The sequence below is a fragment of the Adiantum capillus-veneris genome, chromosome 17 (assembly GCF_014529385.1).
Source record: "Adiantum capillus-veneris isolate H3 chromosome 17, ASM1452938v2, whole genome shotgun sequence".
Lineage (NCBI taxonomy): Eukaryota > Viridiplantae > Streptophyta > Polypodiopsida > Polypodiales > Pteridaceae > Adiantum > Adiantum capillus-veneris.
The window spans coordinates 120881885-121026063 of NC_140947.1; the positions used below are offsets into that span (position 1 = coordinate 120881885).

At 40.4% G+C, this 144179-nt stretch overlaps 3 protein-coding genes across 3 annotated transcripts; 1 reads left to right on the forward strand and 2 right to left on the reverse strand.

Moving 5' to 3' along the window:
- Positions 1-37511: 37511 nt before the first annotated feature.
- LOC147437987 (uncharacterized) lies at positions 37512-40093 on the reverse strand. Its single transcript, XM_086487376.1, has one exon. The coding sequence runs from the start codon at positions 39792-39794 to the stop codon at positions 37857-37859; it is 1938 nt and encodes a 645-aa protein (XP_086343502.1). The 5' UTR covers positions 39795-40093; the 3' UTR covers positions 37512-37856.
- A 12612-nt stretch (positions 40094-52705) lies between these two features.
- Positions 52706-99850, forward strand: LOC147437988 (uncharacterized). Its single transcript, XM_086486675.1, has 4 exons — positions 52706-52843; positions 98564-98662; positions 98739-98857; positions 99640-99850. The coding sequence occupies exons 1-4, from the start codon at positions 52706-52708 to the stop codon at positions 99674-99676; spliced, it is 393 nt and encodes a 130-aa protein (XP_086342801.1). The 3' UTR covers positions 99677-99850.
- A 39324-nt stretch (positions 99851-139174) lies between these two features.
- Positions 139175-143121, reverse strand: LOC147437989 (pentatricopeptide repeat-containing protein At3g02330, mitochondrial-like). The gene is made up of 2 exons (XM_086487377.1): positions 140390-143121; positions 139175-140299 (listed from the first exon to the last, which is right to left on the reverse strand). Exon 1 carries the CDS (start codon positions 142803-142805, stop codon positions 140904-140906), a length of 1902 nt encoding a protein of 633 aa, XP_086343503.1. The 5' UTR covers positions 142806-143121; the 3' UTR covers positions 139175-140299; positions 140390-140903.
- Positions 143122-144179: the final 1058 nt, after the last annotated feature.

The window sequence follows — 144179 nt, forward strand, 5'->3', positions numbered from 1 at the left end:
GGTCATGGACCCAAAGTGGTGGAGAAAAACTCCAACACGTCACATTGAGGACCCTGGTTTTCGACCGGTTTTGAAAATACCACTTGTGAATGTCCACATCTGTACAATTCATGCCCTTTGTATAATTGTGGAGAAATTGGTCTACTTATATATCGGGTTTGCTTGGAAAATTAAGAACTCAGCAGAGCAACAAGTAGCCCTGCAGTGCTTAGAATTGGTACTGTCGGATATGGGGCTTCATGGTGGCAATGTGAAAATCCAGCGGGATGAAAAGAGATCAACTGCTGAGAAGGATGTCCCATGCAAACCATCCATCGGTGGGGTGAAGGCACGGAGGTTTTTATCTAAACCCCAAGGAATACGAGATCCGAAGCTAACAAAACATGGAAAAATATATAACACATCTTATGTTAGCAAGGTAGAGTATCAGAGCTGGAAAAAGCTACATATTGCAGTCAAAGACCAAGAACCAACTACTCGTAACGCGAAGGCTGAGGTTTGGCGATAAATAGACATCCTTGCTCTCAAATCAAGGCTAACAGTTTGAGAGAACTATTTGAATGGTTCTATCGTCGAATCATTCATTGAATGCAGGCAAAAGAAGTCTTGGACTCTTCAGCAACAGCACAAGCCATCAGACATTTACAACAACAAAAAGTTAAAAGATCAATGGCATACAACAACTCAGGTGCTCGTGAAAGTCAACGAAGGTGGAGAGAGACAATGGTGTATGTGAACCACAAGTGGAGAAAGATACACTGAGTGGATGACATTGTACAAAATTTCTGTAATACATGATCTTATACAATTGCTACTTGAAGTGTATCAAGATTTTGAAGGTTCAATTTTGTTTTTTGGCACATCACCCTTGTAACGAATCATGAGATTTTTGCCATACTCTAAAAGTTCATCTGGGTTTTGTCTACCAAGAGCTAGTGCCATTGCTGTGTAAGTGTAGTAATACGCTGCCCGACCACCTGTATAGCCCGGGCAGTAACCAAAACAATCTCTGGCAAAAACTTTGTCCACAAGAATGACTTTATCTGCACTTTTGGACAGCACGGGTCCACCCAAGAAGCGTGATAGTGTCTTTAATGTGTAAGTTGCTATTGAACCCTCTTGTGACATGGAATTGTGAAAAACTACTATCGGCGACTCACAAAGCTTTGAAAGGTACTGCGCTAGGGCCGCATCCCTTCCACTATACTCTCGAGTCCGCCGTCGAAGGAAGTCATCCTTGTCAGCAATCCAAGACTGCACATATCATGTCTGAGTAAGTGACACACACACACACACACACACACACACACACACAGAGTTACCTTGAACCTCTCATCCTGCAGAAACAGGTTTTCCTGCCCCCACAGGTCTACAGATGTAGTTGACCCCTGACCTGAATGGTTAAACCAATCCTCCACTTCTTTGTGACTTGTTGATGGTCTTAGGCTTTGTCTTATTGCTTGGAAGGTGGCTTCATCAGGTAGTGTCTCCTTGTATTTTTCAGCTTTCTCAAAGCATCTTCGGAGGCATTCGATTGGATTGCTGGATGTTTCCATTGCCTCATCATCACTACTATCCTCTGAAACAAATCCACTCCTCTCCTCTTGGACTCTGGAAATGATAGCCAGGGAGAAGTCCTCCCTTAAATAAAAGATGCTTTGCACATCATGTAAAAAGATATAGGTCCTGTCTCCAATCCTGAAGTCAGGCACAGCAGGCAGCATCATCTGAGCATGCTTCTCAGTGAAGTTACTGACATCCAAAGGTAGTTTGATTTCTGTGGTTTTCACAGAGAGCATCTTACTTCTTTGTACTTCAATTGCCTCAACCTCAAGGTCGACTGTATCTTCAACCTCCTCGACTTCTTGTATATGTGTTGTCTCCTCGCATTCTTCGTCTAGTGCTGCATCGTGCTCCTCTAACACCTCATCAGGATTCTGCATGAGGAATCCAAACAGGCTATTCAGGTAAATCATAAAGCCAAAGTATTCCTGAATAAGTTTGCACTCTTTTTGGTAAAAAGGGCAGGCTGAATGTCGGCAAGCAGGTGGTAATTCCCTATACTTCTTCAGTCCCTGTCCCTTTCCACCGCAGTCATTTAAATGCACAACATTCATATTGGGCAGAACAACCCTCCCTACCTGCACCATCACTTCAAATTTATCTCTGTAGGACTACAAGAATTCATTGTGCTGAGCTAAAAGGTCTTCAATATCAAATTTTGGGTTAAACATAGAATGAACTAGATCATATTTGTCCCCAGCACCACAAGATGCTGCAAAATCGAACGGTCTCTCATCAGTTGCAGCTGGGTCTTCCAGAGAAGGCACATCCTCTTTGGCTTTACCTTTACTTGCATAGGGACTGCTTTCTCGGAGATCTGCATCATCTGAGAAGTCTATATTCCTCTTTCTTGTATTTTTCTTGACAAGTACTGTAGAGGGTGAGGGACCCTTGTAGAGTGAGGGATCCTCGTGGCCTGGTGACCTCTCTGACTAATCTTCACCAATTGACTCTTCTTCATCAATGTCCTGACAAAAGTCAACAGTTCTTTTGGAAGAAACATTAAGCAACTGAGCCTGCAAAGGCTGGAATCCTGGCACAAGCTCTGGGTCTGGTTTTAGCCTCTTCTACCTACTGGACCTTAATCCTATTCATCAGGAAACATGACAAGTCTCACTCTCTCTCTCTCTCTCTCTCTCTCTCTCTCTCTCTCTCTCTCTCTCTCCAAAGCACACCAAAAGACACACATAGACACACTCTCTCTCTGTCTCTCTCTCTCTCTCTCTCCAAAGAACATAAAAAAAACACACATACACACTCTCTCTCTCTCTCTCTCTCTCTCTCTCTCTCTCTCTCTCTCTCTCTCTTTGTACTAAAGGCGCGCAGAGACAAAAACATACTCTTTGCAACTCTCTACGCGCGCCTTTAGTACTATTGAGAGAGAGAGAGAGAGAGAGAGAGAGAGAGAGAGAGAGAGAGAGAGAGAGAGAGAGAGAGAGGCAAGTGTCATGAATGTACTATAGGCGCACGGAGAGAGCTACAACCAGTATTTGGTTGTCTCTACGCGCCGTTAGTACACACACACACACACACACACACACACACACACACACACACACACACAGAGAGTCTGTGTGTGTGTGTGTGTTTGTGTGTGTGTGTGTGTGTCTGTGTATGTGTTGAGGTGTGTGTGTGTGTGTGTATGTGTGTGTGTGTATTGGTTGAGGTGTGTGTGTGTGTGTGTGTGTGTGTGTGTGTGTGTGTTTGTCTGTCTGTCTGTGTATGTGTTGAGGTGTGTGTGTGTGTGTGTGTGTGTGTGTGTGTTGAACAATAGTATGGGTTTTTCTTTGTTTCCACACACACACAGCCCCTCTCTCTCTCTCTCTCTATACTAAAGGCGGGCGGAGACGGGCACCTCCGGTTTGGATGTCTCTTTGCGCGCCTTTAGTACTGTGCAAACGCAAGTAGAACCAGTGAGAGAGATGGAGTGTATCCACGACTGTGTGTGTGTGTGTGTGTGTGTGTGTGTGTGTGTGTGTGTGTGTGTGTTATAGAGAGAGGAAGAAAAAGTGTAGAGACTGGGGAAGGCGGGAGAAAGAGAGAGAGAGAGTGTGTCTTTCTGTACCCTTATACTAACGGCGCGCGGAGGTGTATTTTGGGGTCAAAACATGTTTGACGCGCGCCATTAGTAATGGGAGTCTTTCACTCTCTCTCTCTCTCTCTCTCTCTCTCTCTCTCTCTCTCTCTCTCTCTCTCTCTCTTTAAATATGCTAGGCTATAGAAAGGGGAGAGAGAGAGAGAGAGAGAGAGAGAGAGAGAGAGAGAGAGAGAGACTCCTCTATTTTTATACAGTGAAATGGCTAGAACAAAGGCCACTGCAAGGAAGGCAGGCAAGGGACCAGGATTAGCAGCTAAGGCAAGTAGCAGATCTGCAACCCCAAAGAAGAGACCTAGAAAACCAAATAAAATGTTTGAAAGGTCCAAGGGTGAAGAAGTTACAGAGCTACATGGGACTTTTCAGAGAAATCGGGAAGGCACAGAAATGTGTAGATTTGTGCATACCATGGCATGATGTATGGTCAAAAGTCAAGCTTTGCCGCATTCTTTTTGGCTTGCGGCCATCATGTGTGCCACTTATGTACTTAACAGATGTCCTACAAAAGCTTTGCAGTCTATTACTCCATATGAAGCATGGCATTATAGAAAGCCTTCTATTGATGGAAACTTCATTTCATAATTGATTTGAGCTTTTCTAGTGTCCTTGAGTGTGAACATATACTGGAATTGCCATAAAAAGGTTGAATTCATACAACACGCCGATTACGGAAATTACCTGTAATTCCTGTTAGCCAAGAGGCTAGGAGTGGTCAGACGCGTCGCCATCACCCCGTACGTGCTGAGCAACGAAGGAAAGGTAGAGCCCATGAAAGGAGACGACCTCTTGTGGATGTGCCGACTCATCAACGCTGGCACGGTAAGAGTATAAGTAAGTATTCCACCCTCTGTGCATGATGGAAAACGGACCGACGGCATTCCCGTTCAGATTCCTGCAGCATATGCATGTGAATATATATGTAGATAGGAAAGTCTTCTACCAACAGAAGATCGTATACCTATTCGGTGAGATGGTACTAGGAGAAATCCTCAATTCCCCGAACCCTATCATTCTTCCCATATTAGATTACCATCATTCCTTTAATGTCTCTATTTTTATCTTGTTTTAACCTATCCACCCACCGCTGCAAAAAAGCCGCTATGAGCCGCTACTGTTAATGTAAAAAAAAAAAAAGGGTTTGTAATTTCCTGAGTCACCACCATGGCAAGTGTTTCTTTCCCCACATTCAGTGGAAAGAAGGGAGAGGATCTCACCACCGACTTTTTGGATGATTTCGACATTGCTTGTGTCGTCTCCAACAAAGATGACAACGTTTCACGACTTAGGATTTTTCCTCTACCGATGAAAGTAAAGGCCAAGTCCTGGTATAATGCATTGACCCAGGCTACCAAGAATGCATGGGATGTGTTAAGGGCTGCTTTCGTAAAGAGGTTTGGTGGAGGCATAACCTGGGAGAAGCTATGGCAACTACAAACAGAATTAAAGCAGGGAGGCCTGCTGGAGTATGCCACCTACGAGTCAAAATTTGTGGACTTATGGGAGAGATGGGTTGCCTCACTGGAGGAAGGTGAAGGAGCGCCTAATTTCCTAAAGAAGGACCGTTTCATTGCTGGTCTATGGTCGCCGCTTAGAGAGAAGGTGAAGGGAAGGTTTCCTGCAACATATGAGTTGGCACTCGAAGTAGCCCGCCTTAAAGACAAGAAGCTGCGCATGCAAGCAAGAGTAAACTAGTCAGAGGAAACGAGCTCGATCCGACCAACCCCAGTGGCTGCAACAGCCAATCATAGAGTCCAATCGTAGGAGGTATCAGAAGAACAGCAAGACCTGCTGAGTCGCATCACCACCCACCAACCAGAGAGTTTATCTGTGCATCTGATGCAGCAAGGGCATGCATCTGGCAGAAACCCAAAACAAGAAGGGGACAATGAAGGCAAAACCCACAGTACCACTGTTACAACTGTGGGGAAGATGTCCATGGAATGTACTACTGCCCACACCCGAGGAGGCAGAATTTCAATAGAGGGGGGAGACATAATCAAATCTCTCTACCAAAAGCAAGACTACCACCACCTAGGCAGCCAGGACCAATCCCACCCGTCCAAATCCTTCGACCACCTGTACAACAGCAACCACCACCCCAACCTCTCATTCCACCACTACCCCCACCACCTGCTGTGAACCAAGCGGTGAGTGTTATTAGCTTGGAGGCTAAAGGAAAGGCGAAGGTAGAAGAATCAGCACGAGAGAAGCACAAAGGAAAAGCGAAGGTAGAAGAAGTGAATGCTATGGGAGTGAAACATGCGAGACACGAGGAGGCATCTCAAAGAGAAGAGAAGATGAAAGGGAAGGCCGAGTCTAGCAAGCAAGCAGCTAAACCGCGGCCGAAGATAGACATCGTGGACTTCTCACTAGGTGAGTATGCAAAACCCTATGACTTAGTTCAGGATGTGTTAATGCAGGGCCCGAAGATAACTTGGCCCCAATTACTCCACCTTGCACCCGGAATGAGGAGGCAATGGACGAAAATGGTAAGTACCAGGAAATCAAGACCCAGGATAGCTGGGGCTATCTCTGGGAGGGATCTCGACGACATCCTGCCAACCATGGACGCTCACATCAAGGGGCAACAGATTTCAAACGTCTACATAGATGGTGGCGCGCAAATATGCGTCATGAGTGAAAAGATGATGCACCATCTAGGTCTAGAGGTAAGTAGGCCGGCACCCTGCCGAGCCAAGATGGCAAACAATGTAAGAGTGAAATGCGTAGGCATTGTAAATGCGATCAAAGTAAAAGCATTCAATATAGAAGTGGAGGTAGACATCTTCGTCATGCCACACAAAGGGGATGGCTACCCCATCATTCTTGGGAGGCCTTGGCTTATGGCTATGGAAGCTAAACAAGAATGGAGCACCGGGATGATCCAGATGAAGGATGCTAAAGGGAAGTCCATATTCTACGACATGAGGACTGGAAAGTAGCGCAACATGATCTTGGTAAGTGGAGAGTCTGTGTGGATTATAAACCTCTCAATGCAGCCACGAAGAGGGACCACTTTCCCCTCCCATTCCAGGATGAAATACTCAATGAAGTGGCAGGTCACGAGCGATACACAATATGCGATGGCTACTTAGGATACTTCCAGATTAGCATTGCGGAGGAGGATCAGAAGAAGACAACCTTCATCACACCTTGGGGATGTTTTGCCTACAGAGTGATGCCGTTTGGACTCACTAACGCCCCGGCCACGTTTCAACACTATGTGACTTTTGTTTTCCAACCCTACTTTGGAATATCAATACGGGTTTTCATAGATGATTTTTGCATTTATAGCTCACGAGCCCTTCATTTAAGCAAAGTCTATGATGGCTTAACCAGGCTGCAAATCTTGGGTGGCCAACTCAACGTGGACAAGTGTCACATTGGTGAGAGCAAAGTCACTCTCCTTGGTCATGTAATTTCAGCAAAAGGAATCGAGGCTGACCCAAGCAAGATGCAGGCTTTGGTATCTTTATCGTCACCCACCACCGCCAAGCATGTCAAGCATTGGGGCCATAGTTAAATTGAATATATTAAAAGGTTTTAACACTAAATTTCTCTAAATTTTGTAGGTTTTCTCCCCTTTAAATTTAAGATTTAGCGATAAATGTCAAAATTTGTAGGTGGGATCACACTAAACCTAGATTTTTTTCAAGCACTATTGGAAGTACTAAAGTGAGAAAGAGACAGCAAGAGCACTTTGTGTTGCCAGTGCACAGAGATAGAGAGAAGGAGAGAGACAAATAGACAAAGAGAGGCTAAGAAGTAGTGCTCTCACCAGGAGAGAGAGAGAGAGAGAGAGAGAGAGAGAGAGAGAGAGAGAAAAATCTCTCGCCAAGATCTTGCAGCAAAGAGAAAGGTTCGAGGTCACGTTTGATAACATCCAATCATTCGTGGTGGTCGATTGAAGCCAAGAAGGGACGACTCACATTGGGGTGATTCACACTAGCATTGGGATAATAGGTAAATTGACTATACTGAAAGGGTTTTACACCAAATTTCTCTAAATTTTGTAGGTTTTTTGACCTTCAAATTTAAAATCTAGGAGTAAAACTTAAAATCTGTAGGTGGGCTTACACTAAACCTAGGTTTCTTCAAGCACTGCAATGGAAGTACTCAAGAGAGAAAGAGAGGGAGAAAGCACTTGTGTTGCAAATGCATGAAGACAGAGAGAGAGAGAGAGAGAGAGAGAGAGAGAGAGAGAGAGAGAGAGAGAGAGGCAAAGAGAAAGAGAGAGGTTAAGCAGTAGTGCCCTCGCCATTATAGAGAGAGACAGAGAGAGAGAGAGAGGGGGGAAGGGGGGGGGAGGCAAATATATAGGTTCAAAGTCGCGTTCGACGATAATCAATAATTTGTGGCAGCTAACTATAGATGGGAAGGGACGACTCGCATGGAGGAAATATGTACAAGCATCATGGCAAAAGGTAAATTGACTATATTGGAAGGTTTTTACACAAGAGAGAAAGAAGAGTGAGAGCTCGAAATCTTTTTTCCCAAAACTTTTAAAACTTGCATATAAGAAATTTTATAGGTACATTGACTATATTGAAAGGTTTTTACACGAGAGAAAGAGAGAGCGAGAGTACTTGTGTTAATGGTGCATGGAGACAGAGAAAGGGAGAGAGGCAAAGAGAAGCTAAGATGTAGTGTTCTGGCGTGCGTGCGTGCGCGCGCACACACACACACACAGAGGAGGCAAAAATCTCTTGCCAATATCTTGCTTGCATAGACAATAGAGAGAAAGTTTTAAAGTATCATTTGATGATAATTGATGGTTCATGGCAGTTGACCGAGAAGGGATGGCTCACATTGGAGCGATTAGCCTACATGTATCATGACAATAGTTAAATTGCATGTATTGAAGGTTTTTACACTAAATTTCTTTGAATTTTGTAGGTTTTCTCACGTTCAAATTTAGATTTTAGCGGCATCGGCGTGATTAGCACAAGCATCAAAGCATCAGGGCAATAGTTAAATTGACTTATTGAAAGGCTTTAACATTACATTTCTCTAAATTTTGTAGGTTTTCTCGCCTTCAAATTTAAAATTTAGCGGCGTCCGATATCAAGGCAATTAGCACAAGCATTGGGGCCATAGTTAAATTGAATATATTAAAAGGTTTTAACAATAATTTTCTCTAAATTTTGTAGGTTTTCTCCCCTTCAAAATTTAAACTTAGCAGTAAATGTCAAAAATTGTAGGTGGGTGTAAGCTAAGGCTTACCCCAACATAAACAAAGGTGTTTAGACTGCATGACAAGAGGTGATGCAACCAGTGCTAATGCACGACACAAAATGGTTTCTCTCTCTCTCTCTCTCTCTCTCTCTCTCTCTCTCTCTCTCTCTCTCCAAACAAGGTACGTAATCTAAAATTACATTTTGAAAAAAAACCCTTCAATTTTGGCAATTTGTTGTGTTTTATGGTGCTCTACTAAGGTTTTGCAATGGTATGGTTACACTCTTCGGTGGCCTAAGTGTGAACCTTAAGACAATGACATAAGAATGATCTAAGTACTTTTCCACCATTTAGAGTGAGCTAAGGGCCGACAAAAGAGTCTATACCTTAGGTGTTCCACCCAAAAAAGAGGCTCTTTTTTAGCTCTATAGCTACCGATGCAATGTGACCCTAGCCTTACATTTTAACCGCAGCAACGCGCGGATCACATACTAGTTGTTATATATGTGAGGCATGCCGTCACGCAACAGAGACATAGTTCTAGATTGTGAGCGAAGATGTCACATTGCATGCTCCAATCTTTATACAATGCAGTAATTTCAAACCATGACCTAGCATATGGACGGTAAGCTAGTTTCAAGTTGGCTACAAGTTGCTCTTTAGCTTATTGACGCTTGGATTGTAATCTTCTACGTCTTGAGAAATTTATACTGACACCTAGTACGGGAGAAACGAGGGCATATATAGTATGGCATCAATTATTTAGACACCTAGTATGGTATAAATTATTTAGAGCTAAAGTAAAGATGCACAAGGTGAATTCACTACTGTGATACACCACATGCATTCACTACTTGTGTATTCACTACTGTAATACATCACATACATTTGACAAGCAACCATATACAAAAAGTTGTGTATGTAACTTACGTGCAGATGTTGATCAACATTGAGTGTATAGTTGCAAAAACGAGATCCAAATAAACCAAAGCAAAGGAAGTAATGCAGAAAATTCTAAAACAAGTAGATAAAGCATGGATGAACTGCAACAATAAATGAGGTGCTTTACCAACCTGCAATGTTGTACTCCTGCTTTTTGATTGTCTAATCTACACGCTGATATGTGAGTCAAGCTACAAAAAAGAAATGTGAATAGTTAAACATATCGTCTTGCAATGAAACGACACATTGAAAGTGCAAAGTATATTGTGCACATCATACAGAGGTGCCAAACAAAAGTATGGTGGAGAGTTGGCACTGTGGTCTCTCCAAAAAATTATAAGAAACGGAAGTCGTGCCCTACCCCGTAGTGTTTGTGTTGCACCAAGCAAACGCATGCGCATGGAAAATTGGATGCAGATAACGGACCTTGCAATGTTGTCGAGCTGGAGTCGGGCTTGTGCAATTGGTATGTGAAGTGTTGTGAATATATTTCCTCTCTCCCATACACAAAACATGCAGATGTAGCTTTATGCTCTATGTCCTATGATCAATATTACCTTCTCTCTCTCTCTCTCTCTCTCTCTCTCTCTCTCTCTCTCTCTCTCTCTCTCTCTCTCTCTCTCTCTCTCTCTCTCTCTCTCTCTCTCTCTCTCTCTCTCTCTCTCTCTCAGAGTTGTAAGCTCCTTCGGTCAAAAATTATGTCTTCTTGGCTCCTTGCTGACTAACCTGCGTTATGTATTGATACCAAATTGATGTCTGCATTTGCAACCATCCGAACTTTATCCGATAGCTGCTGCGTTCACGGACCTTTGCTCATAGAATCCGCCACCGAATCGTGGTTATTGGCAAGAAGGGAGTTCCGAAGCAGTAACTGCTATGCATTCAAATACACACCACTAGTATTCCTTGCTTTGTATGCATCTGCTAGCAACGCTGTAGTATACTGTTGTTGGTAATCTCAACTGCGGCAGCATTGGCTGCCGCCTGTACGCGATTTAGAAAGAGAATCTCTTTACAGAACACAATATTGACCATATACACGATTTAGAAAGAGAATCTCTTTACAGGCCATAATATTGACCATATTGTTTGTAGAATTTCTGCTATCCCACCCAGATGTTGAATGGCCAATAGTGAACTACTACTGGAGGCTAATAGGTCTCGACATGTTGGTATGCTTGTCTCCAGAAATGCTATTACACCGTTGTCCTTGTTCTTCGGCTTCTGCAGCATCAAAGATCTTTGTGTGGAAAAAAGAATTAGCTTCCACTTCTGCTCTTTGACTATTTTTTTGATCTTGATCGGCAACGTAGGCACCTGCATGATTGACTACTTGACTTAAGTTGAAATGCTGCTGTATCTCCTTGGAGTTACACATTAACCAACTCCCACGGACATCACATTCTGCGTTGAATTGGTCATGAGAGATGTTTCTGTTTGTTTGCAGATCATTCTGAATTGCTTGCCTCATCAAATTTTTAGATATCAATAGAGTTGGACGAGGAGTGTGATCGAAGTCAACAGCTCATTAGACCATGACTTGCATTAGTGGCAATATTCCCCAATGCCTTTCCCTCGATAATGAGCTGTCTGCCACTAATCCCCTCACACTCTCTGCTAAATGTGCAAGCAGCTAGCACTGAAGCCGCTGGCTTAATTACTTGAGGAGGATAACCATCATATGCTTCAGTATGATTGATCATGCTGAGCGTTTTTGCCCTCATGTCCACTTCGATGTGTATTCTTTCCATTTCTTTGGCCTCTTTCGTCTTCATTGCCAACACCCTAATAGCATGAGCAGAAAAATGTGTTGAACGGGCCTGCGAAGGCAATGAGTTTTGGTGGTTCGACTCCAGATTAGGCCAACTGATCATTGATTGAAATCTGATTATCTTCTATTTCAGTAGCACTAGAATAGACCTCTGCCATTGGTTAATCGCACGAAATATCTGATCTTTGAGAATTCTCATCACATCGGCAAGCATTCAAAGTACCCTCCAGCTTGATGATCTACGAAATGTAACCAGGGTTCGAAAGGTCTTTTGTACTCCTTCCCCACTACGCCAAAAATAATTGGTGTGAATCTTGAGAATTAGGCATGGGGACCTGCTGTATATCTCTCCCAAACCTGCTGGTTCTGGGGAATCTGCGAATTGCCCTGTCTGCGAACTGCGAATTGGTCATTAGCGGGGGGTTTTAGCTTTTTGCTAGCGTGAAAAACTGCCGGTGAGAATCTTCCACGTGGTGGCTTGTGCGATTAGATATGGGGAAAAGAGCCTTTGGCTCACCAAGTAACCAGTCTAGTGCCACGGCCCATGACCCTTGTGCTCAATGCTTGAGAGCTCTACCTCAAAAAGAAAAAGAGCAGCTGCATCTTGTCCGTCTGCCATGTGTGAGCGTCCCCCCCCCTACCCCGCCTCGACAGCCTTGCGTCCGTCCTGAGCACAACTCCCTTGAGGCAGTGGACTGCCACCTGGCTCTTGCATCTACTTTAAGACTTCCATCGTCCGCCACCTGCCCACTACTTTCCATTCCCCCTTTTAAGTCCCAACTTCGAAGGAATCCACAAAAAAATTCCCATGAAAAACAAGTGATAAAATCACCAGGCCTGCCAGGCATAATAGAAATTTCTTTTTGACATGCAAATTTTCAAGCCCCCTGTCATATGGTTTGTGTAATGCAATCAACTTATATAATTTGCCATATATAACGTTAACTTAAGGATATAAACACAAAAAATGACAGGCAATTTTGAGATTCTATCATGTCAAATGACATGAGGTTTTTTTGAAGCACTTGTTTTGATAGACGAAGTAGCCCTTGACAAAAAAAATAGACGTCAATTTTAGGCCTTGATCTGAGTCTAGATCCTACTTTAAAATCTCTACATCTCTAAGTTTTTTTAAAAAAACATAAGCACAGAGAATTGAATTAAAAAAGCACCCTTAAGCTCTACACCCTAAGCTATGCTCTGGACCCTACTTAAAAAATTTTACATCTTTAAACTCTAGAGCCTCTTTGACAAATTTAAAACTCTACATCCCTAAGCTGTAAATCCCACTTTAAAAGCTCCAAAGTTCTAAATCCTAAACCTCTAGTGTCTTGGGGTGACCACCCCCTACCTCTGGGTCCATGTAACCTTTTCACTTTTTTTAATTCAAAGTCTTTCCTTTTTTAAAATAAGTCCTCATTGGACCTTACTTTAAAAGTTCTACATCCTTAAGTTCTAGACTTAGCTTTAAAATCTCTAAAATTTAAAATAAAAAATATCTAAAGATTAAAGCTCAAAAGGATAAATTCCTTCCTTAAAGTTTGAACTAAAAAAAAATGACCACTTTAGTCTATAACCTCAAGTTTCAAAGGTGAAAGAACTTCTCAAGATAAAAAGGTAGGTGAAAGAACATCTCAAAATGAAAAGGCGACTCTTGGGATTTGTGGAGCCTCTAAGGCTTTATCATTTAACCTCTACGTTTCACGCTTTCAAAGGAAGACCAAAATTCTTCCCTTGATAAATGAGCATTCATTTTATACTAGTATGTGACCCTCGCGTTGCTGTGGCCAAAGAAACATCGCTATCAATACTCTATTCCTACATGTATATTCTATTGCATTTCTAAAAGTAGTGCATTACACAACCTCTTGAAGATTCTAACAAACATAAATATATGTAAGATTCTACAAAGCATTCTTTGATACCAAACTTGGGAGCTTCTCATAGACATTGTTTTTCATAAAGTGCTAATCCTTGTTCAAAAAATTTAGGAGTGCTCTACTTCTATTGGGGAGAGAGAGAGAGAGAGAGAGAGAGAGAGAGAGAGAGAGAGTCTCCTCCTTCTAGTGTATCTTGGTTTAGCAATGCTACCAATGTTGATTATACAGATTAGGTAAGTTAGCATGGTGTGAAGACATGAAAGCCGTCTGAAATCAATGTAACAATAAAGTTTTTTTTTAATGGAGTGGGTTCTAGAATTGGTTTTAACAATAGGAACACAATTGAATTCAATGTCTTTACTCCATTCTCTTACTTATTTCTATCCTTGCATCTTTCTTATGAGCAAGACATGGTAGAAGTGTACATCATAACTTCTTATATGGCAAGAAGACCATCTTTCCCTTGGTCTACCTAGAGTTGACAAAAGTGCTACCAATTCGAGAAGTACAAACTGGGTAAGCCAGCAACTTTTTAAAGATGAAGGCCCATAATTGCTACAGTGTGTAATTATAAAAATTTTCATGTCTAAGAGTAGAGTTGTGAAAATATAAGGGCTCATAGTTTCCAATGTATCAGAAAAGCTTCAAGTTTCAAAGAGATGAGATGATGTTCTTCTAATATTAAGAATGTGATTACATCTATGCTGCTCTCTAGATGCTTCTCTTGGATCTCTATCTATGTTCACAAGCATGTAATGGTTTACGTCATCACATAATCACAACAATACATAAGAATCTTAGTAGGATAATATGCACACTATTTGTTCATGTACACTTTCACATCATTTGCATCTTAAAATGTGATAGAAATGAAAGCAAAGTAAGGTTGCTCAATTGTTTATTTTTGTAGGATTTTTGGCCATTATGCTAAATTGAAGGACGTGGTGTATGTCATAATAATCAATATCTAATTCTCCTAAATGATTTTCTCATATTAAACTGATCATTTAATGTGGGGAAGTGCCAGGGGAGAAAAAGCTATAATATTGGTTAAGCTAGCAGACCGGCCACAGTAGGGATCCAAAGGAGGGAAAATAGGGATCCAAAGGGGGGGCCATCTGCAAAAGAGCCATGTGCAACAATGGGCTAAAAAGACCCTAAGGTTTAGCCCATTAAGACTTCCAAAATGCTAAGGTTCCAAAATTCAAAGGTTGTGTCCAAAGGTCAAACCTAGGGGAAATTGGAGGCTTTGTGTGTATAAAAAAAGTCTTTGCATATCCCTACATGGGAGGGGGCGAGCCCTGAAGGTAGGGGGTGAGAGAGAAAGCCACACACACACAGGCTCCCTTTACACAAAGGGAATGAGGGACACATGTCAGCTCCCTAGCCCAGATGCCCACAAGGTGTGCCAATTTCTATTGGATGACCCTTGAAGTGGACCAATGAGAATTAAGCTAGAGTAAATCTATTTTAATTAATTTAAAAACATTTAATAACAGAAACCAATAAGAATTAAGTCTCCTAGAAGACTATTGGGCAGTCTCCCAAGGGGTCCAATGAGCATTCAGGAGCCCCATGGCTTGCCTGATTCCTATTGGCCAGGAGGCAAAGGGGTCCAATGAGAGTTTAGTTTAATTATTTAATTACCTAAAGCTCTCACAAAAGGGGAAAGGGGGACACATGTCAGAAGGCTATCACTTATGCTGCTTAATTGTGATTGGTTTGACTTGGGGAGGGCCAATGAGGCTGCAAGAAGAGCAAATAGCACGGGGGCTCGCCCAAGAGAGAGAGGGGGGCTGATTTTTGCAAGGCATTATCACACACACACTCACACACAGTCTATGTGTGAAGCAAAGAAGACTATCTCTTCCCAAGCTTTAATGGAGAGCTCATCACCTACTCCAAGCTTGTGAGATAGAAGCCTACATCAACACTCTCTTGGCATGTGGATGCAAATCCAACCAAGAGCCAAACTTCAATGCATGCTCATCTCCTCTACCAAGCTAATTACTAAGCTAAAGCTATGCTAATATGAGTGATTATGTGAGGAGATGTACATCTTTCTCGTAAGATACTCCTTCTTCCTCTCAATCTACTCGCATACCCTGCTAGCTCTCACCATCTTGGAAGGTGTGTGAGGTCTTGGGTCTGAGAACGGGGATAATTAAAGTTGTGTTTGTTAAGTGTTTTGCTTAGTGCATGAAGCTTTCATCTTCATTGCACTAGCTAGTCTTGAAGGAACACAAAGAATTGTATTGTACAATGTCTCTCTTGATGGGAGAAACCATAATACAAAGCCTTTTGGAGGGGGGACCGGCTCCATGCAAATCCGGTCCTCAACTGTTGTCATTAGCTTAATTTCTCTCTCTTTTGAAAGTATTGTCGATGCTATCTAACTAGGTGTTATGCTTTTTTTTGCTCTCTCCACCCAAGCACTCTTGTAATTCTCATTACGAATCTATTCTAATGAAATTCCCACTATGTTTATGCTCATTTCCGCTACACACAAGTTATTAGGCCATTAAATGTTACAGTGTAAAATCATGCATGCCATTGATCTCTGTCTATCTTTATCCTCTAATTACAAAACCATATTTCTCTTTGAGAGAGCAGATTCTATTCAACCAGCTTGAGCCTATTTCCTTGCGCACTATCTATACTATACCAACCATTTGGCTTAATTGTTGCTCTGTTAAATGTGTGATTGGGGGTATAAGCATGTTAACTTGTCATGCTTTTTGGTGTCCCGGACAATGCTAGTAAGAGGTGCTTGTTAGCATCTATTCAAAACCAAAGAGCAAGTGAAGCTTGAAATTTTAATAACCATAAGATATATTATTTGTTCCCTCCCATAGGGGTGTGGACTCTGTTTTCGGCTATGACGACGACGTGGGGTGTGGCCTCTGTTCTCTTTCTCTCTCTCTCTCTCTCTCTCTCTCTCTCTCTCTCTCTCTCTCTCTCTCTCTCTCTCTCTCTCTCTCTCTCTCTGCGGCGCAGACTCCCTCTCTGTCTCACTCTCAGACCAGTTTACAGTTTGCCCTGTTCCTACTCCCTCCTTCCCTCCCTCCATCTCCCTCTCTCTCTCTCTCTCTCTCTCTCTCTCTCTCTCTCTCTCTCTCTCTCTCGCATTGCTTCTTGCCTCGAAGTTGAGTTGTCAAAGCTTAGCAGACTTGCAGATATGGAAAACTAGCAGACAACATTATTGCCACTAGAAATGGAGGCAGAAGGGAGCCATTACAGGAAATGAATCACAACTACCAGCATCCAGCTCTTTCTATTATCAGGAAATATGAGACAGAAAGAAAGCGTAAACAGCGGGAGCACCGACAGATGACAACTAAACAAGGACATCATGTCGTCGACGATGAGGAGAAAAGGAAAATCTCCTTCGAGATTGTGAAAGCTTTCAAGAGCAGGACTGAAGGTCTCAACAAAGAAGCAAAGTGCGAAATCTGGAATCTTGTTGCTCAACATCTGCTTGTTCGGGTAATCCGTGATCAGTCTTTACAGGAGGAGGCTGCTGTGCAGAGTGCAATTGTCTCCAATGTCCGCAACACACTAGCTATCGTCAAGCAGCCAGCTTCTAACGACGAGCTGTTTTTGAAGAATGAAGCATTGCAGATGATGATAAATTCAAAGGAAAACATGCCTATTGCCAAATTCTCCAAGGTCCTAAAAGTCGACCGTCGCAGCTTGTTCGAGGCAAAATCACGGCAGGTGAAGTCTGGTGTCAATGCTCGACTGTTTTCATTGGCTGAATGTCACAAGCAACACCGTCATAGCCCTATCACAGATGAAATTAAGGAATTGGTCTACACATTTTGGACAGAGGAGACTCGTGTTTCACCCAACAAGAAGGATGTTTGTCGAAAGAGAGTGGGAAGGAAAAGCTACATAAAACACCCTATGCACCTCCTGGATGAGTCTCAGGTGATCAATGACATACTTACGCCATAACTTATGCATTCTAGCATGCTAGTAATCTACCTAGCATACAGAGCATGCTAGTTATCACAATATGTTATGCTATGTATGCCGTGCTAGTTAGCATAGTCTCACTCCTAGTATGCTGGGTATGCTATTTAGCATGATAAGTATGCTGTCTAGCACAATATGTAAGCTACTATAACACCCTTTATGGTAGTTAGCATACCTATTATGCTAACTAGCATGCTCTGTATGTTCTTTGACACAATGAGTATGCTAGCTACCTTTCGTAGTATGCTAACTAGCATAATGGGTAAGCTGGTTTATGGTATATGCTAGTTAGCATTCCTGTATGGTGGGCATGGTGTTCAACATAAATCTTCTGCTAGTTAGCATGCCTAGTGATCTTGAGGGCTACGCTGGTTAGCACAATATATATGCTACTTTAAAACCTTTTATGCTAGTGTGCTGGCTATGCTATTCAACATAACAAGTGTGCTGGCTAACAAAATGTGTATGCTAGTTAGCATACCTTCTATTCTTCTTAGCACACTTTGTGTGGTTAACCATGACTCATATGTTAAACTACACACTGATTTTGCTTGTTATCACAGCTAGTATGCTAGTTAGCATACTCAGCTGTGCTAACTAGCAATATAGCATGCTAGTAAGCATACTCAGCTAGCTAGCTAGCATGCTGAGTATGCTAGTTAGCACAACTAAGAATGCTAAGTAGCATAACGGGTAAGGTGGTTTATGCTAGTATGCTAGTTATCATATTCAACTATGCTAACTAGCATACTCAGCATGCTAGTTATCATAACGGGTAAGCTGATTTATGCTAGTTAGCATTCGTAGTGTGCGGATATGCTACTCAACATAATAAGTGTGCTGGTTAGCACAATATGTATGCTAGTTAGCATGCCTTCTATTCTTCTTAGCACACATTCATGTGGTTAACAATGACTCATATGCTAAATTACACACTGATTATGCTTGTAAGCACAGCTAGTATACTAGTTAGCATATTCAGCTATGCTAACTAGCATACTCAGCATGCTACCTAGCATGTTGATGAGTATACTCAGCATGTTGATGAGTATGCCTCGTATGCTAAACTACACACTCATTGTGCTTGTTAGCACAGCTAGTATGCTAGTTAGCATACTCAGCATGCTAACAAGCATGCTGATGAGTATGCTAGCTAGTATGCTAATGAGTATGCTATTTAGCACAGCTAGTATGCTAACTCAGCATGCTAGTTAGCATACTCAGTATGCTGATGAGTATACTCAGCATGCTAACTAGCATGCTGATGAGTATGCCTCGTATGCTACATTACACACTGATTGTGCTTGTTAGCACAGCTAGTATTCTAGTTAGCATACTCAGCTATGCTAGTCAGCATACTCAGGCATGCTAGTTAGCATAATCAGCATGCTAGTTAGCATACTCGGCATGTTAACTAGCATGCTTAGTATACAATGTTATACCCAGTTACATGCATGTTAGGACCATACAATGTGTTGTTTAACACACCAATTTGTATCTATGGTGGATGTATTAAGTAGCAATGCGTATAGTCCTGTTTGGATTATTTCTCCTAGTAAACATACTGATCAAATATGAATATTGGAGGTTGAGCTCTTTCAAACATTCAAACAAAAACATCCAGATTGCAAGATTGGCATGAGGATGTTTGAGATGTTAAAGCCATTCTTTTGCAGGAGGCTGAAGGATAGGTACACATGTTGTTGCGAATACCATGTGCAGATGACCTTTTTGAAAGACGCACTGAACCACATGCGCTCTCGTGCTTTTGGGCTGCATGATACATATTGCAACTGTGTATGCAATATCTGTGCTACAGGCAAGAACATTAGCAGCGGCTGCCTCGCTTCACATCACACGTTCAAAGGTGTCACACAGATGTGGGAGTCCGTTCTCTGTCCAAAGCCATAGATGCAGTTTTCCATAGAAGGGAATGCCTGATGGGAGACTGTAAGATATGTCGAGTAAAGAAGTTAGAATTATGTTGCTTAGAAACAGCAAATCCAGGTAAGAGTATTAATGTGAAAGTATTTGCGTATGTAGAAGCAAAAGACAGGCATGGAAACAGTAAGAAAAGAAAAGATCTTTTGCATAAAGAAATACAGTGCTGGGAGTTTCTTCGACTGTTGCAGACCAAGTTGAAGCTCTTCATCACTCATAACTATGTGGCACGATGGCAAGGACAACAATTTAAGGATTGTATACTTTGCTTTCTGGATGATGTCATTGTCTCAGTTGTTGACTTTGCTGAAAATTACGCCTTCAAGGAGTAAAATGAGATTCAATGCATTGGCACTCTAGTCAAGTAACTATTTTTGTACACATAACGTACTACCGCAAGGCAGGGGAGGCAGTCAAAACAATCCACTTCTTCATATCAAATGATAGGGTCCATGACACACTGTTTGTGCAACATTGCTTCATGCTACACCGTGACTGGTTACAACAAGAGGGTGTCACTTGTAAACAACATTGGGTGTGGTCAGATGGTGCGGCCTCGCAATTCAAGGGAGCCAGGCCTTTCTATTTTGTTGCAAGATATGGTGGACTCACAGGGATTGGGATGAGCTGGTTCTTCTTTGGATCAGGGCATGGCAAGGGCGAGCATGATGGTGCAGGAGCAGTTGTGAAAAGAACCTTGACCCATGAACAACTAAAACCTAATGGAGCTATATTGCAGTGTGCAGCAGATGTGGTTGCTTATTGCCAAGCCAACCTATCGCATTGAGCACCTGCATCATATCCTTCAAAAGAAAGGGAATGTGCTTGTGTGTTCTAGGAGGTTAAAGAGGGAGATGTTAACAGGGAAGTTAAGTGGAATTGTGCCACTGTGGCAAAAACTCCCTCTTTGCATGCTATTCGTGGTCACAACCCGCAGGATCCAACTGCCCTTGCAACAAGAAAGTTGGCATGCTTCTGTGATGCATGCATGAACGGAAGGTGGAATCGCTGCATCAATAAAGCTCACGTGGAGGCTTGGGATTATCAGATTCTGCAGCCATTACTTGAGCAAACAGATGAAGTTTCGACAGAGGAAGTCGTTGGCTATGATGACTTCACATACGAAGGTCATCATGATGTGTTGAGTAGCGCTCTATGTTCTGGAGACACATTTGTTGTAAATCCAGATGCTTTAACCAACGCCGAAGATGTGGATTTCTATCTGGTCAAGTGTGTTGCAGAAAAGGAGAAGGTGGAGAAGGGGTACATTGATGAATGGAGCAATGTAATTGATAGAGGCTCATATGTTGTGCAAGGACTGTGTTACAAGCAATTGGATGCATACACCTTCAAGCTAGACCACAAGCAGCCTATCATCCACCTACTTTCACATCTGGTGCGATGTATCAAAATACCCATGGAGCACGTCCCAAGGAGAAGGCAGGTGTACACAATCACTCCAGAAAGCTATGAAGCAATCTGTAATAGCATGCCCTTCAGCTTTTAAGTTGTATCCACTAGATTTTCTATATACCACTTTGCTGTAAGGGTATGCAGTTTTATTATAAAGTTGGTCAGCATGCTAACTATCAAACTGTTTACATTAATTGCCAGCATGCTAACTATCAAACTGTTTACATTAATTGCCAGCATCAAATTATTTACATAGGGTTCAATTTTACAATGACGGTCACTGTCCCAAAAACCCTTAAGGCCTCCTCGGAGGGCGCTTGTAGTGACCGGGCTGTCCTCACTATTTGTCTTCTTCCTACTACCTCTTTTCTTTTCTCTTTGCTTCTAGGTTGGCACTATGCTGCTCACTTTCTCTTCTTTCCCTCTCCAGCTTTTCTTTCTCTCTTTCTGCTTCTAGGTCAGCTTCCCATTGTTTGCGACGAATTTCTTCCAGTCTTTTAGCCTCTATATCCCTCTTTTGAATGTCAAGCAAACGTTTGACGACTGCATCAGAAAAATCATCTGAGCCTGTCTCAAACACATTATCAGCAACATATGCTTTCCAATCATCCGTTTGTAGCCAAAGAAAAAGCCAAGACTTCAAAGTTTCTATAAGGAACTTTTCCCTCTGCTCAGCACTCTGGTGCTCTAGACTGGGAGTAACAAGCCAAGTTTGTGGTGGGTTCTGAAACACTTTGTAGAAGCTATTATCGATTATAAGTCTGTTTTGGCCGTTGTACCCCGGAGTGTGTTTCCAGAACAAGGATAATTCTTTCATAAACACGGGTTTTCTCTGGATCTACCAGGATTGCTTTGTACAGTGCGCTTGAGCAAAAAACCCAGTAATCTTTGGCACCTGCTCTTTAAAAATAGTACGGCAAATACTCATGACTTTACTATTGAGGCTTGTGCTCCATATAAACACATTAAAGAACTGCAGGCACCAGTCCAAAAAAAAATGGTTGTCCTTGCGACAAAACAACTGCTTATCAAGTACATCGTATTTCAGCATTTCATCTGCATATACCGGGGGCTTTTCACCAAAACGAGGCTCTACCACTGCCACCAAAAGACCGTTCAGGTCCAGCACTAGAGCCCTTTTTTCATCACACAAACGCTTAGGCACCCATATTAGGTCTGGTAGAGGATACCATTCAGCAAAAATAACCGGCCCACTTGGGTGCACATAATTTAGGCGCTCAATAATACTACGGGCAAGCTGTGAATATCGTTCAAGGCGTTTTTCAATCTCCATTTTCTATCTCCTTAACTGCCTGGCTTTGTGGACTCGCCATCTCCGTAATTTCTACCATTGCATGGCCGCAGTTGCATCAGGCATGACGATTAATGCCTGTTTCTCTTCCTCTGCAGGGAAACCGCGGTACGAAATGAACAAGTTTAAAAAAGAAAAACTGCAAAAATTACAATGAACTGCTGCTCATATTTATATTGCACAAAAATACATTTTCATTGGAAAACAAAATGCATGTCAGTTACAATACGCATTTGGGTTTCAAAATGGTCTAGCATATACAATGAAGGGCACAACCGGGTAGGGAGCAATAAGTCTTAACACAATTTTTTGCAAGCTCTTGAGCGGGTGGCTTTCTTTTCACCTTTGGAGCTTTCAGCCTTGTCCGAACCACAGGCTGTGCTTGCAATGTCTTCGGGTACCTCTTCAAGGCCAACTTTTCTTTTCAGCTGAGCTTTACACAAAAAACCCTCGAGAGGGCTGTTGTCACCAACTTCTTGCTCATCTTCTATGTTGTCATTCTTCAAATTTTTCCCTGAGACACTAGCCACTGTTTGCTGAGAAGCTTCTGCTTTGTCAGTTGCAACAGGCATCCCTGGCACACGGGGCACACGAGGAGCCATGACAAAAAAATCATCTTCTGAGTTCCTGCTCACATCACCGCCTTCCTCCGTTGTTTTCATTCTTTCATTTGGCATCTGTTGGGAGCCCTCATCCACCCCTTCACTCCTTGCATCCAGCTCAACACCCTTCTCCGTCGAAGGGTTCTCACCTGTATCCAGCTCATCACTCTCCTCAATCGAAAGGTCCTCCATTACAGCCTTTCCCTTGCCCTTCATGTCATGCACACTGCCCACATCACGGAGGGACTGCCCCAGGCCTGCAACAAAAAACGTGGATTAAGACTCATATAAGCATGTCATGTATGCTAGAAAATGTTTGATATGCTGTGACTATGTGTGCGGCCTGGCATACATTGGAATCCATTATGCTGACAAGCCCAATATGCTAATTCGAATTTCTGAGTATGCTAACTAGCATATCCAATATGCTAGTTTGCATCTGGAGATGGTAGCTTAGTTACTAGATTTGCCATTATGACAAACTTACTCTAGTCTGTACACTGAGCACAAGTATGCTAATTAGCATAAAAGATATGCTAATTAGCATACTGGGTATACTAATGAGCATATTGGATATGCTAATTAGCATACTGGGTATACTAACGAGCATACTGGGTATGCTAATTAGCATACTGGATATGCTAATAAGCATACTGGGACTGCTGGTAGCTAGCATACAAGGACTGTCTTCAGTATGCTAATTAGCATACCCAGTATGCTATTTAGTATTCCCAGTATGCTAATTAGCATACCCAATATGCTATTTAGCATATCCAATATGCTAATAAGCATATCCAGTATGCTAATCAACATACTCACGTGAATCAGCATACCCAGTATGAAAATGAGCATTCTCACTATGCTAATTAGCATACCCAGTATGCTATTTAGCATACCCAGTATGCTAATTAGCATATTCAATATGCTAATAAGCATATCCAGTATGCTAATCAGCATACCCAGTACGCTAATCAGCATACCCAGTATGCTAATCAGCATATACAGTTTGCTAGTTAACATTTGGATATGGTAGTTAACTTACTAGATATGCTAATATGACAAACTTACTCTAATCTGTTCATTGAGCACAGGGTATGCTAATTAGCATACAAGGTCTGCTAATTAGCATATCCAATTAGCACACTCAATATTCTCACTGGGTATGCTAATTAGCATACCCAGTATGCTAATAAGCATATCCAGTATGCTAATCAGCATACCCAATACACTAATCAACATACCCAGTATGCTAATCAGCATGTACAGTTTGCTAGTTAGCATTTGGATATGGTAGTTAACTTACTAGATATGCTAATATGCCAAACTTACTCTAATCTGTTCACTGAGCATAGGGTATGATAATTAGCATACAAGGTCTGCTAATTAGCATATCCAGTTAGCACACTCAATATTCTCACTGGGTATGCTAATTAGCATACCCAGTATGCTAATCAGCATACCCAGTATCCTAATCAGCATACAAGATATGCTAATTAGCATATCCAGTTAACACACTAAATATTCTAATTAACACACTGGGTATGCTAATTAGCACACCCTGTACAATCTTACCAGATATTGGTGTGATTGGATGTCTTTGCCCTGTGGGTTTCCAACACCATTCTTGTGGTATCCTTTGCTGGCAGGTCACAGCTCTACATTTTGTCGATAAGGAGCATGCAGCTGCAAAGCAGAGAAAGTGGTAGCTATGACCACAGGGCATCTTGACCGTGGCGGAGATTCCCTTTACTTCAAGTGGCAAACTGCAGCCACTGCACGGGTTGATCATCGTCCCATCGCATACCCCTTCTATACTTTCGATAAAAGTGCCCATAGCCATATTACACAGGGCAGTGGGAATGGAGGAGCCTTGTAGCATCTTTCTCATGTGCATTAGGAGCTGCAGTTGACCTTCACATGCATTCACTTTTGCTTCCATAACGTCCACATTAATCTGCACACCAAAAAAAAGAGGAGCATGGTAAGTACATAGGTTTGTTGTGCACATATTCCAATCATACGATAGAAGCATAAAAGTCACGCACTTACACGCTGACAAGTTGAGTCAGCAGCAGGAGTGTCCTCACTGTCAGAAAATGCGAAACCTTCCAATGTCTCTATTTTTACTTTACACTCTATTTCCCTCTTTGCATCCACACTGTCGCTCTGTAGTAACCTCTGTAATTCATTTTCAGCGTCGTGAAGCTTTTGTCTCATAGCAAGCACAATTGGGGTGACCCTAGCATTGCTTGCTTGGACAATCCTCGCAGCTTCAAAGTCTGATTTTGCAGTTAGAAGATGTTCTTTAGCATCTTGCAGTTGTTTGCTGAGAATTTCAGAGGCAGCCTTTATGTGCTGCAAATTCTCAACGCCAAAAAATGACAGGCTTTCAGCCTGCTAGTGAGTGTTGTGGCGAGAGATGGGTGTCTCCTTGGTATCCTCCTTCATTTCAGCTTGCGCCTCCTCGATGTTTAGACATACATTGCGCATCCTCCACTTTTCAACATGGGCCTCGTAGTACCCTTTCTCTCGGAGGTCCTGCAAATGCTGGACAGCGAATTCAGCCCAATTGAATTGCATGGCTGAGCTACTTGCAATTGCCGCCGGGCTGAATTCTTTTACAAACCCCTTGGCGAATGCAGAGTTGATCTCCATGTTTGTTGGGGGCTTCTGGTACACCTTGTAATGCATCTGCATCACCTGGTCGAACATATCAGTACGCAAACAACTGCATTTAATGCAATAGTGACTACGATTCTTTGACTCTCTGAAAACACTAAACCACTCCACATCACTGGTCTGATCCCACCTCACTAGTTTGGGGTTGGCACCAGCCAGGGAGAGGCCATGAACATCATTGAACTCTTCTGTTGTAATACAGAACTTGCTCTGTACTGGGACTGTAAACTTTGGAGCTTTCCATCGGCTTGGACACCCCCAATGTCACAAGATTAGCAGTAGGAAAGTGCAGTATTGAGCACTTCCTTCCAATTTCAAGGTTCAAATCAAACACTGGTTTGTGCTTCTTGAGCCAGACTTCGACTTGAGCGATTGTATTTCAAGTGACTATTCACAAGATGTCCTACTGCTAAAGCCGACATCAAGGGACAACTCTCCAGCCAAGACAGCACCAGCTACTATCCTCGCAAATCATAATGAGGTAGAGAGAGAGAGAGAGAGAGAGAGTACCTGAGTCATCCTTCCCCTTTGTATGCAAGGTCTTTGCCATTGGGGATGCTGGGGAATCAGAGAGCTTCACCCTTTTTCGGGGCGGAGAAGAAGTAGCAGAAAGTTCAGGGGTCAACTTTGTTTTTGGTTCTCTCTAACCTCTGGCCCTTGCGCCCCTCTTACCTCTGGCCCCTGCATCCCGCTTCTCTGCATGCATGTTGACTGTCCCACTCCGCTTCTCTCCACGCATTTTGACTGCCCCACTCCCCTCAGAGTAACACTGCGTAAATGGTCAGGAAAGTGGATTCAGGGTGGTCTCCCTATTTTGAAATATTCGATGGATTCCCACACGTTTGAAAAGTTACACTCTCATTATGCTTACAAGATATGCTTGTTGCCACATGATAACTAGCACAAAAAGCATGACAAGTTAACATGCTTATACCCTTGGACATTGAGGCAATGTAGGATAGCCTCTTTTTGTGTACACATTAGGTTCCTTGAAAATTTAAGAATATGAGTATCATACCCTACTTGAGTATACACACACACACATACATGTATATATGTGTATTTATGTGTGTGTGTGTGTGTGTGTGTGTGTGTGTGTGTGTGTGTGTGTATATATATATATAATATAATATGTATGTATATGTATACATACATACATACATATACATATATTTGTGTGTGTCTGTATACATATATATATATATTCTTATATCGAAGATTTGTCACATATGTCTTGAAGCATTTTGTTGTTGTTATAGTACAATAACTATGACATTCAAAACCTTCGTGCGTCCCCCCCCCCCCCCCCCCCCCCCCCCCTTACAAAACCCTCTCTCTCTCTCTCTCTCTCTCTCTCTCTCTCTCTCTCTCTCTCTCTCTCTCCTGCGCGCGCGCACACACACACACACACACACACGTAATAGATAGATAGCATTTAGCATGGAGCTCATGTGTGCATACATATATGACTTGTCGTCATGTTATAGTAGTTGAAAAATTGGCACTACGGTTGAAGTGATGACCTCAAGTCAATGCATGAAAAGGATGAGCAAACTCCTTTTTCTCAATCTCTGTAAAGAAAGGTATAGATGGCTATGATTGGTCTCTCTCTCTCTCTCTCTCTCTCTCTCTCTCTCTCTCTCTCTCTCTCTCACGTGTGCGAGAGAGAGAGAGAGAGAGAGAGAGAGAGAGAGAGAGAGAAGATGAAACACCCAAGTTGCCCTATATATCTTCTGGGATTGCTCCTATGGGATTAAAATTTGTCTCATTCTTCTTCTTCTTCTCTATCTCTCTCTCTTTCCATTCCATAGATATTCAAGTGTTAAAGACTTGTTGTGTAACTTTAGTATCTTTTTAGATTGTTCTTACACCCTTAAACATTTTATTCTCTCTTTCTCCTCTTCTCCCTTCTGCTTGCTGCATCATTCGTTCGACACTAAAACATATTGCTCTATGTGTGTGTGTGTGTGGGGTTGATTTTTGATAGGCACGTTTTTTGCCTATCAAAATTTAGAGAATTTATTGATTTTTAAGCATTTTCCATGGTTTAACTCTTAAAAACAAAAAGGACAAAATATCCAAGAATTGGTAAAAGGTACGTTAAGTGGGCAATCTCTCTCCCTATTTGGGGTGCCAATGTGAGGGTTGATTTTTGTTGGACATTTTATTTATTTTCTATGGGTGAAAAATGTTAGCTACCCTTTTGAAAATACATTATTACTCTAAGAAAACCACATTATCTTGGAAATTTGGCTTGGTGTGTCACTAAATATAAATTTTGTATATCATGTGCGTCCAAGAACTATTTTTAAACTCTTTATCTGTGAATTTTTGACAAATAATTCGGTCTATAAAAAAATTTCCAATTACATTTTATGGTACCTTTTTGTATGTGAAAATGTGAGAAAAAAATTAATAACCCCTTCTGCAGCAGTACTCACGTGATAGTTGCATAAATATTAAGTGCCCCCCCCCCCCCCCCCCCCTCCCCGAGAAAATTGAAGGGCTTGAAGGGTGTCCTTGGTGAGACGGAGCCCTTTGAGCTCGAAAGGAAAACGTCCCTCTCTCTCTCTCTCTCTCTCTCTCTCTCTCTCTCTCTCTCTCTCTCATGGTCAATAACATGGATAACTACTCCTTCATTTGCATGTATTGAATAAATAAAATAAATAAATAAATAAATAATTTATCTCTTTAAATAAATAAAAACTTTTAAAACAATATAAATCAATATTGATATTAAAAAAAAACCTCTTGAAAAGAAAAAACCAAATATATCTTTAAAAATTAAATTTTCATTAAATAATAAAATCTCCACTAAATTTATCTCCTTTTTGGCTTTCTAAAAGAAACCCTTAGTGTTGTATTGGGTTAGGGAGACTGACATGATGGAGACTTACCTTTCATTTCACATCTTGACATGTATTTACTTTTCTTGAATTCTATTGTTTTCACTGCATGATGGAGACTTAGCTTTCATTTCACATCCTGACATATCTTTACTTTTCTGAATTCTATTGTTTTAGAATGCTAAAGTGAAGCTTCACCTTGTATAGCTTTTAGTAAATTTTACACACACACACACACTTTTTTTTTTACATTCTATTGTTTTAGAACGCTAAAGTGAAGCTTCACTTGCATAATTCTAATAAATTATATATACACACATATATATTAATTAGTTCTTTTTATTTCACCTTTCATTTCACAACTTCACATGGCTTTACATTTCTTGCATTTTATAGCTTGATTCCAATCAGTGTTAATGTTCGAGAAAGTCTCTTTTATTAAGCAGTTGCTGATCGAGTTTCTTTCTCACAAAGAAGAAAATCAGAAATACTAGCAGAAATTTTGAGATTTGCAAAATTTTTGGACGACTTTCTCACATATTTCATCGGTTTTTCTTCCGTTTACCATGGTTTACAGTTAGCTAGTCTCGATTTTCAATCGGCTCAAGACTAAGCTGAAGCAATCCTTTCCCAAACACTGATACCAGTTTCATTCAACCTAACAATTTTATCACTTTCTTATTGTTTTTGAAAGTCGTCGTGACCCTTTCACTTGTTGTTATGTGCATTTAAACCAATACATTTATTCTATGTAGAGGTGAAAGTCTTTTGACTTTGTATGACTAAAGTACTTTCTACTACTAAAGAAAAATAAGTCCTTTTGATTTTACATTCTGACAAGACCTGAAAAGCAAGCTGCATGTTGTTTCTTACAATCTTGCTCTCCCTTTTGCATTTTAGAGAGGTTTTCTCTTAAGTGAAGCAGTGAGTGACACATGGAGGGTCTCTCCTTCCTTGAAAAATTTAAGCTTCCTTGAAAAATTTAAGCTTGTGACACATGGAGGATCTTTCCTTCATTGAAAAATTTAAGCTGCATTATGTCCATCATTAGATTTACACACTTCTATACTATATATAATTGAGGTTAAAATTTTCAAGGAAAGAGAGGGCATCCATGTGTCACTCTCTCCTTCATTTCAAGAACTTACTTTAAGAAACATTTGGTTTGAAAGGTCAAAGTGAAGGGTAAGTCAGAAATCATTTGGTTTGAAATGTAAAAGTGAAGGGTAAGTAACAAGTACACTAATGGTAGAAAATGAAAAGACTTAGTTTTGACTTCTTCTGTCAAAAAGTCACAATACTTAGTACTATATATTTTTTATATTTTTTAAAGTCTTTAGCAAAGCCATGGAGTTTCACTCCAGCCTTCAATTTTGAAGGGTGATTACTTTGTTTTTGTAAAGGGTGGCTCTACTTCGTAGCTTGGGAAAATAATGAGCAATGAGCTATGCTACACGTCGATAAGTTGGTTTGCCTCGAATGTGCGTGTGTGTGTGTGTGTGTGTGAGTGTGTGTGTGTGTGTGTGTGTGTGTGTGTGAGAGAGAGAGAGAGAGAGAGAGAGAGAGAGATGCAGCACATCATATGTCTGAGAGAGAGAGATTAGGTTTCATTTTCTACGGCACTATCGTATGTGTTGCAGGTCTGTGTGTGTGTGTGTGTGTGTGTGTGTGTGTGTGTGTGTGTGAGAGAGAGAGAGAGAGAGAGAGAGAGAGAGAGAGAGAGGGCCAATCCCATTTAGTCCTGTTGAGGAGTGTGTTGTCTATTTCTGCTCAAAAGAGAGACAGAGAGAGTGCCATTGATTGGCCTTGGCGCTTGACAAAAAATGCCCCCCCCCCCCCCCCCCCTAAACTTGATCATGAACACAAACCGCCATTTACTTCATGTATAACTTCTCAAATGTTGCTACAATAGGCCTCATATAGTCTCCTCTATCAACACCCCTGGTTGACAACAGTTGATTCGCCACGAGCCCCGTACCCTTATACAACCTCAATCCTCTGTTGGCCGGGATGCCAAGACTCTAGATCCAAGACATGTCCCACTCGCCACAAGCGCTTGCTGAGCCACCTACTCCTCTACCGTTGCTTGTCCGCCACCCTTGATCCCGACGAGCTCCATTTTTGCCTAGCTGCGACCCTCCACACCACGAGAGAGAGAGAGAGAGAGAGAGAGAGAGAGAGAGAGAGAGAGAGAGAGAGAGAGTCCCACATTCGTATCCACACTTTCTTCGTCTTTTTTCGGCCAGTCAGCGGATGCTACAATGTTGAGAGCTCCAACGTGACCATCTAGGCTTTTTAGCTTTCCCAAGTTTTCACATCTCGAACTCCTGACATAGAAGAAAAAAGGGGTTCTGCAAAGAGGACAAGTGGCATTGCTTGCCGCAATAGTGCTCACGGCAACAGTCGTGCAAGGTGGGTCTTCCATTCAATGTTTGGGAAAAAGGTGTCTCAGCTTAATATCATGCCGTTTTCAATGTTAAAAATGCTGGTTGAGGGCAAGGGGAAAAGGAGAAATCCCACCCCAAAATAGAGAAAAATAGTGTAAAAACCTGCAAAATAAACCTAATTTTCTCTTGGAAAATTAAAGGAAAGCAATTTTGTACGTTTGAAAAAATGATTCTTCCAGAACACTGATGTGATTGCATTGAAGGATGATCATTGCCAGTCGAGGGTATTGGCCTTAGTCTTGGAGTTAGCAATCGTTTGCTCATTTGGATCCTCCTTGGTGTTACATACCTAATGTAGCCTCCCCCTAGAAATGATGACTCCGGTCTCTTATTGTAGGGCTACCTCCATGCACGTGCCTCCAATATAGGACTACCTCCATGTCATTTTGCTTACATTTAGAGCATGGTCACTTTGGAATGGCTAAATAGCCTTCCATCTTTGTTTGCAAGTCAAGAAAATTGGTGGCTTTTCGAAGATAAATGCTTGATTTGATTGAGTGATGAGACAGATCTTGAGTAGGTTCTTGCTAACCGACAGGGCCTCAAAAGTCAACCATGTAAAAGGCTATGCCCGTTTCGAGGCTCTTAACCACCACAATTAGATAGGTAGAGAGAAAAGATCCGGCTCGTGATCGAGCAGAAAGTAAGCTCGCTGGTACACACGACCAGGCTCTTCGCCTCTCACATGCTTCATTTTAATACTACAAACTAGACACACACACACACACACACACACACACACACACACACACACAGACGTTTTTCTTCCTACTGACGTGGTTTGAGACCGGTTAATCTTGAGACTTACTAATCTCGACTCTCAGCTATTAAGTTTAGGCAAACCTTATCCAATCCAAACATTGTTAGCAACAAGTCGTATGTTGCATAGCAAGTTAGAAGAGAGAGAGAGAGAGAGAGAGAGAGAGAGAGAGAGAGAGAGGAGAAGAAGAAGATGACAACATACCTAAAAATATTAGCCGATGAATGTTGATTCTTGAACTCAAGGGCTTACGTGCTCACATACTTATACAAGGAGAGGGGGACACAGTGACCTCAAAGGTTAATGCCAGAGAGAGAGAGAGAGAGAGAGAGAGAGAGAGAGAGAGAGAGAGAGATCATCCTTAAAGGTGAGATTGACCTATGGGACCGAGTACAACATGGAACATGCTCGAAGACAATGGATATAAGGGTGGCCACTGACAAGTTGAATCCATGAGGTGGGTAGGAGAGAAAGGTATGTAGGCCATGGTATGGGCTAAAATGTGGGTAAAGCAAGTTTGATGTGATCAAAAGCTGAGCACTCATATAGGGTATGATGATCGCACTCTCAAATTGTTAAGGGATATAATTCGCGTACAAAAAGATACTCTCCTCCATGTAGTGCCTCAATGCTCTGTCTCACATTTAAGGGAGTGGGAGCTAAGCCAATTGGTTGCTATGGTATAAAATATGGGTAAGGGAAACCATGTGAATGGTTGAACACAGTCTGCTCTCTCAAAGAAGAACATGCATATGTGTATGTTTGTTTGTGTGTGTGTGTGTGTGTGTGTGTGTGTGTGTGTGTGTGTGTGTGTGTGTGTGTGTGTGTGTATTTTGTAGCACGCCCTTTCTTTTAGCATGATGCCCAAAACTCTTGCAAAGAGAAATGATTGAGTGAACTTTTTTACTTTCATTGCACTCACATTTTAAGGTGCCAATGGTGCCCAAATGTACATAAAAAACAATATGCAACTTATATTACTAACATGCTTATGGTCAATTGCAAGAGACCTCAACATCCATGTGACAAGTCTTGCTAGATGCAAGTGTACATGCTCGCTAGATTGAGTGAAATCCAGCCTGTAAATTTTGAAATTTACCCACATATAGAGACAAAGTTGCTATAGCTATGCAATCACCCCTAGGTCACACACCCATCATGAATACTACCTTTGAGAAGCAAACGACACACTACTCACCAAATCAGTTGTGCATACCAATGGCAAAGTTTCTTCTACTACTTTGTGGTGTACTGCTGGCATGTTGGGTCATGGCTGGTACATGCATCCTAAGTGCCAACAAATAGCAGTTGATGACTTAGTTGAGTATGATGCCCCAAATGCAAGACCGAAACTACACGAGAGAAGCATGGGAGAGTTGCTATCATGACCAATGCCTTGATTGGTAAGGATGGTGAGAGGGGATGCTAATGCATCTAAAGAATTCGTCGTTCAATGCAAACACTATATCCAAAGAAGGATACCAGCTCTTTATTAGTCTATTTAGAGGGCCACTACCACTCAGCAGGGTCCCATATCAATTATGTGAGGGGGACGTCTCTAGCCTAATCGCAAATTTGTTGTCTCCTTAGAGAGAAACATAGGATGTTAAGACAAGACATCATGCGAAGGGAGCCCATTACTTAATTCATTCCCAAGAGACCTCAAATTGACCTGATAATTCTTGAACTCAACACACACACGCATACACACACACACACACACACACACACACACACACACACACACACACATGGATAGAGAGACAGGGGGGGGACAAACTTGCCATGATTAGGAGGAGTATGTTGGAGCTTGGCATGACTAACTAGAAGAAAATTTGTCCTTGGTCAATCCACAAGAATGTGGAGAGTAACAACACTTCATTTCTCTCTATTTAGAGGGCCACTACCACTCACCAGGGTCCCATATCAATTGTGTGAGGGGGACGTCTCTAGACTAATCGCAAATTCTTTGCCTCCTTAGAGAGAAACATAGGATGTTAAGACAAGACATCATGCAAAGGGAGCCCATTACTTAACTCATTCCCAAGGGACCTCAAATTGACCTGATAATTCTTGACTCAACACACACACACACACACACACACGGATAGAGAGAAGGGGGGGTAGGGGGGGAGGGACAAACTTGCCATGATTAGGAGGAGTATGTTGGAGCTTGGCATGACCAACTAGAAGGAGATTTGTCCTTGGTCAATCCACAAGAATGTGGAGAGTAACTACACTTTATTAGTTGTTCGATCTTACACTCAAAAAGGTATACATAGTGTTGATCCAAAAGATAGATTTGTGCTTGGTTGGTGTGAATGTGGAGGGTACTTAGACCTTGTATGTTGTGATACATTGTCATCTAGAAAGTAGTTATAGTGGTGGTTGATGCACAAGTGTATTAAAGAGCTATAAAATCTCACATGAGAATCATAGGCATTTGCCCACATTTGCCCTCCCTATGAAGGGAAGGAGAACAATGGTTGCTTCAACTGACGGACATGTAGCCGCGGCAACGCGCGGGTCACATACTAGTTGCATTTAAATGAGTGCCCACTATCTTATTTCAACCAATCAACATTTTTGACCTATCAAAAATGCTTAAAAATACAACTCAACCTTTTTCCTATTTTAATCTGCAAAAAGAGAAGGCAACTCTATAGCCTTTGCCCTTTGGGCATGCCAAAAATGGGTTCAACCCCTACTCAAGGTAGTGTAACTACACTGGGTCCAAAATCAAAGAACTCATTAATTAATTGGGAAGATTCCACTTTTCCCATATCAAAAAGTTGAAGTCTGTCCATTGTCCACGGTTCCTGCGCCCAGCCCCTTGCACACACACCACCCCCCCTCACCCCATCGTTGTCCTTGCGATTGTCGTCAGTGGACTCTGCTCCCCGTCTTCCCCTACCATCGCCATGGCATGCTCCCATGGGCTTTGTGAGGCAGCGAGCTCTCTTTGTCTCTCCTCATGTCCCCAGCATGCTCTAGTCTCCGGCCTGCACACAGAGAGAAGCATCTTCCAATATGACCCTCCCCCTGCACCATCTCCCTCCACCTTCTAGCCCCACCCCCTCGAGAGGTTCCCGCCTCGACCCCTTTGGCATTGTTGCTTCACTGCGTTCACTGTCCCTAATATGGCCTCATCCTGCTTGCACTGCGAGGTCACATAGCAGCGACCCACTCCCTTCTCCCGCTATCCCCTGGCGCGCATCCCTTCAAGAAGTGAGCCCAAGCAGTTCCGTAAGAGTCGTGGCCAATGCAAGAGATGCATAGCGGCGCTACTACCTCTCTCTAACAACCAAGCTTGTGCACCTGCTATACTGAAGCGCATGCACACAAACTAGAGAGAGAGGGATTCTACACCCTGTGTGTCCACTCCACCCCGATTAGCCTTTCCTGCACGCACATATATCAACTCACACATCTATTCTGCTAGCATGCATGGTAGGAAGCCCTCCCCTTGGTCACTGCCCTACTGTACCTTGGGAAACATGTGCAAGATACATACAAAGAGGCTATCGCGACAAAGACAAGCCAAAAAAGTATCCTTCGACTTGCGCCATCCTGCTGACACACGGAATATATTCCTTAGCTCTCAGATAATGGCACTCCATATGCAAAAAAACTCTTGCAATCCTCTGCAACCCAGGGTCTACGCACAACACCGCATTGCCGTCGATTGAGCAAATCTCTCTCTCTCTCTCTCTCTCTCTCTCTCTCTCTCTCTCTCTCTCTCTCTCTCTCTCTCTCTCTCTCTCTCTCTCCACGTGTTTTCACCTCGCTTTTTTCTCTCCCAATACACAATAATCTGCCTAGATCACAAAAAAATAAATCAAAAAACGTTTGAGAGACATTAACTCTCCTATCTCTCTCTCCTCCACGTGCCACGACCTCCACTTTTCCTCTCAAAGACACACAAGGCATCTCCTCCGATTCTATTTAATAAACCTCTTTACCAAAATTGGTTGGGCCTACTCATATTCACTCTACTCGGTCCAGCTTTACAAACATTAATTAATTAGTGCGGCAGATTCCGTCTCTCTCTCTTTGGAGAAAGTAAGCCCTCCCGCTTCGCTCCCGTTCCCACGAGGACAAACTGTGTCTGTCGCTCACGCCACTTTCTGTCTCTGCGAGTACCAAGCAGACTCTCACATGGAGCTGGACAACCCACAATGATGAGATCTTCCACAATGTCCAAGGTCCTGGATATCCCCCCAAACATAACAGAAAGAGAGCTCTCTCAAATGGTATTGTCCTTTCTCTACACAACCATCCCCAAACCACCATCTATCTGGGTGCTTCCTCTGTTACACAACGACTTCATGAAACCTGCCGCCGCAAAAAATGAGTCCTCCATTGAAATTTACTCGTGATGTGTCAGGCAACAAGTCGCATACAGATGCTCCTTTCTTGCCCATCTCCCCACCAGCTGTATCAACCTGCACTGTTGCAACTTGCGTCTTCATCTTATTCTTGGAGCCTCCATTCCAGAGTAGAGAGAGAGAGAGAGAGAGAGAGAGAGAGAGAGAGAGAGAGAGAGACCTTCATCTCCTCTCGCAAGCCTGGTTCGCCTCCTCCTGTGCACGCCCCTTGTCCAACCATGGCCTCGCATCTTCCTTTAGAGCAACCTTGCACGCCTGCGCACTGGAAATAGGAGGAATGGAAAAATCTTTTCCCACATGGGACATCCTTTTCTCTCTCCATCTCTCTCTTCCACTTGCCATGTGCGCCTTTTCCCCTCATAGACAAAACAACATCACTTGAGATTTGGGTCAATGAGACCTAAAAAAACTCGTTTCGGGCACCTACTCAAGGGAAGTCTTATGCATTCAATAACATTGGATGTTAATAACCGTTAATGCATTATGCTGCTTCTCATTATGCTCTTTCCCTTAAACACTCGAGTGCATCCTCCTCGTGGGGTGGGTCACCCGAGGAGGAGGTTCTAGCTGGTTGCTATGAGTTCTCTCCGTCGTTTCCAACATGTGGTGCATCAATTAGGTGCCCATGGTGATGCCTACACTTGGCTCTTGCCCGATGGTACATGGCCCTTCCCCGACCATGTAACATGGCTAATATTTGGAAGGGTTGAGCACCTTCCCCTGTGGGCCCTCAGGTGTGTCGGAAACAAAACATGAATAGTTTGCCCACTATGGCAAAAAATAGGACACCTAGCAATGCTTTTCTACCACGAAGATTTGGGAGAGTAAGTCATCCTATGCAGAGATTGACTTAGGCTATCGTCACGCGAGGCTTAGTTATACGTTATTTGAACAAATAATTAAGCCTCATTCTTGGTCACACGCAAAAACGAGCATAGAATGAATGACTATGCCCACCCTTCGTAACTATGCCTATTTTGGCATAGTTGTGAAGTTCAAGGTTTAGTTGGGAGGATGAATAAATAACTAAGCCTCGCGTGACCATGCAAGAGGCTTAGTTATTCATTTAATGCTCTGTCTCGGCATCGTTGGCTTAATTGTCTATAATTGATAACTAAGCCTCATGACTATTAATAACTTAGCCAACTATGCCCATACGTGAGACGTGAGGCTTAGCTATCAGTTATAGCCAACTATGCCTAGACATAGCATTAAATGAATAACTGAGCCTCTTGCATGAGCACGCGAGGCTTAGTTATTCATTCATCCTCCCAACTAAGCCTTGAACCTCACAACTATGCCAAAATCGGCATAGTTACAAAGGGTGGGCATAGTTATTCATTAAATGCTCCATTTAGCATGCGACCAAGGATGAGGCTTAGTTTTTTGTTCAAATAACTGGTAACTAAGCCTCGCGTGACCATAGCATTATAGTTAGTTATCTACAATTGATAACTAAGCCTCTCATCTGGGCATAGTTGGCTTAGTTATCTATAAGTGATAATAACTAAGCCTCTTGTCTGGGCATAGCTGGCTTAGTTATCTATAACTGATAATAACTAAGCCTCGCGTGACCATCCATAGCGTTATGACAATCATGACTCATGTAGATTGCCATTGTGTATATCTAGTAAAAATTGTGCATGATGTGGAATACTCATTTTAGGAGCTTAAAACACATAGAATTTAAGACACCACCATCTCCTGTACACATAAAACTTCAGCAATAAACTGAGAAGGACAATAATGTACAAAGGAATTACATTAGTTTTCATGCAGCTCTCATGATGCAGAGAGACAGCATTTAGTCAAAAGGGCTCCTTCATTGTTGAACTAGGCTAGAAGAGACAACTTGTGTTGCATTCTACCACTTCATTGTTGAACTAGGCTAGAAGAGACAACTTGTGTTGCATTCTACCACTTTTCTGTAGATGGCCTTCTTTACAAGTGAGGGGGGTCTCTTTTGTTACAAAATTGGATGTAGGGCTTGAGCCTTGAAGAGGGGAAAGTTGGCCCCAAAGAATAAAGGGATGAGGATAAAGGCCTGCTTTTTTAGCCTTTCTCTCATGATGAGTTGACTCTAGCAGCCCCCATGCTATTCATGTTGTTGATCAGTGTGTGAAGGTGTTGGAACCTTCTGGAATCTACTAGAGTCTCATCAGTACTAGAAGCATGAACCTCATCATCTTCCTCACATCCTACCAGCTTCCTTACAGCAAACAAGCCTTCTTGTGTTATCACAGAGTTGTGACCAGGGTTAGGTCCTGATGGTGGCACAGGTGCCCTTGGTAGCTCACTAAATATGGCCTCCCGTGCTTCCACAGCCTCTGCTCTCTCGCTCAAGTTCGTTCCGAACGCTGCCACTGGCTCACTTGTCGTCGACTGCCGCAAGCTTCGCTCCACCTTTGCTCCTCGTATTTGAGAATTGCCACCCGGATTCGGGCCAGAACCTGTGCTTGACATCTCTGAAAGAGGGGCATCAAGAATATTACCGAGAGTGGCCGAATTGCCTTCTGGATTAGGGCCTGAAACAGGGGTGTCTAACATGCTTGTGACGCGTAAATCTCCGCACGAAACCCCGCATGATGATGGCAATGAGATGCTGAGCATGTTCCCCAGATTTTGTGAATTGCCTCCTGGATTAGGCCCTGAAACTGGGGTGTCTAGCCTGCTTCCTATGAGAGGGTCTGAATTACCGCCTGGGTTAGGCCCTGATACCACCAGGATTTGCGAGTTGCCGCCCGGATTGGGGCCGGAGACAGCTGTATCCAACATGCTTCCAAAGCTTTTAGCTGCATTGGCCCCAGATACTGTAAGTCTTTCCGAATTGCCACCGGAATTCGGTCCAGAGACAGAAGCATCCAACGCCATTTTCGGCATCTCTACACTGAGGGTCTGTGAGTTGCCACCCGGATTGGGACCAGATACAGGAGTATCTAACATGTTTGTGAAGCTCTTAGCATCAAGGGAAACAGAAAGACTCTGTGAATTCCCAGCAGGATTTGGACCAGATACAGGAGTATCTAGCATGCCTGTGAGGGTATTTGAATTGCCACCTGGATTGGGGCCAGACACAGGAGTATCTAACATGTTTCCAAGGGGATTTATGCTTCCACGGCCCGGATTAGAACCAGATGCATGGATATCTAACATGTCTGCAAGGGTGTTCGAGTTGCCGGCCGGATTCGGACCGGAAACAGGTGTATCTAACATGTCTCCAAGGGTGTTCGAGTTGCCGCCCGGATTTGGACCAGAAACAGGGGTATCTAACATGCCTGTAAGGGTATTTGAGTTGCCGCCCGGATTCGGACCTGATACTGGAGTGTCTAACATAGTTTTCAGGGTGTCGCCATTGCCGCCTGGATTTGGGCCTGATACCAGGAGGCTCTGCGAGTTTCTGCCCGGGTTAGGGCTGGCCACAGGGGTGTCCAAAATCTGTCCGAGCAGCGGAACTCGGGCTGATGCCGCAAGGATCTCAGAATTGCCCCCTGGGTTTGGCCCTGACACAGGTGTGTCCAGCATGAGCCACAGTTCCTGCACATCATGATGCGGCCGATGATACGACGGGACTGCCATGCCAATGGGGACATTGCTCTCCTTTGGATGTTTCCCATTCTCTAAATCTGTAACCATTTCAATGTGAGTATTTGAGGTCTCATATTTCTGGGAAGCCTTGATTTGCGATGAGCTGCTGCTGTGGTGCTTGTGCAGATGGCGATGCCGCGCAGAGTGGTCGACCACGAGAAACCTAACTCGGCTAGACTCTACTTGAGGAAAGAGCAGTACAAGAAAAACTAGAATGCAGAATGCGAGAGAGTTCAGCACCATAGCTGGGCTGGTGACTGTGTAAGAAGCTCGGAGATGGCAGGTAGTCGTATCCTGAAAAAGTTTGAGAGATCTGAGCTGTGTGAGGAGTGTGTGTGTGTGTGTGTGTGTGTGAGAGAGAGAGAGAGAGAGAGAGAGAGAGAGCGAGAGAGGACGGGATTGGGGAGTAGCTCGCATCTGGATTTTATGTTGAAGGGGAAGGCAAGGAGGCGACGGGCCAAGTCAAAAGGCTAGGGAAGCGGAGCTGAAGCTCATGTGAGCGTTGAAGATTTGCAGACAAATCACGAGCGGGTACGCGGAGGCGGCTTGGTTGACTCATTTGCAAATCTCGCTGAACTCAAAGTGTCGAGCCCAGTGTTCGGAAAAGTCCTAAAAGCAGATGCAAAGTTCAAACCGAAAATACTAGTAGAAATTTACCCAAATACCCTTCAAATTTGTGGAAATTTCCAAATAATTTGACAAAGTTCCAAATTATGCTATTATTTACAAGTAATTAATTCAGTTTTCTCAAAGATAATATACAAAAACATGACCACATGTCTACAAAGTTGTTAGACAAAGATAATCATCCACATACCAAGGAAGAACAACATTTACGTGCTTTAATATCGAGCTATTTTATATCTTGAGTCCATAATACAATCGAGAATCCACATAATACATTTACGTGTTTTAATATCAAGCTATTTTATATTTTGAGTCCATAATACAACTCAATCTATGTGATAGAGTGCTTTGTATAGAATTTTGTAAAAGATAACCGTTTTCCCATGTTTTCAGTTATCGCGAGGGATATATTAGGAATTTTGAAAAATTTCATAGGTATATTGGGAATTTTAGTCCAAACTTGCAATATTTGCAATATTTTAGTCCAAATTTTAAAATTTGTAATATTTTTGAACTATTTTCTAGTATATTTTACGGATTTATTTCCTTTAGCATCATTTGCAACCGGCTAATCTCGACTTTCAACCTGCTAAGGCTAAGCTGAGACACACCTTTCTTGAACACTGGGCCTCGAGGTTTTGGATCAATGTTGACAAGCAATGTTGGCAACTTGGAATTGGCCTCTTGTCATGGACTATATGGACATCATACTATTATTAATCATAATACATCATACATGGACGCAATGACTAGACCGTGCAAAGTTGGAAACCACAAACTAAGGGTGGGTTCATACGAGCTGGCAGAAAAACAATCCACAAGTACGTATGTCCTACGTGGTGGTCTTCCATTGGGCCAAAAGGACCCACAACAAAACAAGTGAGCCCCCCCCCCCCTTTTTCCTTGTCTCAAAAATCTACCTTTGCCGCTCCCTTTACAATGAAGAACGCAATGAGTGTAGCTCAAACTTGTGCCATTGCAAGCTGCTCAAACAACTTACCATTATGCTATGTATTAATGGGATATTGTAAGGTATTCCTAATGACATCAACAAAATTTTTTTCACTCCCTGCAAAGTGACATAGTGCAAGTACATAAGGTAAGGACACTTTAAAGAGAAGAAAACACTAAAGGAACAAGTGAAAGGATCATGATGGCTTTCTAAAATCTTTAGGTTGAGTTTAACTAGAATTATATAAGGTGAAGCACTATTCAAGAATGTCTCTTTTATTAAGCGATCGAGTGTCCTCGCAAAGAAGCAAACCAAATATACTAGTAAATTTTTTAAAATTTGTAAAATTTTTTAGCTAAGTTTTGACATCATTGCACCAAGTTTTTCTTCTCTTTATCATGGTTTGTATGTATGTAGTATAGAACTTACTAGAATTAAGATGAAATAAAAATATCTATTTAATACTTTAAAACCAAAATAACATTTAAGATAAATCTCAATCATCATTGAAAACATTGAAAGTATCGTAATCCAACACATCTCTAAGGCTTCTTTTAAAACACAAAAAAAATACTTTGTTGCCATGCGCTTTTTAACAAATGGTCCATAATACTACTACTACTCGGTTGATGGGTTGATGTTGGATTTCATTAATTAATTTGTTAAGGAGATTCTCCTACACCTTAACCATTGAACAATTGAACCCAATGCACACGCGCTCGTGTGTTGTGCTTCGCAAGCGACCCCTGCCCCCCCTTTCACGCATGGCCTCTCCTGTGACGCCCTATTGCAAGCACCAATCACCTAGTCTTCCCTCACCACGCATACGATCTTCTTTCCGCATGGCGAGTTGCTGCAAGAAGGGCCAAGACTGAAGCATCGTCTCATTCTCCAACACAGGGAACCTTCTTGAACCTCATGAAGGAGATCCAGCTTTCTGTGTAGCGTCAAAGGTCAAGGATGGAGAGAGAGAGAGAGAGAGAGAGAGATATTCCGATTTGCTCTCGGCGCATGTGGAGCCTGGTCATTGAGCTACCATTACCTGTTGCGCCCTCGTGCAAAAGGCTGTCTCCGCAGCTCCCCCCTGCGAGAAGCCTACGCTACCTCGCCCCTCTTCCTTGGCCTTCGCCCTTGAGCCTCGCTATGACGTTTGTCGTCGAAGCCCGCCTCTGTCTCCACGTGCCAACCCACACAACGTCTGGTTATGAAGCAGAGATATTTTGGGAGTTTTTGGAAATTTGGGGGGCATTTTCGGAATTTCCACGAATTACACCGCTATTTCATCAATTTTTCCAAAAAAATAAGGGCACACTTCAATTTTCGAGGCTTCTGTCGGTAATCACACTAAATTTTTTGAAAATATTTCGGCTTTCTTAAGGAAGGCTGAAAATCTAACCGGCATATCAAGATTTCATATAGTTAAAATACACCGAAGCTAGTTTATCCTCGGGCATACGTGTCAAGACCCTCTCCCTGTCTTCTCTAAGTGCCATGCTTCGCGTCCATACGACCCGCCCCAATACCCTTTTATCCTAATTCTCAAAAAAGCATCTCCGAAGATTCCTGTAAAAAGAAATGAAAAGAGCGTTTTGGCCACCTGCTGCCACCAAAATATAACACTTTTACAATGGCCTTATGAAGTCCCCAAAAAACAATGTGAAAGTTCATTATGGTCTACATAAGGCTATGTTGGAGAAAACAAATAAAATTTAAATAACATTTAAGGTAAGTCTCAATCAAGCCATTTTTTTATGTTCTTCTAGTCAGTACTCGCTACTCGCAAATGGCTTATATATTATGAAAGGTCCCCAATAATAAGGTAATTGATGCACATTCCACATTAGTATTTTGAAACAAAATAAAACAAAAAGGAAGTAAAATAAAAAGACACATTAAAAATCAAAACAAAAGAATATTTAATGCTTTCAAATAAGCATAAAAAATAATTAAACAATTTAGTGAAGTGATTTTCTTTTTGAAATCCTCAAATGAGAGAATCGTTTATCAATACCTCAGTGTGTGAGAAAGATGTGTTTGAACTTAGGCTTAAGCCAATTGAAAATCGAGATTAACCGGTTACAAAGGATGGCAAAGGAGAAAAAACTCGATAAAATATACTAGAAAATAGTTCGAATATTTTGCAAATTTAAAATTTTCTACTAATATTTCCATTTTGTATTTGTATAAGAAGAAAACTTACCGTTTCGATAAAAAGAACTTTTTCGAAGACTACATCATAAGATCAAACTCCTATGAATGTTTTGTTTAATGTTTTAATCTCTAAAGTCATTTTAAAGCATGCAAAGAAACTAAATGTTGCCTAGCATTCTAAAACAATAGAATGCAACAAAAGTAAAGACAGGATGTGAAACTAAAGGTAAGTCTTTATCAAGCATTGAAAACTATGAAAGTAGTCCCCCATAACCCACCCCAACACTAAGGGTTTCTTTTAGAAAGCCAAAAATAAAGGACAAAACAAACACAAATGTACCAATGTGAAGTAGACCATCTCTTTATACAGACCTAAAAAGTGTTTTGATTTCCACCCTCATGTGTCTTCTCATTTCCTAAACTCGTCTTTCACTTACTCACTTAAGATGTTTTGAAAGAATAGAACTTAAAGAAAGAGAGTCACAAAATCATGCACCCCGCACATCCTTTGACCCTTAAGGCTTGGTCTGAGCTCAAGGTTGGTGTATATTTTTTATGTTCTTAATACTATCCACTCACAATTGTGAGATTTGCAAAAAAAAAAGGAATAGAACTTAAAGAAGTTATCAGTCAGATAGAGGTCTACCCTAACAGAAACAAAAGAACTAGCTCACAGGCAGATTGTAGTGGGCTTCTCGAAGATGGGGTTGCGGATCGAGCCTATAGTTCTCTGCAGAAGTCGTTGCCACAACACGTGGAGGTGGCAGAGGTGGTCATTGTTGCGAGCTAAGCTCACACCTGTGTTTGCCTTCAATGGGAGAGTTCTTAATAGGTACGAGCTAAGTCAATGGATACAAGGACCACAAATCCTTGGGCATGGAGGAGCAATAAAAAATACTTCCTACCTCGCTAAGGGCTTTTGCTCGGTAGGTTCAAGGAGGGCTCTGACATTTCGAAGATTCTAGAGAAAAGCCCCCTTTTATCTAACAGGACAATTGTTTGTGTAGTGCCCTAGGAGCCAATATTTGATTCGGTTGTATCCCTCCAGGGAATACATATAGTCTGGGTTGAATTTGTAGAATTACCTAGTTGGCTCTGGGATAATATCAAGCTGCTTGCAAGTCAGCTGGGTACTCCCCTGTTTGTCCCCAGCAAGAGGGGTGGAGGCAGATCCTCTAACCGGGTGTGCATAGGGTGGAATATATCTAAGACCCCACCAAAGAGCATGGTGATCAATGTTGGAGCGGGGTTAATAACCATTCCGCTCAATTTTGGGACGTACTTTGGGGCTTGCTTCGAGTGTAACAAGTGTGGGCACTTTGCTAAGGATTTCCCCATGAAGATAAAAAATAAATACCAATCCCATAGTGCAAGGCTCCAGTTCAAGAGGTGGCAATCAAAACCATACCAAGGGATCATCTAGGGAAGGGAGTGAGGTACAGTTAAAGTGCAACAAAGGGATAAGAGCACGTGAGGAAAAAGAGGCAATGCTTTGCTACAAAGAGGACTCCAAACTATAGGGGAAGACTGTGGAGAAACAGAGCCTCAAAATGAATATCCCCCAAGGCCCACACTATGAGAACGCCTTCGTTTTTTCTGCTCCTTCACGTAAGCTGCTAACTATAACAACTTCGTCTGGCAGTGCAAGTCCCATGTCTCAAAAGAGTCAAAAGTGTGAATGTAATGGCCAGAGAGGCCAGGTCACTAGAGGGTACTGGAACCTCAAAAGGAAAAGGCTTCTCTCCTCCCCCTGATCAACTAACAAGTGGGACTTGTTTCATCCCCCTTCACAACCCCTTTGGCATGCTTTAGGAAAAAAATCCCCTGGCCAAGGTGATCCTCCAGATTCTCCTAGAGTCAGGGGCAAGGTGATGGGGTCGGAGTCGGAGGTTAAGGAATCCGTCCCGCTCTCTCAATGATGGAAGTTCTAGCTATCCAATCATGGAACGTGAAAGGATTGAAGACCCAAAAGATGCCCTCTTCTGGAAGGAAGTTAGAAAGGATAAGGAAGTTAATTGTTGGGTCATCCAAGAACATCATTTGGATGCTCGCAACAAAAGAAAATAGGCATTGGGGAAGAATTTGACGTTCTATGGAGAGGGTGTGAACAAGTTCAGTGGCATCCTCTCTATAGTTCACAAGGATATGGATCCCAAAGTGGTTCTCAATCAGCCCTCTAGGAGAGTCCTAGGAGTGAGAGTCATTTGGGCAGACCAACCTATCACCATAGATGTAAACATATATGGGCCCTGCAATGCCAATGGCAGAGCCAAATCGTGGATGCACCTTAGAATTTCCCCTATCGAAGGAGAGTGGCTACTGATGGGTGACTTTAATATGGTGGAGAAGAGCAACGATAGAACATGCTCAGCCAGTCTATTGGCAAGTTCTAAAAAAACTAAATGGCTGGGTCTCTGTAAGAAATGGGCTATGATGGACCTGTGGGAGGTGGGTCCCTGGAACAGCACACTGGACTTCACATACACAAGCCTATAGTATGCTCATGCGACTTCTTGGCTTAGCATGTGCTACTGCTCCACCAAGCTGATTGGATCCCATCGCTACTTGAGATGAAGGTGCTAACAATGAAGAGCGTGTCAGACCATCTACCTTTACACATGAAACTCAGGAAAGCCAAAGGGGAGGGGCAGGCCCCTAGAGGGAGTAAGAAGCTGCTTGTTATTGGGGCACACATGTTCAAAGACCCTCTATTTAGCAGGCTTACCAAGAAAGATGTGAGTAAACTCAATAAAGATATTAATCTTGAAAATCCTAAACCTTGGGATCTCTTTGCTTGGAGTATACAGATTTTGATAAACGGTTGGTAAGTCCAAGTGATGAAGATGTGGATGATGATTCATGGGGGATGCTTCAACTTGCTAGTGTAGTCTCCATGGCTAAGTTTGTGCATGTTTCTTTGGATGGCTTATCAGCTCTTGATTGAGGTGGGGGAGTTCCCAAAATAGCAACTCCTTCACTCTTTGTCGTTTACTAGCATTACAGATTGGCCTACCGGCCGGTATGTCCTGCTCTTTTTTGGCCACTTCGCGCCAAAATGAGAACAATAATTCTTTGTCATCTCATTATTGCTTAGAGTCCTCATGCAAATGGTGTTGATGGAACTATTGTTACGAGTATCACATGTACTCGTGTTGCAAGCGACAATGGTAGGGCTTCAAGGTGGTGCAGGTGAGTGAAGTGGAATACGGGACATGAGATGGTGCATTGGTGCATTGGACTGTGTAGAGCTAGAAAGTGGCGTGAAAAGCATACATCCGTAGGATAAGATAGGGACACTTAGGAGCTTTATCATTTGGGATGCAATTGAGAGTGTGGGGCATCACCACTTTTGATAGCTTCGGTGACAATTTGAGAAATGGAAGCTAGGGGACATACTCCCTTACCTCCATATAATATGAAATATGTGTCCTCTTTAATTATCCAGTCCTCCTCTATCTCTCTCTTTACTATAGAGAGAGAGAGAGAGAGAGAGAGAGAGAGAGAGAGAGATAGAGAAAAAGAGAGAGTAGTGCGAGCACTAGATGGATCTAAAACTAACCATGGGAGTCAAGGTGTGTGTGTGTGTGTGTGTGCGTGCGCGCGCGCACGCGTTTTGCATATTTGGTGGCATTGTCTTAAGTGTTTTGTGCTCACATAGGCTGCATGTGAGTGCCTATCCTTCTCTTCTCTTGCATACACACACACACACACACACACACATATACTGACACACATGCACATAAATACACAAATAAATAAAAATGGACATTAATTTGTTAACGATCTAAACACACTATGCACATGCATGAGCGCGCGCACACACACACACATACATTTTGAAATTAAAAATAAATTTGAAAAATATTAACTCGTTATTTTATAAATACTATTAAAAACTATCATTCACAAACAACCATAATGAATTTTGATAATAAAAAGTAAGAGTTATTTTGATTTAGTTCAATGTACGATTAGTTTTGTTATTTTTATGCAATTCTATTTGAAAATTAATATATTATGTTGTTTTAAAGTGCGGCATGTTGTAGGTTTTATAAATGTTAGTTAGAATCTTTTAAGTTAAATTTTAGTGCTAGGTTTATTTAGATTTGATTATCTTCACACATAAGTTTATCTTATAGAGTTATGTTAAGATTATAGTGTTATGTTTTATTTACATTTGATTATCTTCATTAATAGGTTTAGCTAATAAATGACGATGCGTATTAGATCCGTCCATATTAGTAATCCGCTTAAGGTATGCAGCTTAGGGTAAGTGATTGCATTGTTTGAGTTTGCCTAGGGTTGTTCGTTTAGGTGTTAGTTCTTCGAATTTAGGCTGCTTAGGGCTAGACACTCTAAATCGGTTGATATTAGTATCCCATTACTTTAGCCATTTCAATAATCCGGTTCAAGCACGACAAATTTGTTGTTTAGGCCGCTTAGGGTCAGCCACCTAAAGTTAGTGGCTTTAAATTTGGCCGCTCTAAATCAACTTAGTGTTGCATTAGTTTAGCCATTTCATTAAATTAACCCGCTTTGGGTATATAGCACATACGCGGTTTGACTATTTCAGTCTGCTTAGGTTCAAGGCTTAGGGATTCTCGCTTAGGTGTTATGTCTTTGTAATTTGACTGTTTCAAGCTGCTTAGGGTTAGCCGGTTAGGGCGTGCCGCTAAGATGTTGGTACTTCATAATTTGGATGTTTTAGGCCGCTTAGGGCAAGCCATTTAGGGTTATCTGCTTTAGATTTGGGCTATAAAATTGGATCTATGTATGTTGTCATGTAGACATGGGTGTGTACTTACGTCGCACCCTCGAATATAGACATTGACAAAAAAAACAAAAGTATGACCCGATGGTCCTGATCTCCGTGCACCTTTATACCAAGTTGGACTGTTTCAATTCGCTTAGGATTCAAGGCTTAGGGCTAATCGCTTAGGTGTTAGGTCCTTGCAATATGGTTGTTTCAAGCCGCTTAGGGGTAGCCTCTTGGGGTTAACCGATTAGGACGTGCCACTTAGGTGTTGGTACTTTGCAATTTGGCTGTTTCAGGCCACTTAGGGTCAATCACTTAGGGTTAGCGGATTTAGATTTGGGCTACGAGTTTTAGGTTTCTATTGGAGTAGGCTTTTTACTGGATCTACATGCATTGTTATATAGACGTGGGTGCGCGCACCCTCAAACATAGTCATTGACTAATAAAGATGAAATTATTACCCCGTGGTCCCGATCTTCGTGTACCTCTAGACCGAGGTGTGTAGGGATCGAGCATGGCTAGAGAATGTGAGGTAGTTAGAGCTAGTGGAAAATGGTTATCACCAATCACGGTTTGGCTGTATGAAGATGCTTATGGTTTGGTTGCTAGGATGGGGTTGTGTTTGGGCGATTAGAGTAGAAATAGCACAAACGAACTTCAAAAACGGTTTGTTCACTTCAAAAATGCAAACGAACTTCGACAAACGGACTTCAATAATGCAAACAAACTTCAATAATGCAAATACACTTCAAGAACGCAAATGAACTTCGAAAATGCAAACGGACTTAAAAAATGCAACATAGTTTGACCATGTCCTGGTCTGCTCAGGACTTCAAAAATAACACAGCGTTCGGCCATGTTCTGGTCTACTAATTAGGTGAAATTTGGACTCACAAAGGGGCCCTTTAAGGAGTTTGACTTTACCTCTCTCTACCAAAACGGGTGCATGGATAAATTTTTGCAAACAAACTCCAAAGTTGGCGGAGGTTTGACAGTTAGAATGTCCTCTTCAAGCTCTATCTACTGATATATACCACGCCATGAGATTCCTCATATTTTAGAAAATTCTTTTTTTGATTCACTTAGATTTCGACAGAGTTGTCACATCACAAGTGAATAAAAAAAAGAATCTTCTAAAACATGAGGAATCTCATGGCGTGCTATATATCAATAGATAGATCTTGAAGAGGACATTCGAACTGTCAAACCTCCACCAACTTTGGAGTTTGTTTGCAAAAATTTATCCATGCGTCCGTTTTGGTAGAGAGAGGTAAAGTCAAACTCTTTAAAGGGCCCCTTTGTGAGTCCAAATTCACCTAATGCTTAAGGCTAACTTCTCTAAAGAGATGATGCTTTAAATAGAAGCTTGGTGCATTTTAAATTAGAGTGCTTTAAAATAGAGCATTTTGTGTTAAGGTTTTTGACAAGAGTGATTTGTTAATTTGTTGCATCATTGGTAGATTAGTTATGGACGATAGGATGGCATGTCCTTGTGGGCAATGCAAGCATCAGATCTTTCAAAAACAAAAAATATGTGATCAGCACATATGCAATAATGGTCTCTTCCTTATAGAGCAACTACAAGATCTGCGTTATCGATCTCATGGTCTAGAGGCAGTCGATCAACCCCCGCAAATAGATATTGCTCCAATTTCATCACAAAGAAGGTGAATATCAATTAAATAGCCACCAATGGAGTCTATCCCACTAATAATCAATTCCACATTCCAAGAAGTTATGGAAAAAATATTGGATGTGTTCTTTTGACATGGACCCCATCATTGAAAACCAAGGTGGCAAAAACATTCAAGGCAACACTACAAATCAACCTGAGTCATTCCGTCAATATTGACGGCATGAGACTAATGAGAAAGAAGGTGAGATAATGCAGACTCTTGCATATATGCCACTTTACCATGGTGCAAAAATAGCAGCTCTCCGTGTATCACTTTGGCAATGCTTAATTTGCAGTCTGATAGTGGGTGGTCTGATATGAGTGTCACAGAGTTTTTCAAATAAATGTAGTGTATATTAAGCATCAACTCAAATTAAAGTTCAACAACATGATCATTGTGTTCACATGATGTATTGATAGGTTGCTTAACGAGCAATTTTTTTGGAAGGCAATCACATGCCCCCTACCCGTCTGACCGCTAAAAAGCTTCTTACTAACTTGGGCATGGATTATCATAAAATACATGCATGTCCTAATGATTGTATACTCTTTTGCAATGAGTATGAAAATTTGGAACAGTGTCCCAAATGTGGATTAAATAGATATAGAGAGGACACACAAGGAAAATTTGTCCTTGCAAAGATTCTTCGACACTTCCTATCATTCCAAGAATAAAGAGCATGTCCAGGGGCAAGTCTATAGCTGCTTTGATGACATGGCATACAAATACTAGATCCATAGATGATGTGACGTGGGTGCCTATTGACTCTCATGCATGGAAGCACATAGAAGAAAGATGACATACATTCAAGGATAAGCTTCATTGTATCCATTTTGGTTTGACAATGGATGGAGCGAACCCATTTGGATTACGGAGTTCATCATGGAGCACATGGCCTATTTGCATGGTTAATTATAATCTTCCACCATGGTTAGCTATTAAGAAGGTCCATCTACTATTGTCACTGATTGTCCTAGTAAACTACAAGGCAAAGAACATGGACGTCTATCTGGCACCACTTATAGAAGAGCTTCAAATCTTATGGAGAGAGATTGATGTGGTTGACCTGTCCCAACCAATTGGACGATGAAATGTCCATGTGCAAGGCATTCTCATGTGGACCATGTATGGTTGGCCACGCTTCAACGAGTGTTCATGTAACTATCTTTGAAACCCTGACCTGTATGCAATACCTAGCCTAGTCAACTCTTTTGTTTCATTTTTACGATTTTCAGGCTTGAGTTACTGGAGCAAGCATGCATGTCCCATATGTGGTCCTTGACTTGGCTTTTGTCGCTCTGATTAGTTGAGCAAGACAATTTACGAGGAGCATGGTAAATTTTTTCTTGAAGGACATGAGCTACATGGACCAAGCATATCCAAGCACGACTTGCATCCACTGAAAGCGAGTGATTGGAGGAAAATGTGGCTAGAGAGGGTAGATTTTAAGCCACCCAACATGAAGAGACTCTCTATTTTCCATGAACTCCCATATTGGAATGACCTACTTATTAATCATCTGCTTGACCGAACGCACGTTTTTATGAATGTGGGGGAGATCCTATGGAAGACCATCACTAGAAAAAGAGAGAGCAAGGCCCAAAAGAGATGACCTACAGGTTGTGGGTCGACTGCAAGAGATGTGGCCTTGACTTAAACCCAATGGAAAATTTTCTTAACAAAAGGTCGGGGTTGAGTCGTGCAGAGAAGCAGCAAGTGAAGAAGACCATATCTTCATTCAAGACTCCTACTAGGTGCATGCAATGTTTGAAAACTGTTTTTACTAGAGATAAATATCTTAGTGATCTTAAGTCTCACGATTTGGCACAAATTTTTACAATTTTACCAATTGCCATAAAAGATTGTCTAGCAGATGACATTAGAAGAACAATTTATAAAATTAGTAAGTTAGTGCATTATATCTGATCAAAAGAGATAAGAAAAGACATCATAGATGCAACTCGCTTAAATGCTATCAAAGTAGCGTGTATGGTGGAGAAGTACTTCCCAGCAAACATTCTTACCATCCAGATGCATTTACCTGTGCATGTGGTCGATGAAGTTGCAATTGCTGGGGTTGTTCATAGCAAGTGGCTGGGGTAGTTGCAATTGCTGGGGTAGTTCATAGCAAGTGGTTGTTCTTCTTTGAGAGATTCATGAAGACTTTAAAAGTGTTCGTTCGTCAAAGGGATCTCCCTGAGGATAGCATAGCTAAAGGATGGCTTGTGCAAGAGTCTTTGTTCTCATCTGTGAGTTTTTGGGTTCAATTGATCCGGAGATGCCCTGAATGTGGACTATTCATATCAATGTCAAGGTGACAGGGGAAGAGCCATAGGGACAAGGCATCATGAGAAAGATGTATATCACAATGCGAGAAAAAATTATGAGATTTTGTCTTCTCAACTCAAAAGTCATGCAAAAGTGGCTAGAGAGGTACGAAGTGGGAAAACAACAATGCTTGACAAATCGCTTGCAATTCAAGTACAATCATGCCACTAGAAACCTTCCTTTTCCAGACCATCTTCAATTATTGTCAGATTTTCCTACTGGTCAATGCCTGGATGCAACAATCTTGGAAGCAAAGAGGAATGCAGTGTTGATTATTGGAGAATAAGAGGAGATGTTGAGGGGTTGTCACTGGCATGTAAATATTTTCACAACTTCTTTTTGAAAAATCATATGACCACATTACATTAGTAATAGTAAAATTGTTTAATTTATATTCTTGTAGTATCACAAATGGAATTAACAATTATTATACCTATTTTACGGTAGCTTCTCTATATTATAAAGTAATATAGAGAAGCTATTTTCAACTGGAATCCTTCCAGTTGCTACTAATCGATTACATAATCATTTGTGTTGACTACATGCACAATTCTTCATCATTGTAACCTAGATACTTGCATGAATTAGCTAATCGTATTCAAGAATTTTGCGTAACTAAAACATTGGATTGTTTTTGCAAAATATAAGTGATTAATCATGCGATTAGTGCATAAATGGATGGTGTGAATGTGTATGTCTCTTAGACTTTACATAAATTTTGCATGTCATAAGCATAAAGTATTAGAATAGAAGTGTAAGAATTGATGTGATTGACCTTCCATCTACCTTATTATCAAATTTGGTTTTGCACATTTTCAAGTTAGCTATTAACGACGAGATGGACTCAAAAAGGACCCATGTTAGCAAGACTCACAATGATGAGGCTGGCACTAGCCGAGAAGCTGATAAGGGAAAGAGAATTGCCTTGGAAGACGTGCCACCAAACATGCCAAGAAATGGTCTTACATTAGATAAGGTTGGAATTAATTTTGTTAAGTATTTGTATTTATTTCATAGACAATAGAGTAGGAAAATGCAAAACAATCTCTATGGATCATAAAACCATCAAAAATTACGGCATATGTTTTATATAATTTTCTTTGTAGTGAAAGATTGTTTGGAAAGTAGTCTGTTTGCTTGTAGGAAACAAATGTTTGCCTAGTAGAAAAACTCTCAAACCTTATTCATTCAAAAGTGCTATACTGATATAGTAAAAAATCCCTTTGATATCCAGGGAGGACGGCTTAACAGAGTGAACGCTAAAGCAATGCATATGGGTGCCCACATCTTGTGAGTTGGTGCCCAGAATGCAAGATAGTACATGCGGGTTGGTATCCAGATTGCAAGTTAGCCACTGCGGGTTGTACCCACGTTGTAGGATAATTTAGTTGTATGGGCAACTAAAGACACCGGGAGCACTAACTCTCGCCAAGAGGATTTAACTCTTGGGGTTTGGATAATTTAATGAAGAAGAGTCGTATGTTTTTTTTCTTCTAGGAAAGATTGTTTTGGTGCCGCTTTGATAATGCTTGAAGGATTGTTTTAACAAACTTGTGATGAGAACCTTAAAAATGAATTTTTTGTATGAACAATCATGTGGTAGTAATTAGAAAACAAGCAAAAAGTGTGAGTGTGGGGTGGAAAGTGGGGACTAGCTTAGGTTGCCAATCAAGGATGGGTGGTTCAATTAGTTGAGATACTCTCCACTCCAGGCTTGTTAGGAGAAGTGAAATTAGAGACTCATTGTGCCAAGAGTCGAGAAGTCCCAAATATACGTGCCCCTGAAATCTATGGGGAAAAAGGTATTTGGATTTTCTCTTTTTTGAAAGGTGAGAATTAGGGACGTATAGAATTCTTATATTAGTTCATGCTTTCCTTGTGAGACTGGGCTAGAAACCTTCGTCAATGGTTTGGACTCAAGTTACTTGGTGATGAGAGGCCATCCATTGGAAATCAATTCCTTCTTGACTATGTTTTCTCAAGTGATTAGGGCCTAGCGACATGTCAGGTACCCTCTAGTTGCCAAAAGGTTATGGTAATGGGGTGGGGACCTCACAATCAACATTTGGATATGAATGGGCATGCCATTTTTCTGATTTAGATGAAATTGTAATTCCTAAAAATAAGAAACTTGAGATAGTATTGATGACCCTAGAAGTTTTTTGGATGATGAATTGAGTGCACTACTAACTATGTACTCATGTCTACCCTGTTACTTTATATGCTTGTATCTCCCTCACATCAAGTCTGTTTGCAATTATATGAATGGAATTTTTCTGATCTATTTTGAAATCTAACCATAAGAGAGATTAGAGCTTCCCATAATGAAGCCATTGAATTATCAAAGATAGAAAAAGATTTGCTAAATTCTGGTGAACTATTCAGACGTTGTTTTTTTTTTAATTCAAGCATTTGATGATGGATTTGAGATAGTAGATAGCTTCTATTAGGTCTTCCTCACACTTTGTATGTTTGGTTCCATTTGAAACTTTAACTTAGTGAAATGTGCATGCTTGACTCGATAATGCTAAACTAGATTTCAAGAAATTAACATTTCATTTGAGAGTTGTGAGTGGGGTTTTCAAGGGCTTAATGACCTCTCATAGCCTCCATACACTAGTCAAGTCAACAACATTTTGTAGATTGACAATTATGTCTGACTTGGCATACATATCGACCAAAGCATTGTGAAGCACAACAAGTTTCTCCAATTGCCCCAACTTGCAATCTCATAGTGAATTATCTCACCCATGTTAAGGTCAAAAAAGAAGTTCTTCTTTTGAGCACAAGCTCATAGTCAAGTCAGAAAATAAAAACACGTTGTTGTTGATACCTCAATATTCTCTTCAGGTCTATGCTTAACTTCGTCCCTGGATTTTCTTCTTATCCAACATTCAATGCATCCGACATGCAGGGGTAATCAAGAACATGCATAGGTTATATTGCATCTAAGAAAAACATTTTACAGCTTCCTTGCCTACCCTTGCTTGGCATATCCACGTATATAAGCACTCCAAGAGACTTTGTCTGGTGAGAAAACCTCAGTTTTCATGTGGTTAAAATAGCCAAGAGTTACCTTGCCACAACCATGTCACTCATATCTAGAAATTAATGTGCTCCAGAAGGCAAAAATTTGTACAAAAAGCTCATCCAAAACTTTTTGTAGTTCCGTGAGGTCACCACATTTGGCATATATATCAAGGGATTTAATACTTACGTAATTATTAAAAATTTTGTGTGATCACAAGGTCTTATTGACACATTTACATAATCACAATTAACATGATCACAAACAAGCTGGTTAAGAGCAACCTGGAAACCCTCAAAAAGCCTGCCGAGAAAACAGAGTAGCCCAACGGGCCCACAACATAATATATATAGGGCCTCGATTAGGCCCGCTGGGTGTTATTCGTTGATCCATCTTGTGTGTGTGTGTGTGTGTGTGTGTGTGTGTGTGTGTGTGTGTGTGTGTGTGAGAGAGAGAGAGAGAGAGAGAGAGAGAGAGAGAGAGAGAGAGAGATGACCACCTTTGCGGGTATGTTGAGAGGAGAGAGGGGTCGTACGAGAACATGCTCTGCATCGCAGTGCACGGTAGTAGCGGAGTACCTGACCACACGACGCGGGTATATGTTGTGCGTGTGTATGCATTGTGTGATAGCGTGCCTTTTGTCATATTGCACGACAATCATAAGGTACCTTACCACACAATGCAAGTGTGTGTGTAAGCTATTCTACGGAATAGTGCTTACCACGGGGGCATCACCTCGGTGACACACGGAATATGGTGTCCTTGACTCCTTGTGGTAAATATTGGTTCATTGTCTGGGTACTACATTGGTAACGTGGCTATTCTAGTATCCTTATGGTGAGTTAACTTCCCTTCCCCTTTCCAAAAAAACATATGGGCATCTATCGATAACTCGGCTATATGATGCTCGTTTTAGATTTGGGTGGCACTCGATCGGTAACGCGGCTAATTGAGTGTTGTTTGTTAGAAGCATCTATTTTTGCTTAAAATCTGGAGTTCAAGTCGTTAACCCGGTTGTACGAACTCCATATAATTTGTATGTGCATGTGCAATTCATTTTTCTAAAAGATTAAATATATGAAATACTTGTTCGGTAACACGACCGTGAAGAGTATTTCATATACAAATGTTTGAATTGTTCGCTATTGTTGTTTTTAAGTATTCTTATGAAAATATATACTAGCTAATCATATTCAAAAGAATGCTTTATCCATCAATCATCGTCACTATTTTGAATGCTACATTTACAAGTAATATTCACACTATGTTATTTCTCTATGTAAAAAAGTATATGTACACAATTTGCATGTTAAATATTCATTTCTATCTTTTTAAAAAGCAAGATGTCCTTTGCAATTTATGATTGGTTTGTATACTTTTGATGTTTTAAAATGAGCTAAATAAAATTGGCAATATGTATATAACGATGCATGTATCTTCTAAGAGGCTTTTTTTTTGAAGTGAATTGTGATAGTGTGCAAAATATAAACTCAGGTCTTATGTTCTATCAGAATATTTTGATTTTTTTTTTGTTTTTAACATGTTCTGTTAGATCTGGACAATTTTATCAAGAGTTACTTATTTTTATTGCATTTTAAGTAAACATACCATTTTAAAGTCAAAATGATTATCAACCCGAATAAATATAATACTACACAATTTTTTGAAGTCTTTAAGTTAGTGTATGGTTTGTTTGTGAGAATGCAACGTGCAAAATATAAGTAATAAATTCACAAAATGCTAAAATATTTCAGGTTTTTAACCTGTATTGTTTGATTGGATGAAGTTCTTAAAAGTTACTTGTTTGCTCTGCATTTTAAACGAGTAAACATTGCAATTTAAATTGAAAATTGTTTCTAATGTGTACCAATATAATCGTACACATTTCTTAAAGTCTTCAAGTGATTTTTTAGGTTTGTCCGAACTAGTGTGAGAGTGTTAGTGCAGTGTGCACCCATGAGATTGTATTTGATATGCTGTTTTTTTATTGTCAGTACTAAAATAACTCCATATCAAAATAAAATTATTATGCGTGCCATTTGAAAAGAATGTATTTTGTCAATATCATCATGTGTAGATGGTTGCAAACAACATATTAGTGAAAGTGACGTCTTCGTCAAAGACCTCCCTAGCACTATATGGGAGAACACAGAGAGTAGACTGCGAGTTGAAGGCCAATATGAGTTGCTGATTCCAACAGGGATTCAAGAATTTGACCCCCACCAGAAGGTTAGGACAGTTTTGGAAAATATGAAAGTCTATTGCAAAGACTGAAATGAAGATATCCCCCCCACCTGCGATATGAAGAAATTAGAGCTCTCGGACAAATTATGGGAGGAACAAAAGGTCAAGATGAAGCGGGTGAAGCTCAAGACCAAGCTTCCTTACCCAAAAGATTGAAGATGGCCGAAGATGCACAAGCGACTGTGGTGGTAGATCAAATGCCAACGGCACCGACACAATCAGCATGACATTGAATGCCAAGTTTGCTCATCTGATTGGCATTCCCCACAAGGCCCTGGTAGAATGTACAAGGGTTGCATAAGGCTTTTTGGGTGTGTGCACATTATACAACACTAAGGGTATATCTTTCTTTCCATAGCACATTACATATGTGGGACAATGCTACAAGAGAGGGAGTGAGACAAAATTTGATAGCTTTCAGACAGAGCAAGGAATGCAAACACTTCACCCCTCCATTGTAAGATGCATTGGCTTTGCCATCAACCCTCTCTGGATCAAAATCTTTCCATACTACAATGGGGGAAACTTGGGGGACATGATGTGCCGCTTGCCATTTTCCCACAAAGCATTCAGACACCACATGCATAGGCTACAATACGGCTGGAGGTCACTGCCACCAACAAATCAGCACTTTGAGGGATAGAGATTGCACGGATCAAAGTAGTGATTGAGCAAATGCCAACAATCTTACATGCTTTAATTGATGGCGTTGCGGATGTTCACTCGATGGTATAGTGCACAACGACCTGCACCCTTTCAACATAATGTTGGACTTTACTCGCACAAATAAACCTCGTGTTGCCATCATTGTTTGGGGCATGATGCTTAGAATGCTAGCCAAGCGTGTATCAAATAATTATTTGCATCCAAGCGGACAGTCGAACCCTACAGTTTTGGAGGCAGAGAGAGCAGGGAAAGGAGAGATTGCAAAGCGACTGTGGATTGCTAAAAAATAGATGATCCACGATGGGCAGATGGGTACACAAAAGCAAGCGACATTTATGCATTAGGATATCTATTTGACATGGTGATAGACTTTTGGAGTGCAGCTAGGAAAGTTTATTTCCCAAAAGAAGTACTCTACCATCCCAATCAAGATGTCATGAGGGCCACTCAAATAAAAGTAGACTGTTGGATGAAGTTAAGAGAGCGAGAAGCCAGAAGAAACCCATCAAATGTTTTGATCTTTTTCAAAGAGCATTTAAAGACCGAGACCCTAGTCCTGTCGAGCGACCCCTTGTCGAACTTGCACCATCTGTTTACTCGGCCTGAACATTTTTGTGCTATACATTTGTCTTGTTGTCTGGGTATTTTATTTTTATTGAAGTCTATTCTGTGGGTTTGGGGTGGTTCACCTCATTGAGTCATTTGAAGTATATTTGAATCTATACATCTCTAGTCAATTATCTTGTAGTTCAGGTTGATCAATTGTCTTGTATTTCAATCGGATCAATTATCTTTAGTCATTTGTCTTGTGGTTCAATTGGTTCAGTCAGTTGTGATTTTGTTTTTTGCATCAATTGTGATTTGATTGAAGGGGCCATGACGTGTTATGTAGTGGAGGAGACTGTTGTCTTTGTGTATCTATGAGATTGTTGAACCGTGAGAATATATTTTTGTCAAAGATATTGAATATTTGTCTATTTGTCCATTGTAGCTCCAAGATACTATGGCCCATGAAGAACAAGTTTATGGTACCCACTCAGTGCCAGATGATCAACATCAAGTGGTTGTTAATGCATTTCAATGCATGACATCTCTAGCACATGGTATGTCGGCACAACAAGCGATGTGCACTGCTCGACGACTATCAAAATGGGTAAACCCAAACCACATGCAACGAAAAGATATGAATAAATAAGTGACCAAGGATATGATTAAAATAGTATGGCCATGTGAGGATGCAGAGATAAAGAAAGATCAGTTGAAGGTATGAAAGTGCCTCCATGAAGCGATCAAAGAAAACGCTGAGAGGATCTACTTGGAAGTTTATGGCCATCCACTGCACATTGCAGATTGTGCGTTATATTCTGCAAAAAAATTGTACGTTCATTTTGTGCAACAACGACCAATAGGCTTTTTGTCGAAGGAGACAACTGTAGACACCCATGATATCAGGGAGAGTTGTGTGACTTTCACCCGAGATAAGCTGGCATTGATAGTGAAAGGGGCCGACCTACAATTGAAAAAGGAGAAAGATATTTACACGACACAGCTGGCAAAGAAAGATGCAAAAATAACATGGATTTCTATAGCCACCCAAACACCCCAACCATCACAGGTCCGGATGGAGAAAAGTATTCATCACTTAAGAAAAGATGTTCAAAGTCTGACAGAGCAAATGAGTCATCCACCTGTACAAGGGACACACATTGGTCACCTTGTCTTGCATCTAGAGTTGGTCCCCTCATATGCTTTGGATGCATCTTCATCTTCCCAATGTCCAGTTTGCTATAAGAATGTTGATGGATGGAGTGGATACTATACATTGACATGTGGTCATTATTATCACCTTGTCTGTTTAATTCGTTTAATGCAAAATAGTAGCCAATGCGCAATCTATTCACAAGATATTCCACAAGGAATATATTATATGCTGGGAATGGAAAATGAGTATACATTCAAGCAAGCCCACCAAGATACCCCTAGCACAATTAGAAATTTGTTTTGTGACGAAGATGCACGTTTTGAGCATAACAATTGAGATCGACAAACTATGTATAATTGCTACTATGAAGCATTGTATATGATAAAAACACATTGAACACAATCTCTTTCATAATTGGTTTTGACACAATCTTCATTCTACTCTCAAGCTATATTGAATTTGTGAAGTTATTATCTGGTTCTAAGTCTGAGTGTTGTGGATCTTCTTGTAATTCAATTTCCACATCTATTATCAAATTCTCTTCTATTTTATGTATAGTGCATTGAGATACACCGACATTGAACTCTTCTTTGTCTTTGTTTTGACAATCATACAACCAGGTTGAAATTTGCTCCTTGTAGTAGCCAACACTTTCAATATGATCCAATATCTTTTTGTTGTAAAATATATACACTAATTTTTTAGCTGTGTCTACTAATAATCTATTGCAAATCGTGCAATGAATATACTTGTACATACTCCAGTTTCTCTCTGAACTTGAGTTTGCTTCACATTGTGCTAGTACTTTCATTGCAAGGGACGTAAGGTCGAGTAAAACTCTCCATCATTCATCATCCACCACTTCCATGCAGGTTTCTCTTTTGCCATTGACTGTACAAAATCATTCACAAAAGGACATTCTTTTTATCTAGATGCACTCATTTCTTTGATACAATCAATTCGGTCCTGAACATAGGAGTAGAACGTGTTGACCACGTGATGAAAATCAATGACCACCGCTATCTCAATCACAACGCACTTATTGCGGAGAAGTGATTCCAATGTATAAAAATGTGTGCAAAACTGAGTTTTAGCAGGAAGTTTCAACATCACTCTTATGCATGTTCTGTACAAATTGAGCACTCTTTGTTGTTTGAAGATAAACTTCACAACTTGGTGTGCTGCATCAATTATTTTGGTAAACCATGTGGTTTCTTCACTAGTGTACCAATCCTTCAGCACCAAGTTTAAGCTGTGCGTATTACAAACATTGGCAAAAATGTGTGGAAAGCACTTCTTTATTAATTTACTAGCATTTTTACAATTCTTTGTGTTGTCCATGCCTACTTGAATAACATGTTCATCTCCGATTTCTTTAATTACATTAATGAAGACCTCAGAAATATATTTGCCACTTTTGATTGCACTAGAACTGTCAATCACCTTTATGAACGTTTCTCCCCTTGGATAAATCAGCAGTACATTGATTAATAGTCTTCTTTGAACATTTGACTAACCATGATTCACAATTGTACATCCTGAAAGCAAAATATTTCCAAGTATTATTTTGGCAACACGCTCTTTGACTTCAATGTAACATTTGTCCAAGAGAACATTTTGTATCATGTGATAAGAAGGAGCTGAAAATCCTAGGGCAAACTCATCGATTTTCTTTCAAGCGGCCTTCCAATGATTGTTGTCTACCATGACCAGAGCACTTCCAGTGAAGAAAATTGCTTTGGCGAGTGCAGTTTGTGCTTCTTCTAGAGACTGCATCCATAAACTTTGATGCAATGATCTTTGACGCATTTGATCAAGTCCACCTTCATTGTGAGGAACACTACTTGACATTTCCTCTCCCTGTGCAAGCTGTTGTCCAAGGTTAGTTGGTGTCACCACATGATCAACAGAGTTAATATTTGGCTCTGACTGTTCATGACTTGCATCCATGATAGAGTTATATATCTGCTGGCTCTTGCCACCATTTTTGGCGAGCTCTTCTCTCAAACGCTTTGCAATTGCAGGTGCCTGAGGATGTTCACATTTCCTACAAATTCTTTTTAAATCCAAAAAAAGGTCCCTAATACGTGGTGCACCGCCTGATTTTTTTGTGAAGAAAAATTTACATTGCGACTCCATATATCCACCGCATATGTTGTGAGCATGATCCCACTCTTTGCTAGAGGCAGCTTTTTCATTCTTTGGCTTCTTTGTATCATTTGTGTCAACATTTTTCTCCATTGCTTTTAATTTAAAACTGAAGGCATAAGAGCCAGATGTTCAATTTTAAAACATTTTTCTTCTTTTCAATAGATATTAAAAAATCAATCACTAAGAAGGTAATCAAATCTGCTCGATATGAGATTTGCAATGCACTCTAGTCAATCACATATGTTGTGAGCAAACATACACATTGCAATGCACTCTCTGCACGGCATTATAAATACAACAACGTTGTGAATTTCTCAATGCAATTATTATTATGATGATTATTTATACATTCTCTTCAATTTGCAAACAATAAGACACATCTAATTTCAAATGCTACAAAAAAAAAATCAACTTCTACACTGAAATGATGTCAATTATTTGCAAAACACACAAGAAAACAATAATATATGATTGGTCATGTCATGCACTAACAATCTTTCATAATACTTAATGCACTCTCTATACAAACCAATGCATGGAACAAATCTTCATTATAATCACACAATTGAGGACTACTTGTACCCAGTCAAGGATTGTATCCCCCTTATGCATCCAATTTAATACATAGAAGCTATTTTCACCCAATTAAGGATTATAGCTCTTATATTGTGCAGTGCCAATGTGTATCAACTCAAATCTATGATGGTGTAAAATGCAAGGCTTCCAGAATATTCATATGCCTAGTACACTAGTACAGGACATCCGACCCTTGACTATCGACTCGTCATTTACATATGCTCATCTTCTAAAACTGACTTCAGTCCTCATATGGACCAATGGCCTCGTCGTAATGAGCATGACTCTCCAAATCCTTAATTAATTTGGTTTCATATCTTTATGTTTGGTGAAGGATTTAAATATTTATAGAAGTGGTTACCGAATTAAGAATCATGTTCGGCCCAAAAAAAGAACCTGTGACTTTGTAACCTTAGGTCAATTCACAATTAGATGACTGTACTCGGCGCTCGAATACACTCCTGAGGAATTTGGCTAGTCAAACAACCACGGTAAGCACGAGGTTTACTTTATATAATTATGCCCGCCGGGTTTTTTTACTTTCTCGGTGGGCCCACGAGGCAATGTCTTTTCCCCAGGAGGCCCGTCAAGAAAATAAAAAAACCTAGTGGGCCTTGAGGAAACATGCTTTTTACCCAGCGGGCTAATCGATTCTATTGGTTTTTGCAGGTCATCCTCAAGGTCACGTTAACAATTAACGTGATCATGTCTTATTCTTGTAATTACTAGAGTTATTAACGTAATCCCATGATTGTAATCACGTCAATGAAATCCATGCTTCTCATGGTTCTTTAGTGAGTAGAAAATCACCTCTATTGTGCTTATGCTGACAACAAAATTCTAGGAATTTTAGTGAAAAAGACAAGAAGAAGATGCATTGCCATTATTGTAAGGCTAATGATCACTTGATAAAGCATTTTCCTAGGTTGAATGAAAAAGAGGTCAATAAGAAAGAGGTTGGATATACTACTAGTGTAGCTATTGTAGAATCTTTTGGAAATGGAGATTGTCCTATTGATGCAGATGCAAAGTGGACATATAGTGCATAGTGTACTTGTGATCCTTCTATCCATGATCCATGTATGTCAATTTTTGTAGTCACATGTTTGGTACTTTGATAGTGGTGCTACAAAGAACACCTCTCTCAAGGATATCCCTCATAGGAACATGGTCACTTGTGCCAATAATGTCTCTTATCCAATCAAGGGGATTGTCATTTCACACTTGTTGATGCATTTTATGTACTAGGGATTAAAAAATTATATTTTTTTGTATCTACACTTGCAAGGCTTTCTCTCTTGTTGTCAGATTTATGGATGAAAAATGTATAGTTCATGATCTCAATTTTGGGATGAAATTGTTGCATTTGCTATTTTGTGTCGTGGGTTGTATAAGCTCACATTGTATGACAAGTGGGAATAATTTTGAAAAAGAAATTGTGGATTCAAAGGCTATTTCAAAGGGCAAACTCTGGCATGCACATTTTGGAAATTTGAATTTTTTGAAAAAGAAATTGTGGATTCAAAGGCTATTTCAAAGGGCAAACTCTGGCATGCACATTTTGGAAATTTGAATTTTGCTAGTCTGCTACGTTTGTAGAAATCTGATATGGTCATTTCTCTTGATGCACCTTCTAAGAATGTTTGTGAAGGCTCTATTTTTCTCTTGATGCACCTTCTAAGAATTTTTGTGAAGGCTCTATTTTGGGTAGGATATAACATTCAAAGTTTCCAAAGAATGTTTTAGTAAGTACTACATGCAAGTTACAATTTATGCCTGATGATGTATGTGGGCCTATGCGGACTCCATCCTTGGGGGATTACCTGTGCTTCATTACTTGATGGGTACATTTTGGAGAAGTGCTTATCTAGTATTTACAAAGTTAACATCATAGAGCCATCATTTCCATCATATCCTAAATGCCATTTTGGTAGCACCCCTATAGTATTTAAACCAAGCACGTCAAAATTCATTGACTTGGGCACCCTCGGTGGGAAACATTGTGTCTGCCCGAGATGGAAATAGTATTGTGGATATTTTGAGGTTTGCATCAAAGAAGAACACCTTAACAAAGATCATATCTGACATTGATCTTATTGTAAAGGTGACGAAGATTCTCAAGAGTTACAATGGTGATGTCACTCTAAAGTCCCCACCAACCAAAGAAAAAGTATAGGGAATGGATTCAATGGAGTATCAAATGACCCTCATCTCTGGACAAAGCTAAAAACCTCCAACATAGTCTTCTCTGGGGTTGCATGACAAAGCCAATGTGTTTGTTTTGTGAAATGCATCGATGAGATTTGCCCCAAACTTTTAAGCTACGGATATTATAATTGTGTACACTTTCATGATAGTTTGTTGAGAGCAGTTCTCTTCCCTTTGGCTGAGATTGTCATGCTTAATTGCTTATCCATATGCAAGGTCAATACATAAGGTCGGATGGTCTTATTTCGGGGTCCATTGGCCAAACATAAAACTCTTTATGCGATACATGAAGGCTTAAGAGAGTAGCATATAGTCAATCACACTATCGCTAGTATGTTTTCTACAAGTAAATCCATTGGTTCCACTCCACAAAGATACACCATTCGCAATGAGCATACCCATGGTATTACACGTGTAAAATTAACTTTCCATAGTGATCCATCTCTTTCTCATCATTGAAGTACGATCATACAAGTGAACTTCCTCCAACTCCCTTGAAATGTATGACATATCAAACTGCTATCATGTTGCAATGTTTTTGTGCGAGCATTCATATCTCCAAATACAATAACATCACCTTCGCATTTGAGATAAGCAACGTCTTCTTCTAAATAAAAAAATGACTGATCTCTATCCATGTGAGCATAAAAGTGGGAATCATGATGAGGAATGTAACAACCGGCTACAAAAATGGGTGCTCCTTTTGGTGTCATAATTTTCATCCATACATAACGTTTGTACTTGTCATCTTTCACAATTGATACAAAATGTTCCAATCCTTTCTTAACCATACATGCTACCCCTCCTTGCCCTCTTCATTGCTTGAGATTATTTGAACATTATTGAATGTACATTGTAATCCTTCGAGTCATTATTCCTTTGTGTATTATGCTCCCAAGTTTCAACAAGAAGTACAACATCGTCTTTTCTTGTTAGTTCATCAATGCCAACCCCCGCATTCCATGGGTATCCATTGCAACTCCAAAAGCATATTTTCAATTGTAACTCAGTCTCATAGGTCGCGCATCCCTATTTGCTTGAGGGACTTGCCTCCTCCTTGGGTACATTTTCTTCGTCAGAGATCTCCTTGTTTTTCTTATTCTTTTCCTCATATGCCTTGTGACACATATTTTGTTGCTTAATAGTGCAATCTTTATATACAAAACATTTTGTATCAATCAAATAGTTCCAACTATTTTCAAGGATAATCTTTTGTTTGGTCTCATCTGGCATGGTGCATACAATTGGCCGTTCTTCCGAAACGAGGAGCTCATTGCTTACCCACTCTATGTGCTCCATAGACCATAACTCCGGACATGCCAAAGTGGATTTTGAAGAAATCTTGGATAACAATGGCAAGAGAAAAATGCATCTCTAACTTCTCTTTGAAAATTCCATGAATAACAATGTTCTTGGAACGTCGCTCCCGTTCCTTCAACTCCTCCACATCCACATTCTTAACATTCTTTGTTTGAGCCATATCTTGCATGAGTGAGGAATTAGGAACCACATTTCTACCACATATATTAGCCCAAGACTTGTTTGTGCATACATTTTTCATGTCGCATACATCCCATCTCATGGTGTCAAATGTCTCCTCTTTCAATACATGGTCATGCTCTATTTTTCTCATGTGCTCCTTCAAAGCATTCATTTTCACAAGAGAGCGTTTCCATTCCTTGACTTCCTCTTCAAGTTGCATCAAACATGTTGATTGCATATCAAGTGTCCTCTTGATTCTTACCTTTAGCGCGTCATTCTCCATTGCAAGTGCCCGTAAGTCTTTGTCTTGTTTGTTTACGGTCTCTTGCAACGATACCAAGTATGCCATGACCATGGTTTTTGATGTCATTGGTTGGTTGAGTGGTTGTGTTGATATCTCCACACTTAGGAGATTATGGATATTTTCCACAATGGTTGTGGACCTTGTTAAAGAAAAAGAACCCTTGCGAGTGCCGAAAGACATTGTATGTAAAATAAGAGATGAGAGTCAACTATCTTGAACGTGTTCACTTCAAAAACGCTGCTACAAAAATACCTTCCATAACTCTTAATTTTTTTGTCTTCACATCAATTTCTAGAGGGCATCATTCTCTTCTATTGAGGCTATAGATCACCCAAATCGGAGTTCGGATGAAGAAGTTATGATCAAAAGAGTGAATTGTTGTCTACTAGATTAAAAAACGGCTGCAGTAGAGAGAGAGAGAGAGAGAGAGAGAGAGAGAGAGAGAGAGAGAGAGAGAGAGAGAGAGAGAGAGAGAGAGAGAGAGAGAGAGAGAGAGAGAGAGATTTATTATCATCCTTGGAGGTCAAATATGACCTATGGGAAGAAAGTTACATATGATGTAGTATCTGTATGACTGATGAGTGACTCCCGGTGCTCCAAAATTGTGGTGATGAGAGTCGCAATGGAGAGCCCACACTGTGGCTGGGAGAGGAAAGTGTGTATGTCCAAGTCATGGCTGAAAATGTGAGAGAAGCAAGTTCAAATGTGACCAAAATCTGAGCACTCCAGTAGTGTGTGGTACTCAGACTCTTGAACTTGCAATGAGCATAATGTGCACAAATGATTTGACTCTTCTCCATTGCCCTAACGCCTTGTATTGCATCGAAGGGAATGGGAGCTATGTCGAATGGCTGCGATAGTGCATATCGCAAGTGGACAAGGGGATAGGATCAAGCATGTTAGTATGAGTATGGTTTCCTCTTTCAACAAAGAACATGCTTGTGTAGTTGGGGGCAATATGGGTGGTGTAAAGTATGAAGCGCGACCCACTAGATTTCTCAAAGCCCATAATACATTGGCGTTGTAGAAAAGCTTCATTCACTTGGGAGTCAATTGAAGCATCATGTAGCACATGTAATGCATCCCATCTCCCGAATGACTTCTTTATGTCTTGCATCCATCCCATGCTCAAGATCTTGCTTTAATGCATCTTTTGAACTTTTTTGCTTGCTTTTCATGCAATTGTAGGAAGTCGATGTGAGGGGTTTTGACACATATTTATCATGTACTCCACAACCCTTTGCATGTCCATAACCTCAACTGGAAGAGATCCTGACTCAAGAAGTAGGAGCATATATGGTGTTTGTGTATTAACTTGGAGAAAGTTTGTAAGAAAACACTTTTGGACATTCTCAAACTCTTTCCAAGTAGACTTTGATATGCTCCCGCCCCACACGTCAACTACATAAAGAAGAATTGGTGTCATCAAAAAGGTACTCTTGAGAACCCAACACTTGATGTTTTTTGCATTACACATGTTCTCAAATTCTTTATATGCTCTCTTTTTCCCTTGCAAACTATGCATAGTACATTCATGCCACTTGTGATTGGACGGAACCTCAAGGCCAAGGTACTTAAAGCTCTAAACAACTTGAAGTGTCTCATTGTTGTATACAATGCATGGCTTCTATTTATGGTTGGTTTTCACAAGCATAACCTTTGTTTTGGATTCATTCACAATCAGCTGACTATGCAAGAAAAAGTTCTCAAGGACAACCATAATCTTTTGTGCATCTTCTAAAGTGTGTGCTAGAATCATTACATCATCATACAGCAAAAGCATGATTACCACATTGCAAATAGTGACCTCTTCAATGCCTTATTCTTACATAAAGTCGAGAAACATTTGTTCCATTTGATGGATGCATAGACCAAAGAGAGTTGGTGACAATGGACATCCTTGTTTAACCCCAATAGAAATTACTGAAATTCCTCTTCCCATGCGCAATTGCCACATCACCTTCTCATAGATCCGAGAAGCCACAAGCATAAACTCACTTGGCACTTGGAGTTCTTCCATCCTTCTCCACAAATTGTTATGTGGAATCATATCAAAGGATTTCTTAAATTCCATGTAACATTTAATGCACTAGTAACTTGTGTGTAACAGAAATTGATAACATAGTGAGCATTTCATTAAGAACAAGTTTCTAAATTATGAGCATAGAGTGAGTACTTAATTTGAGAAAACAACATAGAAATTTACACCTAGCTAGCTTGGCATAGACAATACTTGAAAAGAGAGAGAAATAGAACAATTTGACAACAATTGGGGACCAGATTTACATGGAGCCGGTTCCCCCTCAATAAAGGCTTTGTACTATAGCTTCTCCCATCAAAGGAGACTTTTGTACAATACAATTCTTGTGTTCCTTGACAAAACTCATTGGTGCAATGAAGATGGAAGCTTCATGCACCAAATTATGCTTGAAAAACACACCTAGTGTCCCTCGCCTCAGTCCCAAGACCTCACACACCTTCAAAAATGGTGAGAGCTAGTAGGGAATGAGGATGATTGAAAGGAAGAAGATGTATCTTACAACAAATAAGTATTCTCCTCACATGATCACTGTAATAGCATAGCTTAGCTTAGTAATCAGCATGGTAGAGGAGATGAGCATGCCATTGAAGCTTGGCTCTTGGTTGGATTTGCATTCCATAGCCAAGAGTTGTTGGTGTAGGCCTCTACTTCTCAATGCTTGGAGAAGGAGATGGAGTTCTTCTTGCACACATGAGCTCTGTGTGTGTGTGTGTGTGTGTGTGTGTGTGTGTGTGTGTGTGTGTGTGTGTGTGTGTAGCAATGTGTTGGTAAAAAATGCAGCCCTCTCTCTCCTTGGTCGACCCCTCTTGCCAATTACTCTTGTTGGCCTCCCATTGACTCTTGCAAAGCTTAGCCAATCACAAATTAGAAGCATAACTGATAGCCTTGTGAAATGTGCCCCACTTTCCCCTTTTGTGAGAGCTTTAGGTAATTAAAATAATTTATTAAACTCTCATTGGACCTTTTAGTCTTCTAGCCAATAGGAATCACACAAGCCATTGGGATGCTTGATGGTCATTGGACCCCTTGGTAGAATGTCCAATAGTCTTCTTGGGAGCTTAATTTCTATTGGTTCTTTTATCAAGCATTTAAAATTAATTAGACTAATTTTACTCTAGCTTACTTCTCGTTGGTCCACCTCTATGGCCATCCAATAAGATCTGATAGAAAACTAGGGGCAACTGGGCTAGGAGTCTTCCATGTGTCCTCTGGGGGAAGCTTTGGAGTGTGTGTGCATGGGCTTCTCTCTCCTCCCCTACTCTTAGGGCCCGCCCCCTCCTTGATAGGGATGTGGGAAGACTTTTGATTCTTCCCACCACCATCCAATTTTCCCAGCTTTGACCATTTGGACTTTTTAATTAAAATTTTGGAACCTTAGCCTATGCAAGTCTTAATGAAGCTAAACCTTAGGTATTTTAAGCTCCATTGATGCACTTGCTCTTTTGCAGACTGTCCCCCTTTGGATCCCTATTTTTCCTCCTTTGGATCCCTACTAAGACCAATCTGGCAGCCATACCAATATTCTAGCTTTTACTCCCCTAGTACCTCCCCATATTAAATGATCAGTTTAACATGAGAAAATCATTTGGGAGAATTAGATATTAGTTTTTATGACAGTCCACAAAAAAATAATACAATCGCTTGCCTTTGAACCAACTTTCCTCCATGAGAACACGAAGAGCAACAAGATGATCTATGGTGCTATGGCATTGATGAAAACTCGCTTGTCCTTTTGCACGCTTGTCATTCTCTTCAACCCAGTCACCTAATTTCATCTCCATTATGCACCCAAAAAAATTTGCAATAAAAGACCTATCATTATAGTTCGTCAGTTGTTTACATTATTTACATTCCCTCCTTTATGCAAAGGCTTAACCCAATTAGTACTCCAATCATAAGGCATACCATGTTGAAGTGCAAGGATGAACATATCACACATCCACTCATGAATAAAATCTCCCATCCATTTGATCATCTCTGGCTTGATACCTTGAAGATCTCCGGCTTTGAAAGTGGCCAACTTTTCAAGCCCACCGTATACATACTCAATAGTAAAAAAAGACATATAATTTCCTACAATGTGTGTACATATCCACAAGACTTAAGTTATCAAAATTCTCAACCCGCTTGTCCCTCAAGTTTCTCCAAAATCTTCCACATTTCACGTGCCTTTTTTTGGACTTGAAAAATTTGTTGCTTTACTTCACATCTTCTTCTCTTTTTTTGAATCAAAGGCTTGTATGTATGCAAATGACTTTGATAGTTGTCTTTGTCCATAGTTGCATCAAGCTTTATCAAACATTTTTGAGCATCTTGACATTCTTTATCAAACCACCTTTTGCGTGATCTATCTTTGTTGATACCATGGAGATGCTTTATGGCAAACCATTCTTTGGCACAAGAACAAATAACTTTCTTGAAAGCTTACCATCATTTTGTTTCCGATGGTGTGTCATATTGAAGCTTTGTCATCTATACCTTTTGCTCAACCATTTCAATGTACATGGGGCCCGTTTGAAATCCATACATAGTGATAATTCTGCTTCCCTTTGGCTGAGATTATCATGCTTAGCTGCTTCTCCACATGCAAGGTCAATAATAAGGTCCAATGGTCTGATTTCGGGGTCCATTCACCAAAGATAAAACTCTTTATGCCATACATGATGGATTTGGAGAGTAGCATATAGTAAATTACACTATCCCCTTATGTGTTCTACATGTAAATCCATTGGTTCCACTCCACAAAGATACACCATTGTCAATGAGCATACACGTGCTATTACACATGTCTAAAAGTAACTTTCCATATTGGTCTGGCTCTTTCTCATCCATTGAAGTACAATCATACAAGTGAACTTCCTCCAACTCCCTTGAAATGTATGGCATATCAAATTGTTGAGTATCATGTTGCAATGTTTTTGTGCGAGCATTCATATCCGCAAATAGAATAACATCACCTTCGTCTTTGAGATAAGAAATGTCCTCTTATAAATCAGAAAATGATTAATCTCTATCCGTGCAAGCATAAAAGTGGGAGTCCTGATGAGAAATGTAACAACTGGCTACAAAACCGGGTGCTCTTTTTGGTGTCATAATTTTTAGGCATACATAACGTTTGTACTTATCATCTTTCACAATTGATACAAAATCTTCCAATCCTTTCTTAACCATACAATCTACCCCTCCTTGCCCTCTTCGTTGCTTAAGATCCTTTGACCACATCAACAAATGTACATTGTAATCCTCCAAGCTGTTAATTCTTTGTGTATTATGCTCCCAAGTTTCAACAAGAAGTACAACATCGGCTGTGCTTGTTAGTTCATCAATGCCAACCCCCGCATTCCATGGGTATCCATTGAAATTCCAAAAGCATATTTTCAATTGTAACTTGGCCTCATAGGTCGCGCATCCCTATTTTTTTGAGGGTTTTGCCTCCTCCTTGGAAACATTTTCTTCGTAAGAGATCTCCTTGTTTTTCTTATTATTTTCCTTGTATGCCTTGCGATGCATATTTTGTTGCTTAATAGTGTAATCTTTATATAAAAAACATTTTGTATCCATCAAATAGATCCAACTATTATCAAGGATAATCTTTTGTTTGGTATCTTCTGGCATGGTGTATACAATTGGCCGTTCTCCCGAGCGAAGAGCTCCTTGCTTACCCACTCTATGTGCTCCATAGACCATAACTTCAAACATGCCAAAGTGGGTTTTGAAGAAACCTTTGTTAACAATGGTAAGAGAAGGAGGCGTCTCTATCTTCTCTTTGGGAATTCCACGAATAACAATGTTCTTGGAACGTCACTCCCGTTCCTTCAACTCCTCCACATCCACATTCTCAACATTCTTTGTTTGAGCCATAGCTTGCATGAGTGAGAAATTAGGAACCACATTGTTACCACATACATAAGACCAAGACTTATTTGTGCATACATTTTTCATGTCACATACATCACGGCTCATGGTGCAAATTTCTCCTTTTTCAATACATGGTCATGCTCTACTTTGATCATGCGCTTCTTCTTCAAAGCATTCAATTCCACAAGATAGCGTTTACATTCCTTGTCAAGTTGCATCAAGCATGTTGTTTGCATTTCAAGTGTCCTCTTGAGATTCTCATTCTCAACCACAAGTACCTTTTAGCACGTCATTCTCCATTGCAAGCGTCCGTAAGTATTCGCCTTGTTTGTTTACGGTCTGTTGCAATGATACCAAGTATGCCACGATCATGGTTTTTGATATCGTTAATTGAGTGGTTGTGTTGCTATCTCCACACTTAGGAGATTATGGATCATTTTCCACGATGGTTGTGGACTTTGTTGAAGAAGAAGAACCGTGTGAGTGCCGAAAGACATTGTATGTAAAATAAGAGACGAGAGTCAACTATCTTGAACCTATTCACTTCAAAAATGTTGCTACAAAAATGCCTTCTCTAACTCTGTGTTTTTTGTCTTAAACAAAATTTTAAATGTTGTGCAAGGCATTGATGTACATCTGGATTTTTTATAAATATAGACTTTGTTGAGGATGTTGCAAGTTCCAGCAGGTCTAATACTACTAAAGTTGTTTGGCCTACAACTAAGCAATCTTGTGGGGATGTTAGAGATGCAGAAGCTCATGAACTGATTGCATTATGAACAAAGGGTACTATTAATCTTCACATTTACTTAAGGTACAAGCATAGGTGATTGCATTGTGAAGGGCCTACGCTTTGCATTGGGATAACACATCTCCACCTTGTTGGGCATAGCTTGCAATTAATGCGTTCTACAAGACGATCCCCATCAAGAAAGTTATGTGCTTTTCATGTGAGGGCGCCACATTTCATATTGATCAAAGCATCACCAAGCACAACATGCTTGTCCAATAGCTCCTCACTTGCAATTTCACAACATTTCAATGAGCTTTTTGTGCCTTTGTTAAGGGCACCACACTTGGCATACATATCGACCAAAGCATTGTAAGCACAACAAGTTTCTCCAATTGCCCCAATTTGCAATCTCATAGTGAATTCTCTCACCCATGTGAAGGTTAGAAAATAAGTTCTTCTTCTGAGCACAAGCTTATAGTCAAGTCAGAAAATAAAAACTCGTTGTTGTTGACACCTCAATATGCTCTTCTGGTCTATGCTTGACTTTTTCCATGTATTTTCTTCCTAGCCAATATTCAATGCATTCGACATGAAACATTTCAGGAAAAATGGTCATCAAGAACATGCACAAGTTATATTGCATCTAAGAAAAACCACATATAAAAGCACTCCAAGAGACTTCGTTTGGTGAGAAACCCTCAGTTTTCATGTGGCCAAGAGTTACCTTCATTAGGAAGAGAATGGAGTCTAGGAGGGCCTCTTTATTTGGAATTTTAAGGAAGTAAAACCTCTAGTACGCAATCAAAGGACATCTTTTGAATTCAAACAGGCAAACCGGCCAGTTTATTTGAATTCAAAATTTCTCCCCAAAATGAAATTTAAAATCTAGCGGGCAAAACCATATCAGAGAGAGAGAGAGAGAGAGAGAGAGAGAGAGAGAGAGAGAGAGAGAGAGAGAGAGAGAGAGAGAGAGAGAGAGAGAGAGAGAGAGAGAGAGAGAGGGGGGGGGGAGAGAGAGAGACAGAGAGAGAGAGAGAGAGAGAAAGAGAGAGAGATTGAGGACCGCCTTTGCAGGTACGTTGAGAGAAGAGAGGGAGAGAGGGGGTCGTGTGGGAGCATGCTCTACGTCGCCAATAGCAGAGTACCTGACCACACGACCCGAGTATGTGTTGTGTGTGTGTATATGCATTGTGTGGCCTGTCTTTTGTCGTATTGCATGGCAATCATAAGGTAACTTACCAAACAATGCGAGTGTGTGCATAAGTTGTCCTACAAAACAATGCGTACCGTGGGAGAATCACCTCGATGACGTGAGGAATATGGTGTCCTTGTGGTAAGTATTGGCTCACTGTCTGGTACTACGTTGGTAATGTGGCGATTCTAGTATCCTTACGGCCAGTCAACTTCCCTTCCCCTTTCCAAAAAAACATATGGGCATCAATCGATAACGTGGCTATATGATGCACGTATGAAAGCCATTATTTCTCTTTAGATTCATGCGGCACTAGATCGATAATGTGGCCTATTGAATTTCATTTGTTAGAAGCATCTGTTTTTGCTAAATGTGGCGTTCAGGTCGTTAACCCAGCCGTAAAAACAACATATAAGTTGTATGTGCATGTGCAGTTCATTTTTTCAAGTATTAAGTATATGAAATACTTGGTCGGTAACGCGACCACGAAGAGTATTTCATATACAAATGTTTGATATTGTTGCTTTTAAGTGTTCTTATGAAAATATATATTAGCTAATCATATTCAAAAGAATTCTTTATTCATAAATCATCATCCCTATTTTAAATGCTACATTTACATAAGTAATATTCACACTAGGTTATTTCTCTATGTAAAAAAGTATATGCACACAATTTACATGTTAAATATTCATTTTTATCTTTTTAAAGAGAAAGACGTTCTTTGCAATTTATGATTGGTTTGCATAACTTTAATGATTTAAAATGAGCTAAAATGAAATTGACAATATGTACATCATGATGCATGTGTCTTCTAAGAGGTAATTTTTTTGAAGTGAATTGTGATAATACGCACAATATAAACTCAGGTCTTATGTTCTATCAGAATATTTTGAACTTTTTTGGGCTCTTAACATGTTCTGTTAGATCTGGAAAATTTTATTAGGAGGTACTTAATTTTATTACATTTTACACGAGTAAACATACCATTTTAAAGTCAAAATGCATATCAACCTGAATAAATATAATATTGCATAATATTTTGAAGTCTTTAAGTCAGTGTATGGTTTGTTTGAACTAGTGTGAGAGTGAAACGTCAAAATATAAGTAATAAATTCACCATATGTTGAAATGTTTCAGGTTTTTAACCTGTATTGTTTAATCTAGATGAAGTTCTTAAAAGCTACTTGTTTGCTTTGAATTTTACACGAGTAAACATTGAATTTTAAAGTGAAAATTGTTTCCAATGTGTATTAATATAATCGTGCACATTTCTTAAAGTCTTCAAGTCATGGTTTAGGTTTGTCTGAACTAGTGTGAGAGTCTTAGCACACTGTGCACCCACCATGGAATTTTATTCGATATGTTGTTTTTTATTTTCCAGTGCGAAAGTGATGCCATATCAAACGTGCCATTCAAAAAGAATGTATTTTTGCAATATCATCATGTGCAAATGGTTGCATACAACAAATTAGTGAAAGTGACGTCTTCATTAAAGACCTCACTAGCACGATATGGGAGAACACAGAGCGTAGGATGCGAGGTGAAGGACAATATGAGTTGGTAATTCCAACAGGGATTCAAGAATTTGACCCCCACCACAAGGTTAGAACAATGTTGGGCAATATGAAAGTCTATTGTAGAGACTTAAAGAAAGATATCCCTCCCACCTGCAATATAGCAAAATTAGAGCTCTGGGACAAATTACGGAGGAACAGAAGGTCAAGATGAACCGGGTGAAAGCTCAAGACCAAGCTTCCTTAACCCAAAGATTGAAGATGGCCCAAGATGCACAAGTGGCTGCGGGTGGCCAATCAAATGCCAACGGCACCGGCACAATCATGCACACGACATTAAATGCCAAGTGCGCTCATCTGATTGGCATTCCCCACAAGGCCCTAGTAGAAGGTACAAGGATTGGAGTAGGCTCTTTTGGTGTGTGCACATTATACACCATTAAAGGCATCTCTTTCTTTACAAAGCACATTACATATGTGGAAAAATGCTACAAGGGAGGGATGGAGGTAAAATTTGATAGCTTTTAGACAAAGTAAGGAATGAAACACTTCACCCCTCCATTGTAAGATGCATTATCTTTAGCACCGAAGCTCCGTGGACCACAATATTTCCATACTACAATGGAAGCACCTTGGGGGACATGATGTGCTACTTGCCATTTGCCCACGGAGCATTCAGATGCCACATGCATAGGCTACAACACGGCTAGAGGTCACTGCCACCAGAAAATCAGCACTTACCAGAGATAGAGACTGCATGGATCAAAGAAGTGATTGAGCAGATGCCAGCAATCTTACACGCTTTAATTGATGGCGTTGCGGCCGCTCACTTGGCTGCTATAGTGTACAATGACATGCACCCTTTCAACATAATGTTGGACTTTACTCATGCAAATAAACCCCGCATTGGCATCATTGATTGGGGCATGATGCTTAGAACTCCAGCCATGCGCGTATCAAATGATTGTTTGCATCCAAGCGGACAGTGAGACCCTACAGTTTTGGAGGCACAAAAATAAAGGGAAGGAGCGATTACAAAGCGATCGTGGATTGCTCCAAAAATATATGATCCACGATGCACAGATGCGTACACAAAAGCAAGCAACATTTATGCATTAGAATATCTATTCAACATGTTGATAGACTTTTGGAGTGAAGCAAGGAAAGTTTATTTCCCAGAAGAAGTATTTTACTACTTTAATCAAGATGTCATGAGGGCCATTTAGATAAAAGTAGATTGTTGGATGAAGTTAAGAGAGCAGGAAGATACAAGAAACGCATCAGATGTTTTGATTTTTTCAAAGAGCATTTAAATACAGACCCTAATCCTGTCCAACGATCGCTTGTTGAACTTGGGCCATCTTTTTACCCAGCCTGAACATTTTTGTGCTATACATTTGCCTTGTTGTTTGGGTATTTTATTTGTATTGAAGTCTATTATCTGGGTTTGGGGTGGTTCACCTCATTGATTCATTTGAAGTATATTTGAATTTATATGTCTCTAGTCAATTATCTTGTAGTTCAATTTGATCAGTTGTCTTGTATTTCAATCATCAATTATATTTAATCATTTGTCTTGTAATTCAATTGGTTAATTCAGTTGTGATTTTGTTTTTTGCATCAATTGTGATTTGATTGAAGGGGCCTACGACGTGCTATGTAGTGGACGAGACTATTGTCTTTGTGTATCTATGAGACTGTTGAATCGTGAGAATATATTTTTGTCAAAGATATTGAATATTTGTCTCTTTGTACATTGCAACTCTTAGATAGTATGGCTGATGAAGAACAAGTTTATGGTACCCACTCAGTGCTAGATAATCAATAACAAGCAGTTGTTAATGCATTTCAACGCATGAAATCTCTAGTGCACGATATGTCAGTATAGCAAGTGACACACACTGCTTCACGACTATCAAAATAGGCAAATCCAACCACATGCAATGGAAAGATACCAATAAAGAAGTGACCAAGAATATAATTTAAAACAGTATGGCCATGTGAGGACGTGGAGATAAAGAAAGAACGGTGGAAGGTATAGAAGTGCCTCCACAAAGCGATCAAAGAAAACGCTAAGAGGATCTACTTAGAAGTTTATGGCCATCCACTGCACAATGCAGATTGTGTGTTATATTTTGCAAAAATGTTGTATGTTCATTTTGTGCAACAACGACTGGTAGGCCTTTTGTCGAAGGAGACAACTGTAGCCACCCATGATATCAAGAAGAGTTGTGTCACTTTCACTCGAGATGAGCTCACATGATAGTGAAGGGGCTGACTTACAATTGAAAAAGGAGAAATATATTTACACGACATAGCTGGCAGAGAAAGATGCAGAAATAACACGGATTTCTACAGCCACCTAAACACCCCAACCATCACAGGTCCAGATGGAGAAAAGTATTCATCACTTAAGCCAAGATGTTCAAAATCTGACACAGTGAGTGAATCCTCAACCTGTACAAGGGACACGCATTAGTCACCTTGTCTTGCATCCAGAGTTGGTCTCCTCGTCTGCTTTGGATGCATCTTCATCTTCTCAATGTCCAGTTTGCTATAAGAATTTTGATGGATGAAGTGGATATTATACATTGACATGTGGCCATTATTATCACCTCGTATGTTTAATTTGTTCTATGCAAAATAGTAGCTGAGGGTGCAATCTATTCACAAGATATTCCACAAGGAATATATTATATGCTAGGAATGGAAAATGAGTAAATTCAAACAAGCCCGCCAAGATATCCCTAGCACAATCAGAAATCTGTTTGGTGAAGAAGATGCAGGTTCTGAGTATAACAATTGAGATCGACAAACTATGCATAATCGCTACTATGAAGCATTGTATATGATCAAAACACATTGAATACAAGCTCTTTCATAATGGTTTTTGACACAAACTTCATTCTACACTCAAGCTATGATGAATCTGTGAAGTTGTTATCTGGTTCTAAGACTGAGTGTTGTGGGTCTTCTTATAATTCAACTTCCACATCTATTATTAGATTCTCTTCTATTTCGTCTATATTGCATTGAGATACACCGACATTGAACTCTTCTTCGTCTTTGTTTTGACAATCATACAACCAGGTTGGTATTTCCTTCTTGTAGCCAACACTTTCAATGTGATGCAATATCTTTTCGTTGCAAAACATATACACTAATTTTTCAGCTCTGTCTGCTAATAATCTATTGTAGATACACCAACATTGAACTCTTCTTCGTCTTTGTTTTGACAATCATGCAACCAGGTTGGCATTTCCTTCTTGTAGCCAACACTTTCGATGTGATGCAATATCTTTTCGTTGCAAAACATATACACTAATTTTTCAGCTCTGATTGCTAATAATCTGTTGTGAATAGTGATATGAACATACTTGTACATACTCCAGTTTCTCTCTGAACTTGAGTTTGTTGCACATTGCGCTAGTACTTTCATTGCAAGGGGATGTAAGGTCAAGTAATGCTCTCCACCATTCATCATCCACCACTTCCATGCAAGTTGCTCTTTTGCCATATACTGTACAAAACCATTCGCAAGAGGACCTTGTATTAATCTAAATGCACTCATTTCTTTGATACAATCAATTTGGTCATGAACATTGTAGTAGAATGTATTGACCACGTGATAGAAATCACTGTCCAACGTTGTGTTGGACATCATATCTAAATTTCAATACTCTAGATTGAGCATGTAAGCCACACTATGGAGTGGACTATGAGTGCTCTTCCATATTGCATGAAAATACTTGGCCAAAATTCTTTGCTGTTTGCCAGGGAATGGTAGTCGCCCCTCCTTCTCTACTATAGACTCTTTTAGCTCCTCAAGATTTTCAAGACTTTGTTGGACTAACCACCATGTCATCCGCACTTTGCTCATATTTTGTGCCTTCTCTGATCAAGGTTGCAAATTGCGAACATAATGGGTATCATTACATGGTATGAATCCATTACACTCCTAGCCTTGTTTATAGAGCCACGTAGATATGTAATTTTCTCTGTCACTTTTTTTTTCTGCTCAAGCTACCATTCTTCAGAGGCCGTGCAATTGAAAGTGTCAATCACAATGCACTTATGACGGAGAAGTGATTTCAATGTATAAAAATGCATGCACAATTGAGTTTTAACAGGAAGTTTCAACATCACTCATTTGCGTGTTTTGTACAAATCGAGCACTCTTTTTTGTTTCAAGATAAATTTCACAACTTGGCGTGCTATGTCAATTATTTTGGCGAACCATGTGGTTTCTTCACTACTGTACCAATCCTTCAGCACCAAGTTTAAGTTGTGTGTATTACAACCATTGGACTTCTTTATTAATTTGATAGCATTTTTATAGTTCTTTGCGTTGTCCATGACTACTTGAATGACATGTTCAGCTTCGATTTCTTTGATTACATTAATCAAAACCTCAAAAATGTATTTGCTACTTTTAGTTGCACCAAAACTTTCAATCACCTTTATCAATGTTTCTCCCCTTGTAAAAATCAACATTACATTGATCAATGATTTTCTTTGAGCATTTGACCAACCATCACTCACAATTGTGCATCCTGAAAGCGATATATTCCCAAGTATTATTTTGGCAACACACTCTTTGACTTCGATGTAACATTTGCCCAAGAGAACATTTCGTATCGTGTGATAAGAAGGATCTAAAATCCTTGGCCAAACTCATCGATTTTCTTCCAAGCAACCTTTCAATGATTGCTGTCTACCATGATCGGAGCACTTCCAATGAAGAAAATTGCTTTGGCGAGTGCAGTTTGTGCTTCTTCTAGAGACTGCATTCGAAAGCTTTGATACAATGATTTTTGATGCATTTGACCAAGTCCACCTTCTTTGTGATGCTTAAAAGGAACGCTTCTTGACATTTCCTCTCCCTATGCAGGTTGTTTTTCAAGGCTAGTTGGTGTCACCACAGGATCAACAGAGTTAACATTTGGCTCTAACTGCTCTTGACTTGCATCCATAACAAAGCTAGATATCTGTTGTCTCTTGCCACCTTTTTTGGTGAGCTCTTCTCTCAAACGCTTTGCAATTGTAGGTGCCTAAGGATGTTCACATTTCTTACAATTCTTTTTAACTCTACCTAGAAAATGGTCCCTAATGCATGGCGCACCACCTGAGTTTGTTATGAAGCAAACTTTACATTGCCACTCCATATATCAACCACATATGTTTTGAGCATAATCCCACTCTTTGCCAGAGGCTTTTTGATTCTTTGGCTTCTTTGTACCACTTGTGCCAACATTTTTCTCCATTGATTTTAATTTAAAACTGAAGGCATAAGAACTAGATGCTTAGTTTTTAAAACAATTTTCTTCTTTTCAATATATATTAAAAAACCAATAACTAAGAAAGTAATCAAAGCTGCGCAATATGAGATTTGCAATGTACTCTAGTCAATTCACATATCGATCACATATGTTGTGAGCAAACATACACATTGCAATGCACTCTCTGCATGGCATTATAAATACAACAATGCTATTAATTTCTCAATGCAATTATTATTATGATGATTATTTATACATCCTCTTCAATTTGAAAACAATAACACACATCTAGTTTCAAATGCTACAAAGAATAATCAACTTCTATAGTAAAAGGATGTCAATTATTTACAAAACACACACAAAAGCAATAATATTTATGAGGTCACGCTAAAAATTAATGTGATCATGTCTTTTTCTTGTGTAATTACTAGAGTTATTAACATAATCACACGATCATGAGATTACGTCAATGAAATCCCAACTTCTCATGGTTCTTTAGTGAGTAGAAAATCACCTTTATCTTGTGCTTATACTGACAAAAAAATGTTTGGGAATTTTAATGAAAAATACAAGAAGAAGATGCATTGCCATTATTGCAAGGCTAATGGTCACTTGATAAAGCAATTTCCTAGGTTGAAGGAAATATAGGTCAATAAGAAAGAGGTTGGATATACTACTAGTGTAGCTATTGTAGAATCTTTTGGAAATGGAGATTGTGCTATTGATGTAGATGCAATGTGGATATTTAGTGCATAGTGTACTTATGATCCTTCTATCCATGATCCATGTATGTCAATTTTTGTAGTCACATGTTTGGTACTTTGATAGTGGTGCTACAAAGAACACCTCTCTCAAGGCTATCCCTCATAGAAACATGGTCACTTGTGCCAACAATGTCTCTTATCCGATCAAGGGGATACACTTGTTGATGCATTTTATGTACTAGGGACTAAAAAATTATATTTTATGTATCTACACTTGCAATACTTTCTCTCTTGTTTTCAAATTTATGGATGAAAAATGTATAGTCATGATCTCAATTTTGGTGATGAAATTGTTGCATTTGGTATTTTGTGTTGTGGGTTGTATAAGCTCACATTGTATGACAAGTGGGAAGAATTTAAAAAAATTCAATTGTGGATTCAAAGGCTATTTCAAATGGAAGACTTTGGCATGCACATTTTGGGCATTTGAATTTTGCTAGTTTGCTACGTTTGTAGAAATCTGATATGGTCACTTCTTTGATTTTTCTCGATGCACCTTCTAAGAATGTTGTGAAGGTTGTATTTTGGGTAGGATATAAAAGTTTCCAAAGGATGGTTTAGTAAGTACTACATGCAGGTTACAATTTATGCATAGTGATGTATGTGGGCCTATGTAAACTCCATCCTTGGGGGATTACATGTACTTCATTACTTGATGGGTACATTTTGGAGAAGTGCTTATCTAGTATTTACAAAGTTAACATTGTAGAGCCATCATCGCCATCATATCCTGAATGCCTTTTTGGTAGCACCCCTATAGTATTTAAACCAAGCACAAAAAATTCATCGATTTGTGCACCCTCAGTGGGAAATATGTGTCTGTCTGAGATGGATATAGTATTGTGGATATTTTGAGGTCTGCATCAAAGGAGAACACCTTAACAGAGATCATATCTGACATTGATCTTATTGTAAAGGTGATAGAGATCCTCAAGATTTACAATGGTGATGTCACTCTAAAGTCCCCACCAACCAAAGAAAAAGTACAGGGAATGGATTCAATGGAACATCAAAATGAGCATCATCTATGGACAAAGCTTAAAACCTCCAACATAGTCTTCTTTAGGGTTGCACTACAAAGCGAATGCGTTTGTTTTGTGAAATCCATCGATGAGATTTTCTCCAAACTTTTAAATTATGGAACAGTAGTTTGTTGAGAGCAGGACAATTCATAAGGAAAAGTAGTACATCAGTTTTATTCCAATGCCACACTACGCATTATAGTTGTATTTTTTTGTATATTATGTGATTCCATCAAATGAGACATGCAATAAGTTGTTAGTTCATCGAGGCACACACTTCCACAACATTTATGATGGCACATCAAAATGTTGTGGAAGAAATTAAAGAAATGGTGAAAAGGGTACTTATTGATCATCAAGTGGGTGCTAAGAAAGTACAACTATGTGTGGAAAAATAAGTAGTGTTGGGGAATTTTCTTTGAGCCAATGGTACATGCCAAAAAATTGGTGAGAAAAAACTAGGTACACCAAGCAGAGGAGATGGGTCCCTTGGTGGAAGACAACTGGTACAGTTCCTTCTCATGTAGTATAATAGTCTTTTTTCTCAAAATGTAATTTATGTTATGTAGAAGTAATATGTTTGTACTGCTCCTTTCATTGAGTTCATCTATTAGGTTTCAACAATTTGTTTCATTGACACAAAGTGGGGCAATCAAAGAATCATTTTATATCAACAGGCTTCTCAAGTTGAAAAAAGATTGCACTTATGACTTCTTCCAAGGTAGCCAATTTTTGGGACAGGGTAAGGAAGGAGAGAAGTTCTTTCTTTTCAAAATTTCCCTAATCAAGCGTTGATGTAGTGAATCACATTAGGCAAAATGGAATAGGAAATCTGCATTGCGCTTGGGTGCAATTTGATCACACTAAAAAGATCATAGATTGGGTAACAATGGAAAGCCAAGTATATAATCCAAGGTGTATTCTTTTAATATACTATGTGCTACATATCACATTTTTTTTCAAGAATCCAATTTTCATTTCTTTGTGGGATAGCATGTAAGACTTGCTCACTATAGCCACGTGCAAAATGAAGGAAGAGGGCATGAACTCACATTGCCTCTTCAATGACACATGGGTCAAACATGGGCGTGAATCGGCACATTTCTTTGGATTCATGGTAGATGAAATGCAGGTGAATTGAAATGCAATGTTCCATGTATTCAATGATGATAAGGAAATGTGATGGAGGGTCAAGAGTGTTCCTACCTACTTAATTGGAAGCAAACCATGAATCAACACATATGAAGTACATAGTAGCAACCTCACAAGGAACACACATAGAAATGTGTGAGAAGTGGAGACAAGCACCATCAAGGAGGAAGCTACTACCAAATCCGGATTGACACAACAATTATGGCGACTAGGAAACTTAGTAGCACCCTCACAAGTAACACACATAAAAATGTGTGAGAAGGGAGACAAGCACCATCCGAGGAGGTAGCTACTACACCAAAGCTAGATTCATACAACAATTATGGCAACTAGGAAATTGCATGGAAGAAAAATATTATATGCATGGACTTATGTCTAACCTCGTAGGAGGTGTGCATTGCACATTGGGGTAGCATCATGACATCCGTTGAAACAACACAGATGGTCCCAACACTCCAAGCACAAATCTTGTTGAAAGCAAACATGGGATCTAGCTGGTAGGAGAGGGATTAAGAGGTGGATATTGTTGTATGATACATGCATAACCAACCTATTTGTAGAGTACAAAAGCTATTATACTTTCAAGAAAAAAATTAAGGTTCTATCCTTACAAAGGCATGCCAATCGGCTAAGAAATCAACCATTTCATGCCACACACCTTGTGATGAAGCTAACAAGGAAATGCCTACTTGTGTCTTTTAGGTTTGATTAGCTGACTAACTGTCACAACTCCAAACAATTCTGATTTTTAAAAAAACTTGAAGCTCAATGGAAGTCTTGTTCATTTCATTTTCCTTGCTTTTCCTTTATCTTTTTTTTTTTGTTACACATTGATTCAAAATCATTTAATGTGTGTGCTTATTTTGTATGCCCGAGCCTTTTTGCTTCTCAAAGAAAAGTGCCCACAATGGGAACCTCTAGGGCTCTAGTACCATAGGCAATACATATGAGTGAAGTACAAAAGTTGACCTGGGATTTCTCTTCCAATTTTAGCTTTTACACTTGTGGAACTTTTGTTTTCTACTTTCATTCCCTTTGTATTCTCACTAGTGTTCTTTGTTGTTTAAGTGAGCAAGCAGCTATATGCCTAAAACACTCCTAACGTCTCAAAAATTCAAATAATCTTACTAACTATGACTAGTAGTCAAGTGAATGTGTTAACCTAAAGTCATGGCCTACTAACTTCAAGGCTCATCAATAAAACTAGACTCTAGGTAATCAACTAAAGCAAAGATAAGTTTATACATCTATAATGGTAGATAACAAAACATAAGTAAAATTCAATCAATCAAACCGAGAAAAAGCCATAATCAAAAAATATAAATATCCATAAACATGAAGCATAGAAAGTAGTACACTTGGAGGTATGTGATGCATCTACTCAATAGTTGTGGAAGGAAATATACGATGTGACAAGGCTCAATATATCCATGCTGCATGAAAGCTGAAGTCCATCTATATTGAAAAATTTTAAGACAAAGACTACCACCTAGAAAGGCATGTCTGTTAAGTATGGAGTATGATTCACCCCTTCTAATTTTTATTCTCAAAAATTAAAATTTGTAAGGTCCCCATTATGAGGAGAAGCCATCGTGAATGAGAAATATCACTCACTGAAAAAGAAAAAATTATCGTCTATATATTGTGGCTGAACGGCGGCCATGGACGGCGATCGAAAAGTGGTCGTTGAAAAACGATCAATCAGTTGGCTTGTTGGCCCGGTGGTTAGAATCCTTTGGTCGATGGTTGAATTTTATGGCCGGTAGTAGAGTTTTAGGTGGACTTGGCTACGGCTACACATGGGCGCATGGAAGAATTTTAAGCGGACTTGTCTACCTAAGGATGGCCACACATGGGCACATGGGAGATTTCAAGATGAACATGTCTAGACAAGTTCATCTTGTTTACCTAAGGACGGCCAAACATGGGCACATGTGAGAGTTTAAGAGGAACTTCTCTACACAACGGCAGATACACATGCGTGTGTCTCTCATGAGAGATGGTAGCCCTTTTGGCCTATAGAAGGAGACCTCTTCTACACACAAACAACAATGGTATATTTTGGAGTTGGTGAAGTAAGGTGTGTGTAAGGTGGTGAGAGTGAATCAAGGCAGGAGTTCCATTAAGGGTATAGTCCCTCTATAACCTACTTCTAATTTGAAGTGCAAATCCATTGAGTGGTTACTTTCTCGTGGACATAGCCCACATTGGTTTTACCACATATATCGTGCGCTCTCTCTCTCTATTATCTCTCTTATGTATGAAAATTATCTCTCTCTATTAAGTAAACCACTGTAATCTCTATTTAGGTACATCTCTATTTCCTAACAGTGTCAGCATAGAAATGAGTTTTATTACCAAAATGAAAATAAAAATAAATCTTATACTAAGGTCTCAAACGTAGATGTCTAGAAGGAAAAAAGCCAAAGGGAAAAAAGTGTCTCTAGTATAAGTGCATGTGTCTAGTGCACCATAGTCACTCTGCACAAATCAAGGTTCTAATTCAACTAGGAGGAATAAGATAACTCTCTCCGAGAAATAAAATTTTCAATTATTAGCTCTCTATCTATGGCTGGCTAATACCTAACTCCATATGGATAGTATAATCTGTAGCACAACTAATGGATCTAGGGATGACATCAACCTGTGATTGGGTGGCCCATTTACTCTATGGCTCACAATCCATCAATGGTTGACTCTTGCCTAGCTCTAAGCCAACAACATGGTCAACAAAATCTCAGGTGAACTATGGCTCGTGTCAATCGGTGGTGTGATAGGTGGTTGGCTCTTTGGTAGACAAATCTTCAATGTCCACGTTATATCAATGAAATTATGTTGAGCTCTAGCTCATCAAATTCTATGTCTAGACTATATTGTAGTAGATGGCCACTGTTGTCATCTCATGAATGTCATGTATAATTATGTGGTCCCTCTACTGGCCACCTTTACTGTAATGTATCTGTTCTAGGAAGCAAAAAATAACTATGAACGATCATCATAAAGAGTGCTACTATGCAACCTTTAGGAACCTAGACGATCATCATTGAGAGTGCTACTATGCAACCTTTAGGAACCTAGACCCTTCTGTGTCCCTCATAAAATCCGTGTGCCTCTAGTGGATCGTGGCATGCCTAGTCTAGGCATAACTCGTACTAGCTGATGTGGGGGAGGATCTTGAACAAAGCGCTTGATTTTTCAAAAAAATTGATCAGATCAAATCATGAAATATGCACAACTCCATCCTCTCATGACAAAAGACTAACATGGATCTATCTATCAGCAGAGTAGTGTTATCCAATGTAGCTCATCTCTCATCATAGGACCTGGGTCGCTTGTTGTAACTATAGCCTCATTTGACACAACTCTATTTTGTTCATGTGCATCATCAATTTCCTCAAATGTAGGCTCTGGTGGGACATTGACCTCTATGATAGGTGCACTAGAATCATAGATAATTTTAGAATCTGGCATGTTATATATCTCTACTAGCTCAATATTTGTCTTTGGTGTAGGAGCCATCTCACTAGGTTGCACCTTCTCTGTAGAGCAAGTACATAGCAACCTCTAGAATAGTCACTCAATGGTTCCATGGTAGTGCTCTATAGTGTACTCATCCTATCCTCAATCTAGGCATTTGTCTCCTTCATCTTAATCACTCTAGACCTTAACTGATCAGTTGTGCTCAGAGGAAAAATTTGTCTGTGTGATGGAGATTTGGGAGGTGACATGGTAGGGGAAGTCTCTCCAGCAGCTAGTACTCATCCCATCCTCAATCTATGCATTTGTCTCCTTCATCTTAATCGCTATAGGCCTCAACTGATCAACTATGCTCAAAGGCAAAATTTGTCTGTGTGATGGAGATTTGGGAGGTGACATGGTAGGGGAAGTCTCTCTAGCAGGTGTTTGCAATCTGTGTGTGAATTTTCAGGGGTTTTTGACAAGACCAATCATGTGTGTGAATTTTCTTTTAAGGGGAGCCAAGCATCTTGGGCAATCATCAACACCACAATCCATAGTTAGACATAGCTAGTGGTACATATTTTGTGAAAGATTCATTATTTTTAATTGCCTTACAATTTAAATATTTATAGCATAAAAAAGGCAAAATTAGATTGGTTACCATAGAAACACATCCCTTGGCCTACTGCATATATCGTCAAAAGCAATTGACACATCAATTTGCAAATAATAGCCTAGATGTCCAAGACTCCTACTATTAAAACTATTTTTGTCTTGCAATTGTAACCCATATCTCGTAGTATCCTCCTCACTAGTAACAAGATTGCAACATCTTGGAATAGTAGCCCCCACAAGCTAGCAACACTTAGGATTTTTTTTGGTAGCATTTTAGAAGTGTTCACCACTGCTTTTGGCAAACCCTATGAGATCCTCCTTCTTGGCTTTGGATCAAACACTATCAACCCTTGGGCCAAAAGCTATCACGTGAGTGTAGTAGATGGGGTTATTTTTCTGGCTATCACGTGAGTGCAATAGAAGAGGTTATTTATTTTCATTTTTTCTCACATTTTCACATGCAAAAGGGTACCATAAAATGAAATTAAGGAAAAAATTTAGAGATTGAATAGGAAAAATGTGTATTTCATTTGTCAAAAAATCACACATAAAGAGTTTTAAAAATAGTCTTTGAATGCACGCGATATACACAATTTATATATAGTAAACCCCCCCCCCCCCCCCCCCCCCCCCCCCCCCCCGCGGAGGTCAAAGGAGGCAAGCCACATCTATTGCACTATGCTCCAATTGACAAATTCTCAAAGTGTCAATGATATTTCGATCAACCGCTGGCAACACTTAGCTCAAAAGTGGCAAGCTACATCTATTTCCTTATGCTCCAATGAACAAAGATTCTCAAAGTGTCAATGACCTTTTTTTAACACCAAAGATTTTTGCTACATTAGCCATAAAGGGTTGCTTGGTTGGGGGCATAAATAGAAGTTAATCAAAGGGTGCCATCAATTGGCACAAATGGTAGAGTAGCTAAATCTCCCATATTAAGAGTTTGTGCACCTAAGAAGTTTGTCATTACTTTTGGCAGCTCAACAAATAATACTGAGAGCCTTTCGATCAAAACTTTTAGTTTTTACAATAAGGTCTCCTTAGATTTTATTTTATTTTTTCCGAACTTACAAATTGTGAGTGATAAATGTATTACAAAACCAAAAAACTTACGTAGGAAGCCATGCTCCATCTGAACCATGGCATTTGTCAACATCCGCACCACATACCATCAGATACACCAGATATAACGACGTACTCATAAAGGGTGCCACCTTGAGTCCATTAACAATAGAAAGAAAAAAAGGCTAATTTAGGGCTGCCAAACCAAACCCCTTAATTGAGTACTGAAGTAGCACGAGCCATCCCTGCAGCTTCCCTAAGGCCACCAAGAAGTCGACGAAGAAGTGAGCAGCATAGCAAGATTTAGCTAAGAGATGTGACTCAATAGCACTTAAATAAAAACCTTAGACCTTTGAGATTGTGTAATGAGATAGAGGTTTTTCTTTACTCTTGAAAGCAAGACTATTGCAAGCCTAAAAGGGTTTGCATTTTGCAATTTTTCCACATCTCTTTCTTTGACTATTGGTCATTGTTGTCGAGACTGTTACAATGTCTTTTATGTTGTTTCCAAAGGGAAAAATAAGAAGAATAAGAGAGTTTTAACAACTATCCCAAGAGACCTTAAAGATCTAGCTGACGAGGAGAGAGAGAAGTGTGATTTAGCTATTGTGCCTATCCGGAGGCCTCCTTTTGCTGCCTCTACCCGTCCCCAATAGAAGTTCTGAACTCTTGCCTCGCAGGAGCGCGTGCTCTCCCTGCCCTACCTCGCCTAGTCCAACAACCACCAGGATTCTTCACACTAGATGCTTAATGGGGTTGGGAAAAACCTACTCAAGTCGCAAAACGATGTTGCGACAAGAGATTAGGTTGGGTTGCATGCATCAACATGGAGAAGCTCTACTTGTGACACAGTACAAGGTCGCGTGACACACATCGGCACATATATGTTGATTCTACGACATGCACGATCTTCGCCTCCTCAGCCTCTTCCCTTCGAGCCTTCCCTTGCCCATATACGATCCTCCTCCTCCTCTCTCTCTCTCTCTCTCTCTCTCTCTCTCTCCTCTCTCTCTCTCTCTCTCTCTCTCTCTCTCTCTCTCTCTCTCTCTCTCTCTCTCTCACTCTCTCCCCCTCCCTCCTCCATCTCTCTCAATATCTTTTTTTAAAAAATCCACACTGGTGCGAGCTATTTCAGAGAGTTTTTTTTATGAAGAGATTGAGAGAGAGCGAGGAGAGAGAAAGAGAGGGGGAGGGGTTTTAAAAAAACCTAGGTTTAGTGTAGAGAAATAGAGTCATTTGGTGTAAAAACCTTCAAATTTAGTCAGTTTACCACTAAAATTCTCATAGACAGAACAAAGTTTTTTTCGAGCACTGGTCCCTGCCCGTACGTGAAAGAGTTCACGTCTCTTTCAAAGAGATTTTTTGAAGGGTTTTGTTTATACCTTCTTGACTCATCTATTGTGAGTTTCCTATTCCTTCAAAGCCAAATTTGTCAGTGATTAGGGACCCTGAGATTTACCTTTCCTAGCCAACACAGTTGTCTCAACATGGCACAATGTTGTTTGTTGTAGCACAACCAACCTCCTGGCAGTTACCCCTTGGAGGGGGTCACCTTATGGGGTTCTAAGGATCGATGCTTGGGTCACATCATTTTGCAAGAGGATAGATGCAATGCTAGACTACCATCCATTTGAATTGCTATGAGGCGTTGATGGACGTACAACTCCCAAACAGTAGATAGAGTACAAACAAAAATGGAGGGATAAGCCGCATTAGGAAAAGCATTTCAAAGGAGTACAATGACAATCATACACCATGTCTCTAAGAAGTGTATTCAGCATAGGGGCATCACACACTGGGTGAGTAATCTGGGTTGAGGCATGACGGACAACTCAACAAACTAGGAACCCCGAGCAGTCTAGGAACTTTGAGTTGTGCTCATATAAACATGGAAAATTTAAGAGAAGGTTTTTACACTAAATTTATCTAAAATTTGTAGGTTTATTCACCTTCTACTTTGAATTTGAAAGATAAATCTCAAAATTTGTAGGTGGAATTACACTAAACCTAGGTTTCTATTGATATGGGTAGGTGAAAGAGAACTAGCATGTGGACAAAGTTGTCATAAGAAAATTGTGAGTCATAGCTTTATTAACCTTGCGTACTCTTCTATCAAATCATTCTTTGTAATCCCCCACCATTACCACCTCCCTTGACACGTTTGTTGCCACCACTTTTGGCAACACCACTAACTCCCACTCCCCCCCGATAGAAGGCTACCTATGATGGTGTGATCCAAAATTTAATATATACCATGATGTGGATTTTCTCAAAAGAATAGCCTCATTGCAATAATATAATTATTTTCAAGTTTCCACCATTTTCTCTAGAGTAACTTTAAGTGCATAGTATGTTTACCCACAATAGCTTGACATAGAGCAAGAGAGAGGAGAAGAAGAAGAAGAAAAATTAAATAGGCTCAAGCTCCCAGACTCTCCTTATTCAGGAGATTTGTTCGAGTGGCAACAAACTTACTCTTTTGGTGTAAGTCTTGTGGTCCTACATGTAGGGAGGTAGGAATAGGAGATTTATATCCATTGGAATCATGGTGCTACTATTCCCAACAAGGATCCATGGTGGTAGAAATGAGCTTCCAATATCTGAGGGCAACTAGTTCCAAGAAGAGGAATATCAACATGCCATTGTTCCAATTGTTCTAACCCATCAAAGGAAACAGTCTACAAAACCCTTGTTCAAGGGGTTTTTTTTGTCCAAAATTTGTGGTTGTTTTACCATTAAAATTACGTGTAATCTTGTTTTAGTTTTTTTTAAGTTGTGTTTGAAGTCATCTAAAAAATCCTGTTTGGTTTTTGTTTTACATAGTGTGCCTTGGCCACTCTAGCTCGTTTTAGGGATTGCTCGGAAAATCTCGCTCGAGATTTGAGATTCCTCAGCACAATGTAGTGTCTAAATAAACTCATGCCTAAAATTTGAAACTTTTTTTCTTCTATAATGTCTTTTCCTATCAAACAAAGCTCAAAAAGAAGACCGTGATTCATTTTGTAACACCAAACTACTAGGAAATGCAGACACTTTATTTAAATCTAGAATTTCAATCTTAACTAGAGGCTTCGTTTGATTCCCTTTTTTTCACTAACTAATTGAGAGAAATTTAAAGCTCTAAAAGTGTCTTGTCTTCTTTGAATCTTCTCAAACATATAGAACTATTTAGTTAATTATATTTAATTCAACAAAACACAAATATATAGCAACTAATCATGATAAAAATTAGTACCAAGGGATAAGAAGAAAAAGAAATCACAAAACACAAGGCACCATGCTAGATATTGTGCACCCCCTTTTCTTAAAGATTAAGTATTTAAATTGTCAACATGTAATATGATTATGTAAAACAAGAGGGCACATGGATAGCAATGTAGTATTGTGCAGAGAGGTGCAATAGATTAGTATAAGTTGCAAAATGTCAGACAACTAGGATGAGATTTTTTTTTTTTTTTGGTGTTTCTTACTCACAACAAAATTGCCAGAACATGCTTTTGATCTTCAAAAGAAATGCTAAAAACAATAATATAGTCAATCGCAACAAAAAATTAGAACAATTATGGTTTTATATCAATCTTCACAAAAGTTTATGTGAGTTTACCTGCTTGAGAAGGAATAGATTGTAATATTGTCCTTTGAAATAGGTCCATAATGTAACAAGTGAGTACAACCCAAATAGAACTAGCATTACAATTTACCTTGCATTTAACATTCAAGGTCAATGTAACAACACGTTTCTTTGCTTTAGATGACGGCCTAATCGTACCCAGTAATAACTGTCAACAAAGATAGACCTAAGATTTTACATGTGTCCTAAGAATGATCCTTAATCAGCTAATATCCAACCAATTAGGGAGATCGATCCACTCACTGTAATAACCAAAAGGTATTTTAACCAGTAATTTAGGTGACAGTTTGTGCCAAGTCAAATCTACATTTGAGGTAGAAATTTCTTGTCAAAGTTAGTAAAACAATATGCTAACATCCATCATGTATTACTTCCAATAAGCCTTATAGCCAAAACACATGTAGTTTATGATGGTTTTAGCAAATAAGTCACTGGTATGAAAAAATTGTCAGTATCCAGGTATCACACTCAACTGAGATTTTAAGAGAGTAGATGATCAAAGAAAACCCAAATTATATCTACCACAAGGTATGAAAGCTTAACAACACTATATCAGCTAGGCATTTCAAGCCAACAGATGCCCAAGTACTACCATGTCGTAAAGCTCCATTAGTTTCCAAAATAAAGGATCAAAATTCCTATAAACAACAGATCGATGAAAGCATTAAGAGCTAGCATGTTCTCAACCAACATGAGTCAAAACTTATCAACTAATATCAGTTTTATTATCTAGGAGCAGTAGTCTGAGGCCATCAGACCAAAGAAATCCCAACCCTAGTCATGTTATGTGATTCCTACTACCAAGGTATGCAGCATGGGTGAGCCTTGTGTGCTAGTAAGTAGGTGGCACATCCCAAAGCCAGCAAACAGTCATTATCACTATGAGAAAAGTATCATATCAAGAGCTTCCCAAAGCACCCCAAGGGAGTAAAATGATCCAAGGAGACTTGAACAATTAAAGTAACTAAGATCAACTTATATTTAGAGTGTACGTATCATGAACAACATCACGAGGAGTAATAGCCATGTAATGGTCTTCACCCTAATCAGTGGAAGTAAAAAACCATCAAGAGTATGTTCATTACTTGAAACCAATCCAAGAAAGGAGTGTTAGAAAGAGTAGAGCTTTTACAACTGTAGATAGCTCAGCTTTTACGATCATAGTAAGATCTAAACAAATAATTCTTATCCTCAACAGAGAAGCAGATTGCAATACCTAAACATGTAAGTGCTCCCGGTTTTGCAATCTACAAACAGTTGTATCTACCCTAGCTTTATTTATTTCAGATCCCAAATATACCATGTAGATTCCTTCAATGAACCCAACCCTAGGTAGGTCACGAAATAGATGTAACCAAGGTATGCAACATAATATCATTAGGAAGAGGATGGGGTCTAGGAGGGCCTCTTTATTTTCCATCAGCTTATGGAGGTGATTAACATTTTGACGAATAGGGGTACACCATGTGTGCTAGAATGGTGGGTGTGTAAGAGATGTATGTGTAAGAGTGGTCAAAGGATGCACTTGTCCCCCCCAAAAGGAGGTGGACAATTTTATCATTTTTTGCCCTCCATAACTCCCACATATGATCTCCAATTTGAGCGGAGATCATAGATCTGCAATCCACGCGACGAGCTCTTTCCATACATATGCTACATGATATGGTTTTATCCGCTAGATTTCAAACCCCATTTTGGGGGGAAAATTTGAATTCAAATAAACTATCCGTTTTTCCTTTTTGAATTCAAAAGCTATCCTTTGATTACTTTCTTAATAGTAAAGTTTTGACTTCCTTAAACTGCCAAATAAAGAGGCCCTCTTAGACCTCAGTCTCTTCCTAATGGTTGGGTAAGTTAGATACCATTTGAAATAGTCCAATCAGTCAACATGTTTTGAGAAAACAATATCCTACACTTTCCATTATTCAGACCCATTGAGAAGGGGTAAATCATATCAGGGGCTACCAAAAGCACCCCAAGGGAATAAATGGTCCAAGCACAACACAATCCGTACGTATAAACTTAGTTTTTTTTATTTTTTAAAAAGTGAAATTTAACCTAAATCTGAGAGGGATTATGGGAAGGAGCCAGCTGTGTTCAATCAACCCCAAAATCATCAAACCTCAGGTTTAATACAATTAGTGCAATACTAATAGATAATTGCAATTTTTACCTTTGTTGAAAACAACATCAAGTAGATATTGGAAGAAACAAGTTTACAATCCCATCCCAATAATCATAAGTAAGATCAATCAACAAATATGAGCATAGTATTTAGGCATGCTAAACCAAGCAATCTCAGCATTAATCCTATCATGTTTTTTCTAGCACTAGATACGTTTAAGTGCCAACATTTCATAGATTTATACCGATATATGTGCACAATGTTTGATTAAATAGAGCAACAACACTTAGCATGCAATTTGGTGAGCAACAATCCTTTAACAAGAACCAATGAGAAGGAGCTAACATGGAAGAGGTTAAAATACCAATTTTAACAAAAAATCCTAGTGACAGCGTGCTCATACCAAGAAGAGTAATATATATATATATATATATATATATATATATAAATTAATAGTAAATGCCATAGTTCAAAATCTTCTATTTATTGAAAATAAACCAGTAGTAGGGTAGAGTGCAGACGCTTAATCAAAAGAGATGGTACCAACCTAAGAAGAAGAGCCTTGCTCTGTAATCACCAAGGTGTAATGTTTTAAGAGTAGGAAGCAGCGCACACCCACAACCCACCATAGCTTGCAATGTAATAGTAAAGTCGGCAAGAGAACACAGAGCTAAACCTTTCCATCACACGCACACACACACACACACACTCGTAAAGCAAGGCTAAGTTAGGGGGATGAGCCACCCTCACCTTAATATAGTAGTTGCATCAATTGAATATAGAAGGTGACATTTGGAGGCCCAGCCTATAAAATCTGCAAAGCATCCCGGTGATTAGGCCGTGCCACACCATCACCACGCCAGCCTGTCTCTAAGGCCAATGTGCATGGGAGATAGAGAGAGTGAGAATAGGGAGTGATGCCGAGCAATAGCCAGACGAACAACGGTGCCATTCATTTCACGCTTGGGATTAGAACCAACTCTTAAGAGTGTGTACCCAAAACGTCCTTGGTTTTAAATAACCCACTGAGTAAAGTTTTTAGGGTTATGTACCCACCATACCACGTCCTTTTATACCATCAAAGGGGTTGGTTCCCACCTGCCCACCAATAAGCTCCAAGGGTCATATATAAAGAGTTCCACCTCATGTATATCAGTATGATATTCTAGGCCTATTGGTTTAATATCCTCCAATATAGTTTAGGGACATTAAGTTCCGTCAGGTGCATATAGGCTAGATAATCTAGGCTAAAAGCTAAATAATACAAAAAATATAGTGTTGAAATACAAACCAAGTCAAACCGACATCCCCCTCAGGTGCAAGTGTTTGTAGTTGGGTGAAACATTCATAGCCATATGGAGTGACCAAGAAATGTACTAGCTAGATCAAACCAAGTCACCCTAACACCCAATCCCTGCTAAAGCAAAGCCATTGTAGGAAGGGTAATAGCTATTGGGAGGGCATGCATAAAACTAAGCATTGTAGTTTAACAATAAGAGCTAAAGTATAATTAGTATTGTAATTTAGAGGTTTGAGGCAGGAGTTTCCAGGTAAAGGGTAGGCCATTATTAACCAACATTCTCCCAACAGGGGATAATGAGATCAGTAAGGTCTATTGCCAAAAGATATGTGTATATGTTTACTCCACACAATGTAACCATCGATCACTAATAGACATATTTTTCTAAACCTTCCAATTAAGCAAAGTCAGTATCAGAAGAGGTTAGACCCAAGGGCGGTAAGGCCATATACTCATCATCTTCATTATGCTTCAACCAAATTCTTCCAAGACATACACATAAGGTAGCTCCCTATAAGACAAACTAGTCATTAGCTATATCAGTAGCTCAGGTGGTGTAGGTACTCGTATAGCTGGATGAAGCAATCATAGCCACAAGAGGTGATCAAGTGTGTGTGTGTGTGAACGTGTGTTCAAGGGGGGGTCTGTGTGTGACTTTTTTGGTTTTGTTTCATTTTGTTTACTTATTTTTTTCTTTTTTATTATCTTTTCTTGTATTTTTTGTTTTGTTTTGTTTCCTTTTTTTCTTTTCTTTTGTTATTGTTTCTTTATATATTTATTTTAATTTTTTGCTTTGAAAAAAGATTTCTAGGGGAGAAATCTTTTGTGAATATTTAAAAAAATAAAAAATAAAAAAATCAAAGAAAAAAAAAATTTACAAAAATAGACTAGAAACTTTTTAAAAAACCATGCAAAACTTTAGAAAAATATGCAAAAATACCAAAAACGGTAAAATGTGGAAAAAGAAAGAAGGTGCTATGAAGTACTCTAATTTTTAGATTATTATTATTATTATTTCTTTAAAATATGGAAAATAGAAAACAATGTAAAAAGGTGAAAATTTTGTCTAGGATTTGAAAAATACGCTAAAATTGTCCAAAAAATACCAAAAACTCACTAATTTGTGAAGCACTCTTTGGATTTATAATTTGTATCAACTTTTTTAATTTCATTATTTTTTTATAAAAATGACCAATTTTAAGAAATAAGTAGCAAAAAATAGTAAAATAGTTACAAAAAAGCTTAAAAATTACCATAAATTTTCTAAAACATATGTGGCCAATTTTAATTCCATTTTATCATTTATCACATCAAGATTAAACACCAATTTAACTCCTATTGCATCTTACATTCAAATCAATGAAAACTTAATCATTTTTTGCCTAATATTTGACCTAATAATTAGCATAATTAACAATGCAATTGGACAAATCTCTCTATAGACAGTTGTTTATCATTGATCTAACTTGGAAACTTAATCATTTTCACTTCAATTTTCCACCAATAACTAGGCTAATTATGTCTGCACACACTAGCATAATTATGCACAAAGTTGGCGATTAGTGCACAAGTAAACACAAAGCCGGTGATTAGTTCACACACATAATCCTACCCAAAATTGGACAACATTTTGACATGATTTTAGCAACCAAAAGATGAAATCACCATAACATCATTGAGCAACCAATTGATCTTGACAAATCAAATTGGCACCAAACTTTTCATAGTTTGCACCCAAATGTGCGTACATTGCCTACAATTAGGCATACAACTTGCACCTAGATTTGTACTATTTTTTTGTGCACATAAGAATGATAATCACACCTCTAATTAACAATTCAGCTATGTGTAGCACAAAAAACACATGTGATCAAAAGGTAATTAGAGAGCCTAATTAGGAAAAAATATCCTAAATACACACTCAAAAATGACTTAAATTTACTCAATTTTTTTGTAAATTTCTTGCAAAAGAGTTTTTTTTTCATGAGGCCTTTGATTCAATAGAAAAGGTGGGTCAATGTATTCATGTTAGCATTTTAACAGAGGTGTTTTTTTAAGTACCCTATGAACACATGTTATAAAACGGGGGTTGTTAATAGTGGACCCCTTGAGAAGACCTTACATGATTGAGATGGATCTTATCATACTTAACCAGTCAAATAAAGTGGGGTTGATGACTCTTCTCTCCTCTCTCTCTCCCTCTCTGTCTCTCATTCTCTCATTTGTTATTGTCATAGAGTTTGAATTATAATTGGCTACCTTTTATATCCTCAACACATATCATCAATATTATGATATGAATAGCCCACAACAGAGAAGTCTTTTGACATATCATCAATATTATGATATTAAAAGTCTTTTGACATATGTCTCTCTCTCTCTCTCTCTCTCTCTCTCTCTCTCTCTCTCTCTCTTCCCTCAAAACAAAACGTAAGAAAGAGGACTTGGTGAGCCCGTGTGAACTTGTTTTACGTTGTCTTTGACGCTTGAAAATTGGGCCATATCCAACTTTATAAAGCACGCACAGGGGCACTCCATCGTACGCGTCAAGATGGGTGCCAAGCAAGCCCTACTGCTTATAGCGATGCTGGTGGTCTTCTGCACTTGCGCTTCAGCTGATCTGCAGAAGGCGCAAGCTGCTCGCCGCTCCCTTCTTCACGAGTCCATGCTCGCTCGAGAGAGTACGTCGTGTTTTCGCCCACACATACACAGACACACTTTACCTGTTGCTCACTAGTGGGCGTTCGTCTTGTGCAGCCCTTACTTGTGGAGTGGAGGGTGATCCGTGCGCTACACCAGAGGAGGAGGAGGTTTGCTGCGATGGCTATCTTTGCATCATTCCCATCCTCGCGGATCCCTACTGCACCGCCATCTAGGTTCTCTCTCTCTCTCTCTCTCTCTCTCTCTCTCTCTCTCTCTCGTCTATCTATAGAAGATTTAAACATTTGACTCTTTTTTTAGTGTTTTTCATAGAGTACATAACATCATGAGCTTATGGTCGAGAGGCACCGCATACCTAGCTAGGTACGATTGGGGTTAGGGGACTGTGGCCCCCCCCCCCCTCCCAAACTGGGCTGGCGATCCCCTGCCCCCAATCGTGCCTACCTAAGTATGCGGTGCCTCCCACATAGAAGCTAATGATGCCTAGGTAAGTCACATAGAAGCTAATGATGCTGAGATTTCAAACTTGTCTTGATGAAAACAGGCAAATCTTAGTACATATAGTCTCTAAAAAAACATCATATCCTTTAAAACTTGACAGAGAAAATGAGAGAATTTCAATCGTACCGTTTTTCTCACCGGTGAAATAAGTACTTTTGTGAGCATTGAACCAAACATACACAATTGGTTTCCTATATACTTGATCACTTTATGTGCACTTCATATTCCTACACAAATGGCAAGGAGTAGTTACGTGATGTCGGGAGTTCATTTTTAACATTCGAGAGCATAATAATGGATTGCATATTCTTCTAGCTCATACAAATTTGTCCAAGTAGGACAATCATGCATTCATTTACAAAAACATACCAAACCATTGGAGCAAGGAAATGATTGAGCACCTAGCAATAAGATGTCAAATATTTACGTGTGTGCATAATTATGACAAATGAGATTTTCTAAAAACTCTAATTTTTTGTTATTTTTGTTGTTTCAGGATCTCATTTACGGTTGATATATTTTTGACGCGATAAGTAAAAAATTCAAATCAATAAGAATACATCTTCTCTCATGATCTGTGGCCTTGCAGTCAATATCCTATCATGGATAGTTATGCTTATTTTTCTTTCATTAATGTTCCACTCTTAACATAATTTCAATTGATAATGATTGAGAGTTTTCCAATAATTCACAAGAAGATTTAAAAATTCTCTCATGTAGGAAAACAGAGTCTTTTTCAATGTTTTTCATACAATTCATAACATCATGAGCTTCTGCTCAAGAGACACCGCATACCTAGCTAGGTACGATTGGGGGCAGGGGACTGTCGGCCCGGTGCCCCTAGCTAGGTATGCGGTGCCTCCCTCACAGAAGCTCATGAGGTTGAGGTAAGTCACAATGTGGGAATTTTTGTGAGAATTTGTCCACCAAAACTTCTTGTATCAAAGACGTACGGTCAAAAAGATTTTATTGGCTCCGTTCCCTAATAAAATTTGTTTGTTTTTCTTATTCTTTCTAACCTCTTGGATATGATCGATCATCAATAGTCGATTTTCTTGAAGTTTATGTGAGATTTTAAGTTATGTGTCTTCACTTGTTGAGATGTCACAAGGTATGGAAACATTTTGATATTTTTGGCTTGAAAAAAGGAAAACAAACAAAAGTCAGCATGTTTTTGTCTCGTGAGAAATACCGTCTAATTCCATATGTTGATTTCATTTTAATCCTTTATTTCCAAATAATAGATGTTGACTATAATACTAATTTGATTGCATCCCAAGTCCATTTAGTCTATACCCAAATAATCAAGCATATAAAAACTATTTAGATGTGATATTTGACGCTACATTAGATATCAATTTTCACGAGCCCTACCAAGCACCGAGCAAACTTTACCGAGCGAAATCCATATGAAACAAGAGGAGAGAGACAGAGAGAGAGAGAGAGAGAGAGAAATCATAGAAGAAGTACTGCCATTTCCAAGTCAAGAGTAACACTTTAGTGAACACTAACTAGCATCATTTCGTCGATTCAAGAAATGCCTCTCCGGTATATGCCTTGTCGTACTACTAAGTAACCTTGCTTGCCATCTAATATTGATGCGGAATTGTATCCGCCACGCTAGTGATATTAGAAGATGTGGCCTTGGTATCGTATAGTCTTGCTCCAAGACCGATGAGATCTCGACAATTAATGAAATCACATAATTTAATTCTTTGAATTTATTGAATGATGCAAATTGATTTCACAATCACAATTTGCTACATTTTTCCAAAGCCCTCTTTGTATCATCATTCCTGTGGCCACATTGTTGAAACATCATGAATACAAAGCCATGCTTTTAATATTGTTGAGTCAAGCCTTGAACATTGTTGGAAAATTTTGATTGTATTTTTGTCTTTTTACTGGTTGGTGGGTTATGGGTCCAAGCCGTTACAGGTGTAGGGCTTGAAGGCCTTACCAACTATTGGAGACTTGCCGCAAACTTTGTGAGTGGGAACAACTGCCTAACTGCCTGTCCACTTTTAAGGTGATGGCCCTTTGAGTATGAACTCAAGGGCCCTTACTGCAGGTTCGTGGGATATGGGTCCAAGGTGTACATGTATAGGGCTTGAAGGCTTTGCCAAGCATTGGAGACTTGTCACAAAGTGCAAGAGTGGGAATAATTGTTTACTGCCTGGCGACTTTCAGGGTAATGGGGAACTCAGGGGCCTACTGCAGCCAACAATGGCGGCAATCGACACACGAGAGAGAGAGAGAGAGAGAGAGAGAGAGAGAGAGAGAGAGAGAGAGAGAGAGAGAGAGAGAGAGAGAGAGAGCACATCGTTCCGCTCCCCCACATGATGCAAAAGTGAGAGCCATGCTCTGGGCCAGTAAAATTCGTCCAGCCATATCTTGGTCAGTGGCCATGACCCCTCCTCCACGCAAGCGATCCCTCCCACGGTCTTAGGCTTCCTGCTTCTGTGTATATGAACCATGCTTCCCACACCCATCTCCAACCTCGCAACCATCCTTTTTTTCATGGCTTTGGTCAGGCTTTGCATGAGAACCCGCATCATGCCCTAGTAGTAGGCAACAAAACATTACTAAGTGCGTAAAGAAAAGTGATCCTTAAGAACCATGGTTGGTACTTGAGGGACTTGAAGCACAAGGTATTGCTCTTCTCTATTCAGGGCACACTCCTGAACCATACAACGTTAGCGTGGAAGCTATTAGGAAATGACCTTGCCTTAGAGCCTTACACTATTGCCATTCTTAATCTGGGGTAAGCTCCTAAATCCCTACACTTGAGCTTGCAATGGTTGGAGGGAATCCATGTACACCTTTGCTTCTCCTCTCAATCTTGGATACAACCCTAAATCATACCGTGTCAGCGCGGAAAGAGTTATGACATAATCCGCATGATCAGAACAATGATGTTTTTGTCAATAAACGATAACTTCACCTCAAAAGTATTGAAAACGACGAGTAGTTAAGTGAGTCGCTCCGGAATATCCTCTCCCGACAAATCTAGACCTACCCAATTGTAGTGCAAGCCATCTCCGCGTGCGGCTCAACCGAAAACTTGTGAGTGCATGCCTCGCTTCTGTGGACTCCATTTCCCTCCTTAATCCTAATCAGTACAGGCCAAACATGTAATTTTGACAAGTCTGCGGAGCGATTTAAGTCTATTGCCAAAGTGAGTCTGCCAACCATGTTGGTGCACACACCCCATGCTTGAAAATTTATTTCATTACATTTGTGCCAAGCAAGACATTTCCCTAACTACTCCCGCATCGGTGTGGGATAGTTCAGGGTAATGTCCCACCTCCAGTCTAGCTCACTCGAACTGCAACTTTTCTTCTTCTCTCACCACATGTGATGGCTGACCTGCGCTTGTCCTTCCATATTGGAATGTGTGTCAGGCTAGTGATGGGGTGATCCTAGTGAGGTGTTGTGACAGGTAGAGGGGCTTGGCTTAGGTGAGTGTGTGTGTGTGTGTGAGAGAGAGAGAGAATCTTCCATCATCCTATCTCTAATGATAGATAAGGCCTTCAGGAAGGACAAAGTGATATGGATCATACAGATTGTAAGGCTTTCAGTGTGACAACAGATTGTAAACTACTGTAATATAAACATAAAGTTTTTGAGAGAGAGAGAGAGAAGGGGGGGGGGGGGGGGGGGGGGGGGACTTTACCCCCACTCTCTTCTTCTTTTCATTATACGACAAGACAGATCACAAAGAATTCACTAAGATGGCCTCCCGAATGGAAATCGGATTTGTCATAATGGGTTTGGTAGCTCTTTGCAAGTGTGAGTTTGTATTCACAAAGAGATCAAATATTTGATGTGATTGGACACATGTATCCTGTGAGTGATGTATGAAGTTGCTTTTAGGATGAAGTTCTTGTTGTACATTGCAAGAGTGTCAAATCCAATTCAGTTTTTATGGTAATGGCTTATGAGAGAGAGAGAGAGAGAGAGAGAGAGAGAGAGAGAGTCAAAGAGAATTTTGGTCCAATGAATGCTCTTGCTTTTAATCTCGATGGTAGAGGTTTCTCAAGTGGATCCTAAGATGGTTATGTATGCGTGCATCATTTTGATATCGTTTATTTCAATATCAAAGTGTAACAAAGTATATTTTTATAGAGAGAGAGAGAGCATCTCAATTAGTTTGTGTGAGTGTATGTGAAAGAAGGCTTCAACTAAAGGCTCATCGTGGAAGGGTTCTGTGACAAGCCCCCCAAGTTTTGTAGTTCCTTTTAGTTTGTCTCTAGATAATCTTGAAGCCTTACTTTAAAGAAGAGCGATTTTCCATACCTATTCAAGTGCTTCTTTCTTTGCATTGGCGACTATTATTGCTTATCACAATAATAATTGTTGCAACAAAGAGAGAGAGAGAGAGAGAGAGAGAGAGAGAGAGAGAGAGTCCTCGTTTTGGCCTATCTTGGTCTAGCAATGCTACCAAGCTTGATTATACAGATCAGATAAGTTAGCATGGTGTGAAGAGATGAAAGCTAAGAGAAGTCAATGTAATCATAAAATTTTGTTTGAAAATGGAGTGGTCTCTAGAATTGGTTTCAATAATGGGAACATAATTAGATTCAATGTATCTGCTCCACTCTCTTACTTGCTTCTATCCTTGCATCTTTCTTGTGAGAAAGACATGGTAGTAGTGCACATCATAACCTCCTACATAGTAGGAAGGACATCTTTCCCTTGGTCTACCTAGGATATTACAAAGTGTGTAAGCCAACAAGTTCTTAATTATGAAGGCCCATAATTGCTACACTATGTATTCATAAAACTTTTCATGTCTAAGAGTGGAGTTGTGAAAAGATTAGGTCACATAGTTTCCAATATACAAGGAGAGCTTTAAGTTTCAAAGAGATGAGTTGTCTTTCCTTTATATCAAGGAATGTAATCAACCCTTCCATATATGTTGCTTTATAGATGCCTGACTACATGCTTGCAGCTCTATCTATGTTTCGTACACAAGCATGGTAATAGTGTACAACATCACCTAATCACAACAATGTACTAAGCAGCTTAGTACAATAAGGTGCATACTATTTTTTCATTACTTGTTCACGCTATTGCACCTTAAAATGTGACATAAATGAAAGCACAATAAGAGCGCTTAGTTGTTTATTTTTACAAGAGTTTTGTCCATTATGCTAAATTGAAGGACGTGGTGTAAAATTCAGGTTGTGACCTAAAATCATGTATGTCATTGATCTCTCTCTCCCCAAATTACAAGAGCATGTTTCTCTTTGAGAGAGAATTACGTATTCAACCATTTACATGCTTGATCCTATTCCCTTATGCATGCACAATCTATATCATACCAACCATTTACATGCTTGATCCTATTCCCTTATGCATGCACAATCTATATCATACCAACCATTTGCTTTAGCTCCTACTCCCTTAAATGTATAAGCAACTTAGTATGATAAGGTGCTTACTATTTTTTGAGTCTTATCATACATCGACCAACATTTTTCGAGCAAACAAAAATCCGAGCGAATATTTATACAACATGGGACCATGTTGTCACATGTGTAGAAGCTGGCAGCTTCTCTACTCAACATTATTAGGTCCCCATCCTCCATATCAAGGATGAAGTAGAGAGGGACATGCCACCTATGGACCATGCTTATAGTTTTCTTTTATACTTACTCTCTCTCTCTCTCTCTCTCTCTCTCTCTCTCTCTCTCTCTCTCCATAGCATATGCACTGTCTTCAAAGCCTAATAGAATAGTGATCTATGTGTGTCAATTCTTGTCTTCACGTGCTTATTTGAGAGACGTTACTCGTGAGTCTTTGACTCCAAGAGTTTTAGGGAAAAGACATGCCACATGCTCTCTGTCTCTCCTCTCGAATGGCCTCTCTCTTTCTTTTTTTTCAAAACCCACAATAGTGTGATAATTTCCAAAACATTTACATCAAAATGCAGCAAAAATACCATCAAGATCCATAAACCAAACATCGGACCCATCACACAACAACCAGTAGATTCCAACCATCATATACATTGGCTAATAAATAGGGAAGCCATCCCAAGAAAATTTGAAGAACCATACACCCAGAGATCACCAAACACTGGTTGAACACGGATCCACCCTCGAAGGAACCAACCCAACCTAAAGTAGGCAAGCTTTCGCCCCTAGATGCACAGGAGAAAGCCATCTCCAGGCCTATCTTTCCAAAAATGGAGAAGGCTTGAGAGGGAGGGAGCCGGTAGTAGCATCACCAACTAGATCCTCCAAATGTGGAGCAAATCCATGATGCATCCATACGTTTGCTCTTGACATCGCCAAAGACAAAGTTTAAGGCACCTCCATGTTTCCTTGCAACAATGTCCATCGGGCCTCCCACCCATGAGAAAAGACTCTTCACTTTTGCACTTTGTACAAAAAGAGAGAGAAAGTAAAAAGAAAACTATGATCGCTTTTGTATCTACTACAAAAAGAGAGTAGGTGTGCAAAACTTTTTTTTACGTGCTTTATTAACAGGATCTACAAAGATGCTTAGAGGGTCTTTAAGGAAGGAAAAGGGCACAAATGACACGTGTTGGGGAAAAAAAGATAAGGACATTCATGAACTGGCCATGAGAGGAAGGAATATGGTACGAGTTGGGATCTGTTGACAAGCAGCATGGAAGGACAACATAGGATGTGGCAGATGCTAGTCTCTGTGTATGTGTGTGTGTGTCTTTGTATATTTTTGTGGGACGGATGTCTAACCTCACCATCCTATCTTATTGCAGTATTAGCGAGAACCACGATTAACTTTTCAAACCATGGGACGAAGCTGACTCGACTAGTGCATAGAGGCTACAAGAGGTTGTCAATCTCTTGGAAAACAACTAACAACTCGCATCTAACGCAGACTACAGTCAAGTGACTGAAATCACCAAAAGCCAATCGCTCATCGGCAAGCAAATCACATCCGTTACAGCATCAAATGACATCCAAACGTGACGAAACTTCTAGGACAAGTTTATAAGACCTAAGCACACATGCTTATGGCCTCAAACCCCACTTTAGGTCAAGTTCCAAAATCGCGATTATTAACAGCAATGGATTTTTGACCTAATCATTTTCGACCCAGAATGCATCTAATTGCTTAGCAATGATGCCCCAATACCCCGTCTATGCTTAGTTATCATTTTAAAAGTGTAAGTTCCTAGTTATGATGAAATTAGGCCGTGGATCGACGACGTCAAAAGCTACGAAATACTGTGAATGGCTTACGTCAATGCGTAGAGCTCTTACCTGCGGTTGCAATGCAACAAACGCATCCGCAATGTGACAACCAGAGAGCGAGTAGGAAGCTCGAGAAGGAGAGAAGTGAGCGCCGTTAGCTTACGCTCCGTTAGCTTGGCTGCGAGTGGTGCTGCAGCAACCGTTCCCACTTGTGCTGGTTTGTGGATGCAGTCTTCTCGCTTTGGTTATCCTTAGGGACGTCCTCTTCATTGAAGATCTCACAATTGTCTCCTAGGTCGATAGCATCAGACACACACGCCTCTAGAGTTGTATGCTTTTTACTATAGAGTATAACATGAAGTTCTTTGTTTAGCAATCCTTCCAGAAATAATGAGACAAGTCGCTCCTCTGCAGGTATCTCCATCTCTGGGCATCTGGCAATGTATTGTTTCATTCGAGTTACACAATCCCTAACAGACTTACCATGTTTCTATTTAAAGCTATAGATTTGAGCTACCGTATTATGTTTAATCCCCGTTTTAGAACAAGCAGCTACAAATCCTTGAGCTAATGTATTCAAATCCATGATTGACCTTGGTGGAATGTTTTGGAACCATGTCAAAGCTTTTCCTTCTAATGTCATTCCAAACCCCTCAAATTGAGTATGGAAATCGAATATATGCTCTGCTCTTAGCACTTGCTTGAAGATTGCTAAGTGGACATATGGATCCCCGGATCCACTGTATTTTCTGACCCATTTTTGAAAATCAGCTGGTCTCACACGTCTATTTGGTTCAACTCCAAGTCTTATAGAAGTTGGTCCTGTTCCGAGTCCTTCAAACCAGTCTGTCAGAAATAGTGACTCATGTAGCCCTGGGTTGGCCTTAGTGTCACCTGTTTTTCTACGTGATGAGGTGGTTTTTGGTTTCTTCACATTACTCTCCGATTATCTCTTAGATGTTCGTCTCTTGGAGTGGTTTCTGGTCCTTGACCCAATATCCAATCCCGTATGGAATACCCCTGGTATTTGGTTTGTTCTACCTCCTCAGGAGTCATCATAACATAGTTTTTGTTATAACAATCCCTAAACAAGTAAGTTGGTAGACCCGCCGATCCCTTATCTTTGATTTTGAAGATATAAATGATCTTCATGGCCGTTAATTGTCCTGGTCTAGCATGAGAAGTCCACAAAAGATCTTTTATGTTTCTATCTTCCCAACAATAGACTCCGATCTTAGGATTATCCGTACTAAGCCGTTTCAAAGGCTTCAAGTCTACTTGATCGTATCTCTTGAATTCCAAAGTTGGTGGTCCTACTTTTGCTGACATATCAGGGATTATAGTGCTTACTTCTAAGCCCCATTTGTCTACCACATCATGATTTTCAACTTCTACATATTGAGTTCCGTTTCGATCCATGTACATGTTTCCTTGTTTATTTGCCCTAATCTCTTCTTCGAACTCGATATAATGATCATCAATGCATATTCTTCGTTAGGATCCAAGTAAACCTGGGCTTCATGGCGATTAGTCTTGTAAAAAGAGAGTATATGCTTGTAGCGCATTGTTGTTCCGGTTTTCAAGTGAGTCGAGTAAGAAGACATTTCGGATGTTGAATCTGAAAAAGTGTCCGAGACTTCTTCAGGAATTGTGTGCAAGGAATTACCTTGATTCACGCTTTATTCAGTGGATACTCTACTGGTGTTTTCTCCAAATAGGCGTTGATTTCCTATTACACGACCGGATCTAAGATTCATATAGACTTATGAAGCCCTGGTTTGAGTACTCACCTTAAATTGACTTGTCGTCAATTTCCACTTGATTCAATTGCACTTTCTGTCAAGGCACTGATTCCTCGTCTGCAACCTGATTCCTGTACAAAATTTGTCAAATTAGCTATTTTTCTATAAGGACAGTAGAGCTCTTGAGAACTCCAGTGATTGGTCTTTGTATTTCACTTCAATTCGTGCTATGAAAGTCAAAATTTTGACTTTCAGATTCAGCTTAGCAAAATCAAAGGTATTATTTGCAATCTGTAAACTGAGTGTATCTGTACCAATTTTGATCCGATTGAACCCAAAATTTCCCTATAGCCTTATATTATGCTGGTCTACCACTGTATAAGCCCAAAAGTCAAATATGAAGTCTCTGGATAGCAGAAGTAAATAATCGTGATTATTTACTATTGTCACTTTTTTGCACTTTTTGGATTGGTTTGACAAGTATACAACTTGTTAAAGTCCTTGGGCAAGTTTCAACAAGTTTGGACAAAATTTGATCAAGTTTACCCACTGTTCTGTGTCCGCAGACTTTGATTTCGAGAATCTGGCGTAAGTCTCACTTTTGTGGTCCAAATTTCACCAAAATTGATTTGTGGGGTCCAATTGACGTGCTTGACCTTGTGGTATACTCAAATTTGCAAAATCACCAAGTTTTGAAGCAAATGTAAATAATCGCGATTACTTACTTCTGACAATTATTTACAAATTTTTGTCCCAACTTTGACACAGATCTATTAAGCACCTTATGTTAAGGTCACTAGCCAATTTTCATCAAGTTTGGACAATTTTTGGTCAAATGGTCATTAATTATTTGTCCGCAGATTAACTTTGCAATTTTTGTCACAGTTTTTACTCCAATGATCCAAATCCTACCAAATTTGGTTTGTGGGCTTATTACAACATGGTAAAGCTAGTGGTATGCCAACTTGGTCAAAAAAGTTCAAAAACAGGACAGATGTAAATAATCGCGATTATTTACTTTTGCCAAAATTTTACAAGTTTTTGGTTAACTGAGCATATACACATGTTTATCACATCAAGATAAGCCTATGAATCAATTTTCAACAAGTGTGGATAAATTTTTCCTCAATTCACACTCAAGATTCAAAAAGTCAGTACAAACTTTAATTTTTACCCAGTTTTTGTCAGTTTAGTGATCCAAATATCTTGGGCCTTTACAAAAGTTGTTTGTACACATCCAATGAGTCAATGATATAAATCTTGGCTAATTTAGAGTAAAAAGTTAATAATCGCGATTATTAACTTGAGGTTTGAAATGAGCTTTTTTTTTGCAATTTTCTCAAAGACAGTCTTTTTATGATGTGTTTTAAGCCTATACATCAAGTCAAAACTTAATTTGGCCTAAAAAGTCAAGAAAAAGTAAATAATCTGAGTTTTGGTCAACTTCTTGAAATTTTTACCTCGAAGTGTCCTTGAGCTTACCCACTGGTTCAAACAACTCTTCGGCTTACTCCCCAGTTGGATTGAGTGAATTCGAGTCTTTTCGTGCTATTTCTAACCGTAGACATGAAATTCTGCAACCTTACATAACAACTCACACTTGATTCTTTCAGAGAGAGCAATGCTATGAAATCCACCTCGGATCCTACTTACCCTACTCCTAGTTTCTCATGCAATGGGGTTGTGGAAAGTGTCCACAAACACTCATTTTCTTGTGTTTTTTATGTTTTTCAGAGTCTTGATCTTAAGACTTGTCTCGATCTACCAATCATTCCCTAAATCCTAATCTAACTCTACAATGCTACAGTCCTAAAGGTACTCAGCAAGTACGATTACTTCCAAGCTACCTCTACACAGCAAAAGACGACAATCTTAAGCTATGCGGTTTCTAAGAGAGAGTTTTAAACTCTAGGCGAATCTGAAGGAAGTTAAAGCACAATTTTACAAGACAGTCGTGTTTTTCCTAGTTTAGGTCTCTTCGATCCCCGGCAATGACGCCAAATATGGGACGCATGTCTAACCTCACCATCCTATCTTATTGCAGTATTAGCAAGAACCACGATTAATTTGTCAAACCATGGGACGAAGCTGACTCAACTAGTGCGTAGAGGCTACAAGAGGTTGTCAATCTCTTGGAAAACAACTAACAACTCGCATCTAACTTAGGCTATACTCAAGTGACTGAAATCACCAAAAGCCAATCGCTCATCAGCAAGCAAATCACATCCGTTACAGCATCAAATGACATCCAAACGTGACGAAACTTTTAGGACAAGTTTATAAGACCTAAACACACATGTCACTTTAGGTCAAGTTCCAAAATCGCGATTATTAACAGCAGTGGATTTTTGACGTAGTCGTTTTCGACCGAGGAACCATCTGATTGCTTAGCAATGATGCCCCAATACCCCAATTCCTAGTTATGATGAAATTAGGCCGCGGGTAGGCCGCGGGTCGGCGATGCCAAAAGCTACGAAATACTGTGAATGGCTTACGTGAAAGCGTAGAGCTGCTACCTGCGGTTCTACTGTAACAAACGCACTCGCAATGTCACAATCGGAGAGAGAGTAAGAAGCGCGAGAACGAGAGAAGTAAGCACCGTTAGCTCACGCTCTATATTTCTTATCCAAAAACTTATAAAAAAATTACAAAAATTGGCTTTTATACCTTAGCCAAGGTTTTTGGGTGGTCAAAAGTAATAATATGGAGTTCTACCAAAGCTGGAAATTGAATGGCTGATACAATCTAGAATCTTGTAGCCTCGGCTCATTAATTACAAAGTTTACCAAGAAAATAGGAGTTACAATATTCCCGATTTATCAAAATAATAATTGTTTTTTCAAGGAGAACTCCGAAAAATGGTGTCCGTGTTAGCTTGCTACTAACATTCCCTCCCTCCTCGCATGTGTCGTCCCTTGACACAACTTTATGGACTGAAGTAATCTTCGGATTGACGGTGGGCGAGGCAGTCCTTCAGTGCTTCCAGTGCCTTTTCGTATCTGATTTTGGGTTCTTTGTCTGGCACTTGCAAAAATTGCATGGTGACTCTATTTTTTAGTTCCAGTGCCGAGTATCCTACAAATCTTGCTGTGAGGTTTCTTATCACCGGCGCAAATATCTTCGTTCGCCAGGTGAAAAAGCCAGTGTAGAATGCCTCTTCAAAACCTAGCATATTGTGCGAGGGCAGAAACATGCATCGGGCATAAAAGCCATAAAGAACTTCCTCTGAGGGCTGTCCACTTAGATCATAGCAGAGGCCTTTGTTTCCTTCCAAAAATGAGAGCCATGGGGCTCCTGTCTGCTCAGGATCATTGAAGACTTGTATGCAAGTGAGTAGCATCTTGCAGATTTTGTATAGCATTGCACAGGAGAGATCTGGCAGATTTTTGAAGAATGTCATGGCGCACGTTAGGGTTTTCACCATGTGTTCTTCTGTTGCTTGGCCTCTCTCTGGAGCTGGCAGCCTGGGAAAATTTAGCCATGTTGGCCTCTTCTTCTGCAGTGCTTCGTGTGCTTGCCACGTCCTTACTCGCAGTATCGGAAAAAATGTGGGATCTTTCTGTATGGCCGCATGTGCTCTTGTGAACATAATCAAATATCTTGGATTCTTGTTCAACCAGCTTAGTCGCCACTTCGGGTGGTCTTGATCTGCACCATCTTCTTGCATATCCTTGTATAATCTTTCCTTTACCTGTAAGAGTTCTACCTTGATGAGAGGGTATGGCAGGGATTGTTGGTGCCATTGAGCATTGATTTGATTGGGAGTGAGCTGTGTGACGTTGACAGAGTGTAAAACTCTCAACTCCCAATCCATAGTTGCCTTCCACTGCTCATTTACCTCTAAGGCGGTCTTCTCCTTCAGTGCATCTTCTTCAGCCTTTGACAACTGGACCGTTGGCACTATGTCCTCCTCTGTGATTTGGACTGGAAAATCTTCTCCCCCACGCGGCTCTTCGGTAAACTGTGTCTCGAATTCAGCAAATGAGACCGAGGGGATTTCCACTTGGGGCGGCTCTGAAGTGTCTGCCTCTTCCTGTATATCTGGCTTTCCCTCTTTGAGAAGCTGATTCATTCTTTTCAATTCTGCAAAATCCTTAAAGAGCTCCTCCTCTCTTTGGACCCGCATGAGTACCAGATATCTGTGTTGTGACTATTCCAGCTTCAACTCCAGTTCTAAATCTTTGTTTTTCTTTTCAAGAGCTTTGTATACTTCATCTGTTCCCTTGATCGAGGCCACGGCTGGATTTTCTCTTAATTGCCGCAAGAAAGTGGCTTGATCATTAATTCTTTGTTCAGAATACTGCACAGATGCATTTGCTACATCTAATTGTACTTGAATCTTTTGAGCTGACAGAGAAATGGTAAGAAGTTCATTTGTCACTTCTATCAACTGCTCATCTTTCACTTTGCAGGCATCAAATAACTTAGTATGAGGTCACCCAACTCTCCATTTCTTTTTGTTGGATGTCCCTGGCTATCTGATGCCGTTCTGCTTCAGTATTTAGCTCTTGTACTTGCCTTTGGAGATCAGTGATAGTAGCCATTCTATCGTCGAGCTCGCCTTGAAGAGCATCGATGACCATTTCTAATTCCTTGGATTTAGTACTGCGGTTAAAGGTTGCTGAGCAGAGTTTCTCCGTCATGATTTGCATCTGCCTTGCATACTCGTTTACTTGTAGAATGACTTCATCATTGGATTGCCACTCCTCCTGTCTTGCAAGTTGAGATGTGCCGGCAGCCTCTTGTGTTACTTCTTGCTGTGTTGTTATTGCTAGTGTTTCTATAGAGATGGTTGCTTTTCCTTGGCCATCCTGAGGTTTTGAAACCTCGGCAGTTACTGGCTGAGTGGAAATTACTTTTGTGGTCTCAACCCTTTTCGGTTCCACGGTTGTTGCAGGCCTTTCCGCCTTCTTTGTCTCGGTTTCTTCCTCATGTGTAGTGGTTTGCTCTTTTTCTGTATCTTGCTCTTTATCAGTTTCATCCACCTCCTTGTTGAGATGTCGAGCTCTACACCTTGAGCTGGCATCCACTACGGGTCTTGGCCGCTTACGGCATTTACTCACTGGCGCGTTAGGTGACCGACACGGAGGATCTCTGCCACTGATTCTACAGCTGGACTACACTTATAGTGCCAGCCTAGTACGCTTCTAGCGAGTTCACACGTAGTGACCGCATGTACATATGTGCTACTTTTCAGCTTTAGCACTTAGTCATTTTGTACTCTCTTTTCTGTAAAGAAGAAGAAGAAGCTTTCCATCTCTGTGTGCTTTGTGCTTGTCTTGTGTAGCTCTCTTGCATCCTCATTCTTTACATGGTATCAGAGCCTGGTGCAGGCAAGAGAGGCTAAGAGACCAAGAGCATCACAACCCCTTCGTTCGCAATCCACGACAAGTTTCTGAACAGGTCTCCAAAGTGCAGTATATAGAGATTTAGTATACAAGTACAGTGGTTGTATGTACGCTTGATTGTGGACACTCGTTGAGTGTAGAAAGCGTTACAGGTACCACGATAGCAGGTTCAACAGATTTGTAGGTTTTTGCAGATTGTAGCTATTTTGTCTTAGTGCTTCAAGATGTCTGACGATTTCAGTCAGATTGTTACTGAGAAGCTTGAGAAAAATAACTACCCTGCATGGAAGTTCAGAATAACAAATTTCCTAAAAGGAAAAGGTTATTGGGACTATGTAGAAGGAGACAATGAAAAGGAACCAGAGATTCCTGAGGCAAATGCTACAGCAGAACAAAGGAAAGCTTTGAGGGACTGGCAACAAGGCCAGAGCAAAGTGATGTATTGGCTTTCTATGAGCATCACAGATGGCATGATGGGCTATCTATAGGATGCTGAAACCCCCGCCATTGCATGGAGAAACTTAGGCAGAGTGTTCGAGGTGAACACCAAGGCTAGGAAGCTTCAACTAAAGTCGGAGCTAAATCAGGTTAAGAGGAACAACCTCTCAATCAATGATTATGCCTTGAAGATCAAGAGTATCATTGAGGCTCTTGGATCTATTAAAGTCTCAATGGAAGACGATGACATTGTCCGTGCATGCTTGGATGGTCTAGGAGATGAGTATGTACATTTTAGGTCTTCCATGAATACAAGAGACGACATCCCCGTGTTCCAAGATTTGATTTCTATGCTTATTCTTGACGAGAAGAACCTTGACACATCTTCTTCTCATGGCAGAAATAATTCTGAACAAGCCTTCTATTCTAACTCCAACAGAGGTAGAGGTAGAGGTCGTGGTAGAGGTCCAAGGGGTTGCAGGGGCCAATTTCAAGAAGTTCAATCAAATCAAAACAATGTAGGTGGTAGGGGAAACCAGTCTCAAGGGAGGGGGAGTCAAAGAGGTCATGGTGCAGGATCAAGCAGGCAGCAACATACTTGAGATAGCAGAGAATGTTGGACTTGTGGTGAAAGAGGTCACATGTCATGTGACTGTCCAAAGGGAAAAGCAAGTGGAAAGAGAGAACATGGCAACTATGCATCTACTAGCAGAGATGCAGATGACAGCAAAAACGAGCGCATGATTGTTATGCAGCATGTAATGAATACAATGACTGCAGAGAATTCCACCCAAGATGATGTTTGGTATGTGGATTCAGGTGCCTCTAATCACATGACGGCTCGTGGAGAGTGGTTTAGAGATATGCGCAAACCAGATGTGTCAGGCTATGTGCAGACAGGAGATGACACAGCTCACCCCATTGCTCATGTAGGGGACATACCTCTAAATACGAAGAGTGGGAAATCAAAGTACTTAGCAGATGTACTTCATGTCCCAAACATTACAAAGAATCTTGTTTCTGTTGGACAAATGGTTGAGCAGGGTTTCCAGGTTCGCTTCAATCCAAATGGCTGTTATGTAGAAGATTTCTAGAATGGCTGTAAGCTGATCACAGAGGGAAAATGTGTGGACAGAATGTTTACGCTGAATGTAGACATGCCTGAGGTAAAAGCTGCATTATTTGCACAGGGCACAGGTGTTGTGGCTGATGTTGACATTTGGCACAAACGCATTGGCCATGTCAATGAGCAGAGATTGCGCAGCATGCAATCAAAAAAGATTGTAAAATGTTTGCCCAAATTCAAGGTGGATGGTATGCATAAAGTGTGTGCAGCATGCCAGTTTGGAAAACAGTCAAAGGGCTCATTTCCACATGAGCGCAATGTATGTAAAAAGCCACTTGAGGTGGTGCACACAGATGTTTGGGGTCCAACCGATACTGCAAGTATACATGGTTGCAGGTATTATGTCTCTTTCATTGATGACCATACAAGGAAATTATGGGTCTACTTCATGCGTAACAAAAGTGAAGTGTTTGGTCACTTTCAAGACTTCAAAGTCATGATAGAGAAGGAGACAGATATGCAAATCAAGACATTGAGGTCAGATGGAGGGGGAGAGTACTTCTCCAATGATTTTTCAGATTTTTTGCGAATGCATGGTATACGCAGACAGTTTACATGCAGATATACTCCACAACAGAATGGGGTCGCAGAAAGGAAAAACAGGCACATTGCAGAGGTTGCACGTGCATTGATGAATGAGAAGAACATGCCTCATCATTTCTGGGATGAAGCCGTAAATACAGCTGTGTACATTATGAACAGGACACCTACAGCTGTGGTGCATGATGTAACACCTGAGGAAAAGTTTACAGGTACAAAGCCTGATTTGGCACACTTGAAAGTGTTTGGCTGCATAGCTTACGTGCATGTACCAGATGAGTTGTGTAGGAAATTGGATCCTAAAGCAGAGAAATGTATTCTTGTGGGATATTCCCTTGAACAAAAGGGGTAAAGGTGCTACAATCCTACTACACAAGAATTACGAGTGAGCAGAGATGTATTCTTTGATGAGATGAGCAACTGGTACAGTAATGCACATGGCACTATTGGGGCTAATGTAAAAGATGATGTGGTTGTACAAAATGTGAGGCCACAGTCACAGGTTTTGAGTGGACCACAAGAGTCCTCTTCTCGTGGCTCTGTTGAGAAACCATGGAATGGTAGACTACGTACGCAGGTTACTCCACCAACAGGTACAGGGAATGTATCACGAAAAGGAAAGGAAAAGGTTGATGAACCTCCCTTTATGGCTGATGCATCATCAGGTTTTTCACATGTAGACATGGATTCAGATGGTTCTGAACAAAGTCTTGATGAGGAATTTGGAATTCCGGCTATCAGGACACCTGGTGTAAGGAAAGTACAAGAAGATGCTAGAGGGCAAAGGAGTGACCCAGGACCTCGCAGATCTAATAGAGTCAGAAATCCAATTCAAAAATTGACTTATGATGGGTATCTAGCGCATCACCAAGCCTACATGGCTAAGGTGATACAGGATGTGGAGCCCACATGTTTTGAGGATGCAGTTGGAAATGTGCATTGGGATGATGCAATGAATGAAGAGATGGCTGCATTGGAAGCAAACGACACATGGGAGTTGGTGCCATTGCCAAGTGGCAAGAAAGCTTTTGGCTGTAAATGGGTGTATAAAACCACGCATGAGGCTGATGGTAACATTGAGCGTCACAAGGCAAGGCTGGTTGCAAAGGGTTATGCACAAACGTATGGCATAGACTATGAGGAGACCTTTGCTCCAGTGGCAAAGATGACGACTGTGAGAGCTGTCATAGCAGTGGCTGCATCTAGAGGATGGATTATGCATCAAATGGATGTAAAGAATGCCTTCTTGAATGGTGAGTTGCAAGAGGAAGTATATATGGATCAGCCACCTGGTTATGTCGATCCAGGTTACCCAGATTATGTATGCAGACTTCTCAAATCTTTGTATGGTTTGAAGCAGGGCTCTAGAGCATGGTATGACACGATTGCCAAGTATCTTGTCAGTATTGGTTTTAGGAGAGCTCATTCTGATCATTCACTCTATGTACGTGAGAGTGATGTGGGGATTGTGGTCATTACCATATATGTAGATGACCTTATTATTGTTGGTGACAATGCTATGGAGATTGACCATGTGAAGGGTCTTCTCAAACAGGAGTTTGAAATGAAAGATTTGGGCGAGTTGCACTACTTTCTTGGCATTGAGGTGATCAGGACTCCAGAGGGTGTATGGCTGTCACAGAGACAGTATGCTTTGGACATGTTGTCAAAATATGGTATGGCTGATTGTAAGCCAATTTCTATTCCCTTGGATGTGAATGCAAAGCTGAGTGCAGAGAAGGGTGATGTTGTTGAGGATGTCAACATGTACAGGAAGATTGTGGGTAGTCTAATCTACTTGACTATCACGAGGCCAGACTTGAGCTACACAGTAGGCTTGGAGAGTCAGTTCATGCAGCTTCCGAGGAAGCCACATTTGGATGGAGTACGACGCACACTTCGAATGTGCAAGGGACTCTTGACTACGCATTGTTCTATGCAGCAGATGCACCATTAGCATTGTATGGGTATACAGATGCAGATTGGGCAGGTAGCATTGTTGATAGGAGATCTATGAGTGGCTTCATGTTCTCTTTTGGGAGTGCTGCTGTTACTTGGAGCAGCAAAAAGCAGCCTACGATTGCTTTATCGAGCACAGAGGCCGAGTACAGAGGTGCAGCAGTTGCGGCGTGCGAGGTAGCTTTGCTACGCACATTACTTGAGGACTTGGGAGTGCAGGTGGACCAGCAGATTGTCATTCATTGTGACAACCTCAGCAGCATGCAGTTGGCTAGGAACCCAGTGTTCCATGCCAGGACCAAACACATAGAGGTCCATTACCACTACGCTCGAGAGCGAGTGTTGGCGGGCGTCATCGACTTGGTCTACGTCAGCACAGAGGAGCAGATAGCGGATATCTTTACCAAGGCCCTCGGACCTGAGAAGCTTTGACGTTTCCGGACTATGCTTGGACTCTACGACATGCAGAGCTCGAGGGGGAGTGCTGAGATGTCGAGCTCTACACCTTGAGCTGGCATCCACTACGGGTCTTGGCCGCTTACGGCATTTACTCACTGGCGTGTTAGGTGACCGACACGAAGGATCTCTGCCAGTGATTCTACAGCTGGACTACACTTATAGTGCCAGCCTAGTACGCTTCTAGAGAGTTCACACTTAGTGACCGCATGTACATATGTGCTACTTTTCAGCTTTAGCACTTAGTCATTTTGTACTCTCTTTTCTGTAAAGGAGAAGAAGAAGCTTTCCATCTATGTGTGCTTTGTGCTTGTCTTCTGTAGCTCTCTTGCATCCTCATTCTTTACACTCCTTGTGAGTATCCTCGGTTGTCTGCTCTGGTGCTGGTTTAGCTTCCTTTTCTTCACGTTGTTCGGCGTGGTCAGTTTGTTGTGTAGCTTCCGTTTGGTGGGTGAGATCATAATCTTTTGTCTTGTCGGTCTCGGCTTCTTCAGTGGTCTCTTGGCCTGGCGGCGATGATGGTGGAGTGGGTATGGATTGGTCCTGTTGTTCCAGCGACGGTGAGGTGGGCCGGGGGGATGCCTGGCCTTGATCTTGAGTTGCTGCTTCCTCAACTTTCTTGGCCGCTTCTTCCACCTCTTTCAGCTTCAAGGCCTCTGCCTCTTGGTACATTCTTTCTAAATGATCCTTGGGATCCTCGGCCTCTGTCCTTGAATGATGTTTCGTTCGAGGTCCCTTCAAGCCGATGGGTACCCACTTTTATGGGTCTTTTCCCTGCGCTTCCCTAGTGCGAGGATACGCCTGTTTTTCTCTTTCAAATCTTGCTTGCTTCTGCACTGGCTCCTCTTGGTGGGCAGCCATAGCTTTTTGCTTCATTTCTTCCCTCCTAGCTCTTTTTTCTTCGTTGTCAGAGCTTTCACTGTTATGCTGCTCTGATGAACTATCATCGGATTCATCATCTAATTTAAATGATCGCTTACCAGATCTTGTAGATCTTGGAGAGGGTTGAGCTGCCAAGATCCATGTGTTCTGATCCTGGGCAAGCGGTAGGTTTTCAACCATGCCGATGGCATGATAGGCTATTCTGGTCAATACTTTCGGCGTGCCCAAGTATGTTATCTTCCCCTCCTTCTTGGTGGCCTTCAATGTTGTCAACACATATTGCGCGTGGTGTACATGTTGTCTGGTGGTTGACTTCAGAACTTGTGTAAAAGTGGTGGCCACGGCATGATTTGGTGTTGTGTACCTTGGTGGCCTTTTTGCCAGGAAATGGAAATGTTGATGGTACAGACGGGCTGGATCTTCCACCTGCTTGTGGATGAGATCGAAAAATGTAGCCACAACTGTTTCCTTTGTAAACGTGCCCATTGTTTTCCTATCTCTTGCCCTCATAGTCATCCCTTCAGTGGGCAATCTGAGTGCCTCGGCCACTATTTCCTTTGTAATTACAACCTCTACCTTATTTCCTTGGTTGTCTGAGATTTGGGCAGTTCCTTCTTTCTTGATGGTGGACAGAAGCTCGTAAGCTTTCTAAAAGTCTACTCCGCAGGGTTCTTGTCCATAGAAGTGTCGGAGTCCCAAGCTGCGGTTAGCCTCTTTGGTTTCTAGCTTTGCAGCTATATCGTAGACCTTTTTAGGAAAGAGCGGCAACTCTACCGGATGCCCTTCTTTGCTCTTAAACCTGCCAGTGAAGATTGTGGTGTGGTGTTCTTCTAACTGCTCTTTAGAAAGGTAAGATACTTTTGCAGCTTTTATCGACTCGGGTCCAATTGATATGGGGACAGTTCTTGTAGTTTCTCCTTTTGGTTTAACTTCTTCTTGGCCTTCTCCGCGGCTTGCATTGCTCCTGTTTAGTGAATAGAGTGCAAAGTTAGCAGATTTGTCGAATTTTTTCTGGAATGTCCTTTTAGACTGAAATGCTGATAATCTGGTCCAAATTGCTTCAAATCAATTTTTGAACAAGCAAAGATGCATAAAATCATGCAAGGAACAAAACTGTATGGTCAAAACAAAAGTTTGCAACCAAAGTAAATAATCGAGATTATTTACAGCTCGGAAAATTTTCATTTTTTTTGCAAATTTGGCTTTATAGGCTTGAAGTATGTGCCAATTACATGCTCTGAGGGAAATATGGGATCGTTTGAATGTACAGGGTGAAAATGGTACCAGATTTTGGCTTTGATCTCTGAAACAGTAGATATAAAGGAAATTTGAGATTTAGAAATCCAAATTGACTCAAAATTGGCTAGTGGGCTTATCTCAACATGCTCTTTGGATGTATGATGACAAATTTTCCAAATTGCCCCATTTTGGCCAAAAAGTAAATAATCGCGATTATTAACTTTTCTTCCAAAATTGACATTGTTTGGCATAGACTGGTTCTAAGCATGGTATAGACCTTGGGTATGAATTATGAGGTGATTTGGATCAATAAAAGCTGTTCATAACCCAAATTTTGGCTTACACAGACTTCTTTGCGTTTTTTGGCAGTTTTGCAAGTAATGGGTGGTCATTTTGGCTTATACTTGATTTTTGGCATGTAATAGGTGTGTACACATGATAGGTGAGGTGAATTGACAATTTCCAAGCAAAAATGTTACAAAAGTAAATAATCGTGATTATTTACAACAGTGACAAAAACTTCGCATTTCACATAAATTTTGACCTAAACATGTTTCATACACCTAATACAAGTCCTAAATTGAATTTGGTCAAGTTTGGTCATGACGGCATCACTTTGTGCTCTGTCGACTCTAAATTCACCGTTTTTTGTGATTACTCTGTCTGTTAGGTTGGTCGGTCAACTTTGAGGCTTTGGACTTGTCCGTAACATCATCATGAAGCTACCTGTCCAATCTTGGCTCATTTGGAGTTAGTTTGGCCTCGTATGTCGAATTTGACGCTTTGTAACCTTCGAGCCATTTTTCGCTTTTCGACGGCTTTACTTGATGGATTTCTTTAAACCAATCATATACATTGTATATGAGCCTCATTGGCAAGCCATCTATGGGGTCAGGTTGGAATTTTGGCCTTTTTCAAAAAACCTTAATTCTCTACTGGGGACCCCCTTGACCCCATCCGAATGATCATCTGATGGTATGGAATGGTTCTATTATGTTAGGGCATGCTATGGTTCAAATCCCATCCGATTTGGTCAAGCTGGCAAGCCGCTATGGTCACTTTTAGGTTGTAGGTCTTCATGCACTGCTCGGCTTTTAGGGTAAAATGGATCATTGATTAGTAAGGAACTTACCTCTCATGTCTTGTGTGAGACGGCGCTGAAAAAGGTCAACTGTGGGCTCCGGAAATGACGTGCGAAAGAAGCCGAAATGCTCTCTCTGCAAAGGCTCCAAGTGGAAATGAGGTGGTTTTAGCCTAGGCTGGATATCTATACCTGGACTTCCCGAACCAATTTTCCCCAGATTCCCCCGTTAGTCCTATTAGGCCGTGAAATCTATGTTAGGCTCAAAAATTTCCAAAATCGGATTCCTGTAGCTCATTTTGCAAGAATTTTGCAAAAGTAGGCTTGGCCGCCTAATTTGGCCCTCCCGCTCCCATCTTCTAATTTCGTTGAAAATTTTTGTGCTTGTCCGCCTTGTCTTTCTGATCACCATCGTGTCTTCCGTTTTTCCATCTTGAGCTTCCCTGCTATTTATTATTAATTTTTGACCTTTTTATTTGAAAAATCAAAGAAAAAAAAATGCTCTAAAAAAACCAAGTGAGAATCCAATAATTAAGAAAATCCCTTGAAACACAGCTTTATTGTTTTTTTGTTGAATTTTTCCATTTTTTAAATCTCCTTTTCAACAAAAATGATGAAAAATATCCAAAAAAAGACTATTTTTTATGATTTTCTAATAGTACATACACTATTTACACTCATCGGGAAGATATTATCAGTGAATTTTCCCTTTTTGATAAATTATAAGGGCATTATTAGGTAATTTTGCAAAAAATCACACGTTAACATGAAACTTGTTTCTCCCTCTTCGAAACATTGCCCTTAATTACTTAGTATTTAGTAGTACCCTTCCACCCCTACTAGATGGCGTTCTCCGGGACGACTGCGTGCATGGGTCGAACAATTTTGCATAGCCCTACCATGTTATGAAGGTCAATGCAATTCAACTCAATATGTGCAAGAGCTAGGTCTTGAGTAAATAACTCAAGGGTTTCCGATGTCAAGGTTTGCTGTTGATGTCTTCCAAAGAACAAATCTTGTAGCCTTTGTGCTCTCTGTTTGATAGTACCATCAGGGTGTTTAAGCACGCTGATTGCTTGAGCTATTGGGAGCACTTTAGACGGTTGTTGAGATTTTTCTCGCCATTGGTAGCTCGCTCTGCTTGGTGCATGGTTTTTGAGAGTCTGTTGAGACTTAACTCGCCACTGTTTGATTGGTTTCGCATTGTGTGGAGAAGATAAGTGCTCCTTTTTCTTCCAAACCTTTTTCATGTTAGGTTCCTTGTCCATAGATGCTCGATTCTATGCTCGAATCCTTGGAACCATCTTCTGTTTCTTTGGTGAAACTTTAGGCACCCATATCTGATTTGGTTTATCCACAAGTTGTACCTTTGGTACCCAAATTTTTCTGACTCCTTGCATGCTACTTGTAGCATTCGTTTGTCGAGGGGATGGAGAAGATTTACTTCGTAGATTGGTCCTCTGATTGCATCTTTTCCATTCTTCTTTGCTTGGTGCAACAAGAACAATGAGTTGCCCTCCTTTAAGTGATAGCTTTAGCTGATTCGTATCCCAATCTGGTACTACTTTGTATGTACGCATCCAAGGAATGCCAAGAATCATCGTTTCATTCATGTGTTCATCTGGCAAGCATACAAACTGATGCGGGCATGAGCATCCATGTACTACCACGTTCAAGTTTACTACTCCCAATCTTGGAGTTGGGTTCTTGTTGCATCCTTTGATTGTCGTTATTCCTGAGGTCAATGCTTGACTTTTTGTCTTCTTGTATGTGGAATAACTGACTGCATTCACTCTAGCTCCTGTGTCTACCAAAGCATTGGTGCTATGATTGTTGAGTTGTACTTTGATGCAGAGATCCATTCTATAAAACCAGTCGTCATCTGTTGAAACCGCGTCTTTAGGTAATTTCCCTTGTCGATCATCTAGTTCCAAAGTGTTGATGGGAATCAGTATCTGTTGATTCTTGAGAGCAGCTTTATGCTTGAGCACCCGAAGTCTAGCTTCCTCCTGGGCTTCATCAATAACCTGTTGTCGCTTCATCTTTCTTTGTTTGGCTGCATGCATTCTCTCTAGCGATTCATTGGTTAGTGGAAAATTGTATTTCTTTAAACTACATCCACTAATCCAATTAGCCATTGGTTGACAATTTTACTGCTCCACTTGGAGATACATCTTCAATGATAAATGGTCCATTTTCCTTTTTCTTAAACTTGGGAATGTGTTGCTTAAGGGAATAGACTAGAACTAAGTCCCCTTTCTTGAAAATTTTGGTGATTAAGTGGGAATCAAAAAAGTGTTTTTGTTTTCTCTTTTGTGCATAGATATGAGCTACAGCAGTTAGCCTTTGCTCATCTAGCTTTTCCAAATCTTCAAGTCTTTCTGACAATTCATGTCCAGTCCACTCAAGAGTTTGTGCTACCCTTAAGGTCGGCAATAAAAATTCTATTGGCAGTATGGCATCAAGACCATAAACAAGGTTAAAGGGTGTAGCATTTAAAGCCGTTTTGAATGAAACTCGATAAGCCCATAGAGCAGCATGGAGATTCATTTCCCAGTCTGTCCTTCCTGAACTAACCACTTTGGTCGGTACCGAGCTAAGAATTTTATTTGTATGCTCAGCTTGTCCGTTTGCTTGTGGGTGATAGGGAGCTGATTTGTTATGGATAACCATAAACTCATTAAGCAAATACTCTATTACCTCGTTGAGGAAATGAGTTCCTCGATCACTGACAATCTCTATTGGCAGTCCATACCTTACGAATACATACTCATATAAGAATGCAACAGTGGTTCTAGCATCATTTTTTTGGGTTGCTTTAGCCTCGGCCCACTTGGTCAAATAGTCCGTAGCTACAATGATATATTGACCTTGGGTTCTATAAACAGGTGGCTACATCGGTCCAACAAAATCTATACCCCATTTTGCGAAGGCTCTAGCCCCCATCATTGGTCTTAAGGGCATGTTGTCTACTCGTGTTGGCATTTTTGCTCATTGATAAGCATCACACCTTCGAACATATTCTTTGGCATCTGCAAAAAGTGTTGGCCACCATATGCCTGCCATCAAGATTGCTCTTGCGGTGGTTTCACTAGAAAAGTGACCTCCAGCTAATCCAGCATGTGCTTGTTCTATAATCAGGATATACTCGTTTTCATTTGCACAAATACGTAAATGTTGATCCTTACCTCTCTGATACAATTGGTTCCCAATGAGAGCATAGTCCCTTGCTTCCGTTTCAATTCCTCTTTGACGACGTTTACTCATATCCTTAGGAAATGTTCGGCTTGATAAGTAAGTAACCAGATAGTTCTCCACTTAGGAACAGGTGACATTTGAAACAATGTTACATGAGGAATGGGTGGTTGTTTCTGACATTGAGGGCAATCTTTTACAAAAGATCGAACATCTCTTCTCATAGTCGGCCAAAATACTCCAAGTCTTAAGATTCGTTGTATAGTTTGGTCTTCCGCAAAGTGAAGTCCTACTACGGTAATATGTGCTTGACTTAGGTATTGATCCCTTTCTTCAGGGTTAATGCATAAAAGCAATATCCCGTCTCGATTTCTTTTATATAGCCTCCTAGCTAGTAATTGATACATAGCCGATTGCTCATTAAATCAACTGTGATAGGAAGTGGTGAATCCACTTGAGCTATTGTCATCAATGACATAATTTTTTCAACTGTCTACGTATCATTTCCACGGAGAACAAATAGGCATCTGATAAATCATCATCTACCCCTTTAGGTGATTCCCCTGAAACAATCCTGGACAAATGATCTGCTCGTTGATGTGTAGTGCCTTTTTTTACAACCACAGTGAAATCAAATTCAAGAGGAATGATGAACCATCTCACTATTCTTCTGGTGCTGCATGGCTTGTTGACCAAATATAACAAAGCTTGGTGGTCCACAAAGAACACAAACTTGTTGGCCAATAGATAATGTCTATACTTTTTAACGGCATAGATCATTCCTAGTCCTTCTCTTTCAGTGGTGGTGTAATTCTTTTCTGCCATATTCAGTTGTCAGCTAGCATAAGAAATAGGAAAGTCAATTTTCGCATCTCCTGGTTGGGCTAGTATACAACCAATAGCAAAGTTTGAAGCATCTACGTGTACGTGGAATACCTTATCCCAATCGGGTGCTTTCAATATTGGAGCTGAGGTGAGAGCTTGCTTAAGATTCATGAAGGATTCTTCACATGCCTCAGTCCATTCAAAGTGCGTTATCAAGCTATACATGGTTTTTGCAATTATAGCATACATGTAGATGAACCGTCAATAATATCCACAATGTCCCATGAAGGCTTGTACCCCTTTAACTGTTGTTGGTCTAGGCAAATTAGCAATGACATAAATCTTTTCAATATCGGTAGCTATGCCATTTTTAGACACTATGTTTCCAAGGATTTTTCCTTGTCTTCCCATGAATGTGCACTTTTCCGGGTTTAAGCAAATCCTGTAAAGTCTACATTTCTCGAATACCTTTTTAAGGTGTTCAAAATGATCAGCTCGGATTGACGAATGTACACATAAATCATCCATGTATACTTCCAAGAATTTCCAAAGATACTCTTTGAAAGCATGGCTCATCAATCTCTAAAATGTGGGTGGAGCATTAGTTAACCCAAACGGCATAACCCGATAGGCAAATATACCCCATTCTGTTGCAAAAGCACTTTTATGCTGATCTTTTGGGTCAACCAAAAGTTGATTGTATTCCAAAAAGCCATCTAGGAAGCTGTAAGCTTCTTTTCCTGCCACTCGTTCTAAAAGGTGCTCCGTTATCGGAAGAGAAAATTTGTCTCTAATGGTAGCTGCATTCACTTTTTTGAGATTAACGCACACTGGTAATTCCCATTCTTCTTAGGTACTACCACAATTGGGGACACCCAATCAATGTGTTCAATTTTGTAAATGAATTCAGCTTCCTTTAGTTTTTCAATCTCTTCTTTGATCTTCGTGGCAAATGTTTCGTTATAAGTGTATGGTCTCTGTCTACTTGGTTTCGCATCATCTCTCATGGGTATAGTATGTTGATAGATTTCTCGATCAACACCCTTGAGATCCTTGTAATACCAAGCAAATGTATTCCTTTAACAAGCGTAGCAAAAGCTTTTCTTCTTCTTCTGTTAAGTCTTTTGCAATGTAAGCCGGTCTAGGCTCTTCTCCTGGTTCAGCCAAGTCTACCCTTTTAGCGTTTTCAGGGCCTTCGTAAGACTGCGTTGTTTCCGTAGCTCCCTAACCGGTTGTTCGATTATGATTTTCCGATCTTAGAGAGTGTACTTTTTGTAATGGGATGGAACATGTATTACATCCTTACCATCCTCTTCCATGGTTTCCATTTCGGTTGTGTATATCTCCTTTAGAGCTTTTTCCAACTCTTGATATTTCTTTTTCCGCTCGACTCTCGTCATGAGTGGTTTTTTATCTTGATGTTCTTCGTGAATACCCTTTCTTGTTTTTCTCAATGTCTGAGACATTTTTGAGTCTCCGTTTGAAGGATATCTACCAGTTATTTTGTCCTTGACACAATCATTAGTATCTATCTGCATCAGGAATTGTGTTTTACTGGAGACTGATGGCATAGGTCGTGCTTTCACAATTTTAGTGCCCCTCTTTCTTCTATACCATTTTTGTCTTCTTGATTTCTGGTTTGGAAAGTCAAAAAACTTTTCCTCCCCTCTCTTTAAGAGTAATTGAGCCCTCCTATGTTCTTTTTCGGATCCCAAATCTTCAGAGGTAGCTGAGTGTTCATCCAACTCATCAGTTGCATCGTAATAGAGGTCAGAAAAGACTTGTTGAGCTTTCATCAAGTCCTTTGTTTCCTTATCCTTATTTTCAATGTTAAGGATTGACATCATTTGGATGGGAATTATGTCGTAGCCATCCTCATTGCAAAATTGAGTAGGCATAGACGTGTTCACGCATACATCAATTGTCGCTAAAATTTGAGTCCACTCGAATGGTTCGAATAATTTTTTTGGAAACGGTTCAGGTATGTAGGCTTCATCTGTACAGTCCCTTTCTAGGATACATTCCTCTCGTCTTAAGCTTCCATTTTCTGAAGCTCCGCACATCCAAATAGGAGTGTCCTTGTTTAGCCAAGATGGAAGTTTAGTTTCAGCCGAAGAGACTAAATCAAACTCTTAGATGGGTGTTTTCAAGACGTCTCTATAGGTGTGATCTTTTAGATTGACTCTTGTTATAGATCCCACATGCTTCAAGTACAGATTGTCGTTTTCCCAATCTTAAATAAGTTGTACCTGTCGCATAAAAGGTCTTCCCAATATTTTTTCGTAGTTGAGTTTTTTCCCAAAGTCTACTATGGCAAAAGTGTGTTGATATTCAATTCCACAGGAGTTGACTATCACTTTTTCTAGTAGCCCTAATGGTCTTTCAATGTGTGCATCAGCCAACTGCAATTTCATTCGCGTTTGTCTAATGGCTGGCTATCCCCAGGATTCCCATACTACTTTAGTGGCTATGGCTATGCCAGCTCCACTATCCAGTATTTCCATGGTTTCAATGTCATTATACTTCACCGGGAGGGTAGTGTTTCCTTCTTCGCCTTCATAATATTCTCCGACCTTGTTCATAGAAACTGATCGAATCTCTGTGTATTCCGTTTCATTTTTCGAGTTTCCCACATTCTTAGAGATTAACCTCGTTATCCCCACCTTTTCTAGGGTTTTTTGTAAATCATTCCATAAGTATGGCCTGAGTTTCAACAGTTCTCCGAAAGTAAGAGTGCATTGGATAGGTTTCTACATGATTGAATGAATGTTGTCTCTTCTAGAGTCTGTTTGGCTCTTTTGACTTGAGTGGTTTTGCAAATGATGGATTCATCTTCTTTATCTCCCAAGTAAGAAGGTAATGTTTTTATTGTCATTGGTTTAGATATCCCTGAAGCCTCTGATCCGCAATCCCCGTATAAGGATTGTATATCCATGTTTATATCAGATGGTAGGTTATCCAACCAAACTTCTTCTATAGGAGCGACTTTAAAGTTAGGCGCCCATCATTGATTTCCCTTACCTTTTCCCATAAGTTTCCTGGCCAGTCTTCCTCTACGAATGGAATTCCTTCTAAGGCATCTTCACTGTCCGGCAGTATGAGCTCTGGTTCATTTGGGTTCTGCCACCACATCGGATTTGGCTTTCGTTTCTTCTACCGCAAGCTCTTCTGGATTTGCAAGACTTTCAAGCTTGGGTTTCTGTTTATCCAGCATTTCCTGCGTGATTCTTACCAAATTTTGATAAGCTTCCAGCTTAACTGCTTCCATGTCTGGAGATGGATAGTTTGTCCATTTGTTTTTCATGTTTTGGCCTGCTTTAAGTCCTGCTTGGTAGGCTTCCAAGGGTGCATTGATAGGCTCAAAAATTTTATCAACTAGAATGGATCCTCCAGATTTCATGGTTGTTTCCTTGAATTCACTGCCAGTTTCTTTCGGCTTGTCCTGGGCTAGAATTTTTTCTTTCTCTTCATTTTCAACCCGTTGTTTTTGTTTTCTCATCTCATATCTTTTGCTTCTGCTCGTTTTGATTCTTTGAAAAGAAACTTTCATGTTCTCCGAATCATCAGAGGAATTGTGTTTCTTTTTCTTTGCATGGGCTCTAGTGATTACCTTGATTGGAACAATCGGTTCGCTCTCTAATGAGCTACTAGGCATCACTTGGACTACGTTGACTACAGTTTTGCCTTTGTTCAAAGGATTCTTAGAACAATCTTCCGAAAAGTGTTCTCCCTTTTTGCAACATTGTATGCAATAGGCTTCAATTGGTTTGAGGTTTTTGTCAGGCTCTGGACATTCGTTCTTCCAATGGTCATCAGCACCACAGTTATGACAGTTTCCTATTCTGGGCTTCATCATGGGTCTTCCCATGGGAGATCTGACACCTTGATTAGCTACATAATACATTGGTGCGAGCTCTGGTGGAGCATAAGTATGGTTTCCTCCATTGGTGGTGGATGTGGGCTATACCAATCTCCCTCTACCATTACTGTAGATGGACTAGACTCTGCATAGGTTGTAACAAGCACTAATATTTGTTCATCTATGACTCCTTCTGAGTGCATGTATTTTATAGGCACTGCATTATGTCCTGGATAAGGAGGTTGTTGTCCCAACACAGGCTGAGGTCTCTCCATACCCATTGGTGGTCTTTGAACTTGGGCCATATTAGGCTGATATTTGTACATGGGTTGTCCTTGTGGCCTCATGGGCACGTACTGAACATTCCCATCATACTTTGGTCTGAAGTAGCACTTGTGGGTCTCGTGGTTGGTCCATTTACCCTCGATTGCACACCCTTTTTGTGGCCTAATTGGTTGTCCCTGTGGGGATATCCCCTGTCCTGGCCCTCTCATAGGTGCTTTTTGCATATTGTCCATCATGTCATTCATCCTTTTTAGCATATCTTCTATGCCTAAGAGTGGTGCTGCAGCAGCCGTTCCCACTTGTGCTGGTTTTGTGGATGCAATCTTCTCGCTTTGGTTATCCTTAGGGACGTCCTCTTCATTGAAGATCTCACAATTGTCTCCTAGGTCAATAGCATCAGACACACACGCCTCTAGGGTTGTATGCTTTTTACTATAGAGTATAACATGAAGTTCTTTGTTTAGCAATCCTTCCAGAAACAATGAGACAAGTTGCTCCTCTACAGGTATCTCCATCTCTGGGCACTGGCAATGTATTGTTTCATTCGAGTTACACAATCCCTAACAGACTCACCATGTTTCTATTTAAAGCTATAGATTTGAGCTACCGTATTATGTTTAATCCCCATTTTAGAACAAGCAGCTACAAATCCTTGAGCTAATGTATTCAAATCCATGATTGACCTTGGTGGAATGTTTTGGAACCATGTCAAAGCTTTTCCTTCTAATGTCATTCCAAACCCCTCAAACTGAGTATGGAAATGGAATATACGCTCTGCTCTTAGCACTTGCTTGAAGCTTGCGAAGTGGTCATATGGATCCCCGGATCTACTATATTTTCTGACCCATTTTTGAAAATCAGCTGGTTTGACATGTCTATTTGGTTCAACTCCAAGTCTTCTAGGAGTTGGTCCTGTTCCGAGTCCTTCAAACCAGTCTGTCAAAAATAGTGACTCGTGTAGCCCTGGGTTGGCCTTAGTGTCACCTGTTTTTCTACGTGATGAGGTGGTTTCTGGTTTCTTCACATTACTCTTCGATGATCTCTCACGATGTTCGTCTCTTGGAGTGGTTTCTGGTCCTTGACCCAATATCCAATCCCGTATGGAATACCCCTGGTATTTGGTTTGTTCTACCTCCTCAGGAGTCATCATAACATAGTTATTGTTATAACAATCCCTAAACAAGTAAGTTGGTAGATCTGCAGATCCCTTATCTTTGATTTTGAAGATATAAATGATCTTCATGGCCGTTAATTGTCCTAGTCTAGCATGAGAAGTCCACAAAAGATCTTTTATGTTTCTATCTTCCCAACAATAGACTCCGATCCTAGGATTATCCGTACTAAGCTGTTTCAAAGGCTTCAAGTCTACTTGATCGTATCCCTCGAATTCCAAAGTTGGTGGTCCTACTTTTGCTGACATATCAGAGATTATAGTGTTTACTTCTAAGCCCCATTTGTCTACCACATCAGGATTTTCAACTTGTACATATTGAGTTCCGTTTCGATCCATGTACATGTTTCCTTGTTTATTTGCCCTAATCTCTTCTTCGAACTCAATACCATGATCATCAATGCATATTCTTCGTTAGGATCCAAGTAAACCTGGGCTCCATGGCGATTAGTCTTGTAAAAAGAGAGTATATGCTTGTAGTGCATTGTTGTTCCAGTTTTCGAGTGAGTCAAGTAAGAAGACATTTCGGATGTTGAATTTGAAAAAGTGTCTGAGACTTCTTCAGGAATTGTGCGCAAGGAATTGCCTTGATTCACGCTTTCTTCAGTGGATACTCAACTGGTGTATTCTCCAAATAGGCGTTGATTTCCTATTACACGACAGGATATAAGGTTCATATAGACTTATGAAGCCCCTGGTTTGAGTACTCACCTTAGATTGACTTGTCGTCAATTTCCACTTGATTCAATTGCAACTTTCTATCAAGGCACTGATTCCTCGTCTGCAACCTGATTCCTGTACAAAATTTGTCAAATTAGCTATTTTTCTATAAGGACAGTAGAGCTCTTGAGAACTCCAGTGATTGGTCTTTGTATCTCACTTCAATTCGTGCTATGGAAGTCAAAATTTTGACTTTCAGATTCAACTTAGCGAAATCAAAGGTTTAATTTGCAATCTGTAAATTGAGTGTATATGTACCAATTTTGATCCGATTGAACCCAAAATTTCCCTATGGCCTTATATTATGCTGGTCTACCACTGTATAAGTCTAAAAGTCAAATTTGAAGTCTCTGGATAGAAGAAGTAAATAATCGTGATTATTTACTATTGTCACTTTTTTGCACTTTTTGGATTGGTTTGGCAAGTATACAACTTGTTAAAGCCCTTGGGCAAGTTTCAACAAGTTTGGACAAAATTTGATCAAGTTTACCCACTGTTCTGTGTCCGCAGACTCTGATTTCGAGAATCTGGCTTAAGTCTCACTTTTGTGGTCCAAACTTCACCAAAATTGATTTGTGGGGTCCAATTGACGTGCTTGACCTTGTGGTATACTCCGATTTGCAAAATCACAAAGTTTTGAAGCAAATGTAAATAATCGCGATTATTTACTTCTGACAATTTTTTACAAATTTTTATCCCAACTTTGAGACAGATCTATTAAGCACCTTATGTTAAGGTCACTAGCCACTTTTCAACAAGTTTGGTCAATTTTTGGTCAAATGGTCATCAATTATCTGTCCACAGATTAACTTTGCAATTTTTGTCACAGTTTTCACTCCAGTGATCCAAATCCTACCAAATTTGGTTTGTGGGCTTATTACAACATGGTAAAGCTAGTGGTATGCCAACTTGGTCAAAAAAGTTCAAAAACAGGGTAGATGTAAATAATCGCGATTATTTACTTTTGTCAAAATTTTACAAGTTTTTGGTTAACTGAGCATATACACATGTTTATCACATCAAGATAAGCCTATGAATCAATTTTCAATAAGTTTGGATAAATTTTTCCTCAATTCACACTCAAGATTCAAAAAGTCAGTACAAACTTTAGTTTTTATGCAGTTTTTTGTCAGTTTAGTGATCCAAATCTCTTGGGCCTTTACAAAAGTTGTTTGTACACATCCAATGAGTCAATGATATGAGTTTTGGCTAATTTAGAGTAAAAAGTTAATAATCACTATTATTAACTTGAGGCTTGAAATGAGCACTTTTTTTTGCAATTTTCTCAAAGACAGTCTTTTTATGATGTTTTTTAAGCCTATACATCAAGTCAAAACTTAATTTGGCCTAAAAAGTCAAGAAAAAGTAAATAATCTGAGTTTTGGTCAACTTCTTGAAATTTTTACTTCGAAGTGTCCTTGAGCTTACCCACTGGTTCAGACAACTCTTCGGCTTACTCCCCAGTTGGATTGAGTGAATTCGAGTCTTTTCGTGCTATTTCTAGCCGTAGACATGAAATTCTGCAACCTTACATAACAACTCACACTTGATTCTTTCAGAGAGAGCAATGCTATGAAATCCACCTCGGATCCTACTTACCCTACTCCTAGTTTCTCATGCAATGGGGTTGTGGAAAGTGTCCACAAACACTCGTTTTCTTGTGTTTTTTATGTTTTTCAGAGTTTTGATCTTAAGACTTATCTCATCTACCAATCATTCCCCAAATCCTAATCTAAATCTACAATCCTACAGTCCTAAAGGTACTCAGCAAGTACGATTACTTACAAGCTACCTCTACATAGCAAAAGACGACAATCTTAAGCTATGCGGTTTCTAAGAGAGAGTTTTAAACTCTAGGCGAACCTAAAGGAAGTTAAAGGACAATTATACAAGATAGTCGTGTTTTCCTAGTTTAAGTCTCTTCGATCCCCGACAACGACGCCAAATGTGGGATGCATGTCTAACCTCACCATCCTATCTTATTGCAGTATTAGCAAGAACCACGATTAATTTGTCAAACCATGGGACGAAGCTGACTCGACTAGTGCGTAGAGGCTACAAGAGGTTGTCAATCTCTTGGAAAACAACTAACAACTCGCATCTAACTCAGGTTACACTCAAGTGACTGAAATCACCAAAAGCCAATCGCTCATCAGCAAGCAAATCATATCCGTTACAGCATCAAATGACATCCAAACGTGACGAAACTTTTAGGACAAGTTTATAAGACCTAAGCACACATGTCACTTTAGGTCAAGTTCCAAAATCGCGATTATTAACAGCATTGGATTTTTGACCTAGTCGTTTTCGACCCAGAATGCATCTGATTGCTTAGCAATGATGCCCCAATATCCCGCCTATGCTTAGTTTCGTTTTGAAAGTGTAAATTCCTAGTTATGATGAAATTAGACCGCGGGTCGGCGATGCCAAAAGCTACGAAATACTGTGAATGGCTTACGTCAATGCATAGAGCTCTTACCTGCGGTTGTAATGCAACAAACGCATTCGTAATGTGACAACCGTAGAGGGAGTAGGAAGCGCAAGAAGGAGAGAAGTAAGCGCCGTTAGCTCACGCTCTGTATTTCTTATCCAAAAACTTACAAAAATTGGCTTTTATACCTTAGCCAAGGTTTTTGGGTGGTCAAAAGTAATAATCTGGAGTTCTACCAAAGCTGGAAATTGAATGGCTGATACAATCTGGAAGCTTGTAGCCCCGGCTCATTAATTACAAAGTTTACTAAGAAAATAGGAGTTACAATATTCTCGATTTATCAAAATAATAATTGTTTTTACAAGGAGAACTCCGAAAAATGGTGTCCGCGTTAGCTTGCTGCTAACAATTTTTAGCATGATAACACTTTTATCGATGTGGTGGTGAAAACAGTAGTGATTTTATAGAAAAAGCATTGCATGCCAAAAACTCATGTTTTCCATGGCTAGTCCTGTGTAAGTCCTACCTGTAGCCCATTGGCATGTGCCCTCCTCTAAGTTGAGAACATAGTCCTTGTATCTCTGCCCTTTGAATGGGCATCAATTTTGACAAACCCTTGAGGTGAAAAATGGCACGTGGAGGAGATGGAGAGAGGGTCAGAGAGAGAACGATGGCTCTATTCTTTCCCTCCTAGTTTTGGGAGGGAGAGACACTAGGTAAATTCCATGAAAATCAATAGGGTGAGAGAATAGAGCCTATAAAGTAAATGTGTTCATTTTTTGGTTTCATTTCTATCAAAGGGAATCACTGAAGATGTTTTCATGGGTTTCAAGAGAAAAAGGAGCCATGAGAATAAAATACCCTTAGTCTTCTTTTTCTTAACTCATGAAATAAACATGGATATAAAGTTTTTTCAAGAGAATAAGGGAGATTTCGCCATGCCTAAAAGCTGGGGTCGGCACGTGGTGGAGGGGGAGAGGGGGGGGATCTTTTACCATGTTCATTAACACCTTTCATGGTTTTGAGGTGAAAAAGAGGAGCAAGTTCCACGTACATGAGAGAGAGAGAGAGAGAGAGAGAGAGAGAGAAGTAAGTTACAGGGATGCCATGCATCAAGATGCTCACGAAGAAAGCGGGAGATTTTTTCTATGGGAAGGATCAAGTGGAGTCGGGACATAGATTTTTGTGATGTGGTTCGCTTGGTGCTATGTATGGGACAGGTCGGTGTTTGTGTCATGTTGAGCACAGGGTTGATCATGTGGAAGTACAGGAGAAGAAGGCCGATGCAGGGTGCATTAGTGTGGCGGGACACAAAGTGTGGGTCATAGCGCAACGTGTGTGTGTGTGTGTGTGCGTGTGGCTGAGGTAGGCGGAAGGAAGTAGGGGATGGGTATGTAGTGCTACAATCGAGAAACTCAAAGAATGATGGGAGCTTTGTGGGAGGGCCTTGTGGTGTAGAGCAGGGCATGCAATTCTACAGACCAAGATAGCCATCCGTTGCATGCGTTGTTTTGTAGGGCAACGGTTTGGACCTACGTCGTGTTGTAGACCAAGCACAAAGTAGGGTAGCGGGGAGGGTTGCAAAGGCACATAGTACGGTGGCGGGGAGAGCTGCGAAGGATCGAGCACTATGGCAGGGTTTTCCTCTTATCCCTTCAAATTGTGGATTCCTTCAAAATCTATGTTGCTAATTAATGTGGTTACCAAGTTGACCGAGTATGTCTCTCTGTAGGGGTGTAGTAGATGAGAGTATTTTTTTAAAAAAAACTCCCCCAAAGGATCTACACCGATGCAGATCCTTTGGGGGATTTTTTAAAAAAACATTCTCTCTCTCTCTCTCTCTCTCTCTCTCTCTCTCTCTCTCTCTCTCTCTCTCTCTCTCTCTCATCTACTACTATTGGCATACTAAAATGTTAAATCCCTAAATCCCCTAGATGCCCTCCTAGATTCCATCGCCTCCCCCGCCAACACCTGAACCCTCCCCCATATCACCATGCGCCACCTCCATCCCCTGCTCCTACATCCCATCTCCTCCTCTCATGGTTGCAATCGAGTCCCTCGGTAGTCCGCATGCTTTGCAAAACATACACAGAGGTGGCACTCAATGTGGTTTATAGGCTAGTCTATAGACATGTGATTTTTGGATGTTTTGGTCGCCTCAGTTGGGAGGCTTGGTAAAGTTGGAATGTGGTGGGGTTCTTGCAGGTCAAAGCAAAGAACTGGAGCGTTCATTGAGATTTTACAGCTTGTTCATCGGAGAACTGTGCACCAAATGACAAGCTAAGGAAGTTTGGAGAAAAAGAAAGGTTTTTTGAATTTTTTGGTGGAGTTCAAGGGGAGTTTGAAGGGGAGGCCCTCACAACCCATCACGTGGCATGTATGCAATCTCACATGCAATTGGAGGGCCTAGAGGCACATGGTAATTATATGGTTCTGTGGCCCCCTCATCATTTGACACAAGAGGAGTGGGAGAGGGAAGCTTTCCCAAGCTCCCATGGTTGTGGTGCCAATGCCCGTGCACGCTACGGCACAACTACGATGGAAATTTTGGGTGTGGTTGGCAATTGAATCCATTAATGGCATTGTGATGAAAATGATGATGTGGCATATGGCTGGGGGTGTGGTTCTTGCACCCTACAGGGACCTAAAATTTTGTTGATGTGAGGATGTTCCCATTGAGGGGTTGTCACGGTGTTGGGACATCCTCCCAAAGGGGTAGGCTCACACGTGTAGTATGCTCCAAGTAAATCCATTCTAAAGTGGGAGTCCACATGCAAAGTAAGGGAAATAAAGAAAAACATTGAAAGAAATAGAGGAGGCTCTACACGTCCTATAAGGGGAATTTATTTTTCTATTTTCAAGGTCTTTTTGAGGGTTGCTTCAATGAAGAAGGGGACTTTTCACAAAGCTCTCAACGAGGAGAGCTCCATAGAGAAGAAGCCAACGAGAGTTTCCATAGAAGTTTTTTCCTCTTTGAGGTTGTGCCAAGCTGAGCAGAGGGCGTTGTGACCCCCTTGTGTAGTGGGCTATACGGTGATTGTACATGGTGTTTTTTTTCATAGAAGGAGCTAATCATTGCCAAATTTTGTGTCATCTCTTCCCCTTTTTTCCCCTTCTTCTTCTCTACTCTACTCTAGTGTATGTGATGTTAGTGTGTGAGCGGTGTGCGCCCCTTTGATCATCCCTATGTGTGTGAGAGAAAGAGAGAGAGGTGTTGTGTAGTGGAAGTACTAGAAGTGGGAAATTGGGATGATATGTTGTCTGTTGGATGGTGCGAAGCGTGTGTGCATTGGTATGTATGTAAGCGGTGATTTGCTTGCGGAATTGTGGTATTTGGATGGTGATTTCTAATGGACGGGGGTGTTGTGAGTACCCTCGCTATAGAGAGGCATTTGTGTGTGTTTCTGGGTGTTCCCATTCCCCCTCTTCAACATCTTTTGATGACTTGGTTTATCTCCTTTGGAGAGAAAATTCCTTCTGTAAAAAATTGTATCATTTGATTATACCAACTATCTGCAATGTCTTCCTAGACATGGAAAAATCAACATTAGGAAACTCATCCTCTATATTTTATGATGCTTTACTTTTTTATATCCTGCTCAAGTAGTCAACCACTAAGTGGCTCCTCCCAAGTGTATAAATGAGTTTGTAATCAAAGTTTTGTAGTAACATTACCCATCTGGCAATCCTCCCATGTATGTTTGGTTTTTCACAATTTACAACAAAGCTTGATGGTCCACATGGAAGATGAATTCATTTTCCATGAGATAATTCTTGAATTTCCTCAAGGCATAAATCATTCCAAGATCTCTCTTTCACAGAGTACTTCCTCTCTATTGTAGGCTGCAATTTACTTTAATAATACACTGGTCTAAACCAACCCTTTGTCTTCTCTTGTATAAGTACTGCACCCACAACAATATGGGATGCATCAAAAAAGACATGGAAGGCTATCTCCCAATCTAGTGGTTCTTGTTTAGCAAAAAATGCCTTATGCTATTCCTCTCCCCACTTATATGGAACATTTTTGTTAGTCAATGGTGAAAGGGGAACAAACATGAGAAAGATGACTCAGAAATTTGTTGTGCCATTTTACATGTCCAATAAACCTACCAAGTTGTTTCATTGTCTTGGGTGGTGAGGCCTTTGCTATTGCAAAAATCTTCTTCCCATCTATCTCAATCCCATTCTTTGAGACCATAAACCCTAAAAGGATTCCCATGCTTAATCCAACTGCATGATTTGAGGGATTTAGATCTTAGCTTGACAATCTACACTTTTGAAAATAGAATTTGAGGTGCCTTAGGTGGTCTTCCATTTTCCAAAAGGTACAAGTCATCCAAGAAGACTCTCAAAAAGATGTCAGATATGGCTCAAATACTTCTTGCACCCATTTTGAAATGTTGGGGATGCATTTTTCAGCTCAATGTCATCGCATTGTTTGCATAAACTCCCCATTCTCTTATAAAAGCATTTTTATCTTGTTCTCATGTGCCATGAGGATCTGCTCATAGCCACTAAAACCATCCAAAAAGGCGTGAACTTCATTGCTATCAAAGTGTCATAGATTTTTAAAGAAAAAGGGTATGTTATAGTTGTAGCATTCAACTTTCTTTAAACCATGCATATCTTGGTCTTTTAATTTTTCTTTGGAGCTGCCACAATTGGTGACAGCAAAGACACAATAAATAAAACCTACCTTCATAAGTTTTTCACTTCATCCTTCACTTGCTTTTCAAAGGTTGGGTTCATCCTATACCTTTGTTGCACTAGTGAGTAATATGTGTCTCATTTAGACTAGTGAGTAGTAAATCATCCACATATACAATAGCAATAGGATATACATCATCTACACATTTTGCATACAAAGTGCTCTCAATTGGACTATTTTGAAATCCACATGTAGTCAAATGACTATCCATTTCTCATATCAAGCATGAGAAGATTGATTTAGACCATACAATGTTTTATTACATCTACACACTTTCTTTTCTTGTGCTTTCTTGGCAAAACCATGAGGTTGCATTACATACATTTCCTCATACAAGTCACCATTCAAGAAAGTGGTTTTAATGTCCAACCGGTATACATCACATCCAAAATAAGCTTCATCAAATGTACGAAGTTCATCATCATCACGCATACTTGACTCAACCAAAGCATAATAATCAGATACACAAGAAGCATGATGAGAACCGAACAAGTATGACTAGACAGACATGCATCCAATTCACTATCACACAAACTATGTAGCTTTGAGTACTTCCTCAATTTCCCCTGAGCCCATTGCTTTGCTCCTATTGACGACAATTTATCATGGCATCCGCAAACTTCTCAAGAAGACATTGTGTGACCCCACTGTTGCTCACCTCGAGGCATCCCAGAAGAGCACCTGGTCTGAAAACAGCAGCCCTTTCCCTGCCTGCAAACCTTTGAAGTACCTGTTGTAGAAAGTGAGTGGCAATGAGGTGTACAAAGCCTGCAGATTGTCACCAAAGCTGGCAGAGCATTTCCCCTGAAGCTGTTACACAAACATGGAGGCGGTTCACCGAAGAGGCGATTCTTGAACTGGTCTCGCAATGCAAAGGGACAACAGCCCCTGCTCGCGACCAAGCGAGGCAGATGCCTGGCAGAAGGGGGTGCTGCATATGAGGCCTGTGCGACCCTTTGCTCTCAGTGCTGCAAAAAGCAGCCTTTTGCTTGTGACTCAGGCCTTTCCATGAGATTTTTTATGGCAACTCAGCGCGCTAACCTTCAAACAAAGTCCTCCAGTGATCCATGCCTTGGATGAGTCCACGCAGCTCACTCCAGGATTGGGCGAGGAAAAATTCACATTACTTCACGTTAGGCTTACCAAGTAAACATTGTCATTCTACTTGTTTCCAGTGGACATAAGGTATTGTCGACGTTTGCTCGGGGCATTCTAGCTTCCGAGCCGTGTGTGTATTGAAGTGTTAATTCCCGTCGTAGGTTCCTTTGCAGAGTGCTCTGTGTGTGTCTAAAGTAAAGAAGTTCGGGTGATAGCCAACGCCTACCGCCCCACAGGCCGGTTACAGCTCAAGCACATGCCTGCTCACATTCTTCGATTTCTGTGAGCTTTGGCGAGCGTTTGCAGGTCGACATAAGCTCACTTTGTATGACGTGTGGGCAGAATTTTGCAAATGCAGTTGTGGACTCAATTTTTCCCTGTTCACGGGCAATCCAAACTATAACTCCTCTCAGTGACAATCAGACTAGAGGATTAACAAGATTCAAGGAAGCATCTCTTAATCATGTCTGCGAAAAAGCAAGAAACTTGCTCAATCTGGGACTTTGCCAATGCACTCATTATTTCTTCCACAATTCATAACCGAAGACGACCAATTCTTAACCATCTCTCACACATACGACTATCTAAACAGGGCTAATTCTCAAGTAGAAGGGCCTCATTGTTTTACTCCCCAAAAGCATCTCTCTAAAGTTAATTTTGGCAAAGACAAACTAGCGTTACATGAGGCTTCTGCCACAGCATAGGGGCTTAAATAGTACACCATTAATCACCATAGCGAAATCTGAAAGACAGGTTCATATTATGGACAAAAAGAACATAAAACCACCTGCAACACTTGATTAACCAGATAGTGGAGGAGATGGGGGAGCAAGATCCTCCTGCACAAGAGAAGTATACCCCTGTAACAGCCATCATCAATGCATTTCTTATGGATCAGACGAAGCAGTGTCAAATAGAATTAGGAAGTATGTGCGCACACATATATATACCTTGTGGTTCTGTTGCAAAAGAGTGCAAATTTCTCCAAAAAGATGTGCTCAAACGATATAGGCTCCGAAGTCTGCATTTGGAGGTGATTGTATTTTAGGAGTACACGACCCCTGGCTGAAAAGCAGGGAGAAGCAATGGCCAACTGCATCTTTGACCTGATGTGGACCCACCCCTCAAATCAAACCATTCAAGTGAAACATGAGGGCTCTCTGCAAAGTTACATCTTGCAACATAATATACAACTGGAGAGAAGAAACTGTCTTCAAAATGTAAGTGAAGCCATCACCCATCCTCTATAAGTCCTTTTGTCAAAAAACAAAGGGGGAGGCCTTTCAGTTGACCAAACAAGCACTTTTATGTAGGGTCAAAGTAACTATATGTATGGTAACAAATATCTAAACTGATGCAATTGAAGGTATTGGTTCCTGTGATGACTGTGCCCCCGGCTCGGGTGCCCGAGGCGCAAGGCGTGTCGGTTGCGGACTGCCGGAGTGCACGGTGCGTGAGGTGGGACTAGCGTGGATCCCCACTCGTCAGCCCTTTGAGCGGATCTACTCCCTGATAGTTCCCACCATATATATTTATATTGCCGGCCATTTTACTATTGCTGAGCAGAGATGTTTCGACAATGGCATTGACCTCAAATGGCATTGTTGATCGCAACAGTCCAGCCTCAGCCACTCGGCCCACTCTTCCAAGGAGGTCAATTATGCAGTTATAATGTTCAAAGGATGCTAGAATTCCAAAATTTGCAGTCATTGACCTGAAGTGATCCAAGCCCTCATTCACAAGGCCAGTGTGACTGCATGCAGAAAGAAGCCCAACAAAAGTTATCTCATTTGGTTTGAGGCCCGATTGCAGCATATTTGTATAGTACTGAAGACTCGTCCTATAGTCAAGACACCCTCCTATCATTGCATTCCAAGTGTCTACATCTTCCTTTGAAGAATGCCGAAACACACTACATGCATCCTCAAAGCTTTTACAATTAACATACATAAACACAAGGGTGTTCCTAGTCAACACAAGGCACTCTACGCTGAGTTCAACACTAAAAGCATGTGCCAACTTGCCTTCGGCTAGTGCATTCATGCTGGAACAAGCTTTGAACAGGTAAGCTAATGTTATGCAGCTTGGTTCATGTCCTTCCTTCTGCATGTGCTTGAAAAGTAAAAAGCCCTCCTCAAAAAGCCCAAGCTCCACATTCCCTGCAATGAATGTACTCCAACTGACCACATCTCGCTGCACCAAATTGTTGAAAACATCATGAGCATCCTGCAGACCTCCACACTTGAGATACATATCTATCAGAGCATTTCCAAGAGTAGTGACAACCTCGAGTCGACTATGTTTTATGTAGCTGTGAATTCTTCTGCCATGGTCCAATGATGCCAAGTTAGTGCAAACCTTTATGATACCGAGATAAGCGACATAATTGGGTTCTACACCATGCTGCAGCATTTTCTCAAAGAGATCCAAAGCCTCAAAGTATCGACCGTTATCAGCATACCCACCTATTAGTGCAGCCCAGATGACGACATCCTTACCCCTTGCCTGTCTAAACACCTCATGAGCATCCTCCAGAGCCCCACACTTGCTATACATGTTGACAAGCGCACTATCAATACAGGCATCTCGATCCATTCCTTTTTCCATTACAAAAAAGTAAACCAGCATCCCATCAGGCAAGGTGGACTTTGTACAACAAGCCCTTAATATGCTTACACAAGTATTCTCATTTGAATCCACACCTGAAGATTGCATTTCTTGGAACAACTCAAATGCCTTGCCACTATCACCTTGTTGTGTGTATCCTAAAATCATCGCATTCCATGTGACTACACTCATAATGGTTGATGAGTTAAAGACATGCTTTGCACGTTCAACCGTTCCACATTTACAATACATGTCGATGAGGGTGTTTTTCACCTTCACATCCTCCCACAAACGGCTGTTGCTTAACACATAAACATGAACTTGCAGACCTTTCGTCAAAAAAGTGCTAGTTGCACATGCCTTCAAGGTGCATAAAATTGTCACTCTATCTGGCCTTATGTCCTCAACAAGCATTTGTTCAAAGAGCTGTAAAGCCTTGTCACATTCTCCATTGAGTGTGGAACCTCCAATGATTGCATTCCAGCTAACAAGATCCCTTTCTTTGAGATGAAAGAACAGATTAAAGGCATCATCCAGGCTTTTACATTTTGCATACATGTCGATAAGACTGTTTGCAGCCAGGATATTGGAGCTTGAGAACTCTTCGACAATGCATGCATGTAGCTGTTTGCCATCCTGCAAAGTGAGTTTGCTATTGCTGGAGCATGATTTCAAGGCAGCGATAATGCTGCGGAGACTTGGCTTGGCATATGCACATTGCACTTGTTCATGCAGCATCGAAGCTGCCATGCTTTGCATTTGCTGAGAACATGGGACTGCATACCAAAGTGTGGCATACTCTGACACATGAGGAGGCGGTAAAGCTCTTCACAAATGGTGGTGGGTGCTGCTAGCTCCAGTTTCTGATCGGACTGGTAATTACGTAGTAGGAAAACTCATCGAGCTGAATTTCCAGACATTACTTTGTAGTGAGTCCGGAATGATGAGTGCAGAGCAACATCGCCAATGAGACATTGACGCTGTAGCGTCTCGAGTTTCGACTCGGCGCGCGCGCGCGAGAGAGAGAGATTGATTGATTTAAGAAACTTATTAGAGCAGGGTAGGTTAAAATGGAAGAAATTTTGTGGTCGGGTGAATCTTTACTCATTTTGATTAGGCTGTGATATGCTTCACTTTGGGAAAGGATATATAGTCCAGGAAATGTATTTCATTCTTCTTGAATTCTCATTGGTTTGTCACGAAGAGAAGCTCCAAATACTTGAAAAAAAGGAAGTATTAAGAGTATTCCGATTTTTAAGGGCTTGATACTCTTAAACCAATATAACCCTTGTGTGACTAATGATTTGGAGTTTTAAGTTAATGCTACTACGGACTCATCTCTTAATCCATTGAGGAGGGGGGGGGGGGGGGGGGGGGGGGGGGGGGGGGTTGTTTCCAATGCTATGGGCAATACGAAGATCTTCAAGAGTCCTTGTCATGCTCTTGGAGGCTCCCTCCAATCAATCTCCACCCCTTGGTGCTCTGTGAGCCTTGTAGTTTTTCGTCCTGGAAGCCTATGTCCAAGTTTTGGGTACGACCCTCATTATCAATCATCCAGCATACGAGTTTCTCGGCTGAGCAGATAGCCAAGGTTTAAGCAGTAGTAGGATCTCTCCTTAGAAGACCCTTGTTGGCAGAATTAAACTCCGGCCGGTGGAGATTCTAGATTGGTCCACCAAGTTTCTGGAGTTTTGCCCACCACTTCAGCGTCATGATGTAACGACTTCTAATGGAAAGTGTGTACCCTCCCCTAGCCATTTGCGTCAATGGGGAGACGATGGGGTGCTAATTTTAGCATCAACCAGATGTTCTAGCCCCTTCCACACACACACACAAGCCTATGTTAAGTATGGAGCCTGATTTGCACCTTGTAATTTTCTATGTTTAAAACGCACATTTGTAAGGCCCCCATTATGAGGAGAAGCCATCGTGCGTCAAGAAAAATAACTCGTCGGAAAATAAAATCACTCGTCGGAAACCAAAATTTTCACGCCCAATCTCGAGCTTAAGCTCGACACTGGCTTCACCACAATATTCCTTTTTGCCGGAATATTATGGTCGCACGACGTCCGGAAAGTGGTCGAAAAACGACCGGTCGGTTGGCCGATGGTTGGAAGTCAATGGCCGGTGGCC

Coding starts and splice junctions, on each gene's coding strand:
- LOC147437987 (XM_086487376.1), bottom strand. CDS start 39,794: ATGCGAGCTACTCCCCAATCCCGTCCTCTCTCGCTCTCTCTCTCTCTC.
- LOC147437988 (XM_086486675.1), top strand. CDS start 52,706: ATGGACTCAAAAAGGACCCATGTTAGCAAGACTCACAATGATGAGGCT. Junction 52,844..98,563: donor ATGGTCTTACATTAGATAAG/GTTGGAATTAAT, acceptor TACTGCTTATAG/CGATGCTGGTGGTCTTCTGC. Junction 98,663..98,738: donor GTCCATGCTCGCTCGAGAGA/GTACGTCGTGTT, acceptor CGTCTTGTGCAG/CCCTTACTTGTGGAGTGGAG.
- LOC147437989 (XM_086487377.1), bottom strand. CDS start 142,805: ATGCAAAGCATGGCAGCTTCGATGCTGCATGAACAAGTGCAATGTGCA.